Raw genomic sequence first — 144,179 nt, forward strand, 5'->3', positions numbered from 1 at the left:
TATTAATCATGAGGAAGTACCGTGAAATGTATAGTAAGTATTTGGAATACTTAAGCCAGTAGTTATGAACACAAGAGTATGGGACTTTATTCCAAAACTGCAATATAATTTTATACAATATGACAAAAAGGAATAGAATATAGTTAAAAGAACAGCTTTGAGTCTAATGAATTTTAACTTGTATTATGTTAATAGTGAATTTTAATTATTTCGCAGGAAGCTTTTTAGTTTAATCTGTCAATCAAATTCTTAAAAATACAGGGACAGGAAGGAAATTCAGATTAATGCGTATTCAATGTTTTGCATGTGATTTTCTAGATGAAATACTTAAAAGGTAGACTCAGCTCCCAGTCTAGATCAGTTAAATTATAAATTATGCTACCATATTATATTTACTTAAGATTAAATAATTAGTAATGAATACTTACTGAAGTTACCCTTCATCCAATTGCCTCTAATTATTCATGGCACCAGTAAATTATTTTAGCAAATCTTATTCAATTATAATAAATATAGGCTAATATTTCACAATATTATATTTTTTCTACTCCTTTTGTGCCCCTCAGATTTTTCAAAATGACGTTCTAAAAGAATTATCTTGGCAGTCACTGTTGGTGTGAGTACACTATTAGCACACAGTGGGTAACCTCAGAAGAACACTGACATCCATACATTGTTCTTAGCCAAGATTAAAATAACTCACTTCACTCATTGGCAGGAATATTTGCAGCTATTTAAAATCGCAGTAGGGCCTCCCTGGTGGCGCAAGGGGTTAAGCACTGCAGTATGAAGCAACTCACATGGTGCAGCAGACCTCTACTGACTTGCCCGCTGCTCCCCTCAGCAGTGCACTTCAGTCAGTCTGCCTGTTCTGTTCCCCACTCTGTCTCTGGTGAATCCTCTCACCCCCCACACCTCTGGCCTGTACCCCAGCTCTTGTATGCATAAATAAATAAATCTTTAAATAAATAAATAAAATCAGAGTAGATGAAAACTGCCTCTCCTCCAAAAACTCTCCGTGTTGTCCCCAAGCCCTTGATGTCCCAAGAAGAACAGGAGTCGGAAACATATATGCTCTAATGCCTGGGGGCACTTTGCTCCTGGGTGCACCTGCAAGCATGGGATATTCTGACATGATGTTTGGTAATGCAATATCAAGAACAGGAAAGAATATCCCTGTGAAGGATCTTGAATCCCCACAGAAAAGAGAGTCGGTGCTTTTCCTGTCTTAACACCCGGCTCCCAAGCCCAGGTCTGGACTCATTAGAACAAAACTCATCCTCAGTTCAATACTCCCCAGAGGGCAAGTTGACCTTTCTTCCTGTTAGTCTCTCTAACATCTAACATGGCATCTCACACAGAAAACAATAAATAAATGTTTGTTGAATCAGGCAGAATTGTAATGAGTTTAGAAGATACTCGGAAGAGTTAGGAATGAGTAATGGGCCTCAGGATGAGTTAAGCTGTGAGAGAACTTAGGGGGTTTGTGAAGCATGATGTGAATTTAAAGCTGTTAGTGTCAAAGCCACATATGCTTCAGGAGTCTCAATTCTAAACAGAAAATCCGTTCCTTTGTCACATGTGATGGGTTTTCTATAAAACCTGTAAATTGTAAGAGCTTCAATCTGCAGGAACCTGGTCTCCTAATTGGTGAAAAATAAATACATATTAAAAATTTCTGTATTCCCAAGACCTCCTCCCTACCTCCTTCAAATCAGGAGAGCCTGTAAGTCTTCTGATGTAAGACTTAATATTCTACTCCCCACATTTTTAATCTGTATTTCTGAAATATTTGGCTAAAATAATAAAAACAGGGACATTTTATGCAGGTGATTTATTGACTTACCAAAAAAAAAAATGCACTATAGAAATTAGTTGACAAAGTACTTCTTGTTTCTTGTTTAAAATGGAAATATAGGAGCCTCCCTGGTGGTGCAAGGGGTTAAGGCACAGCACTATGAAGCACTATGTCTGCAGCCGCTGAAGCACAGGTTCAATTACTGGTCAGGGAGGTGACCCATATGGCACAGCAGACCTCTCCTGTCTCCCCGCTGCTCCCCTCAGCAGTGTATTTCAGTAGATCTGCCTGTTCTGCTCTCCACTCTGTCTCTGGTGAATCCTTTTACCCCCACACCTTTGGCCTGTAGCTCAGTTCTTGTATGCTTGTAGATTTATTTATGCTAAAAAATAAATCTTTAAAAAAATTTTTTTTAAATAAAATGGGAATATAATTTATGTACATTAGAATCACTGCTCTAGGATGTGTGATTCTGTGGCTGGTAACAATTGCAAAACTTATACACTTTTTTTTTCAAATTCTTTGACTTCAACTGATACTTTAGAGTACTTGAAAAAGGCAAAACATGTTACAGCAAATGTGAACAGGATGTTTTAACTTGAGAATTCATTTTAATTCAAATAGTGCTGATATTTTTTAATAAATTAAATGGACCAGATGTGAACTGTAATTCAACAGGGAAATGCAAATTAAATCATTCCATTATAGATTTCAGTCAGTCACTTCAGAGGTGGGAAGTTGGTCCCATAACATAGTTTACTATTTCAGTTCATTTTTTTCATGCTTGCATCCTTTTATTTCACTCTTTGTTTTGAAATATACTTTTAAGAATGCCAATGTGTAAAACCACATTTTACAGTAAAAATACATAATATAAATACTGATAGAAGCATTTGATGCTTGTGTTAAATATAATTTAATTTTGAAAAATGTTAAATAAAACAAATTAAATAAGGTAAAATTTAAATTAAAAATACTAATGAATTAGAAGTGAAAGTTAAATAAAATTTTTGAGAAAACAAGATTAGTGAGCATAATTTTATAAGATTAGTGAGCAAATTTTGTATGTAAAGTATTTTTAAAAGCCTCTCAAAGTTTAATTTTGCCATTGAGACACAATAACAAGTGTGGGCACACTGATGTATGTGAACAGTAAGATGCATAAACATCATAGAGCTAAAATATCAGATGCATATTGTTTCAAAAATGATTAATAATTATTATGAACAAGGACATATATTTCACACTGTACAGTTTAAGAAAATTAGACTTTAAACTTAAGGCATAATCATGAGCATAACTCCACCAAAGAATATAGTGAGACTTGGATAAATTGTATTTCAGGGAATATCCTTTCCATTTCCTTCATTCAGGAAATTTATTATTCATAGAACATGATTTGGAATTTCTGTGATATTTATAAAGCAGTTGGCATATATTTAGAGTATGTTGCCAGATTTCTTGCTCTAATCCTGACAAGCATGTCTTGTGGAAAGAAAGATTAATTAAATATATGTGTGTGTGTGTATGTATGTGTGTGTGTGTATTGCTTCCCTACATCAGTTTGCTAATTGGAGATTAATTTATGCTAAGAAAGACATTTTGAAACAACTGAATGCAATTGGAGGGAGACTAAGTCTATCAATCATTTAAATGGTAATGTGAATGCATTTAATTAGAATTTTTTTAAATGCTTATCTGCTAGTAGCAAAAAGTCCTAAGCAGTGATGTCTGTTAATCATAGCAGGTAGAGTAATAATCCCCAGGAATATTTCCTTCTACCATTTGCATTTAACAATTTCCAATCAACAAAGACCTTCTCCAAATTACTTTCCACACTGGGATTATTAAGGACACAGTAAATTGGCACTAAGCATCCATTTCAAATTTGGAATACTGAGCATTCCTTTACTGTAGACACGGGAGACTCAAGTTCTGGACACAAATTAGCTTTTGCTAATTAGATACTGTGAAGATTGGGAAAGCAGGAATGGGGTGGGGGGGGCATCCTCCTTTGGTTCTGCCTATTTCTGTTGGCAGGGATGGTTCTGGCCTCACTGGGTGTTTCTGCAGCAGGGTTTTGGTGTCTGGTCATTATTAGCTCTGTGACCATGGGGGAGAGCTCAGGAGGCAGTAGTTCCAGATCTTTTCTCCAAATACTGCCATGTGGCCCTGAAGTCAGCCATCCTGGGGTTGTTCGTGACTACCCCCTGCCCTATTTGGGGGCTCCCCCAGCAGGCCAGGCCTGTGGAGATCCAACCAAGACCAAGTTTTCCATCCCTTCCAATGGTTTTGTAAGATTATGAATTCATTTGTGTTTCAAATAGCTAGAGTAGTTTTTGTCTCCTGAAAATAAATATGGATGACTCTGACATATGTTTTAATTAATAGAAGCTAGTCTATAAGCAGGCGTGATTGTGGAATCAGTCTGCTCAGAGAACACTTCTCATACTTTGATCAGTTGCGTGAAGATTGTGCTTTTTCTCTCTGCCTCATCTCCTTCTGGGCAGTTCCACGTGGATCATTGTGGCTTCATTATTCTCTTCTGTCCTTACTTGTCTTCAGATCTGTATTATAAAGTCAGAAAGCAATAATAAAACTGCACTTTTTAGACTCAACACTAAATTAAAGACCTAAATCAACATATCATAATAATGATCAAGTTTTTTTTTTTTTTAATTTGATTAATTTGTTGGCTTTTTGTAAGGCATAGCTGTCACAGTAGATATAACCAGTCACATAAGCGATTGATACAGTGTAGGCCTTTCTAAACATTCAGATAGGGTAGAGAGAAATTACCTTAGATGATGAATAAACCATATATATTGGATTGTGTATTAGTTTGAGCCTCTGTAACAATTACCATGGATAGGGTGGTTTATAAACAATAGGATTTTATTTTTCACAACTATGCAGCTGAAAGTCGAAGGTCAGGGTGCCAGGATGGTCAGGTTCTGGTAAGAGCCCATTTCTTATCTGAAAACTGCTCATTTCTCCAGTTTCACATGATGGAGGCCAGAGAGAGGAAAGCACACTCTCCCTGACTCTCATAAGGGCACTAATCCCATTTGGGAGGGCTCCATCCTCATCCTGTCCTGATTTCCTATCTAACATCCACCTCCCATATCTTCATATTGTGGGTAGGATTTCAAAGTGACAACTTAGGGAGGGGAGCGCAAACGTTCAGTCCATCACAGAACGGGAACTCCCTCAGGGAAACTCCTCCCTCCTCTTATTCCCTTTTGTACACTTAGACCCCAGAAGAAAGTGTAGCAGGAAGTGGATGGTCAGCAATTCGTTGAATAAAAGAATACATGAATGAAAAGTTCTATTCAAGCAGTGTTACTCCATAAGACAATGTCTAAAACTATTGTTAGCCCAGGGATAGAAAGAGCAGTATGTGCTGAACAGAGTCCTGGAAAGCTGGACTCCAATCCTCCCAATTTGTGTGATAAGCATGACCTTGAGAATGAGACTTTTACTTCAAACTCTAATATGCTGGAGTTAATTTGGGAAATTTATTTACTCTGAAAAGTAAGATGAGTTAGAAAGTAAATCATATTTTAAGATACCATGGCATTGCTGATGATAACAAATATATTTGAAATATCAAAAATTTAACCTGTATTTCTCTGTGTGTATCTCTTGCTAATGTGAAAAATTCTGGAAATACATTTTATTGTCTCTTCTTGAGGAAAACATGCAACAGCACATCAGTTGTACTATTTTTGATTGGTTTCTTCCCATCTTATTCCAATAGTAACATGAATTTACTACTCAATATAAGACCAAATTTGTAAATTTGTGCAGCTATCTCATGTGGACGCACACAGCTTCAAAATACAGAGTCAAGTCTAACATTGATACTGTCCTCTATATTTTTGCAAAATAATCAAAGATCTGGAAAAATAGGATCATAAAGCATAGTTTTTTTTTGCTAATATGAATCAATTGTGATATGATGTAATTATACATCAGTATTTCATTACAAATACAAATGAAGTACATTAAATTTTTAAAACTAAGATAATAGAATTTTTCTCTCACATGAAATTTTGAAATTAATGAAAGCACAAATGCTAGTTCATATTAAAAGTGATTGGAATAGCTAAGAATATTAGTTATTTTTATTTCTGTTTCAAGGTATTTCAAAAGAAAAATTTGGTTGTAACAAATGTCTTCAAACAATTGAACTATAACATTTTTTTATTTTGATGATAGGATAATTTAAGAATAATCATTATGGTCTTCTGATTTTATTTCAGTGTACCTGCAAGGTGGAAGTAAGATATGGAAACATTTTTTGCTATGATCTAGTGTAATACCAATATTTCATTTACTATGCATTCACCTTTATATCCAGATTTAGTAGCCTGTAATCCCAGACACACTGCCTGAAAATATCACCATAAATTGGCCATTTATTAAAGAAAATATGTACAAAGTAAATGCTCACACAGCATCTGTGAGCTGCACAGCACATACTGTGATGCTTACTGCTAGTGACATCCCAATGCTCGTTGTCATGCACAGGTGTGACTCTGATTGTTGTTAACAGGGTCATTGAATGCCAGAGTCACGTTTAATGTCATGAGGAATTTAAGTAACTATCTCTTTTTAATGTAAGTTTGTATTGGAATAGATTTTGAAGTAAGTTACAAAGCTACGTTTTAATTTCTGAAATCTCAACAAAACATACATCAAAAATTCAGTAGAAAACTAAAATACTACATATTTTATTCTGAAAGGTGAGATGATAGAGTAGTTAAAAACATGTCAGTCCTTCAACAGATGAGATAAAAGCAATAGAAACTTACAATCTAAAGATGTACCAAGACATTTCATAGTTAACAGCCTGTTAAAAGAATACACTGCTAGCCTGAGGAGTGAAATTAGAATCACCCCAGATAGCATCACATCTCTGATCTGGTTCTCAGCCAAAAGAAATTGTCACCTGGGTTTCAGAGAAAACTTTCCACCTCATTTACAGCAGCAACTTCTTCTAGTTGATCAAGTTTTCTAGTCCCAATTCCTCTTGAACCCTCTTTTATTCAGTCATTGAGGGTTTCAACAATGCAGTGATTGTTTCCCTCTATGGGTGATGTTGTTTTAGGACTAATATCATTGGTGCCTTTAACTTTAAAAACTAAGGTGATTCTATATGCTATTTTGGTGTAAATGCTAGTAGAACATTTTAGATTAGAATGGATAATCAAGTGAATGTGTCAGTTTTGAAAAGATGAAAAATAACCCACAAAATTATACTCAAAATAAGAAACACATTCAGAAATTCAATGAAAAATGGTCAGATCTCAGAGAGATGTAATGTAGTCATTTAATGCCCTGTGCACATTCTTAACATTTTCCTGTCATGCGAAGCCATTCTCTGTAGTTCTCCAAGTTAGATTCTTAGATGGGAAGCCTGCCCTCATTGTTTCTCTTCACTCTTGGAGGTGAGTTCTCTGCGCTTTGGCTCCTTAAGTTGGACACTTCCTGGAGGGAGCAGAACCAGGCTGCTCTCCAGCAGCTAGAATGACCTGGTGTGAAAGAGCGGAAGCCAGCGAGGAAGAATCACCAGAGCTTGCTACTTGAAGACGGCGGCTTTGCAACAGTCTGGCCTTGCTTTAGCTGTGGGCAGTAAAATCTACCCTAGAGTCAAATGAAAATATTTTTACTGCTTTCTTAGGCATGTGTGATAGGGTTCTTTCCATGCATTTTTCTTTAAAGTCTTGGGAGCAGTTGGTCCCTGAAATGCAATCCTGGCTAACGCAGCATTATTTCTGGCAGTGGATGGCTGGGCATATATGGATTGCTGTACGTGGGCATTTTATCCAATGTGAAACCTGTGTAATAAGAAAACTGATAGGCAAATTCTTAATTTTCAAAACTTTATATATTCAATTAAGTTTAACATGTACTGCGCCTTTTAAATCTCATTGAAGGTAATCCTGCATGTATCTGTAAAGTTTAATGATTGGCTAGTCATTAATATCACAATAATTTATGTTGGCCAAATCACATATTTTGTAACAAAATAATCACTATTCGAGGCATCAGATTTTTAACATATAAAAAATAAATTAAGGGAACAACATTATCTTCCTGGATAGTTTTTAAAGAATCAAATTGATGTCACTAGTAGAACAAATGTGTATTTACTTAGACAATACTATTCATTGTGTTCTACTTAATGTACAAATAAGATTTTATATGAGGCCTCCCTGGTGGCGCAAGGGGTTGAGATGCAGCACTGTGAGGCCCCGGCCAAGGAGGTGACCCACATGGCGCAGCAGACCTCTCCCGTCTCACCCGCTGCTCCCCTCAGTAGTGTTTTTCAGTACCTCTGCTTGTTCTACTCCCCATTCTGCCTCTGGTGAATCCTCTTATCCACCTCCTCTCTGGCCTGTACCCCAGCTCTTGTATGCATACATAAATAAATCTTTTAAAAAAATTATGTGTGCCAGGTAACTCACTTTTGTATTTACACACAAGAATATCTCCAAGTTTCCTGATTGCTTGGAATTTTTCATAGAGCAGAAAGGTTATAGGAATAAAGAAGGGCAATTTAAAAAAAGGGGTAAATATGGGTGCTTTTCTTAATTTTAAAAAATTTCTTGCATAATTGAACAACTCTAAGTTTAAAAAATTAAAAATCTGGTAAAAACTTATAAAACCCTCATCTATTGAACCATATGTTATCAAAACAAAAATAAAATTGGTCCCCAAACCTTACTGTAATTGCTGTCCAAGTCTTACAAATAAAATCACACATGTAAATGCTCTATCAAACACCATGGAAATTTCAAAGTTAAAAATAATGTGCCTCCTGAATTGAGGTCAGCTTCTAACTGGCAACTGACTGTTCACACCCTGATTTCAAATATATGCAAGCTCAACTCACAACAATTTCTGTCAAAATTTAAAATTAGAAGCAGTAAATAACACATCATGCATTCATAAAAGGGTAATGTTTTTGGAAGACTAAATTGTTAGCAAAAAAAAAATGACAGTAAGGGTATTCACACTTTTTTAATTGGGAAAAATGTCATTTTTAAGTTAATATTATAAAGGGTGCTATGTCACAGATACTTTGATACTGTACATTTACAGAAATGACAGGGTGCACTGATGGTGGTCTCTCTGCCCCCCTTTCTCTCTCTCCATCTCTCTTTCCTTGTCTCTCTCTCTCCATGTGTATAGTAGTTCCCTCTAGCTCTCCTTTGGAAATCACACAAGATAAATAGGATATAATACTCGGTACTAAAATATGTTAATCCTTTTAAAATTGAACTATTTTTCAAAAACATAGAAAGTCTCAGGTGAATAAGTTTCAAATAAACTGAATTAAAAGCTATCACATACTCATCAGAGATTAAAATTGCTTAATTTGATTTTTCAATAATAAAACACTTGAAAAAATGCCATATTTTTTCTCAAAGTAAAAGTTGCACCTGAATATCTTTAATAGGCGAGAGAGACTTCATCTAAGGCTATTGCATAAAGGAGAGAGACCAAAACTCAGAACTGAAGACAGGAGTCATTCTTATCACTTAGAACAAGATGCCTACTGATGTCAGTCCTCTCCCTCCTACAGGAACTAAGAAAACAAGGACACTAACTTCTTTAATGTTTACATTCCGAAGCATGGAACCCAGGTCCGTGAGAAATATTTTCCTGGATGTAAATAGGGTGAAAGGTTGATACATAATTTGCACACCCAAGAAATCCAGAAACAGTACCTTACACGTTCTTTAACATAAATCCTCGGAGAAAATGGATGTGAGGGACATGGAGTAAGAAATAAGCTTGGCTAAAGTTAACCAGGCCGAGGGGTCCATTATGGTTTTCTGGGCATTTCAAACTATTTCTACGTTTTTACCCAACAATATCTCCCATGAATTAAGTTTATCTCAGTACATTTTCTGTAAAGTTTTAGTTGTTTGCAAGATTGTAAACCTTTTTTAATGGTGGGAAACAATACATTTGGAAATTTCAGTCTCTTTTTGAACCTATCGCCATAAACTTTCATGTTTAACTTCGAATGTGAAATCAATTAAAATGTATTTTAGTCTTATTATCGCAACCCCTAAAAAATAAAAGTAATACATCAAGCTCAATATTTTAGGCCCTAGAATTTACGTTATTTATCTTTTTAATTCCTCTTTCTAGCCATTCCTGCCTTTTATTCTTTTTTTTTTTTAATTTATACAAGAGCCGGGGTATAGTCCAGATGCGCGGGGGGGTGAGAGGAGTCACCAGAGACAGAGCAGAGCGGGGAACAGAACACTGCCTTTTATTCTTTTAACCTTCCAGGCTAGCTCAGGTCTCTATGCAAGGCTCTCCCTAAGAGCGCCAGGTTAAGCAATTATATTTCATGGGACTTTCGTCTACACAGGCAATTTGAAACATCCCAAATAAAACAGGATCATTCTGTCCCTCATGATCGCATCAGCCAGTGAAAGAAATTTTGCATAGGTCAGCAAAGTATTAGGCTGCCTTTCTGGAACCGAGACCAGTCTCTTGTCAAAGACCCACCCGTAAGTGGAGAACCAGAGCTTTCGGGCATATGGGCCCACCAGGGCCAAAATCAGAGAGCACCTCAAAGGGAAAGACTCACAAAGGATCCTGCTGTGCCCAGGAGTCCCACAAACCCAAGACAGTTTTTAGACAGGTGCTCACGTCCTGAGAGAGCTGCTTTCCTAACGGCAGCGCTGCCTTGGCTTCCCCTCCCATGGGCTCTTCCCCTTTCACCCGCCAGCTCCCAGCGAACTTCAGGTTTCCACTTATTTCCCACCAGGGAAATCTACCCTTCGATCCCCATTATAAAATCGTCTCCCTCTCCTACATATCATTAAGCATAATTACATAAAATAACAACCTGTGAAGTTATTTAATGTTTATCATCTCTAATGCATTGTAATTTTAATGAATTATATCTGTCCTCCCCACCCGCCGCCCCACCCAGTTTTCCAGCACATAATTCAGTCTGTTGCATAGCCCAGAGTTAGCACCTATTCATGAGTGAGTGTTCTTCAATCCTCCCGTCCCGCGCTGAGAAAGGTTATGCACTGCCTGGATGGATGAGTCTCTGTCCTGTCCCTGTTTCAAGTTGGAGTGGATCGAATTATATAGAATGTTTTTTTATTCAATCAATAGTTATTGAGTGTGTACAGTATGCCAAGTAGTAAACAGGAAAAAAAATCTGCCTTGCTGGACTAATATAGAATTATTTTTAATCATTTAGGCCAACCTGACTTCAAACTGGCATTTACTACATTGCTTTTGATTTTGTAAGGCAACATGTAAGAAACAAATTGATAGTCATTGCTACTATTAGCTGCCGTAGTCATTAAAAAATTCATTTTACTGTAGTAGACTTTCATTGTTTCTCATAGGTAAATGGCGTAATTGTTATGTTGATGATGAGGATAATGGAGATGGCAAACGATGCTATCACTTTCAGAGGTGGCACATTTTGTAGGTAGAGAGTCAGGATTCTACCATAAGCTGTCTTACTCCAGAGTTTGCATCTGTGAATTATTTTAGTGCATTGGGTCTTTTATTTTTTCCAATGAGATTGTAAAATGCTGTGGGGGCAAGAAGAAATTTCCACAGATTACTTTATTCAACAAGTTTTTATTTAGTGTATATGGAATAGCAGGTTCAATATTACATTATATTAGTACTTTCAAGTCTAGACAAAGGAGACAGGGATTTTTTTTTTTTTAAATGGGACAAAGTGTGTCATGTGTACTGTTTATGTTGGTCTCATCTAAATTCACCATGTAATGTTAAACACCATACTCTAGTAAAATAAAAAGACAAATCAGTAAATGCTGCATTTTCATAAACTTTACTGTGCTCACTTTGGGAAATAGTACTTGTAAAAATGTATTAAATTCACCATTTATTTTTTCTTTTCCTCTTCCACATATACTGCTAATAGCCTTCCCAAGTCTTTTTTGCTTAGTTTGAAATCATTCTAATTTTCTGTTTGCCACTCTGAAATTGCAATGAATGGTCTATGAACTGTCATTTATTCTGAGAACCAAATAGTTCATTTGGGTCACCGTTTTAATGCTTAGCCAGATTCAGTCTCATGCTGGAATATATTTCAGTATAACTATTAAAAAATGACAATACATCTCTTCTATAAATCTCATTTAAATAGATATTACATTAAATTGAAACTCACTGAAATCTAAAAGACTAAAACTGAGATAAATTTAAAAAGAAATTAAAAACTTTAATGATTTGCCAACTTTTCCTCATTTACCTTCAATTGTGAATTTAAATTCTTTTGCCTTAATTTTCTACCAGCTACTGAATTTTGTCATTTCATTATTGGTAGTATTAAATTACTATGTAGTACCATCAGCGTACTATAGAAACTGTCCTGATGGGTACAAATCAAAATCTGTTTACTGTACTTGGGTTTTTTATTGAAATTACAAACCCTTGAATAAAAATTGCTAGTAGAGTGAAAAATGGTATAGACACATTTGAAGGTAAAAGACGCCGTTCTGAGAAGGCTGCATACTCTGATTCCAACCATGTAATGTTCTGGAAATGTCAGAACAAGAGACAGAAAAAGTTTCTGTGATTATCGGGGTATCAGGGGGAGAAGAGAGAGATAAGTAGGTGGAACACAGGGATATTTAGGGCACTCAATATTGCCTATATGTTGCAATTATAGATACATGATTTTATGTATTTTTCAAAATTTATAGCACTGTATGACATAAAGAGTTGAGTCCTAAGGTAGCTATAATTTTTAGTTAATAATGTATCGATATAGTTCATCAGCTTTATAAATCTGTCACAGTAATGCGAGGTGTTAATGATAGGAGAAACTGCATGAGGGAAAAGGATACCTATGGGAATTCTATACTTCCTACTCATTTTTTTCTGAAATCCTAACACATCCCTAAAGCAGCCTATTAAATATAAACATATCAATCAGTAATATTGTGTTGTCTTAAATCGCAAGGTCATGGGGCTATTAATGTAATCTTATCTTTATTTTTTTTTATTTTTTTTTAATACTCTGCTTACTTTATTTTTTTTAATTAGATAATAAATTTTATTGTTATATTCCCCATACAATTGCAGCGCCCCCATTCTGACCCCAATCCCTCCCCTCCCGCCCCTGCCCCCCTAAAAGTGTCTCTGGTTCATAGTTTTTTGTTGATTTTGATTTTCACTTTCTTATAGTTATTCATTTTCCTGGTCCCTTATTTAAGTTTTCTAGATTCCTGCTATGAGTGAGACCATCCGGTATTTCTTTATTTCTTTTTGGCTTATTTCGCTGAGCATGATCCCTTCCAGCGCCATCCATGTTGCTGCAAATTGCATGTGTTTATCTTTTTTGAATGCTGAGTAATATTCCATGGTATATATGTACCACATCTTCTTGATCCAGTCATCTATTTTTGGGCATTTGGTTGTTTCCAAAGCTTAGCTATTGTAAACAGTGCTGCTATAAACATAGGGGTGCAGGTGTTCTTTGGAATTGATGTTTCTGTGTCCTTTGGGTAAATACCTAGGAGTGGAATTGCTGGATCCTATGGAAGCTCTATGTTTAGTAGGTCCAGAAATCTCCACACAGCTTTCCACAGTGGTTGGACCAGTTTGCACTCCCACCAACAGTGCAGAAGAGTTCCTTTTTCTCCACACCCTCGCCAACATTTGTTGTCGCTAGTTTTTTTAATATGTGCCATTCTCTCTGGTGTAAGATGGTATCTCATGGTAGTTTTGATTTGCATTTCCCTGATGACAAGTGATGTTGAACATTTTTTCATATGCCTGTTGGCCATTTGCATTTCCTCTTCAGAGAAGTTTCTTTTTAGCTCTTCTGCCCATTTTTGACTGGATTATTTTCTTTGTTGTTGTTGAGTCTCATCAGCTCTTTGCAGATTTTTGTGATCAGTCCTTTATCATTAGTGTTGGGTGCAAAAATGTTCTCCCAGTTGGTGGGGTTTCTCTTTGTTTTTGTTATTGTCTCTTTTGCTGTGCAGAAGCTCTTTAATTTGATGTAGTCCCAGCTGTTTATCTTTGCCTTCACTATCACTGCTTTGGGTGATGTGTCTGTAAAGATGTCTTTGATATGCAAATCACGTAGTGTTTCGCCTATATTTCCTTCTATATATTTTATGGTTTCAGGTCTTATGTCTAATTCTTTAATCCATTTTGAGTTGATTTTTGTGTATGGTGTGAGGTAGTGGTCAAGCTTCATTCTTTTGCATGTAGCGACCCAGTTTTCCCAGCACCATTTATTGAACAAACTTTCTTTGCTCCAATGCATAGTCTTTGCTCCTTTGTCAAAGATTAGTTGACCATAAATCTGTGGTTTATTTCTGGATTTTCTATTCGATTCCATTGGTCTGTATGTCTGTTCTTGTTCCAATACCATGCAGTTTTGATGATTATGGCTTTGTAGTATAGTTTGAAGTCTGGGAGTGTGATGCCTCCATTCCCTTCTTTTTTTTTCAGGAGAGCTTTGGCTATTCGGGGTTTTTTGTGATTCCATATGAATTTCATCAATAATTGTTCTATTTCTTTGAAGAATGCCATTGAGATTTTGATTGGAATAGCATTGAATCTGTATATTGCTTTTGGAAGGATGGCCATTTTAATAATGTTTATTCTTCCAATCCATGAGCAGGGGATATCTCTCCATTTCTTTGTGTCTTCTTCTATTTCTTTTAACAGTGTTTTATAGTTTTCTTTGTATAGGTCCTTTACCTCTTTTGTTAGATTTATTCCCAAATATTTGATTTTTTTTGTTTCAATAACGAAAGGGATGGTTTTTTTGATTTCTTCTTCTTCAGATTTATTGTTTGTGTATAGGAAGGCTACTGACTTTTGCGTGTTGATTTTGTATCCTGCCACTTTACTGAACTGATTGATGAGTTGAATTAGCTTTTCTGTGGAGTTTTTGGGGTTCTCTATGTATAATATCATATCATCTGCAAATAGTGATAGTTTGACTTCTTCTTTCCTATTTGGATTCCTTGGATGTCTTTCTCTTGTCTTATTGCCCTGGTAGGAAAAGCAGTGGTGAGAGTGGACATCCTTGTCTTGTTCCAGATCTTAATGGAATTGCTTTCAGCTTTTCACCATTGAGAATGATACTGGCTGTTGGCTTGTCATAGATGGCCTTTATGATGTTGAGGTATGTTCCTTGTATCCCAAGAATTTCAAGGGCTTTTATCATGAATGGGTGTTGCACTTTGTCGAAAGCTTTCTCAGCATCTATTGATATTATCATATGGTTTTTATATTTCTTTTTGTTGATGTGTTGGATAACGTTGATTGATTTTCGGATGTTAAACCATCCTTGTGTCCCTGGAATGAATCCGAATTGGCCGTGGTGAATTATCTTATGGATACATTGTTGGATTCTGATGGCTAAAATTTTATTGAGGATTTTTGCATCAGTGTTCATTAGGGAGATTGGCCTGTAGTTTTCCTTTTTTGTGTTGTCCTTGTTCGGTTTTGGTATTAGTGTAATGTTGGCTTCATAGAACGTGTTTGGTATTGTCCTTCCTTCTCAATTTTTTGGAAGAGTTTGTGAAGGACAGGCACTAATTCGTCTCTGAATGTTTGGTAGAATTCATTTGTAAATCCATCAGGTCCTGGGCTTTTGTTTTTGGGGAGGTTTTTGATTACCATTTCAATTTCGCTAATTGTAATTGGTCTGTTTAGGTGTTCTATTTCTTCTTTATCTAGCTTTGGGTGATTGTAGAGTTGTAGGAATTTGTCCATCTCCTCTAGATTGTTAAACTTGTTTCCATATAACTGTTCATAGTAGTTACTGATTATTCTTTTGATTTCTGCTGTGTCCGTTGTGATTTCTCCTCTTTCATTGATGATCCTGTTTATTTGTGCTTTCTCCCTTTTTTCCTTTGTGAGCCTGGCTAGGGGTTTGTCTATTTTATTGATTTTTTCAAAGAACCAGCTCTTGGTTTCATTGATCTTTTGGATTGTTTTTTTTTTCAATTTCATTTATTTCTGCTTTGGTTTTTATTATTTCTTTTCTTCTACTGGTTTTTGGGTTTTTTTTGTTCTTTTTCTAGATCTTTGAGCTTCGAGATTAGGTTGTTTCTTTGAGTTCTTTCTTGTTTCTTGATGTGAGCTTCTATTGCTATATATTTTCCTCTTATTACTGCTTTTGCTGCATCCCGTACATTTAGGATATTGGTGTCCTCCTTGTCGTTCAATTCAAAAAATTTTTTAATTTCTTCTTTCATCTCCTCATTAGTCCAGTGGTCTTCCAGTAGTGTGGTTTTTAATCTCCATGAGGTAGGAAAGTTCCTTGCCTTCTTTTTATGGTTTATTTCTAGTTTGATGCCTTCATGGTCAGAAAAGATGGTTGATATGATTTCAATCTTGGTGTATCTGTTGATGTTTGTCTTGTGCCCCAGTATGTGATCGATCCTGGAGAATGATCTGTGTGCGCTTGAGAAAAATGTGTACTCCGTTTTTTTGGGGTTTAGTGTTCTATAGATGTCTGTTAAGCCCAATTGCTCTAGGTCCTTATTTAGAGCTTTGGTTTCTTTACTTATTTTTTGTCTTGTTGATCTATCCATTGTTGATAGTGGTGTGTTGAAGTCTCCCACGACGTATGTGTTTTCTCTGATGTCTGTTTTCAGAGAGGACAACAGTTGTCTGATATATTTTGGTGCTCCTTCGTTTGGTGAGTATATGTTAATGAGTGTTATTTCTTCTTGAAGTATTGTCCCCTTGATCATAATGTAGTGACCATTGGGGTCTCTTTTTATCTTTTTGAGTTTGAAATCTGTTTTATCTGATATAAGTATAGCTGTTCCTGCTTTCTTTTTTGGTCCATTTGCTTGTAGGATTGTTTTCCATCCTTTAACTTTGAGCCTATTTTTATCTTTTGTAGCTAAATGTGTTTCCTGGAGACAGCAAAAGGTTGGGTTTTGTTTCTTAATCCAGGCTGCAACTCTGTGTCTTTTTATTGAAGAGTTTAGTCCATTTACATTTAGAGTTAATATTGATATGTTAACATCTGTATTTGCCATTGTGTTTGTCTTTCCTTTGATTTTATTTATTTATTCTTTTAATAACTTTTTTTTTTTTTGGCCTTCTTTCATTGTTATTCGTCCCTCTGAGGTTCTGGCTTTAGGACTCCTTGTAGTATTTTTTGGAGTGGGGGTTTAGTTGCAATGAAATTCCGGAGTTTCTGTTTGTCTGGGAAAGTCCATATTCTTTCTTCAAAGAGGAAGGAGAGCTTTGCGGGATAGAGTATTCTTGGTTGGCATCTGTTTTCTTGGAGTCTGTTGACTATGTCCCTCCACTCTCTCCTTGCCCGTAGTGTTTCTTCGGAGAAGTCTGATGTCAGCCTGATTGGCTTTCCTTTGAATGTTATCTGTTTCTTCCCTCTTGCCAGCTTCATTATTTTTTCCTTGTCCTGGATTCTTGGGAGCTTTACTATTATGTGTCTTGCTGTATTTTTCCTTTCGTCGTGGAAGTTTGGTGTTCTTCTTGCTTCTTGTATATCAATTTTCAGCTCCTCCTTCACATTTGGGAAGTTCTCTTCAATTATCTCTTTGAATATTTTCTCTGTTCCTACTTCTCTCTCCTCTCCTTCTGGTATTCCTATAACTCTTATATTTCCTTTCCTCATGGAGTCAGATAGTTCCCGAAGTCTTTCTTCATTCTTTTTCCTTCGTACTTCTCTTTCCTTTTCTGTTTTGGTTCTTTTTATTTCTGTCTTCAAGAGTACTTATTCGTTCTTCCATTTCATCAATTCTGCTTTCATTGCTTTTCCCAGAATTCTTTAGTTCTTCCATTAATTCTTTGATCTCCTGCATTTCTTTTACTTCCCTCTTTAGGGACTCAATTTCATTCTTCTGATCGTTGATTATTTTTCCCTTATCATTGTTTTCCTTTATGACTTCTGTCAGTTTTTTAATCACGGCAATTTTAAATTCTCTTTCTGGAAGGCTCAGAAGTTCTTCCAAGTTACTGTCGTTGCCATCTGGGGGCTGGTTTTCTTTTTGTGGTGTGCTTTTTCTCTGGAGAGTTGCTAGGTTGCGTGTGGTTCTTCTCCTCCCTACTGTCTGTTTTCTAATTTGCCGTATGCGTTGGGACACTGTGTAGTTGGGACTGGCCGGCATCTTGGGTGGGCTTCTCTGCTCCCCCCTGGTTCCTCCAGGATTCATCTGTCAGTTTCAAGCAGTCTTTACTGGAGAAAGGTCCCTGTTCTAAAATGCCGATGTGGGGACACACTCCCCTGTGCGCCTGGTCTGCCCGGCGGTGGGTTCCTGCTCCCCCTCTGGGCTTGGACTGCAGGCCAGAGGGGTTTGGCGTGGGCGAACTTCCCCCGCTCACCTCTGGCTCCTGAGGAAGCCTTCTGCAGGTAGTCTTTACTGAAGAAATGTCCCTATTCTATAATGGTGATGTGGGACACGCTCCCTGCGCGTCCGGTCTCAGGCACACTCTTCTGCGCGCTTGGTCTGCCCGGCTGTGGGTGCTCGCTCTCCCTGTGGGCTCAGACTACTTGTTCGGAAGGGGCCGGCGTGGGCTAACTCCCCAGCTGGCCACTAGCTCCTTCAGGAGCCTGTGCTGGCTTCAAGTCGCTAGGTGGCGCCAGAGATCTCTCCTGGAGCCCTTGGGGAGCTGATTTTCCACCCAGTGGGACAGGGAGCAGAGCAGGGATGGTAGGGTACACCTCAACGGCTTTGGGGTGCTGTGTCTGCCTTGTGCCCCACCGTCGTGGGGAACCCACGCCCCTAATTTCGTGCCCCGGGTCTCAGTTCCAAAGCCCTCAGTTCCAGGACGCGGGCTGTAGCCCAGATCAGTGGCGCGGGAATGGCGCCTTTTGAATCCCGCTCCCGTGCCTGGGCGCCTTGTTCCTGCTCACTCTGGGAGGGCCTCCGCGCGTCTCCCCGCAAGCCTAGGTCGTCTCCCCGCAAGCCTAGGTCGCAGGCGCGGGGACCTGGGCAGCTGCGATCCGATCCGCGCAATCCGCGCTGCTTTCCCCGCGCAATCCTGCTCCGCGTCTGTTTTTCCGGCGCGCCGCTTTCCGCGCAGGCTTACCGGGCGGCCGGGGCTGTGTGCTGGGGCTGGTCCTCCTGGGCGGGGCTCTCTTCAATGCTGCCCGGAGCTCACCGCAGCGGCGGATCCTGCGGGGGTTCTCCACAGCTCCCGTTCACGGGGTGTGGTGGCTGCAATAGTTCCTTTCCACTCACAGTCCCGCTTGCTGCGTCCTTTGTTCTTGTTGGCAGTTTTAGTGTGTTGTTTTCCTCCTCTCTGCCAGTCCGAGAGTGCCGCCTCTGTGGGCGGGGGAGGGGAGCAGGGTTCTGCGCTTCCCTCCCTTCTGGTCCTCTTTTATGGCCACTTTCTTCTTCGGGTAGTTTGCTGGCGTCACCCGTTTATCTTCCGTGTCCCAGTTCTCTCTGGGACCTGCCGCTTTTCCTCCCTATTCACTTTTTTTAATGGGAGATCTTACTCGCAGAGTCTCCTCGCCGCCATGTTGCTCCGCCCCTTTCCTGTAATCTTATCTTTAAAAAGTGATTCTATCTTAATGTAAGATTTACTTTTAAGGATGGATGGATCACTGGTTTTGTAAAGGCCTATCAGTTAAAGAGTCATAAAGTTTCTTCATTTCAGATGTTTACTGGGCCAGACAGACTTCTGGTACAAAGTAGGTGATGTAATAAGTAATGGTAAAGTCTGATGTGAGGTTGAGAAGAGGGCTTCTCCTGGAAATAAAGAGTAGACTTCTGGGCAGGAAACACCCTGGGCAAGGACATTGAATATTGTGCCCATGAAAAACTGGCTGGGTGTTGTGGATTTGGCTGAATGGGCTACACTGAGACCCTTGTTCTCAAAGTGGGAGGAAGGGAGTCTGGGAAAATACCTGAATCTCTGAGAGTTAGTATTGTGGTTGACTGTCCTTCTAAGGCTAAGCATCCATTGCTAAAGTAACTGTCTCCATGGAAACCTATTCCTGAATTTGAAAGTGTCTGACTTGTGGTATTGGTTGATAGTGAGTAGACCCTGTAGGACAGTCATCTCCCTGATGCTGGAAGAGGAGCCAGAGACGTTTTGTCTTCTGCTATATTACCTTCCCAGCCTGACACTTTGCAGACCATCTAGGGTTTTCAGACCATCTTGAAATCCCAGCCAGTGCCTTGTTCACCACTCAGCCCCTAAGTCTATGCCCCTTGATTTACTTGCCCTCCTCTTAAGGGGGCGAGTTCTGCTTTACATGCAATGACAGAAAATTCCTTGAGATCACAGATTTACCAGAGGTAGGACTCCCGTTAGATTTTCCACCAAAGCCCTGAGTTCTGCCTGCTTTACTTCATGTCTTACGAGACTTAAAATCCAAATTTCAACTTCGCTGCTGTTGCAAATGCCCATAATGAAAGTCAGCAGCTCATCTTTCTTACTTCTTAACTTCAGTTTGGTTTATTTCATTTATTTCTCTGAAAATCATTGCCTGTTTCACCAGTTTATCATTTAAAAATACATTTCATTCAAGAATTTCAGTTGCTGTCAAACAGTTGTTCCAAGCCTTACGATAATGAAAGTGGAAGGCCCATCTTCACTTATTTTTATAAGACATTACAAAAATAGAAAGCCTGAAGGATTTCTCATGACTAACGTGAGATTTAAGACCACTGAAGATTCTATGGTTTGTTCATTTTTCTTGTTATAACTCACTTAAGTGGTCCCATGAGAATAAAACAATATTGGCTTTGTCTGATCATGCTTTGCTCCTGACAGTTTAGCCAGGCCCTGTGTTTATAGATTAAGGAAGCATTGTAACCTGGTAAATTGCCAATGATTTTTCTGTACTTCTTTCACCGGATTGTCCGAAGTTCCTTGGCTAACAGCACATGAATTGCCTGGTCATTTTTCTCTGATGATGTGTGCCCAAGTACTTGAAGGAGAACAAGTTACTATGATTGTGGAAAATGACATAATTTATTTTTATATTTTATATTCAGTGAATATTCTGTTAAAAATCCATTCTCTTATTGTCAAGATTTTAAAAATACTTCAGATAAAATTAGTCTCCAGGCCTTTTGGTATTGAACATGTGGACACAGGGTTGGAGGAACTGGAGTTTGAGAGCGAAGGCTGATGGATGGCAATCTCATATTCTCAGGGTCCTGAAGGATATGTGACTTTTTGCCCTTGGAAAGTTTCTCCACTTGTCCAACATGGTTGGAGCTCTTGCACAGCTAGAATGTTGACAATGAGTTGACAATTATTTCACTAGGTCTCACAGTTTGTTCTTAAACCAGTGCTCACTTCACACATATGGAAGAACATCAATTTACCCCTTTTTAAGCACAGGTTTTATTTAATTGCCAACCACATTATTATAGTGGAAATCAGCCTCCTCTGTCAGCACAGTCATAACTACAGAATGGGGAGGGCTGCCTCTAGTAGCCACAGGAAGCAAGGAAGTGCCATCCGAGGTGCTAAAACGTCGGAGAAGCACATGCAAGGATGAGACTTCCTATCTTTGGGCCTTTGGAAAAACACATGCAAGAGACTATTTATCCTAAATAACCCAGAGATGGTAGAGTTAGATTATCCAAAGTGGAGCCTCTGAAAACATAGAAACATTAAATAAAATGTTATTTTATTTTAATATAAATGAACATTTTGCAAGTAAAACAAAATATTCTTCAGGGGTCTTTCACAAAGGAGGGAATTGAAAAGTGGGGTGAAGAACAGAGCTGGTGGGTGCATTACTGTATCAATTCCAGAACACTAGAGACTATTTGAAAAAATACTTTATTCCTTCATAAAAGAAGTTGCTGAATGAAATATCTCCTATGCCTTCTTCCTTCCTCGCCTGCATCTCTTTTGCAAGAAAAAAAATGTCTTTTTCTTCAGCAGAACTACAACACAAAATTGATGGATTCACATGCACAATTAAGTCTTATTTATTCATTTTTAAATAGACAGCAATGATGATTTTATGTAGTGGTTTATTTATGTGGCAACATTTTTATAGTTCATAGATACGTTCTAAGGCATGTCTTGGATTCACAGGTATCGCTTGGAAAATGTAATTTTTTAGTAACTCGAAGTAAACAGGAAGAGAGGAGTCAAAAATTATTTTCTTATATTTAAATAATATTCACATGTTTCCTTTTAGCATTTCATTACTTAGTTGTGGTTTGTAGCAACATACAGAAATTGGTTGTTTTCATTTTTCTATGAAACTGCTTAATCACCATATGTGAAGCCAGGGATATTAGCTGTGACTCTGTAACTCTCAAGCTGTTCAATTTTGAATAAGACAATTAACCTGATTTCTTCGAAAGCACTTGGTATTTAAGGTGGGCTGCTTTGGGTCCAAACACAAAGGGCTTGGAATCTTTGGATCACTCAGGGAGCTTTGACAAACAATATAATCTCTCAGGCACAGTTTTCTTACCTTTAAAATGTGAATAATGACATCTACTTACTACTTTCAGTGTGAGGATTTCTTATAATAATACAGAAATAGTGAAATTAAACACAGTAAGAGCTCAGTAAAAAGTAACAGATATTATTTTAATATTTCAGTTAATATTGATATCCGTCCTATAGGGTTTTTGAAAGGGCAGATTAAATATGCTATGTAGAGTACGTGTCATGTTTTCTTAAAAATGAGAAATTTTCTTTTGTTGTCCCTAATTGCCTGCATTTATCAGTAAGACTATATCATCCTTTATTAGCAAAAAAAGGACTATAGATTAAATTAGGAAATTTGCCATGTAAAAGTACTTACTCAGTTTTAGGATTTAATTTTAATTCTTGCATGCCTTAGGATCAATTGTATTGATCTACTTTATCGAAGCACCGAAAATAGAAGTAACTTGCATGTGTGTACACAGCGAATGAAATAGGTGGGTCTCAGACTTGGAGGGGTGCCTTCCAGTGCTTGTAAAGCCAAGTATTTTAGCTCCTTTCTTATGAACGTCCAAATTGAAGATGTAAATTATAGTGAAATCTCTAGGAGTCAGAGAAGAGTCATTAGCATGTTCATGTCAATCTGGCTTAAAAAGGCTTTTGCAAATTCATTTGCATTCGCTTGCTTAGTCCAGGATTTTGTCAGTTCTTTCATTTTTCTAACACAAATTCTTGATGGCCAAAAAAAAAAAAAGCCTTTTAAATTGTTTTAAGACACACTTAAAGGTACGTATTTATCTCAATTCCATAAAATAAAATAAAATGCATGTTTATTATCACAAGATACTTCCAGGTGAAAAGTCCTATCGTGAGTTGATTTTTTAGGTCAGTTATGAAAAATAACCCATGAACTAGTCATTCATCAGATGATTAAGTTGCTTTTAAGGCAAAAGATCCCAAGTAAAACAACCTTTTTGTAAATATTTTTTAATAGTTTTCTTTTCCTTTTTTTTTAAGTTTTTTATTTTTTATTTTTTATTTATACAAGAACGGGGTACAGGCCAGATGTGCGGGAGGGTGAGAGGACTCACCAGAGACAGAGCGGGGAATAGAACTGGCAGACTGACCAAAACACACTGCTGGGGGGAGCAGCGGGCACAACAAGAGAGGTCTGCCGCGCCATGTGGGACCCTCACCTGCTGGCCAGGATGGAACCTGTGCTGCAGAGGATGCGGATTGCTTCACAGTGGGGCGCTTAACCGCCTGCACCAGGGAGGTCCTGTAAATATTATTTTTGAGAGCCACTATTTAAGAATGGGGGGGCTGCAATTGTATGGGGAATATAACAATAAAATTTATTAAAAAAAAAAAAAGATGGTACAAATTGAGAAAAATTGTTCCTCTTTATTTATGTTATTTACTATGTTATCTAAATAAACTGTCCATCATTAAAAAAAAAAATAATAAAATTAATGAGCATTGAGTGTCTAATACATGTAGGTCAAACATATTCTTATTTTCTTCATTCTCTAATATTCAAAATATTTAATCTGATATTTTCAGGGTTTTAGAAGCTCTTCAGAAAGCCATGGAAGGATGGGGGTAGCAAAGTCAGAGGTGTTCTCTTATTTCCACAGACATTTAATGATCTACAACCTCACTGAGAGTGATTAATTGAGGATCCAATAATGATAAAGGCAATGGATTGTGAGATATTTTACACTTTAATCATTATTTCCACTTATTCCAACAACTTACTTGGCATTTCTGTGAACTAGCTTGTGATCCTTATTTTTAAAGACAGTTGCTAGTTATCTATATCTTTCAGGCCAGTCCTGAAAAGCTTGCCTCATTGGAATATGAAGTGTCCCTAACATCCTCATGTGGTAACTAGGGAGACTGGATGTGTATACCAGGGAAGGAAAAACAAGGTGGAATATTTATTCACTTGTTTTTGTTGTAACTCTTAAGAGATATATCTCACTGACATATTAGTGTATTTGTTCACTTTTATTCTCAAAATTTTATTTTTTGTAGAAACACAAAGATACTCCCTTAGAGGGCAGAAATAATACTTCTCAGCGAGATAAGCTTGTGTTGGTTGGAAGCCAGGGAACTTGCTTCCTCGCTAACTCAAAGAGGTAATAAACAAAGATTTCCATAGAATAAGCCCATCTTGAGAAAGAAAAATTGAAGTTTATGAAAGTCTGGGGGAAAGTATATTTTTATTGACTCTACACACACAGAAGTGATTATGCTGGTTGGGGGGATGGCATTTGAGAAAGTGGTGTGTTTTTAAATGTGATTGAAAGGAATTTCTAAATTGGAGATAGAACATTACTCCAAATTTATAAAATCCTTGAAATGTAAAATTTTGAGGAATTACTTCACTTTATAATTATTTTGAATGACTGGTAATTACCATGTTTAATTTTATGCTCTTTAACTTAAACAGTATAATCATTATCAATAAAAAGTAAATACATTTTATGTTCGTGCATTATGTCCAAAAACATAAAATTACTGAGTTCATGCTGTAGCTATAAAGCACATAGGAGTTATTCTGGGATTAATTTTCTTGGGTGAAATAAATGTGACAGTGGAGCCATAAAGAATACTGTAATGACTACAGATAGACCATTTGGTTGAAGATAGAATTGAGTTAGCTGTCAAGTTATCTTTCTGTTCTTTCAGTGGTGGGTAGCTATCAAAGGTTCAGTAAATTTCCATCTGTGAACAAATATAATCTATTGATATATGCACACTCATGTGATGGAAAGAATCACAGATGGGAAAACAGACATTATAGACTTAGACTTGAGTAGGAGATCATCAGCTTCAAATATCTCACATTATATAGAAAAAAAAAGCAGTTGATAACTTATTTTTAAAAAAACCTAGGAAGTTGCTGCATCCTAAATGTTAATGGAACCACTTAATAAATGTGTTCTTAATGGTATTTTAATGTACGAAATTAATGTGGTATTGTTTCCATTTGTTACTGTGCACCAAAACTAGATTTATTTATTACCCATTTCCTTTATCTTTTGGAAGCCCATTTTATTTAAATAACCACTACAACTATTTCCTTCCCTTATTGATCTCTGCCTCATACAAGCAAAGTTAATTAGGTTTATTAAATACTAAGATAGACCAAAACAAATATTTGATGCAGCACACTTACATAGTACATGTGGCGGGGAGGCGGGGGGGTGTCTCTGTTCTTTCATTAATCTTGTGGCTGGGAAAAGGAACAGGATCTAGAGAAGCAGTCAAAAGGGAAAAAATTAATATATGTTCACAATTTTTGGTAAGTTTTATTTGGAGAATTTTGTAATGTCGGTCAATCCTCTGTATTAAAGTGGGAATAAAGCAGCAAAAAAAGTCACAAAAAATTGATTATAGTCAAGAGTCTAACATGGAAATTTTATTTGTACCAAAAATATATGTTTACTAACAAATGACACACAAAGTCATGATATATTTGTTTGCATAGATTTAAGTTCGATCTTTAGTTATCATAATGTGCTTTTAGTGGCTTGAATTCAGAGAATTAAAAAAGTAGATTAGTATTAAGAAAAATATCATTGTAATTTCCTATCTGTATTTGAAAGCAAATTCAAAGTAGTTTGACATAGTCCCATTTCTAAGTTATCTTACATAATTAATCATGCACAAAATTAGAACACAAAATGTGTTATATTTTCATATACAATTTTACCGAAAACAGTGATATATCTTCAGTTAAGTATCACATGATCTCATTTAAAAGCCATTGACTCTTCAATGTTGGCATAAGAAAATAAGAATAAAAATGAATGTGAGGCTTCCAAATATCCTCTTTTAACATCAATTGAAAATATTAAAATTTATTTGATAAAGGCCATGTTAAATTCTATAGACATGCAAAGTTTTGAAAAATAATTTTTAAAAAGGAGCAAAGTTCTTAAACTATATAAATACTTCTGCAAAGTAAAATATGGAAATATGTCACTTAAACACTTACAAAAACAGGCTTTGATACATAGAATTATAAACAGTTATTGTTGTTCCTTTTTCTGATGTAATTTTCAAATATATTTTCATATACTGACTATGGCCGCATTGACTTTTACTTGGAGAGGCTTATAAATTGTAAATTGCAGTACAACTTTTTTGAACAAATAAAAGCAGTCTGGACAAATCATTTCTTTCTATCAAAGGAGGTACCCAGAGTGCTCTCGGAGACCGAGAGAAACGCTTTTCTGGAAGGAAGCTACGTCTAACATTGCCCTTTAAAGACCGGAGGGACAGTCTTCCCAATAATACAGGTAGATAATAAAATACAAATAGAAAAATCACTCCAGGCTGTTACAGAGCAAACCAGTACAAAGTTATATTGTTTTTACCTATCCCTTATACCTTGTAAAAAGTCATAATCCCAGTTGTTTCATTTTTTTTCAAAGACAAGTAGAAACAAAGTCTGTGCCACTGACTGTATTACCTCCCACCAGCATCATAAAGTGTAGTTTTCTAGGCTTTTTATTGAAGAACAAAACCTTGTAATATTTATGTAAAGTTTAGAAATAAAATAAATCAGTAATTCATATTCTATCAAAAATTCTTGTTTTAATTATCAGGTTTACTATATTTGATATGATGTTTAATTATCCTGAGATAACAAATGCATATGATATTATTTATTGTGCATTTTATGTATTTTGAAAATATGTGAGTGCATAATATATATGCCATAGGATACATATGTAATATGTAATAAAGCGTATAAATACAGACCTGTAGAAAATACAATTTGTATAAATTTAGCATGGAAGCATCCTCACCTTTTAAAACCTTAGTAAAATCAACAATAGCAATAACAACATGAAAGACAAATTTGTAGTTATGAGATGAATTAAGTCATGAGATCTAAAGTACTTCTTGTTGCTGTCATCCACAGTCCTGTATTTTATACTTGAAATTTGCTGAGAGTAAATTTTAACCCTTCTCACACACACACCTGCACTGTGTTTCATGATGGATGTGTTAGCTTTAAGTAATCAATCATTTCACATTGTATACAAATATGAAATCACCACATTGTACGTTTTAAATATATTACAATTATATAAATTCTTCCTCAGCTCAGCTGGAATAAAAGAGAAAGAGGACAGTTAGTATGGTTAACTGAAGTTAAAACCCAGCCTCTTGCCCCACATCTCAGGGCTGTCTGCCAGCAGAAGAGCTCAAATGAATCTTTAGGGTATTAACCTTCAGGATCCTACCTACAAAGAAACTATTGAAATTAGAGTAATTTCACCCCTGCCGTCTGCAGTAGGACATCAGGATGTAGTCTAGTTTAAAAGTAGGAACTCTGCCGTTCATCTTGAACCACAGCACAAAAATATTATAATGAAATGCAAAAGCAAGTCCACTATGGAGGTTAAGACAAAAGTGATAATGCTGTGTAGGCCCGTGCACTGAAAAGGAGTGTGGATTCATCGACATTCAGACAAATCAGATTTTACAGTTTCAGGCAGAATTCATGTGAAATTATGGAAGCACAGAATCATGTGGAAAAGCAGAGTTTTTATTGACAGATAACTGATAACCCTGCATTAGAAATTAGAGGAAGTGAAACAGAGAACACGGCACTCAAAACACGAAACTACGATGACAGACCTAAGAGTTAATAAAATTTTTTTAAAAAATCAAAGGTTTTGACTGTTGCTAGGAAATGTCAATGCAGTATCAGAAAACTTATCAATATGCTAAATGTCACTTGTGCTCAAGGATAAAGAAAAAAAAATGTTTATGTATCCAGGATCAGGTATCATTTTCAAGACTTAATTATAAAGTAAAATGTGGTAGATTGCATTTAGGCTATTTCACGACTAGATGTAAGACATTAAGATGATAGAACAATTACCGTAAGATGCTGAAGAAGCAAATTGGCGTGACCCATATAGTCTACCCAGCTAGACTCTATTTCAAGTGTCAAAGTCAGGAAATATATTCTCAATTATGTTTGAACTGAATAACTACACAATTTATGAACGTCTCAAACATATGCTTAACAGCTTAAGTCAAGTAAACAAAAATTTAATAATTCAAGAAGAGTAAGAATATTGGAAGAAAGCATTCTTAGTAATCACTGCACTTAACTATGTAAAAGTTAATTTGGATAACTGGTAATTTTACTGAATTATAACATCTCAATATTAATATAAGCACATAAAGAATGGGGACATAAATCCTAGAACATTATTGGTAGTAGGACTGTAAGAAATTGTAAATATATATCTGTGGTGACATTAATAGGGATTTAGCATAGGACTTTTACAATAACATTCAAAATTTAAAGCTTTATCCTAAGTAGAACCCAAATTACATTATTTCAAAATTACCAGTAGGAAATATGAAGAAACAAAACAACAGATTAAAACACTGAGACCAAGATAACACAGACATTAAGCAGCAGGTAGTTAAGAAAGCACGATATAAAGAGCTTTAAAAGATAAAAAATAAGCTTAGATGAATATGTGATTTATATATCACATAAATTCATTTGTTGAAAGAAAAGTCAGATATTTTTCATGCAATATATGAATCTACAATTATCTCAATAAAAAGTTCAAATATGAAAACACACACTGAATGGACATCATCATTTTGGAAAGCTGCTTGGCAGTTTCTTATAAAATTAAGCATTCAGCCACCACACAACCCAGTAATACATTCTTGGCAGCTGCCCCAGAGAAATAAAAACATGTTCTTGCCAAAGAAAGCACGTGAACTCTAACAGCAGCCTCACATGCCGTGGCTCCAAGCTGGCTTTGTGCTCTGGGCATCCTTCAGCAGGGCATGGGTGAAGTGCGGACCCGCCACACCTTGGAATACTACTAAGCAATAAATAGTAATGAAGTACGAATGGGCAAAACAACTTGACTAAAGCTCTAGAACACTGTACTGAGAGGGAGAAAAACAGTCCTCCATGGTTTGCTCCGTGGTGTCGTAACTCTCCACTCCTGAAGGTAAATCCCCTTCTGTTTTTGACTCCTCAGGCGGGTTCTGTGGTTCCGAGGCAGCTCCAGCGGGCAGGGAGGCCGAATGACCGGTCCTGAGGGCCTCCCGCAGTCTCCTGGACTGGACCAGCAAGCTTCACATTTGGACAGATTGTAGGTGAGGATATTGGATGCTTGTCAATTCTTGCTGGCTATCTGCACTGGAAAATTCTTAAGTGTAATTGTTGAATTAACAGCAAACAAATGAAATCATGTTACACTGACATGAACCACTTCAAATGCCATAGTCAAAGCACTTCTGCATAAAGCACTGCAGCTGTTAGAAATGTGTTTTCACAAACTTGAACTGTTGAGAAATGTATGTTTTCACAAACTTGAAAAAGATGTTGACAATTCATTGGATTTTTTTTTTGCTTCGAATGCTAAGAGTTTAACAAATTCTGAGAATCTTTATTAATTATGAAACTCAAATTAGAAAAATATCGCCATGAAACAAAGGACATGTCTCTAAATGACCTCTGAAATGATGCCTGTGCTTCATAGAGGTTTGTAGTTTATCTTAAATGGAAAAATTTAAAAGTACAATAATAATAATAATAATAATGTTGATAATGAAAATACACTGCCTTTTTTCTTTTTTTTTTTAATTTCTGGACCAACTATTGCCAATAAAGGCAATGAGCAACAGCAATGAGCAAAGTTTTTGCAATAAATTGAATTTCAAAGTAGCCAGAACTGTAACTTAAAATGGTCCAGGGGGCCCAGTGGCCTGTGGTGGGACATTACTGGTGCTGTAATGCTGGGCATGCTGTGGTGACACACATCTGAAGAGGTGGGGCCTGTACCCCTAAATCACCTACCATGTAATAAACCAACATTATCTCAATAAAATATATGAACATTTTTTTAAAATATTCAATTCTTTGAAAGAAAAATCTGAGTCAATTATAAAATGATTAAAAAGTACAGGTGGGTAAGAAAATGGAAAGTAGCAGATATTATTGGATTGTAACCTATCATGTAATTTTCTAAAACTCTTTGCTAGGGAAGGAGAGATGCAGCAAATATTTCCAAGCAGCAAATTTTTCTTTTAATCTCGAAATGACGGGGCAATGCTCACATCAGTGAGGGCAGGTGAGCAGGCTGTGTCTTCAGTCTGGGAAGAAGACACCCCCTCAGGGACTCGAAGAGGTGACACTGAATGTAGAGTTCCATGCTGCTGAGCAAAAGGAAAGACACGTGGGCCATGCGGCAAAAATATTCAGACAGGCAATAGTGCATTGTGGGATTGAAGGTAAAAGCATCGGGGGCGTTTTTGTCTTCTGACAGCGCTGCTTTTTAAAACCTTATTTTTATGGGGAACATGGGATATTTGCATGTCTCCTTCCCCACCACCTTCCCCTTGTTGTGAAAGGATTGAAAAAATATACTCAGACATGCACATAGGATAGGAAAGCCTGTATCATATGAATTATACTAATCAATCAAAATAAGTTTATCCTACTTAACTTTCCAAAGGCATCACTAACTTTAGAAACATAGAGCCAAAATGGAAAATAGATCTAATTATGTTGTTAATTACTTTTTCCTGTTGTGAGCATTTGATGTTTAGCCTGATGTATAGTGACATGGGCCTTGGAGATGGCTTAATTGTTGATTGATTCATATCAATTTTCTCTCATAGGTTTATGATATTCATCCTGTAGCATAAACATTTTAATGAATTTCTGTAGGGTATTAAATGAAAATGTTTGAACCAATCAAGAAGTAAAAACAAATCTAAATCCATTTCCCTTTGATGGGTTTATGAGCCAACTGTCTTAATAGTTTCCAAGCAATTTGAATGTGTTCGCTGTTTTTTAAGGCAAGATTTGCTTTATGGAAACTGGAGTGAATACATCTCAGATCAAACTAGACAAGTAGAAGTGGTGCCAAAATACTGTAACTCCTTGCCAGCCCTGGTATCTTCTGTTGAAAATTTACATTAAATTCCAGTAGTTTATTAAAAATGCATAAATAGTGAAGAGTTATACTAAGATACACCAACTCAAAAGTAAAGTGAAATTGCAACTGTGTTAAAGCAAAATATTTACTGACATTGGACATTAATTAAGTTGGCACATACACACCTTCATATATATTTTGTCAATATACATTGAACAGAAATATGAAAATATATAACCAGATACAGTAATGCCATGAGGAATTTTCTTAAAATTCCTAAACCTATGATCTATTTAAAATAGTATACTTGTAATATATTATAGCACCTCACGTATGTTAAAAAATGTGAGTCCTCGTAACCCACCTAGTATGTAAGTGTTCAAATAATGTTGACTATATAACTCAAATAATTACCTTCTCAGCAACCTTATTATTGAAATAAGGAGAGAAGATGGAAATATCTTTTAGCTGTGATACTTAGGAACTAAGGAGATGCTATTAATTTCTAGTAATACTGCTCACACCTCAGTCTCTACTGAAAATGTGTTTCATACTAATTTAGGCATCAGTATAAAGCTGTAGGTATCATTATTAAAATTATCTGCATTCTCCTCCTAACAAGAGTGAATTGAGAGTTAGGAATTCTGCAGTTGCCTCTATGGAATCCCATTTTGAACCCCAGAAGGTGAGAGAGTAAGGGGAGGGGGGTCTTCTGGTGGAAGTGCAAGAGGCGCTGAGGGTCGAGCAGTGAGGGAGCTGGAGTAGCCGCGCTGGAGAAGCTGGTTCCACTGGCTTCACCATCTGCAGGGCTGTGCTTCTCTCTGCTGCCTCATGGAGCTGAGAGAGCAGGATTTCAAAAGGTCAGGTGGTGAAGGGCATCACCTAAGAGGTAATTCGCAAAGTGCAGACCCTAGGTCGCGACAAAAGCACCACTGACCCCATAGTCAGCAGTTGGATTCTGGCACCAGCACAGGCGTGCACCGAGAGGGAGGTTGGACCGGCCCCACCATGTGTCCTCCTGCTGTTCCCTCCTTGGCTCACGTTTCAAAGCTCTGTTCTGGGTGAAAGATGGCCCCAGGTGAACTTCCTCCTTCCTCCTGGAGGGAACTTTGCTCGTGTCACGGGTAAGGATGAGGAGGTGCTCGTCCGGGCCATGGCATGTCCCTTGATCCCACAGGGCGAGGAGTTGCCGCGGCTGCAGAAGCAGCTGAGGAAACACCTGAAGTCCTTACCTGAGCGTGGTGAAGGGAGCCTGCTTCCTGGGCTGCCTGGCCGCACCCGGTATAGTGATGCATCCAGGAAAAAAATTATATATATGTATATATATATATAAAGAGAGAGAGAGAGAGAGAAAGAGAGATCCTCATGAGAAGACTGTGCTGAATTCTTGGGAAATGATGGTGGAAAATGAGGATGAAGGTCAATAACCTGAGTGAGCAGACACTGTTTCCGGATGAGTAGAGTTTGCATGGCAACATGTTGACACTGGGGTAGTCTACTCCCCTTTCAAGCACTGTCATGTGACCTTCAGCTCCTCCCAGGCCTCGGGCTGTGCAAGAGATCGGCGGCCAAGGGTCCACCTAGTGGGGGCACTGCCTGAGTCAGCGTTGGCTCAGGTGACGCAGATCAGAGCTGGCAGCGCTATTTGAAAAGGATCGGATCGTTGTCTGTGTTCTTAAAGCTTTTTCGTGTAGTCTGGTGGACTCAGAGCCCAGAGTCTAGTTTCACAGCCCCTGGCCATCCACGGAGGGTGTCACAATGCTTTAAAGGACGGGTGTTGGGTGGAGGACTCAGCAGGAAGACTGCGTGTGGCCTCCAAGTCTTTTCCCTTCGTGTATTCGCTGTGGAAGCAGGGACACGCTCATGGGGCAGGCACCGCCTGCGCTTGGGAGCACCTGGAATGGAGGCCCTGCTTGCAGGCTCTGCACGCTCCTGTGACCAGTCACATCATGAGCACTCATCAGAGTCCACGAGCTCTCCAGTGTTTTAGATTTGAAGTTTTATGAAAAAAGAAAACCAAGAGGTTCAAAGGAGATCATGAATAGCGATCAGGTTGCAATTTTAAATGAAGAGACTCCTTCACTGGATGTTGTGGTTTGTTTATCCCAGTTCCCAGACTGAGGAAGCCAAGGGCGTGGGAGGGGAAAGGAAAACACAAAGGCCTTTCTGCACAGGATTGGGAAAAGACTGAACAAGGAGCCTGGAGCCCCTGCAGCAGGGCATTGAGGGCAGATTGGCAGCATCTGCAGAGCTTGGTGAGCGCAGAGCAGGCAATCGGTGTCATGGGGGGAGGGGGGAGCATGAGGAGGGGTGGCGCCAGGGCCTCAGGGCAAGCCCAGGTGATGGGCTGAGGTCAGTCTCCCAATATCCTGCTGGGTGAGAGATAAGCAACCAGGGCTCATAATCTCCAGGGCTTATCTTTAAGAAGATGAACAGATAAACTATTAATGCCAAAGAGAATTTGGACTGTGGGGCCACTTGGTGTCACCAAAGTGCAGGGGGAGGGGGCAGGTAAAAAGGGACCAAGGGGCAGTGCTGTGCAGAGGGGCAGCAGGGGACACCTCGTGCTGGACACGATATAGTTTATGCACATGTCGACTCTCGATGATGCCTGAAACCTTATCCTATTGTGATGTTACTTTAATTCAAAAATATTAAAAATTGTAAGAAGAAAAGAAATTGAGAGAGTGTTGTCCATCAGAGAACGAGGGAAGAGCAGCTTGTATACCTCACAACCAGGGGTCAAGACAGGGTGTCCCTGACTCTGGAGAGTGGATCCGCACCCCAAAACCTGGCAGGGGAACTGTGGCACAACGCGCAATCAGAAGGTGGGAGAGCTTCCTTCCGCTCGCCTGCCTCACCTTGAAGCCCCTGAGACCAGAGATGAAGGGAAGAGAAAGTGGGACAAAAACCCACTTCAAACACTATTATCAATAGTAATGTTTATCGTCTACACCACTGAGAGAAGGATTTTAAAGAGTGGTGAGAAGTTGGGAGTCAAAAGATAGCCAAGAGATACAGGAAGCTCAGCGGAGAAATTCCCCAGCTGGCGGAGCTGCTGGCAGAGTCCCCCTGCTTCCCGCTTCTGCTGCTCTTCCATCTTGGTCCCTTAGAACTAAAAATTTCCTTGAAAACCAGCTCTGACAGCCCAAGGGGCTACCACATGACCTCCTGGTCTTCTAGGCTGAGGTAAAAATAATTCATATTTTATATTTATATATGCAATTAAAGTAAATCCCCACTTTATGAGTACTTTTTGAATTTAGAAAAAAATTGGTGATAAAATACATAATTTTGGTGATGTACATATGTGTACACATCATGTATAATGATGCAGATATTTATACAGTGATACAAATAATCAAATCAAACACTAGTGGGAGAATATGTGTCCTTGGCATTTGGATCATGATAGAAAAGTCAAGGAAATCTTGGTTTTATTTTTTTTTTTTCAAACGATAGTCTTTGAATCTCATTCTTGAAAGTTCAGTATATAGATAATGTTTGTCACTTCTGTGTAATTTTTCCACAGATTCTATAAAATGAACTTGCCTGCAAAATTCAGAAAATTCCAAAATAACTTCCAAACTTCGAAATACCTACCTTTGAGAAACGCTTCTTGTTTTCCTCTGTCTATATTTTCAGCAGTTCCCTGGGTAATCCAATTCAGCATATTCTAAGCCTGGAGGGATTGTCTTATTTTCATATTAGATTTGTTGAATCCATCACTGATATATTTATATAAAAGCTCACCCACATGCCTTGCATTTTTAATAGCTATTCATCTTACATTTATAGGATATCAAATATGGAAATTAATTGAGAATATCCTGCAGGCAACTTTCTTTCTAGTGAGACAGAGAGTAGAATTTATGTCCATATATTATTTCTGTAATACCTTTCTGAGTGAGTTAGTTAATGAAATATACATTATCTATGAAAATTCATGCCTTATCATCTTGGTGATCTAAATGACTTTGTGGCAAATATTTCTTTTAGAAGATGAAGAAGCATCTGTTATATTTTTATTTTATGCTTCCTGTTCTAAATTGGAAGTTTCAAACCAATTAAAAAGGACTGCATTCCTGGTAAAATTCTCATAATGAGGGCTTGCTACAGCTCAGCTTTCTTCTTATGCTGTCACTCTGAACTTCAAAGCAAAAGCAGAGATGTGGTCATGTGGCTGTGTTTAAGGAATAGTGACTTTTGAAGTAAATGATTTAGAGGGCGCATTAATTTAATAGATGGATCTATTTCTTTTTTTTTTTAAGAGAGAAAGTCAGCATTTGTCAAGGTATGCACCAAGACAAAAATAATAATAATAAAAAAAAAAAAACACAAAGTATGGATGGGAGAAAAGTATCCAGTTACTAAACATCTATAATTTTAGGTAAGAGAGAACATATATCACAAAACATAAATGATTGAGTTTTAGAAATTGAGGAAAACCACAGGCGGCAGAAAGAGTAAATGAAAGACGGGACTGACATTTTGCATTTGCACAGCCAGAGGGAGACAGTTTCTAAGACCTTTACCCTTTGACGGTGGAGAATCGGAAATAACCTTCTGCATAAAGTCTCATCTCTAAAGATGATACATCTGAAGAGGAAACCCGAGAAGGAAAAAAATCTACTCACCACGCAAGGGAAACTTCCAGTTTAGATTTAGTTATATCTGTCATCCTGGAATCCACAGATCACAGAATACACCAATGAGCGAGGCTCGGAGAAGATACTTCTGCAAGGAGAGATGTAAATGTGAGCACACATCCTCTCCAAGGAAAGTCCCTCAACTAAGTTTCCTCAGGGTTCCCAGCAAGTACGATCAGTCAAAAATGAGCACAACATTTAAAACTACAGAGCTCATGGTGGCAAAAGGTTGTTTCCAGTTGGGTTGTTGGACAGGAAATGGTGGTGCTTGAATGAGGTTGGAAAGGAAGGTGGTGCGTTATGGTGTTGATTCCAGCCTTGGGACATATACGGTGGTCATGGAGTGGATATTCTCTTTGGGGGGAGAGGCACGCTGGGATTGAGGATCACTGGATTGGGAAGGATGTCTGCGTACACGCGGCCGCCGCTCACAGGGTGGGATGGTGGAGCTAGGGCAGAAAGGGCAGAATAGCCAATCTCGGTGAAGACTATGTAACGTTCTTTCTACGGTACTTGCAGCTACTCTAGAAATGTGAAATTACTTCAAAATAAGTTATTTTTAACAGAACAAAAATGAATATATGGTGTTAGATCTCAGAAGTGTGATTGTCCTTAGGAAAATAGTGACTGGAAGGGGGTGAGGTGAGCTTGGGGGTCTGGTCATGATTTCCCATCTTTGTCTTGGTTGTCTAAGAACGGTCAATATCTGGAAATGCAAAAATCGAGCTGTGTTCTGACGATTTGTGCACTTTTCTACACGTGATAATTTAAGACAGTAAGAATGTCTTTCAATACTGTGTGTGTGTACGTATATATAAATTTGTTTGGGCATTTTTTTGTCCTGATTTTTTAATGACATTAAGGCTTTCGTCTTGGTCTGCTCTCTGTTACTCTTGATCTTATCTCTCTCCTTTCTGACATTGCTAACATTTGTAATAAAACACTAGTTAGCCTCCCTGAGGATTATGCAGAGATCCTGGTGAGCTGTTCAGACATCTGAAAGAAGTACCCACTAATTAATTGCTCTCAGCATTTGATTTGACTTCTTTTTCTTTCGTCCTGGCACTTAGATCTAATTGGTAGATAGAAGATGAAAACCTAGGATAGTATGTATTTATGACCCAATTTGTATTGCCTGGGTTGATTTGATTAACTTTTTCTGCTAGGTGAGAATACCTTTTCTCCCTCAGATGTTATTTACATATTCCTATAGCTGGCAACCTGGTCAAAGTGGAGTTCTCCTTAGGAAACATGAGATCTGCATTCAGCCACCTCACTTCTTGCATGTTTGTGTAACTGTGACCCCTGCATTGAAACAACTTGTAGGTCAATCAAAAGGATCAGGCAAGATTTAAGAATGGTGTGTTTCTTTTGAAGCATGTCTGCTAGGTATATGCCATGAGTTTTTAAATTAAATTGTACTATTTTCTATTAAGGTAACAGGTTTACAGCACTCTGTGTGATTTAGGGGTATATGTTGCACTTCTTCAGATTTGCATACATTCCTGTGCTGTATTTATCGATGCAGCCCCCAGATACAGCAGTAGCCCCAGAAAGGCTCTGCTACTAAATTTTGGGATATGTTGATTCATAATAAATAACTTGTACCCAAAATGCTAGATTAGTGTTTGCTTCTGCAGAACTAATTGGGTAATTTCTGCATATACTTCAAACCTTGTTAAAATAGTATGTGGTGGAAATGTCCATTTTAGAATAGAAATACACATGCAACCTGATGCACAATGAAGATAGGGCACAAATCAAAATATTGCTGGCAGATTACACATTATGATGATTGTCACACAGGTCATGAAAGTTGAGATGGTCAAGTAAGATTTCATAGAGAAGGTGAGACTTAGCTGAATTTTCAAAAAAACAAGCATTCTCCTAAGCTTGTGATAGGAAGAACATTTTAGATACAAGTAAAACAGCCATAGATCTTGGCACATAAATGAGAGGTATTGCAAGAAATGAGTCTGAATTTAACTACATAGATAGGAACCCTTGAGTTTCTGGCATTAAACATATAATTATTCATGATAGGAGGTGACTGTAGTTCTACGGCCCACTCCCAGCTTACCCTGACCTAAAAAAATGCTTATATTTTATATTTATATTAAATATATGTAAATATATGCTTGTATTTACAAACAATGTATGTTTATAAATGAATGATAACAAAAGTTAGAAAGATTCACGTGTCTATATAATTGCTGTAGAGTCTTTTGACTATGCTCCTGTGAAATCATTTCATTCTCTATTGGGATGAGGATTAAAAAAAAAAAAATTCTAAGAAGTTCGCCTGATGCATTCCCAATTATAAGGTTCTCCCGTTATGGCAGAGTCACTGTTCTTCTCCCTTCCAGCCTGTGGACTTGTCCACAATAGAGGCCCCTGCCTTAGGAGCATCTTCTAAAGAACATTAACATGACACAACTTCAGGGGCTCCTTGGCGGGAATACTTCCTCCAATTATCTGTGTCAGCACAGAAGGAAATAATGCTAATTCTGACCTAAAGATATGGTTCAAGGATCTTTTCTTCAAACACTCTCACTCAGATTTTCACTGATCTCTTAAAAGTGGAGGCCACTTAGTGAATATTTTCTTTGTAAGTCCTTATTTTTTTAGGTTTTCAAGTTTTCACTTTCTTGCTCCTCTTTGCTCTGTTCCCTCTTACTGCACATGCTAGGTAATTGGCATTGTTGCTGATATTATTATTAATACATTAAAATCTATTATGTGGATTTTGATAAACAGCATACCGTGAGTGCAAGATTCCAAGTAAACTGTCACTTATATTGTTTTGAACATAACAAGATCTGGCTTTCTGAACTGAGTATAGCCTTAAACCTGAGATGAATGTTTTATTTTTATTTATTTTACTGAAATATCATTAGTTTACATCCTTGTTAATTTATTTCACAATAGAGAATTTCTTCCCCTCTGCTGTGGTGACCATAGCTCTCCTACCAGCAAATCACTAATAATCCTCCACCATGGTCCTCCACGGTGGTCCTCCACCCTAGCCCATCATAGTCCATGTGCTCACTCCCCTTTTGTGTCTCCTCCCCCATCTTCCTGAATGAATTTAAAAACAAAGAGAAACCCCACCGACTGGGAGAACATTTTTGCACACAACACTAATGATAAAGGACTGATCACAAAATTCTGCAAAGAGCTGATGAGACTCAACAACAACAAAGAAAATAATCCAGTCAAAAAATGGGCAGAAGAGCTAAAAAGAAACTTCTCTGAAGAGGAAATGCAAATGGCCAACAGGCATATGAAAAAATGTTCAACATCACTTGTCATCAGGGAAATGCAAATCAAAACTACCATGAGATACCATCTCACACCAGTGAGAATGGCACATATAAAAAAAACTAGCAACAACAAATGTTGGCGAGGGTGTGGAGAAAAAGGAACTCTTTTGCACTGTTGGTGGGAGTGCAAACTGGTCCAACCACGATGGAGAGCTGTGTGGAGATTTCTGGACCTACTAAACATAGAGCTCCCATAGGATCCAGCAATTCCACTCCTAGGTATTTACCCAAAGGACACAGAAATATCCATTCCAAAGAGCACCTGCACCCCTAGGTTTATAGCAGCACTATTTACAATAGCTAAGCTTTGGAAACAGCCCAAATGCCCAAAAATAGATGACTGGATCAAGAAGATGGGGTCCATATATACCATGGAATATTACTCAGCATTCAAAAAAGATAAACGCATGCAATTTGCAGCAGCATGGATGGCGCTGGAAGAAATCGTGCTCAGCGAAATAAGCCAGAAAGAAAAAAGAAAAATACCGGATGGTCTCACTCATAGCAGGAATCTAGAAAACCTAAATAAGGGACCAGGAAAAAGAATAACTATAAGAAAGTGAAAATCAAAATCAACAAAAAACTATGAACCAGAGACAGTTTTTGGGGAGTGGGGGGCGGGAGGGGAGGGATTGGGGACAGAATGGGGGGGTTACAAATGTATGGGGAATATAAAAATAAAATTTATTATTTAAAAAAAATAAATAAAAATAAAAGTAAGTCTTTCTAATTACCGCATCTGTATGGATTCAAAGCCAGTAAGATTCAGTGAATTCCTCAGGGTCACACAGCTCCTCAGAACCTCATCTTTGACCCAGGTCTCCTGAGTCTCCTGGGTCAAAGGTCCCCATCCACCTTCCTTTGTAGCGCTGAGTGGTGTATGGTCGCATTTCTTTTTCTATAATTAAATTGCACCTAAACGTCTCTAATTTTGCATACATTAACCAGATTTGCCCAACAAATTATACAGAAATTATACTTGAGCATGAGCTTGGGTCTGCATTAAATTCAGTCTGATTGCGTGCATTGCAGCTGTATGATATTTGCCCCATAGTGCTCTGAATTACTGTCACGAGATTGAGGAAAAACAAAAACTAAGTACCTTTGCTACATATCTCATTCTCTGACGCCTGCTAGGTTAGCGTGATGCTTTGGAAGTGAGCTGGCTGTGAGGGAGAGCCGCTGAAAAACCTAAATAGAACCTACTTCTCCCGTGTCAAAACCTATATAAGACTATTATTTTTCACAGTTTACTGTAAAGTTACAGCTTAGAGGTCCAGTTTACAAAAAAGTAAGACAACTTCTCAAATGTGATGAGTAAGTTTCTCTTCAAGGGCTCGGTAATACTTGATTCATGACAGGAAAAGCTGAGGAAAGCAAATTAAAATGGATTACTAACAAAGAAATTGCTTCCTAGGCTGTATTAGTTTGATAAAGCTGCCCAACAAAACACCACATTCTGGGCGGCAGGAGCCACAGAAGTATGTTTGCTCACACACTGGGAGGTTGGAAGCCGAGCTCAAGGTGTCAGTGGGTGGGGGGTCTCCGCAGACGCCCCTCCTGGACTCCTGCTATCCCCACTTGGCCTTTTCTCTGCTCACATCCCTGCTGTCTCTTTCTCTCTGTCCTAATTTCCTCACCTTAAAAGGACACCACTCAGATTGGATTAGAGCCCGCCCTAAGGGCCTCATTTTAGCTTAATTACCTTTTTAGAGGTATCTTATCTCCAAAGCCTTCACACTCTAAGAATACTCTAATACTCTGAAGAATACACTAAGGTCCTGGAGGGTAGGGTTGCAACATAGGAATCCAGGGACACAATTCAGACCATCACACACTGTAACTTTGCTCGATATAATATGTATGAGAAAATGATTATATTGGAAAAAAGGGTAAAATTTACAATAAGTTAGCTAATTTTATCCAGCTTAGTTTTAACCTAAGTTAACCTTATTGTATATTTTATATGTGCGAAAACACAGCAGGTTTGTCTGGAAAGAAGAAAGATAGTTCAGAAATAAATAGCTTGTGGCACTGACCTGTTTTCTAAAAATTTTAACCTGAAAATGCCGGTATATCATCAGTTACATTCAGCTCGGTGGCAGAAATGTAAAGGCTGGAGAAAATGATAAGAGCTTTGGAATTTTCCAACATGACTTGTGATATAAATTAAATTGTTACACTAGAAAGTATCTCCACTATGTTTTTTTCAAACAAACAAAAGAAGTGATAAATATTTGTCTTACCTCTTATATTTTCAAAGAACAAACAAATGACCCAGAATTTGGTGGGGGTGGAAAAAGGAGAAATGCTGAATAACTTTGATCATATTTCTTTTCGTGCATTTTTCAGTATGACATTACAAAGATAAATTTGTTACCTGTTACGCAGCTTGACCTAACCTGGATCATAATGAATAAGAATGTTAGTATCGCAAAAGCACTTTGTCATTTGGGATAATATATATATTGGAAAGGAAGTATCATTTAGTTCTTGCTATTTCAGCAGTAGCCCTGTATTCATCTAATCAGCAGGCTGAGCATTATTAAAATGAGTTCATACTTACATGCTTCTCACTCCTGTGATTATTCATAAACAAAAAATTATGGAAGCATTTTTGAATTTCATCTGAAAAATAGTTGCTCATTTTCTGGTATGAACACAGGATGCTCCCATTTGAAAATTTTAAATCAATATAATTGATATTAAATAGAAAAATTGATAATTGCCAGATTGTAGTATAGTATTTATGAGCTGGTAACGTAAATGTCAGTAAAATCACTTCTCCCTATCTTTCCAAATGTCTATTGGGTTATCAATTTTAAATGCTGCATGAATCATTAGCCAGTTGAAAATCATAGTGACATTGTCTTTGTAAGAACCTATTCCTTTTGGGGCCTCCCTGGTGGTGCGGTGGTTGAGCGCTGGGTTGTGAAGCTGCCTGCAGCCTCTGCAGCGCCAGTTCAATCCCCAGCAGCCAGGCGCAGACCTCTCCTGCTGCCCGCTGCTCCCCTCAGCAGTGTATTTCTTCGCTCTGCCTGCTCTGCTCTCCGCTCTGGCTCTGGTGAATTCTCTCACCCTCCTGCGCCTCTGACTGTACCCAGTGCTTACATAAATAAATAAATAAATCTTAAAAAAAAAAAAAAAAAAGAACCTATTCCTTTAAACATTTTAATGGATTTTATATGACTTCACCAATTCTCTCAAAATTGGAGTGAAAAATTATAATTGCCACGTCTTAATAAAACATATTTTGGCAAAATTATCTACTCAGTTTTGAAGTATCCAAAGAGTAATGATTCTTTTAAGAAAACTAATGTAGTCACAACTGTCTTGGTTGCTTGTTCTAAAATATTTAAAATATTTATCTAAAATATTTTGAGAAAAATGTTCCAATATTTTGTAGGAATTTAGTTTTGTCATTTTGGAGTACAACTCCACATACAATTTTACATTTAAAAATGCCAGATATCACAGCTGCCTCAGACTATTTATCCTGTTATTATAATTTTAAGATTTTTCTTTTTTCTTTGTGTCCTTATTGCTGTAGTTTGTCTTCAAAGTAATGAGGTGACCTTGTTAAATAAACAACAAGAAAAGTGATCCCATCATTTTAAGACCAGATACCATGCACAAAAAAGGGCATTGCCGGGATCTGCCCACCACAGGGACCAGGCTGCTGAGTCCTGAATTGTAACTTCCATGCACTTCTGTGATGTGTGATGTGCACGATGTGACTTACAATGCTGTGATAAACATTGCATATCCGTCTCCTCAGTAACTCACGCTATAACGAGAAAATACTAAAATCATATGTGAGGATAGTTAAAATCTTTTTGTTAAATTGATTTCCGTAGATAAATCACCGTTATATGTCTTCAGATAAAGACAAACATCTCTAAAAGTGAAATCTCCCGTTTTCCCTCATCGCTCTGTCTCGTGCTCATTACCTTTTGTCTCCTTAGTGCTTCAGATTTTATTTTCAGTTATTTCCCAAATTCAATTTGTTTTTCCTCACAGACTCTGTTTCCCTCAGAGAAAATATGTTATCTTGGCATATTTCCCCTGTGTGTCTCTGGCAGGTTTCCTTGCTGTCTCGTTTGGGGAAGCTGCATTTCCCCCGGGCTCCCACTTCCTCATTACACTTTGCCAAGATGTTGTCTGCTCTTTCGTTCTTCCCTTCTCTCTGCGGAGAGGCTGGATTTTAACCTATTTTCTTTTACTTAACTCTTAACAACAATGCGCCAAATGTTTTTAGCCGCGTTAAACTACACACATTAAGACGATCATAGCGAGTTGAGTCACAGCAGCTCGCACCGCGTGCTGACAGAGGGCCTGTTGACTCCTCGGAGGATTTTCTATCCGTGCGAGATGAAGAAATGTTCCCTTCCGCTTCCCACCACATCTTGTGCCTTCTAGAGGAAGACCAGAAACATCCTGGCATTTGTTTGTGTGTGTGCGCGTATGTGTGTGCACATATGAAAATGCACGTGTGGCTCTAAGAATCAGAATTAAAAATTAGCTCTCAGAAGCAGTTCACGATAATACCCAGAATAGGAGGGTATTTACATCAAGAAACACAGTGGTGACAACTTGGTCCTGTCACTTGAGGTCACACAAGTTTTCTAAAGGAATGAAGACGTCGTGTTTACTAGCATGCTGATGTTGGTGAGAAATCTCTTCCTGGTGAGGGGTATGGTCCTGTGAGCTGGAGAACACTACTCCTGTAGGATCGTACTTCTCTCCTAGTAAACCATCACAGCCTGCGAGGACGGTGATTCCCTGCAGCCAGCATGCTGCCATCAGGGCCACGGCCAGGGCCATGTCTTTTGCAGTGGGAGGTCATGAAGATCCCTGCAACACGGAATTGGAGAATTATCGTCGCCCTGAGTAAGACAGTGAATATTTATTTCTGCCAAGTTAGAAGAAGGAAAAGTGCTTCTGATGGTCTTTAATAAGAGGTTGAGGGAAAAAGTGTTTGCCAGGTTAATATCTGCATACCAGGCGCAGGGAGCTTTGACAGCGTGATCACATACTGAAAAAATATTAGGACAACAGCTGAAATAGGTGTGACCGATTAAGTTTTCGATAATACACTCCTGTTCTCCAAGATCCATTTGTCTTCTGTGGAGGAGGCCACAGAGGTAATGTGGAAGAACATGGGAAGGGCTCCACCTCCGCTGCGCCTCACTGTGGCACAATCTCTGTAATGTCCTCAGTGACATTGTTCTACCTTTGATTGACTATTTTGGTCAGTAGATGCAGTTATGATGGTTCCTAATTGACCTTTATAACCATAATAGCTTCTGCTCTGTGCTTCAGAGAATTCTGTCAGTTGCTGGATAGATCTATTCCAAAAATCATGCATCGTAAAGCTGGAAACAGCCACAAATTAAATTCCAGGGTCCCCGACCTCACAGTAAGGTGGACAGAACCAAACTCTTATGATTACCTGACATCTATAAGCCTCTACTCTGACTGGTGGTAAGTTAATGGCAATAGTATTCCCAGACCCAAAAAATGACTACCAAATCATGCCAAGTGGTAACATTCTACTTTCCCAGACCAGGGGGAAACCTGTAACAATTACAGATATATATATATGTAGTTAATTAACACATGTATGTGTAAATCCATTACTTAGAACCTAGAAGTTACTTAGAACCACTATAATTTCCTTCCTCTAGCTCTACCTGTTGCATATTTCATCACTTTCCTTCATAATTGGCATATTACTTAAACATGGTATCAACATTTTATATCTTCAGCGTCTTTAAGGATTGAGAGTGACTAAACGAACAGCAGGGACGAATTTCTGACGAGTAGAGAAAACCCCCCTGGTGAAGAAGGCATCCCATCCAGACGACAGACACACCAACAAAATTACGAGCACTCAATTCTGTTTTCCACATACATTCACATTTGGAACTATTGGCTCATTAAAATTTGAATGTTTAAAAACAAAAATAAACTTAGAAATTATGAGTTGGTATCCCAGTATGAAGGAATTGACATTTGACACCCTTTCTCTAACTAACATATGGAATTTGATAGAATTATGTGATCTGAGCTCTTTTCCTGTCGGGCATGGTGTTTAGAGGGTTTCCGAAACCAGTGACCCAATGAAGTCAATTTCACAAACATTTCTGGGCAACGTGGTGATCAGATACCTCATGGCTGCCCAGATGGAAATGCGTCAGCATGATGGGTTATGCCTCTCCACTTCTTCAGATGGGACAGTGCAGTTTAGTGCCTTGTTCAGAGCATTGTAGGTGACCGGTGACTGTGACAACGTCACACAGGCATACACCACACACACACACACACACACACACGTGCGCAAATAGAGAGGGAGTTGTGGTTTTATTGATATGAAAATAATCTATTCAGTAATCTGAAATCACCTGTTACGATTTTAGAAGGCACCAGTGAAATGCTTAACAAAGCCTTACAGCAGTCTTCCATTTTAATATTTCCATAATTTATCCAGTTGTTCTTTATAGTACCTTATGCCCCATTTGAGAATTATGTTGGAGCTTAAGCTTAATCAGTTTCTGCAGTTCAATTAATTAGTTATTAAATGTGATCGTTGCTGCCTCCCCCAAATGTATCACCAGATTTTTGAAGAATGTCCAAATGGCTAAATACATAATAAATCTTACATTCAAACACATTTCACGTAGATAATTATACTACTTTATGGACTATGTTCCCCTCAAACCATGGAAAATTTCAGATTATCCTCATAGTTGGCCATTACGTTTCCGAACTTTAAAGACCGTGTTACCTTACTGCTATTGAGGGTATAATTCTAACCTTTTAGATAATGCAGTTTTCACAAAAGGAACCTTGGGTAACACTCTTTAGCTACTTTTGCAACCAGACACAATTTTTGAAAACACACATTATTTTAATATTTAAGCTTTGCCTTCTGTTGTTTCAGTGATAATAGCCCAGGTTGCATTATTACCAGTGAGCCACTTCATTTTGTAGAATGAAAAATGAGACATAATTCCTAAATTGTAGCACAGTGTTAGAAGGCTGCAAAAACAAAGCATTAAAATACTAAAGTGAATGATTTCTGTGATCTAGCTGTCCTGTCTGCAAGCTGTGAATATAGATTGTGTTATTTAACTGCATAACCAGTAGGCATCCAACCTTTGGCTGCCATGTTCAAAAACATGCAGTTGGATGTACAGAGGTACAGCTGGAGGCGCAAATTCCTCTGTCACTTGAGTTATGTTTACCTTCAAGCCTCAAAATCAAATAATCCAGGATGCCACTGTTATTGATATTTCCTCTTTTAAAATACTTCCTTTGCTTTTTTGTGGAAGATACCTATTTCTAAATACTTAAAAAATAATCGTACTTGCAAAAAGTCCTCTGAGAATTTCCTCAACATGTGCAGCATCCAGCACTTGTCAGTGGAAACTGGGACAAAATTGCATTGATTCTTGTTTGTTTTAATATTTTATGCAAGCCATAGGATGTTACAGAATATTGTACATACAAATGAGTCCACTCCTAATAGAAACCAGGAATTCTGTCAATCAAGGGGCGGGGTAAAAGGAAAAGCTTTCAAATGTGTTGGTTACCCTCCACTGAATTATATAATAAGCGATTGCAGAATGTGAAAGCAAGTAATAACAGCCTGAATGGAAGCCAGTGGTAGGTAACAGAGTTATTTGTGACATTATCAGTGAATGGCAGTCAACATATTGGATAATGCCATGAATAAAAAGTTGATGTCGACTTTCTGTTATTCATTCTGCAAGTCACTCAAACAAGCTCTGTGCAATTACATTAGAAAGATATTTCACTGCATTGTTTAAAAACCAGTTTTTGAGAAAAAAATAAAAACAAGCTATTTAACTTTCTCAAATCCATAAATAAAGGTGAAGGAAACTTTCAAATGAGTATAAATATGTTGTTCTATCACTAGATATATGTCACAACTAGAAATCGGAAGCATGGATGGACAATAACCTGTTATTAAATGTAGTGGTTATATGAAAGAGAAAATAGTGAAACTCAAAATAAGAAGGACATTGGTGCCTACTTAAATCATAAACAGATGTTTTAAAATTAACGAATATCTGTAGTTGAATGACATATGGCATTCATTGAAAATAATATCATGAAGACTTTCAAAGAAATTTCTTTATTATACAAATAAAAAATTACTAATAAATGCCACTGGAGGAAATAAGCAAAATATTTGCCACTGGAGAAAATATTTTAGCTTACAAAAGGACTGCTTTGGGGTAGCCAAGAAGAGGCTGAACAGAGACGTGAGCATAAACTCCATGGAGGGAGGAGTGTGTGGCAAGTGTGTGGTCATATGTAACACGATAGGGACTCATCAACCTTAATGGGTACCAGGGAGAACAGTTTTAGATTCCTGCCATTCCATAGAAGACATTCTTTTTGAATTACTAGAGTATATTCCTTTATTTCCATCTTTTTCTTTTTTTCCTTTCTTCATTGTACGTTAGCCCCCAGTCAACAAAGCCCTGTTGTTTTTAGGGTGAGTGGGTACACAGGAAGCTTTTTACTACCCGAGAAATGTAGGAGCTGGACCCTCGGAGCAGTCTGAGTCTAGTTGGGTTCTTCCCTGTGTGTCTCTTCACTGTACAAAGGTCATCCGTTTGGTTTTTCACTGTTGCAACGACTGTGAGATGGCAGACAGTTAAACATTGAATTAAAATCCATGAGCGAGGTTCTCTTTATTGTCAGAGGCCTGAGTATGAACATTGAAAACATATTGCATTTCACTGTTTTCAATTGAATTATAATATGTTACCACCATGAACAGTAAATCATGAATTGCAAAAGCAGGCTGATAACTAAAAGGGTAATAATGTACAGGTTTTGCCTCATAAAATTGACATACATATTTTCCTCAAGATGCATAGCAGTAAATTCTTTACTTAGCAAATGAGAGACTTGTCAAGGACATACAATTGAATGAAACACTGTTCCTCTTCTTAACACAAAGAGTATAATACTTGAGTGGGAGATGCTCTAAAGGTTTCAGTACTTTGTAAGAAGTTTTATAGGAGGTAACGGGACTGTAAACTAGATAAAGTGTGATGAGCAAGAGGTACTGATCAGCTCTGGGATAGGTCTGGGGTGATGGTATCCAGGTGAAATATTAACTAAATATTAACTAAAAGAGGGTATTTATTTACTTATTATCTGTCTTACACAGATGTTCATAGCAGCTTAAAATTTGGATGTCAGAAATTGACAACAGCCCAAATGTCCATCAAAAGTGAGTGACTAAATGAGTTGTAGTCTCTCCATACAGGGGGATACTACTCAGCAACAAAAAAGAATGAACTATTGATACAGTGGATGAACTGAGTAGTTGAAGATGCTCATAGAGCAGAGAAATGAATGGATGAATGGCAAAATATTCATATTGAATGACAGTAATCAAAAATTGCGTGCTGTATTCCACTTGCATAACACTCTCTCAAAGGTCAGTATTGTCTCTAGTGACTGACAGGAGATGAGGTTACTTGGGGGCAGGGAGGAGAGTGACAGGAGTGCTCTCGTGGGGCCCATGTCTGCTCTGTGAGTGATGGGCATATTTGAGGGAGGTGGTGGTTTCAAATTGATGTGCAGTGCCAGTTATGCATTACCCCTCGATGATTTATGATTTACAGCCACCTTTGAATTGTTTTGCAGTAAAATCTGATTCAGTTAAGCTAATAATAGTTGAAGATGGTCGTGTTTCTTTTAGCTGTATAGGAGTCTGATAGTGTTCAAACAAAGGAGTGCCCTGGAACCTCCAAACCTGCACACTCTAAAGAGTTTATGCCACCAGCCTTATAAAGACAAAGCCTACTCTTAGTGTGAAAGAGCCTTAGTAAAATAGTGTGCATAGAAGAGAGAATTATAATTTCTCAATGAAACATCAAAGTTACCCAGCCCAAAATGAGTCAATGCCCAGCCAAACAGGGTTGCCCCAAAGCGGGGCCACTGACACCCCAAAGCTTGCCATAAGCCTGAGACCCCTTCTGGCAGGGAACCATAAGGAAGGGGCCGAGCAAGTCTGTGATAAAAGGAGCAAATTCAAAGTACAAGTCAAGGTAATGGCTGCCACTGTCAGCCTGCCCTGGAGGCGCTCACCTTCCTCTCTTCCAGTGTCTCCCCATGTCTCACTCCACGTGTGTCCTTCCATGTTCCCCAACTCCTGGTGCAAGCCCAATGCTGAGAAGCAGGCGTGACTTCACATCTCTCTGCTCCACATGCCTCCTCCAGATCTTCTTCCAACCCTTTCTAGCTTCTCCCGCCCGTCAGCCCCGCCCTCACTGATTTGGGGCAGGAAAATAGAAAACTCAGCTTTTAATGGAGGTTACTTTCTTCAGCAGTCATTAGCCTCTTCATGTGATTTAGAAACAGAGATACTGGTAATGAATTAAAAGCGGAATTATAGTCAAACAATTGCATCCAAACAATTTGGCCCCAAATCTGTGGTAATTCGTGAATGTTTGCTTTAATGATAGAGGCAGAACTGGAAGGAAATGCTCAAAGAAGTCTTTAATATCATGACAAGGCTTATAGTAGAAAGTTAAAGAAGTTCTTATAAAATAAATATCAATAAAGTGTATTTTATGAGTGCTACCAAGGATAACAAGTTTTATTTGGATAGAATGTAACACGGAGACCTACACTGATCCAGGGGAGGTGGAAATCAATGCTCAAGGAAACCTTCAGCAAAGACACGGCCCCAACCCAGTGAAGTGTCAAAGGAAATGGTTGTCTTGAGGGAAAGACATGGGGTAACATGGTCCCACAGTGGCCTTCGGGCAGAAAGAATCCAATTAGTTCTGTTCTTCAGGAAGATTATAGGGAATCCAAAAATTCAGAATATATTTCTCTAAGGAGACTCAGGAGTGCAAGAGTTATCTTCAGTTACTCAATATTATCTATCTTACCAAGTTTACCTCTAAAATTCCCTCTTAGAGCTCAAATATTATGATCAGACAATGTACTTCAAACACAGGCTTTTAAATTTACCTCCTCAGAGCTGAAGAAAATTTACATATAGAAACTGCATTTTATTCTAATTTCAGTGATTTTCTTATTTATTAATTAACTTATACATTAAAAATCATCATTTGTATCTAATGTCAGATTTCACAGATATTTTATCCCTATGAATAAACATTCACACTAATTTGTTTTCTTCATTAAATAATAAAATTTCAGGGCTTCCGTGGTGGCACAGTGGGTTGAGCGTGGTGCTGTGAAGCTGTCCACAGCCTCTGCAGCGTGGGTTCGAGTCCTGGGAGATACCCACATGGCACAACAGACCTCTCCTGTCTTGCCCACTGCACCTCCAGCAGTGTTTTCATTCCATCTGCCTGTTCTGCTCCCTGCTCTGTCTCTGGTGAATCTTCTCACCCTCCTGTGCCTCTGGCCTATACCCCAGTTCTTGTATAAATAAAATAAATCTTAAAAAATAAAGAAATATTAAAATTTCAGCTTTAAAATGGGGAGATGATAGTTTATTTCATAGGTTGAATTTAATTTTAATTATAAAGTGGTATTTTCCTTCTTTATTGGTATTTTCATTATTTTTGATGCCATAGAATTGAGGGCTTGTAACAGAAGTAGAAAAGCCATCAATATGTTATGCATCTGGTATGTTAAAGAAAAATCTCTTTTTTTTAAAGGTTTATTTATTTTTATACAAGAACCGGGGTACAGACTAGATGTGCGGGAGGGTGAGAAGATTAACTGGAGTCAGTGGGCGAGATAGGAGAGGTCTGTCTCACCATGTGGGATTCTCGCCGGCTAGCCGCCCGGGATCAAACCCATGCTGCAGAGGCTGCGGACAGCTTCACTGAGTGCAGCACTCAACCGCCTGCGCCACCAGGGAGGCCCATCTTTTTAAGGTAAATTGAGTTCTGAGTATTCTTTACTTTCGAATTGTGCTTATGCATTTGGATTCTGAGAAGTATATATATTCCTGAAATTATGATCCAATAGATTAATTTTCAGCATGCCCAAACTGTGCTGATTTATAGTTAACCATGAACTCCATAAAGTTAGCTTATTCAGAGAGAATATAAACTTAGAAAACACTAGAAAATATAAGCTTTCAAAACACTAGAAAACTGAATGATTGGTATTTTACCATGAAAAATACACTGGGCTACCTCAAATAAAGATAGGACAGAATATTAATAGTCAGAAGGTCATGAGGCCATTGTAGTGCAGTTGATGTTATCCAGTCTTTGCTTTATAAGAAAATGCTGTCTTTAGACAGATTAGAAATTCAAAGCTCACGAGGTCTATTTTGTTAAACCACCTTTTATTTGTTACTTTTGATTAATTTTCTCACTTGTAAGTTAAATGTTAAGTTGGTCTGTATTTTACTTTTTAGTTTAGGCCCATGTCATCTAATAATATTGAAAGAAGGGAAATTATGGCATAATATAATTCACTTTTCACCATGATTATGTCCTAGATATTTAAGAGTAAATAGCTTTTACTTTTAAACCTGAAAATTTAAAAGTCAAATGCAAAGTAAATTATAGGAAGGTGCAAAGGATCACTCACAGTTGATAGTAAAATATGCACGGATTGGATTCTGCAAAATCTAATGTCTTTTAAAATTATTTCATCAACCAATGCTACTTTTTAGTATATTGTATGTAAAATGAGGTTTAACATGATAGATGAATCAAAATTTTACATCCAACATTCTGTACAAATTACTGAGTAATAAAAGTATAAAGCATAATTATCCTGGATAGACACCTGATTGCTATTTTTAAAATAGGACATTAAATGCTCAAGAATATTTTATCTTCATATTCTGTATCTGTGTAAGTCTCATCATTCAGATTTTAATAATTGCGGTCAAGAAATGGCAGTTTCTGTGATATAAAATTAATGCCAAATTTGAGATTTATTGTAATATTTTATATTCCTAATTTGTTGTGGAAACTGTGATGAGCCCTCCCACGTGCAAAATATTACCTTTCAAACATGTCAGTATATTTACCAAAAGATGTATGAGTACCACAAATGCATTTGTCAAGGTTTTTCCTAGGTATTAGTCACATAAACCATAATAATCTTTCAGCAGGTCATCATCTGTTTATATATGTGATTTAGTGAACTTACATGATTAAGGCAATTATCTGCTTGCAAGAGTCAGACCATGTGTGCATGTTTAAATGTTTCTCCGTGTACACAACATATTTTTATACACATTTTTTTCATACAAATCAAATAAGCATCAATAGCCTCTTCAGGGGACATAAATGCAACCTAGTACATCAATTCATTATATGTTCATATTGAAAGCATTTTGCTCTATGTAGAACCATGATCTATTTCAAGAAGAGGGTTAAACAGTGACTCTCTAATTCCCTTTGTTGAAATTATGACTTTATTTTTTAGAGGAGTTTCAGATTTTCAGCAAAATAAAGGGAAGGGTACAGAGATTTCATATAAATCTTCTGCTCCCCCTCCACAGCACACATAGCCTCCCCCACTGTCCATATCCCCCACCACAATATTACATTATTTAACAATAGTTCAGTTGGAATTAATGAACCATCATTGGCACATCACAAACCAACGTCCATAGTTAACATTACGCTTCACTCTTGGTAGTGTATGTTCTATGGATTTGGACAAATATATAATAGCATTTCCATAATTATGGTGTGATACGAAACATTTTCACTTCCCTAAAAATTCTCCAATGCTTTAACAAATTATCCTTCCCATCTTCACCCATAAAACCACTAACATTTTTGCTGCTTGTCTAGAATGTCATGTTAGTAGATTCAAATAGTATGTAATGTAACCTTTTCAGTTGTACTTTTTCATATAGTAATGTATGTTTAACTTTCCCCTGTCCCTTTTTAATTGATTTATAGCCCATTTGCTTTTAGTGCTGAATTTTACTTCTTTGTCTAGATATAGCACAGTAGATTTCTCCATTCACCTACCAAAGGACATTTTGGCTGCTTCTAGGTTTTGGCAATATTAATAAACCTGCTGTAAATATTTGTGTATAGGCATTTGTACAGACATACATTTTTAACTGATTTGTGTAAAATACTAAGGAGTGAAATTGCTGGATCATATGGTAAGAGTACCTTTAGTTTTGTAAGTAACTGCCAAGTGTTTTCCAATGTGACTGCCATTTTGCATTGCTCCTAGCAATGCATAAGAGTTCCTGTTGCTCCACATGCTCATCAGCATTTGGCGATGTCAGTGTTCTGGATTTGGACCATTCTAATAGATGTGTAGTGGATGGTACTGTGGTGTTAATTTGCATTTCCCTGATAACATATTATGTAGATTACATGCTTATTTGCCATCTGTATATCTTCCTTAGTGTGGTATTTGTTATGGTCTTTAGTCCATTTTCATTGGGTTGTTTGTTTTCTTATTGTGGTGCTTTAAGCACTTTGTGTATTTCAGGTAATGCTTCCCTATCAGATATGTCTTCTGCAAGTATTTCTGCCAAGTATGTGACTTGGCTTCTCATTCTGTTGATGACGTCTTTCATAACAAAGAAGTTCATAATTTTAACAAAGCCCAGCTTATTAATTATTTCTTTCATGGATCTTGCCTTTGATACTATATTTAAAAAGTCATTGCCATACACAAAGCCATCCTGTGTTGTCTTGTAGGAGTTTTATTATTCTGTGTTTGACATTAGGTCTGTATTCATTTTTAGTTAATATGTGTGAAAATTGCTAGGGCTGTGTCTAGCTGATATATATATATATAGAAGTTGTTCCAGCACCACTTGTCAAAAGACTGTCTTTGTTCCATCCTATTGTTTTTGATCCTTTGTCAAAGATCAGTTGACTCTATAGGAAACTATGTCTGAACTCTCTCTTCTTCTTTGATCTTTTGTCTGTCGTTTTTTCAACATTTCCACACTGCCTTGATTACTGTGGTTTTAAATATGTTAAGACTTCAAGTTGGTCAGTGTCATTCCTCAACCTTAGTCTTCTCTTTCAATATTTATGTTAGCTTTTCTAGGTCTTTTGCTTCACCATGTAACTCTTAAAATAAAAGTTTGTGACACAAAACAGCTTGCACAGATTTTGATTGGAATTGCATTGGCCAAGATAAAGTTGGAATGAACTGATCTATTGATAGTATGCAATATTTCTATCTATTAACAGGGACTCTCTGTTTATGTAGCTTTTTAAATTTATAAATTTTATATATTTTTAAAGATAAATTTAATGTGCACTTTCTTAGGTTAATACCTAAGTATTCAATATTTTTTTGGCTGCTGATATAAGTGCTATTGTATTTTTTAAGTTCAGATTCAAGTTGTTTCTTGCTGCCATATATGAAAGCAACTGACTGTTGTGTATTGACCTTATATCCTGCAGCCTTCTTATAACTGTTTGTTTTCAGCCTGAATTTTTTGTTAATGTAGATTCCAATGCAAACATCATTTGCTTACTCCACCAAATTAAGGAGAAAATATTTGGTGTGCACAGTTTTTTGAATTTATAGCATCCTTTGAAAAGAAAACATGAGGATTACTAAAAGATAATACATTAAAATATGTATTTTAAGCCAACATAGAATCAGTGCAGCAGTTCATTTCTTAGTCACATGTAACTGATGTATCAAATGCAAATAATAGAAATGTGAATATTTAGTGACGTTCTGAAGTTTAAAAATATTTTAAACCATTTAAAATATAAAGAAGTAAGGAAATTGTGCACATTTGAATAGATAGCTTGCAGTGTTCTCAGTATTTCTCACAAAGAAACGATATTTTATTCAAGTTCCAGATAAATAAACATAAAATGGACTGAATCAAAAAAGGATAGATTCACAGATCTTCTGGGAAAAGATCCGACTGAGGGCTGTCACCGCTTCTGTTTGGCTTCTCAGTTGTTCACTAACTTGGTACCTGCTGTGGTTTTATATTAAGATGCTGTAGATTTCAAGCTGCTGCTGTCATCTGTTGATTTGACATTATAGGTGAGAGTCTGGGTTTAAACACAATGTAAACATGGAGCAAAAATAGGAAAATTCGAGTCTAAACTAAAGAAGCTGAGTCAAGAGAAAGTTATGATTTCATATACCCATCAGCCTTCAACTGGGGGCTTGTTGTTCTTGTGTAAAGATGTTCTAGAAATACTATTTAATGATTTGCTTAAATTATATTAATAAATAATGCTAAAGCACTACTGTTATACATCATCAAAAAAGCAGCTTTTATACATATTTATCCTAGCTTCTTTCCATGAGTGGAAAAGACAAGATTTTTTTTTTTTTTTTACTAATGTGGACATTTCTTTTTTCTTTCTTCACATTCTATGGATGTCGTACTTCGTGAAGTTCAGATTCTGTCTCTCATATGTGCTAATAAACAGTGTCTCCTTGTAGGAAAAAAAAGAAACATTCTCTTGCTATAATTTACCCATGTACTGAGATTTGGAATCTGCAGTCATACCGTCACTGATACCTGCTTTCTGTAAGAGATCAAATGTGGTGTTTAACACCCAAAGAAACACAAATGCAGTTCATTTTTTTTTTACCAAAAAAATACATTTTTATTATTGTGATAACATTGGTTGACAATACTATGCGTGATTGAGGTTCACTCATCCTCAGGTGAATGTTGCCACACCACACCCACCACCTCCTTAGCCCTTCACTCGTCCATTGGGCCCCCAGCCTCCTTTTTCTTTCCTTTGGCCCTCCTCTCCGCGGTGGCCCCACTTCCACAGTCAGTTTTCCAGGGTTTATATTGTTTTGTTTTATTTCTGTTCATTTTCTTTTTTTTTTCCTATATTCCACATTTTGTAGTTCCACTGAAAAAAAAATCTTTTACCTGTTCCTAATAGGAAGGCATTTTTTTAAGATGACAGATAATGTAGGAAAAAAATAAATAATAAATAGTGAATTGTGCAGTATGTGTATGTGATTCAGTAAAATATTTTGTGCTCTGTAAAGTCTAAAATGTTAAGAAATCAGAGTTATGTATATTCAGACAGTAAAGAATTGGCCCTGTCAGGAAATGTTTCCATAAAAATTCCTTGAGAAGTTAACTATGAATATGAATTGTAACATGAAAATAGTGGCTTTGGAAATCTAGCTGCAAGATGACGGCTCCTTTAAATTGAAGTCTGCATCAGTGGACTGTTATAGAATGTTGGCGCTCACTGTGTCAACTGACACGCAGTCACGGTAACAAAATACTTCGCAGAGGGCAAATGAACGATTATACCAGTTTTGCATTGAATAGAAGCATTTTAGATTCGCCCCAGTGTCTAATTACTCACACATAGAAGTTGGATGATTAGGATTTCGGTGAGTTTCCCAAGATGAGTTTCTTTTAATCCTTGAAATTAAAGGATTGCACTTCAAAGTTATCAGAGAGTGAAGAGTTATTTGCAGTCCATAAAAATATGGAGGTATCTGTAAAATGTACATTTAAACTAAATAATATAATGTAAATTTCAAATATATTTAAACAAAGTGTTACAAGTAACAACAAAAAGTACACGTTTTCACAATGTGCAAATTTTAGGTTTTCTTGAAGAATTAAATACAATTGCAAGTAATTTTTTTTCTTAAAAAACTCAAAGTCAAATAAGAACTAAAAGTTTAGCCGTAGACCCACTGGTGCTTAATTCAAAGAACAATGAAGGAACGATGTTCCATAACATCTAGTCTATACTAGAGCAGGACTCTGTGAAAGCTCTTCCCCAGAATACCATCAAATGATGTAATGTAGGTGAAGGGGGAATTCAAAAAACACTACCTAAGCCAAATGAGAACAATAATGAACACAGTTGTTTTCACAAATGATTCTATTTTTTTGATACTTCAATTTTTTAAATAATAAGAGGTTTAATTTTAAATTAATTTGGAATTACCCTAATGCTAATTTTTGGCTTGTAATTAATGACTAGACTAGTTCAAGAAATCAAAAGTGGTCCTCCCCGGTGGTGCAGCAGTTGAGCGCCGGGTTGCGAAGGTGCCCGCAGCCTCTGCAGCGCCGGTTCGATCTCCAGCCGACGGGCAAGGGTCCCACATGGAGCGCAGACCTCTCCTGCCGCCCGCTGCTCCCCTCAGCAGTGTACTTCTGTCCTTCTGCCTGCTCTGCTCTCCCCTCTGGCTCTGGTGAATCCTCTCACCCTCCCGCGCTTCTGACTGTACCCAGTGCTTGTATAAATAAATAAATAAATCTTTAAAAAAAAAAAAACAGGTTAAAAAAATAATATAAAAAAGAAAAAATATTCTAAAAAAAAAAAAAGAAATCAAAAGTGAGACCAAGAAGTGGGGCTTTTAAATTGGATTTGTGTTATATAAGTTTCACTTTTTCTATGAAATCAAATTCATATTTGATTTCCTTTTCCTGTATTATTTTTAACTGCCTTAAATTTTACTGTCAAGCTGTGTTTTATTAAGGGAATAATTTATACCAGAATCCCTCCTTATAAGAAATCACTGCATTAAATATACACATTCCAGTGTTGCAACTAATGTCTCAGATCCTTTAATATTAACCCATTTACAGACTTTTACTTTAGCACTTCAACAGAAGAAATCCCAAACTGTAATTTGAACAGCCTTACCTAATGCTGGACTGCAGTGCAATCCTCAGAACTGATGACTAGACCTGCGTGTTCATTTTTAGCTTGGATCCTCCTGTGCAAGGCCAGCCGTGCTGGAGATGCGGTTTTGTTAGTTCCTAAGTAGGAAGAACAATTATAACTAACCTGATACTAATGGAAGAGAATGTTGTTATTTTTAAATGCGAATGGAAGAATCAATGATATTGAAAATCTAAATATAAAACTAGTTTCCTAGAATGAGGGGCAAGGAGGGAGCATAGTGGGCTAGGGGTGCTTTGGTGGCGGGAGTATCGTGTATTGAATTAATGCATTTTTATATCTATTCAGGTTTGAAACCCTGTCTATCTGTTAATTTTTATTCCAGCATAACACATTACCCCTCCCGTGCTCTAAAACAATACACATCTCTCAGTGTTTCCAAAGGGAGGGAAACGAGGCCTTTCGCTCCAGGTCTTCGTCGGGGCGTTGCTGGCCTATCACCTCACCAGAAGTTTGTGCCGGTCAAGCCCGTTTGGTTGTTGGAAAACTCACGTCCTTGCGGCCATGGAATGAAGTCTTTTTATTTCCACTTACTGCTGGCTGGGGCCGCTCCCTTAGACCTGGCTCTTAGACCTGGCTGCTTAGGCCTCACAGCACAGCAGCCCACCTTGCAAAAGCCAGGGGAGTCTTTGTGAAGTGTTCTTAGCGGAGACGACACCAGCATTTCCCCACAAAAGATGATAATCCAGGGAGCTGCTATCCCATGACCCTGACAAGTTCCCCGCATTCTTGGGAAGAAGTTGGGCAGAGACCCCACCCCAGCGGGCAGGAATCCAAGAGGCCACCTCAGGAGTCTGCATTGATGTCACTGGAGAGGAGCCTTTTCTGCATGGAAGATGAGGAAGATGCTTAGAAGATAGTGAAGCCGTCTTTAAAATCCTCCCTGAGAAAAATTTTAAGCTGTTTTATAAACACCGTTTTGCACTACATTGAACTATATTGTTCTACACGAGTCTACTAATTACCTACCCCAGAGAAAATGAATGTGAGTCTGGGAGTTTGGGCTACCTCAAGTTACTCTGTTTTTCCATGGAACTGAGAATGCAGATCAAGTGAATTAAAAGAGAATAAATGAATAAAGCTATTTTCCTTGCTTTTTATAAAAATGAAAATGCTTTCCAAATTTTCTGTGGCAGATTCCCACTGTGTCTTTTTCTCAGCCCTCTGCAATGGAGTCGATTTAAAATTCTTTTGTGACATCAAATCCCAGCTGCCTGAAACCACCTGCTTTATAAAAGAGAGCTGAGGTGAATGAAAGGATGGCTGAAAGGAGTGTTTTGTTATGAAAATGCCAATAATTTTAATGTGAAGTGTTCCAAAGCTATCAACCCAATGGTATCATATAGAACACATGAAGAAAATTTCTCAAGACGGCTGGAGAGTCCTTATTAATAGGTGGATACTATTAATCCATGGCATTTGAAGTGTAAAGCATCATGTATTTCAATTTTGTGTTGCTTTTATTTTAAAAGATGGTGATTAGTTTCATTCTCCCTAAATATAAAAATATGCCGCTGTCAAAATAAGCCTGATTTGTTAAGGGTGTATAATATGATTAAATATAAGATAACATGGTAAAAGAACCAGACCTAGTAATCAGAGTTATTGTTGCTACTTCTAGTTATACAATGTCTTTTTTCCCCATAGTGAAAGGTCCTGATTCAGTAAGAAATAGTCAGAGAACATCAAAACTTTTTTTTAAGATTTATTTATTTATGCATACAAGAGCTGGGGTACAGGCCAGCGGTGTGGGGAGGTAAGAGGATTCCCCAGAGACAGAGCGGGGAACAGAACAGGCAGACTGAAATACACTGCTGAAGGGAGCAGCGAGTGAGTCAGGAGAGCTCTGCTGCGCCCTGTGGGTAGCTCCCTGGCTGGCTGGGGATCGAACTTGTGCTGCAGAGGCTGCAGCCAGCCTCACAGCAATGTGCTTAACCCCTTGCGCCACCAGGGAGGCCCAACATCAAAACTTTTTGAGGCACAAATGTCATAAAATGCGGGACAGATTCCACAGGTGAGCAGCACTTAAAAGCTGCATGAGAGTTTATAGTTTTTAGATAGGTTAGTCCAATTAGTGATCCCGAATTCCATGTACTCTCCTTGCCTGCTTATTGGTGCATCATAGTGTATTGTGTGATCGAGTGTGTGATTAAGAGACAGGGAAAAAGTGTGAGAAAATATGATGTGTGTGTGTACGCATGTACTTGGAATTCAGCAGAGTTAGGACAGTATAGACTTACACTCTTTACTAAAGTACTAAAAGTTTATTTTGAACATCTCTGCGTATTTCGATATATCATAGCCCTCATCAACAAAAGACTTTGAGTTCATTATTCTATTCCTCAACATTGTTGTGTTGTACACGATCAAAAAGTATCTCATTAAAGACTGACAGTGCTTTGCATTAGTTGTGCTCAAAGCTTCCTTGAGCATTATACCAAAGAAAAGCAAATGACAGTTGGTGTCAACACTAAACAGCTTAGGGCAAACTATTTTCTCAAAACCTATGTAATTTAATTGAAATGCAATATTTCATGAATATTAGAAAACTAGGCTTTATTAAAAATGGCAAGGAAAAGTGAATGCCTGACTGTTTAGAGTAACAAGCAATACAAATTTATTCATTCAATACATCACTGAATTATTTAAAGCTCAGCCTAAGCACAAGGTCACAGAATAATTTTGGCAAGTAGGCATTTTGCATGATGCATTTCCATAATTCCCCTGCATCTCTAAAGTTAATCACAACTTTGGCATAGAGACCTTTTCCTTGTAGTCACAGAGCCGGATAAAGACTTGGATTTCAAATTAAAGCCAACCCAACTATTAACACTTGACAAAGAGAAAATATGTATATATGTATGAAGAGGAAGAATGTTAACTAGTAACATAAGACTTGTGAGAAAAATACAAAGAAAAAAATTGAAATCCCTGAAACTCTAAATTTTGATTTTACTCCAAAAGAAAAGCGATGTGTAAATAAAATGTTAAATTTCTGGACATTCACATACTTTCACACAGAGGAACTGAAAAAAAAAAAAACCTGTTCAGTAATTGAAACAATTGCAATTCTTCAGGCCTGTCCAGAGTTGTTGACTTAAAGTGTTGAGTTCTGAGTCTTTCTTCATCTCTTTGAGCTGACATTACCAGTATTTTCTTGCTTCTGTCTACTTTTCCCATTCGAACTCTTAGATATTCAATTTTACATTTACTCCAAGTGCCTAGTCCAGCAGTCCCACCATTTCTGTCCTCTCTCTCTCTCTCTCTCTCTCTCTCTCTCTCTCTGATTCTGGCACGTGCTTGCCTCCAAAATGTATTTTCTCTTTTAATGTGCCTTATAAATTTTTGTTGAAAGCTGGATAATTTGCCCTGGATAAAAGGAACTGGGATAAATAGACCTTTAGTGTGAGGCTTTGTATTTATCTAGCGGGACAGGGGAGCTAGAGCTACAGGTGTCAGAGGCTAACATTTACTCTCGCATCCTTGCTTTAGTCTCCTCTGTTCTCTTCAGGTCTCCCTATCGATTTCTTCTTAAATAAGGTCTGCGATGTGCAGGTCTTTGGGGTGCGATCCCCTGTTACCATACAGAAGTGTTATTGATGCCTTGGTAGTAAGGTGTGGCTGGTAGGGATGCATTCTATCCTCTGAATGGGTGTCAGTCTGTTAGTGAGCCTGTGTTTCTGGACTGGGAGCTTCAAATTATTTCTTGTTTTGTTTTGTTTTGTTGTTTTGTTTTGTTTTTTCCTGCCCCTGAGCTGGGATAGGACAGTAAGAGTAGAGTAAAGCTGGTTATTTCCCTTCTGCCTCATGGAAGGCCAGAGCCAGTTGGAGTTGATATTTCCCTTCCCCAACTCAGGCAGGTTCTGATGATAGCTCAGTGGGGGAGACCTGGCTCACCAGCTTTCTCTGAAAGTGGGTCTTGATGGGAAGAACAGAATACTCTGCCATATTTCAAAATGGTTTTTCTTTTTCCTCTCCAGTAGGCCATGGATCTTCATCTCCAAAACTTCCTGCAGGAATCTGGTTGATTTTCGAGATGTAAATCTTACAATACCACAAGGGCGTCTTATGGCTGGGGACCCGCGGAGACTCCCGTGACTCATGTCTTTGGTTTTGCTGTCCTGATGTTGGCTCCTGGCTGGGTTCTGAACTAGCATCTGCCAGGTCAGCCAAGACACCCTGAGCACCTGCCTGTCTCTCCAGCGTCTTCTCCTCTCTTATGACCCAAGGAGTTGGGGATTTTTCAGTGCTGCATTTTTCACTTGTTAGGGTGGGTTGATGATTTCCAAGCTCTGGAAATCCTAATACTTACAAAGACACCTCAACACCAGCAACACCATCTGAGGAGGCCGAGGATCTCATCTGTCTTTGAAGGCTCCCCCTCGCTGTTCTAGCTGCATTTTCTTTACGTGTTTCCTTCATAACATCAACTCTAAGGTGCTTGTCCAGCAAATAGCAGCATTTTTTTTTAACTCCATCAAATTTGGAACTGCATTTCTACAGAATTCACAATTGATCAATTTCTCAGGGTCATTTGCCCAGCATGCCATCTCCAGAAAGGAGGCCCTGGCTTTAGGCAAAATGGAGTCTCTTTGAATTAATTTTATGATTTTTTTCTAATTTTATTTCCATATATTCAGAATTATGTCTGTAATACAGCTTCTTTTATAATTACATTGATACTGTGCTTGATACTAAAATATGGTGAACTATGTAAATTATCAGTGATTGACATTTTTTATATACCTTTGCCAATTTTATTTAGTTATTTTTCTGAGTGATTGTGTTTAATAACCTGGCATGCTATATATTTTGGTTTTAAGTATTTCATATGTTAAAAAGAAAAATCTCTTGCTTTAAGACAGAAAAAAATGGAATAATTCCAAATACCCTAAAATAAATGAGATATTTCCTTTTGCTTGATGAGTGCACATAGTGGTTATAAATATAGACCTAGGAGGCATATGTGTGTGTGTGAGTTTGTGTATCACTCTGTACCTCTATATAGAATGCCAATGAGCATATATTAAGTCAATAAAAAGAGAGGAGCTCTTCACTTATATTATTTTGCATTGTTTTAACTATTATAAATTATTGCTTTCTGATTTTAGAATTTTTTGAATAACATAATTCATCTTTTTCTGAAGTAATGTTCATTAACTCAATTATATTTGCACCCCCCGCTTTATAAATCCCCTTCCTTTAGCTGTGTCTGAGTCAACTCACTCTTATTTTGCTTTACTTTGTCAGTTCTGACGAATCAATAGGATTACTTTATAGACAGTTACTTCACAATTACTTTAAATGGTAGTAGTCTTTAGCCTAATGAACAGATTTGTTAATTGTATTTTTATGTTTACAAACTTTGGACTAAACTCTGGTTTTGACCTGACTACACAGCTATATTTATAGAAGTAAAATATCTCTTATTTTCTCTTAGTTTCGTTAATTAAGTAAAAAGTCTTTGCTTATGCTTATCTCAACATGGGAATGAAACATAGTTGTATATTCCATTTCTGAATTTTCAATAATTTCTATTCAGTTTTATAAATTGAAACTCATTATGTAAATCAGCACTCATTTTAACTCTTCTTTGGCAAAATATATTCCATAAGAATTATAGGGACATGCCCAAATGATCCCATATGTCTCCAACACCAAAATGGATTAATCTCAGAGCTTCTGGAAACCACAGTCTAGGATTTCAACTGCCTGTGTACAGCTATTGTCAGAGAATGAGATTTCTTTCTCCTCCATCTTCTAAATTTTTCATTGTCAGCTCCTATTCTGGAAACATATTGGAAAGGGATTTTGGGAAATCATTTTGAAGCTTCTCCCATATGATATAGGAAAGAAGGTAAAGGTGACAGAAATGATGCTGAGTTGCCCACATTGTATCTAGCACAACTGTGCCCTTTGTCAGCCCAGACAAACTTCCATCTATATTAAAGCTCTTCAGCATCAAGCCCTCCATCATTCCTCCACCTAATACCGTCAGCTCATTCCTTGTACAAATGAAGATATGCGTGCTTGTCTCTAAAATGATGGGCACATAGCTCCTTAAGACTCTTTATCCATGCCTGCAAAGTGGTTTACCTTTCTAAACTCGGTGCCAATTGTCCTCTGATGCCTTATATAAAGACAGAAACACAAAGTTAAATATTGCAGCACATTTTAAATACAATGATAAGATTAAGGGATAGAGGAGAAATCAGTTAATGTATACAGCTGCTTGTTTTTGTTTCCTCATCGAGCTGCTTGGCAGGAACTTTCTGTGAGATCATAGGAGATGTCTCGGGGTGAAAAAGGAGCTTTGCCTTGCCGCAAGGAAGAAGAGGAAGAAGGATTGACTGGAAGCATTAATCACCTAATTGATCTTAGTGATCATAAATGTACAGTGACAATTCTGCCTGCTTTTATAAAAGAGGCTAACATTAAAAAGCATCCGCTTAATCTGAAGTGGGTGTTTTGTCAAGTGAGAGCAATGAAGTGAGTGGGTCAAAGGAACTTAAAGTTCTGACAAGATCGAGGCGAATGGATATTCTGTGGAATAGTCACTGAACGTGCAAGAAAGCGAAGGCAGGAGGGAGCTCATCAGGCGAGGCACGGTGACTGAGTTCTTCGGGAATTTGACAGGAAGGATGACGGCTTAGGTGAAGCTCTCCAAGAATGGAATCATCACGTTATTATTTTAGAAATGGGGACACTTCTGGGTGCTGATTGGGCCCACGAAGTAGCCATGCTGAGTAGGGGCTGCGGGGATGGGGGGACGGGGGTCGGCCTGGGGGGATGTCCGGTTGTGTTCAGGTCACCCGGGTGCAACTTCAGGACCCGGCTAGTGAATGAGAAGCGGGGAGGACCTCTCCATAAGCGCATCAAGGTCACAGTCAAGGAGAATGAGAATATATTAAAGAAGCTCCCCGGGAAACGGCAAATAATGGCGTCCTGTTATCCTGCCCCAGGTTCCAGGAGCATTAGCGCGGCAGCTGGTGATGCTTAAATAAAGTCTGTACATATTGTAGACAGTGCTTCGTCCAGGCTGATTTTGTGGTATGTGTTATTGACCTTTGTGACACGCTTGATTATTCCGAGTGAAAGCGCCTCGCGTCTGTAACTTACCCTCAAGTGTGTGTGGGTTGGTGTGATTTCCAAATCATTGCTGTTTGACCAGACATGCGCACATTTATGAAATGCATACATAGAAGGTGGATCAAATCTATACAAATTTTAAAAATATTCTTTCAATGCACAGATAGAAGGTAGATGAAATTTATACAGATTTTTAAAAAATATTTCAGATTTTTAAAATATTTTCAAATTAAAGATTGAAAAACTTCTGAAGACAGCCTTGTGCGTACCATGGTGGCGTGAGACTCCAGTTCACAGACGCTTCTCCATAAATGCGGAGAAGTAATGACTCAGAAGGAGCATAGTGGCTCCCAGCGGACGCCGACGTTGCTTTCTGACCCCCAGTCTTGTGAGATGTGGAGAAAGAGAGGCATAAGGTGATGTGTCGTGTTCAGGAAAGTGGTAAAATGGAATGATTTATCATTGTGCTTATCATTATTAGGATGATCATATTAATGGTGGAATAGAGACTAGTATCTCAAGCAAAGATGAAAGTAAGCCTGTATGTAAATAAATCCATTTTTTCCAGTTAGTATTGAAATTAAAGCTACATTATCTAATTCCTGTTCCTGCGTGAAGCTAAGTGGGTGCCTGTTGGGACTGGGCAGAGTTCCTTGGCCTCATTAGGGAAACGCACCAACAGTTGTGCCATCGCCCAGACCCCTCGAGCCTGCCCTTCACAAACTGAGTGATTAACAACGTGGAACTGGGGAATGGAAATTGATAAATTACTGAATTAGGTCCCAGTTTGGAAAAGATAACTAAAGTAAAATAAATAATAGACTCAAGTTTCAATGAAATAACTACTTTTTTCCCAATTTTGTTTCTCATACAGTTATTATTAACTCAGTTCCATAATAACTGTAATATTGCTCATGTACTGAAATGAAATTTATTTTGAATGTTTTTCCTGCCTTTTAAGTCTGTCTTACTTGACATCTAAATTAATTAATTTATTTAAAAGGCAGCAGAACAGAGATTTTTGAAGTCATGCATCCTTATTTTTCTGAATATAAGAAACAGTAATTAATGAAAAATATTTTAACTGTTAAAATCAATTTTAAATGAATTTATGTGGGGTTAAATGATACATTAAATAGAACTAGTTAGCTACTTGATCACAAAGTGGTGATCTTCTAATAGTCAATAGATTGTTCCTGTGTCATACATCAAATTATTATTTTTGTAAAAACTCTTTAAGAGATGCTTTGTCTATAAATGTTAAACCCAAATTGTTATTATAGAAATCTATGCTTTGTCCTGTGGCTTCCCCTGAGCAGTGGATTTATTCAGTGTCTGAGCCGCTGCTAGTACATGTCAGCTGGTGACTTAGAAAAGATGGCTGCTGCCTTAGGTTTCAAGCTTCTCGAGGTACCGTCAAGGACATACTATGTGAAGGCTGGATCCTGTGACTCTGAAAAGACACCAGTGGGGTCTCCAGCTTCAGACAAAGGACGCGTGCATCTAAGATAACGTGAAGCGATTTTATTTATGGAGGAAATAATTATAAAGGCGTAAGAGAGGTGTGGGGGGATTGCAACTGTCAGTGCAGCAGATTCTGGAAATACCAAAAATGGGAAATTTGGGGTAAATAAGGCTATGGGTTACATGGGGACGAAAGAGCTTGGAGGATCTGCCCTCTTCGGTCAAGAATTATATGTTGCATATAATTTGGCATGATGGAATACTATTCCATTATTATAAAAAAAAAAAAAGATGAACTCCCACTATTTGCGGCCACACTGATGGAGCTGGAGAGGGTGATGCTGAGTGAAGTAAGTCAGAGGAAGAAAGACAGATAAAGGATGGCTCCCCTCCTAGGTGGGATACAGAGAAACAAAGGAACTAACAAAACTAGACCAAAACAAACCCGGGGATACAACTGCAGAGTTGAAGCTACCAGATGGGGAGGCGGGGAGGTGTTGGAGACCCCTAAGGTGTGAGGTGCTGAGACAAGGAGCATGCCGGGGTTGTGACTGGACAAGGGGTCAGCATGGGCTGGAAGACCGGCCCGTGCCCAGACCATGAAGTCCTCTCTTGTGTCAGCAAAGCTAAGCCTGAGAAACAGGCGAGATTAGAGAGGGAGCAGAGTATACCTGATAACGCAGAACCTTGGCCAGTGAATGTGCGCCCGGACAAGGCTAAATACTAAGAGAAGGATTCACTGGTGACTGACAGGAGGGGAGACGGGTGGCTTGTGTCAGTAAAAATGAGATGCCCAGGGCACTCGGGACGCTCGAGCTTGGGGTGAGAAGCCCTGCATCCCCTGGTCCCACTTCTTTCAAACTCTAGTTCATCTTCTATTGAAACCTGAGTGTGCTCTCCTTTGACTTGTTCCTATTAAACTACAAGAGGAAAAGGGGGCCTATGACAGGGGTCCCCAGAAATGTGTGTGAAATGAGTAGAACTAAAATGGAAAAACTTATGGCAACTTTCAGGTGAATATTCAGAATGCGATTATTCAAAAATTCAGGGAATCCTTTTCTGTCTGTGTTATGAGTAATTTATGTGTAGACATCTATTCATTATTATAAATGTCCGAGTTCCATGGGCAAATAATAAACACGTTGCTTCCAACAGTAAATTATATCTAAGACATAGTTTAATTATCTTGTTCTTTAAATAAGATGAGTAGTACATCCTGACTAAATATAATTCCAACAATACCGCTTTCTCACGGACTTAAGTCCATCCTAGCCTATATGGCTATAGATATAAAAAAATTGTAAAGGGAATAAGTAGTCCCGCCTGACAGCCTTGTCAAGGAGGGTCTATAAATGCAAGTGCATAATCCAGAAATGATGTCTGAATGTAAGAATCATGGCACTGGAAGTTGCCTGATATTTAGGGACTGAGAAAACATTACATATGTATCATGAGTTTATAAAAATCATTAAAATCATCTGCCTGAAACAAATCTTAATAGACTTTATTAATTGGCTTTGGTTGGTTAGTTTGTTGTAATTTCATGAGCTGGTAAATCTTTAGAAACTGGTGATTTGCCTAACTTTCCAGCTTTTTTAAATCTTACTCACATTTAGTTTGAGGGGAAGGTTCTTTGATAATGTTTCTGTTTATATCCGCCCTGATTCCTAATGATCTTTATTATCATTACTGTTGCTGATACTTAGATCTTTTTATGTTTACTGATTTCTTTTTGTTACAGTTACATATTTATTTTCTTATTTCCATAATGCACTGGTTTTGTTGATTTTTTTAAAGAATGTAGCTTGTCTAGAGACTCCAAAGTTTAGTTTTGTTTTTAATTTTTGTAACAGAGATAATTTCAAGTTTTTAAGACAGAACCAAAATGAAGGTTGCAAAATAATTTAAATAATTAAAAGTAAAATCTCAACTCATGTACTCTGGTACCTGGGGTGCTACTCTAAGTTAGAGAGAGGGAAAATATATATATGCATATGTATAGGTATAGCTATGCAATGATAACAAAGATGCTGAAAACATTAGGAATACAAATGCACAGATTTATGTAGATACCTTATAGCAAAACCTGCTTCTTCATTTGGAATTTGTAGGGATTCAATATTTTAAACTATCTCATGTTCAAACAGTCATTGTTTATAATACACGTTTGAGCTTGAGCTGTGTGGTTTTTCATTGCCATTTATAAGTCACTGTTCAGTGAGGTAAGAGGTGTTATCAAGCATACATGGCAGAGACTAAAGCACTGCGCAAGCTCTTAAGGACGATGGGAATCAGAGGAAGAGCGAGAGGTCAAGAGCAGCCAAAGCTGGTCGGAAAGCGATAGAATTCTTTTGTCGCCTTAATCCCACTCGTTCTATGAGAAACATCAACGTCCATGTGAATAGACTCAAGCAAAAAGAAGTAGAACAACCAACAATTTGATTTTCAGAATTATCGTTCCCCGAATGTCAGGACAAATACTAGCATGTGAGTTAAGATATGTGGAAGGCGTCTGGGATGCTGAGGGGCCGTCAGCCTTATCAGGGACCACGCTGATGTCAGAGGCTGGAGGACCGGCCTGTCCAGCAGGGTCTCGGGGTGACCGTTGTGTGCCCGCTCGCTGTTCTCACAGCTCCACTCGTAGAGAGCAGAGACAGATGCCCTGTGCCAGCTCAAATTATGCCAGAAACACAGTCCATGTAACCAGTGACCCTAAATTAGTGATTTAAGATTTCTTACCCTTAGAGCTCGCCTGCCCACCTGTGGCTATGCAGGTGCCTCTCATTTTCTTCTTTTCCTGATAAACCTACCCTTTAAAGTGAAAAAAAAAATCTTACTTTTAAAAGAATTGCTGTTTTCACAGTTTATATGACAGCAATATCTACACACCTATATATCATGTTGACGATGTATATATGAATGCATATATCTTTCATATGCATATGACATTATTCATATACTAATATACAAATAACACATTAAATATTAAGAATATAATAAATATCAGCACAGCCCTCTTTTGCATATTTAGTAATATGAGCCCATGAGCCAGAATGACTTCACAGCAGAAAGGATAACACATTCTCCAGGATGCAGAAGAAAGCAGAGTAGCAGATAATGAGTGTTGGCTGTTCACATATAAACTTAAATGTTTGCCAGGAGATGGGGAAATCATGTCAGCAAGATTTACAATTACTGTCACATTCCCAAACTGAGAGGTTGAAAGATTTAAGGACTGAATTTTCTTGTTTTACCAGCAGAAATGCATCTGTATACCTTTAAACATTAGCATTTGTCTGCAACAGAGATTTGTTTCCTTCCATTGCTATTTTTGAAAATAATTTTAGTTTGCATCTTACATGCCAGGTCATTCTTTATAAAATAATATTCCAAATGATACATCAGCTAAAAAATAGCTAACGATAATTAAATTTTGAATGGGTTTTGAAAAATCAGATTTCAAATTCAGCTGTTAATGATTTGACAATTTCCTCCTAAGGAATAGCCAGGGTCCTGGCAGGACTCGCAGTAATAGAAATGGTAACGTTCCTTTGAACAGAATCTGCCAGGCCATTTTGCAGGTCGACTGCTTAATTCCAAAAATTTCCTAATTTACTGAACTATTCTTTGATTCTTATACTCAGAGTAAAATATTTTACATTCACTAAGCCGTAGGTCATTTGAGATATTTTTTCATGAAGCCGCAGTAGCACGAGGCACTGGCACTCAAGAACATGGTGCCAGGAGAGAGAGGAGCGACTCAGGCCAGACACCAGCTGGAGTGTGTGCCAGCCTCACGGTGCCAGCGTGTAGAGCTGTCACTTCAGCTCCCCACGTTCTCCCGTGAGGAACACTGAGTGCTGTCTTGGGGGATGCCTGTGCATTATGCCCTAGGAAATGCCGTGAAGAAGCGAGGCCCCACACAAGGCACGTGGAAGACCCAGTAGGAGTTCAGCCCTTATTCTGACTTGCGTGAGCAGCTGTAGGGAGTTCTGTACTTCACAAGGATCACTCCAGATAAGGACTGGTATGGAGCTCCCTGAAATGAAAGATCGTGCAATTGAGGCTATATTTTGAAAGTAGGGCTGACAGTATTTGGTGATGGATTGGAGTGGTAGAAAGTGCAAAATCAAAAACTCTCGTGTTTGGGAATGAGCACCTGGGTGAGTAATGGTGCAATTTACTCTGATACAAAAGACAAAGAGGAGCCGCCTGGGTCCGGATGTGCTATTGGAAAGCACGCATTAGGCGACCTTAAGCTTGCATTTCCTCTTACATAGCCAAGTAAAACTCAGAAAGATGTGATCAAGTCAAACAGGAATTTTCAGCTCGGGAGAGTCTGTCATCAGTACTTTATCTGTGTCAGTGGGACATGAGTGACAATAAGACTGGAAATTGGTGATGGCATTGAATGCAAAACGAAGTTATTTTAGGAAATAGAGAATAATTAAGGGATTAGAGTTTTTAAAGCAGGCAAGATCAAACAGTTTATAATTTTGTTAAATGAATATATATATATATGCGTGTGTGTGAGGAATTTCTGTTAATGAAATGTATATATTGCAACAAAATTTTGTGAGAAACACTAAAAATAAGGGGAAAAGTTTTTGTCTGATCATAAGACTAAAGCAAAGCTCCTTTGGCATTTCTTTCACTTAAAAGATACGCATTTTTTTTTTAAAATGGAAAGTGTGTGATTTGTAAAGTGATGTATTATCAAGATGAATCAAAAAAACGTGTTTGGTGGTTAATGTGTGATGTGTCACTTCAGCTGGGAACATAAGATGATATGTATAGAGTCTCTGATTTTCTCTGTCTCTGTCTCTCTGTTGCTTTCTCTCTCATCATCCACGTCTGTCCATAAAATTCTACTAACATTGCCTTCCTTGCATGCAAATATATTGCATGTGTATAATATTTTTCAGCCTCTCTACAACGAGAATATAGGGCACTTAATTTGATGCAGAAGGTCTGTATTATCTTGATATGCTTTTATAAATTTACAGTATTTCAAAGGAGTAAAAGCAAAAACAATGTGAAAATGTTACTTTACCACTTGTCTCTCAAAACAAACCTCCACATAACTAATCAAAACTCTTCCTTTCTCTTAGCACCAACAAATAGTGCTCTAAAGTAATCCAATAACTGCTCTAAACAGTAGTCATGCTACAAAGAAAATATCTCCATAATATCTTTTTAGAGCACCAAAAATTAATCAAAAAATTGTAGGCTAGAGCAATGACAAGTCCATTAATCTCTAAGCAACTATATTGATATTTCAAATAATATATTTTCTAAATATCTTTCCATGACATTATAAAATTAATCTTTAAAAAAAGTCTTTTTGTTGTTGTTAAGCAAAGAGGAAATAAACTGTTTTAATGGATTAGCTGGGTTGACAAACAGCATTCAGGGACCTTGCCATGGGGCCTCAAGTATATATCATCAAAGACCACATGTGGTCAGAAATAGAATGCAAAAAAAGCAAGGTGTGTAATTGACTGCCAGCCAGCTACTATTTTCTCTGACAAAATTATTTTTTAAGGTTCCAGAATATCATAACCTCGTAAGACTCTACTGGATTCAGTGTACAGCTTGATGTCCATCAGTCAATTATGGACCTTCACACCAGTCATAAACACAGATTCTAAATTTAACGATATTTCTTTATATATGCTTCTATTTTTTTTCTACCGGAGGAGTATTATTATGATTTAAATTATAGATTGCATGGAAAAACAGTGTCTGCTAATTTGTATTGATGGCCTAAGAAATTAAGCTAGAACATCTGGACTAACTTCAGGTTCTATTCTGCAATAAATGGCAAGATATTTCTACCCTAATAAATGGCTGGGCATTATTTTATTTTAAGTTCATTTAAAGAGCAAGAATTTTTTCAGATTTCTTTACTAATGTGGAGAATGTGGAATCTTGTTTAAAAAAATCACATACAAAAATTAACATGTTCAAGAGAGATGAGATAAAATGTTTGATTTGTATTAGCCATTGGATTAAATTAGAGTCTTAGATTAAATAGCCTTTACCTGATCTCAAACAGGTGTATTTTCTTTATTTGATACACTCATTTGTCCTTTGTTTGGGTTCTAGGCCAGACTCCTAGCTGGCCAGAGTTGGTGGTGATGTCATGAATACACAGGTGATGTAGAGGAGCAAGATGGCATGTTCATAGGAAGATGAAGCTCAGATTATTGCCCATTGTTTCAATCATCTGTGTGGCATTATTAGATGTGTTTCATTATAGACAAATCCGTAGCACTAATAGCAGATGAACTGAAACTCAATTTAGATCAATGACAAACCAGGATGGATGCCAGTGTGGTATTTTTCTTCCACTGTATGTGGTTCAGAAGCACCATCCACTCTGCATCGCTTGTTAGAATCCCTGCAGACTTGCTTAACTCAAAGATACCATGACACCTTTTTTCAGTAATAGTTCTCTAGTTCTTCTTATAGACTTATTAGTTGTTATAATGTCAACTTATTTTGCTAGTATTTTGGAGTTATTAACAATCAGACTCATTAAATATATGGATTACTTTGTGAAAGGTTGACAGGTTTTAAACATTCGGACTTTCCATACAGAACTTTGATCTTCCTTAATATTTTTTGTTCGTTCATTATCTCATAGAGCAGTTGTGATTTTAATGTGTTATTCCTACACACTTGAAGTTATTGTTTTAGTGTGTTGTTATTGTAGATGGAATATATTCACATTATTTTTTCAGCTAATTATAGCTCTGTTGACAACACTTAAGAGAGTTAAGTTTTATCAACAAAATGACTATAATATAATTTTAGTAGACTACCATATGTATGTCACTCATACTATCTATAAATAATAGATTTCTGTTCAGTTTTTTAGTTGCTGTATTTTAGTTGTTCTTCAAAGTATAGAACTTTATTAAATTGTAGACATGCTAGAAATCACTTATATTTCCCTGATTTTCTCTCTTTCAGTGTTGGGGACAATTGGTCATTTAATTCATACATTTTATATCGTTCTAATCGGTGTGATAGTATTTTGAATAGCTGATACAGTAATTTATTGCACTATATAATTTTGTAATAATATGCAAGATCATATATAATCTTGAAATTCCCACCCAGTAGAATTTGAGCACAAACCTTTCATCAGAGAATTGTAATTTTGAACTGCTTACTCTTCAGTTGAAATTGTTGACGTGATCTTGTTTGACATTATCTATTCCTTACTACATGAGCCAGAAGATCACAAAGAACAAAGCACCAAACTTTTCTGAGGTCTTCCTTATAAGTTGACCCTAAAAATTCTTCAGGTGCCAAGAGGGAGTTGGCGTCACTGAGGGGAATGCCATTGGTCAGTAGCAGGTGGTATTTTCCAGCGAGAGTCCCTCTGTTTTCACCAGAGGAAGAAATGAATGTGATGGAGAGAAGTTGACTCCCCCAAATAGGGTTCCTCTCTATAGACCAGTCAGATATCTTGGGGTGAGGTAAGTGGGAAGTGAGGGGGTGGAGGGACACTGTGGCTTGCTGGATTCCACATTTTAAAAGATACGCAAACAACATGGTCCCGTCGTTATTTGCCGTTTGGGACCAATGATTAAAGGTTGACTCTCCGTTATTATAAAAAGTAAAATATATAAATAAAGCCAAAGACAGAAGTTCTCAGGATGATTCTTTTCCCTGCAACCACCTGAAGTGCCTAAAGAACACGAACTCATTCTTTGGGGAAATTTCTTCAAATATCGTAAATCATTAAGCCATCGTACAATCATTAAGCTGCCACCGTGGATGCCATCAGATTCCCCGGAGGCAATCTGCATCAAGGCAAGTGCTCCCTTAGGCGTTATTTCCAAGGGTTTACAGAAAATATTTCTTTCAAGCTGGCGTAGCAGCCTCCCTTCCTCCCCAAGGATTTGAATCTTGAGGCAACTCCAGACAACTGAAATAAATAAAGTAGCCACAGCAGAACCTTTAGCTTCAGTGTCAAAGCCAAGGAAAAAAATATTCCTTGGAATTACAGTGTTTGGTTTTTGAAACCACTTAGAGGGAATTTATATTATTAAAGATCTTTATGCACAGACATGGTACTGTAGAAGTATTTTTTTTTTATTTTTTAAAGATTTATGTATACATACAAGAGCTGGGGTACAGGCCAGAGATGTGGGGTGTGAGAGGATCCACCAGAGACAGAGTGGGGAACAGAACAGGCAGACTGACTGAAATACACTGCTGAGGGGAGCAGCGGGCGGGGATTGAACTCGTGCTGCAGAGGCTTTAAATTGCTTCATAGTGAGGTGCTTAACCCCTTGCGCCACCAGGGAGGCCCAAGTAAAAGTATTTTTTAGTAGGCAGTGTGCCCGAATGTTCTTGACTATAGCAGCAGCATACCAGCCCTGACTTAGCAGTATTCCTAATGGATTATAACTTTTTATTAGATATTTCATGTTATAATTTAGCAAATGTCTTTTGACTTACATTGGTTAACATACAATTTTTCATTTTTACCATATGCCTATCATACTATTAGATGTCATAATGCTTGTATTTAAGAAATAAAGCCTCTATAATCATGGCATAGTATTCATTTACATGAAGCTATTTAATGTATCACTTTCCCTCACAGATTCAAACATAACACCAGTGTCCTTCCTGCCTCCTAACTTGTTGATTTCCTTCCTTCTCAGCCTAAAAGAACTTGGGATGAGAGTTCAGAATAAATCAGGCTTTTCCTAATAAATTGAGAATATTTATACTCTTTCTACTGTGAGAAAATTTGTACACAGAATGTTTCTGTTAACCATTAGGAAAATGTCAGTCTTTTCGTCTATTTACTGTTTAAAGTGAGTGGATATGTTTCTATTTATCCTTACACTTCATGATGCATATTTGGGCTCGTGTAGTGAGTCACCCCGGGCTTAGACCCGAAGTCATCTGGGGACTGGAAGGCTGCGGACTTGTGTCTGGAGGAGAGCACTGGGGAGAGCTGGGAACAGTGGGGCTCACATAAGTAAGGTGGCGCCCCAGTAACCAGGACTTCCTGCCCCGGCTGCTCCTCTGGGGTGACTGGTCTGCGGTCCTTCTCATGAGCGTGTCCTGACCCAGAGCTCCAGACCTTGCACTTTTGGGCCTTTCCAGCCAGACCCACCCTGACCCCCGTGAGGCAACACCCTCTCCACATCAGTGTTTCCTCCTCTGTTCACTGCAGAGCTGTCCCCTGACACACACCCCGCCACCCTCCACGACCACGCTGTTTCCCCGGGGTCCAGGACACCCCGAGGGACCTGAGGGATGCTGCCAGCATATGCTAACTCTTCCCTCACAACCTCTGGCAGAAGGCCTGGCGCAGAGGATGCGGGGTGTGACTCAATTGAGTGGACACGTGGCTGAGCTGGACACAAAATAGAATTCCCAACACCAGGAATACCTCATAAATTTTACTTTAGGACATAATGATTTTCTTTGAAAACAACTGAATCGCTCCTCTAGATTTGCTTTATTTGTGTGAATAAAGTAGCTCAAACAAATCAGAGTCAGATGCACATATGTGTTAGGAGTGGTATGTCAAGGGGTGCACCCTTGGGGTGTAGTCAGCACCCCAGAGAATTAGGTAGAATTAAATACAACTGTGAAATCGTTCTGACAAGAGATTTTTGAATTTTTTATCATTGGACAGTGACATTTTGTGCGTGCAGGTCTATTTGCAATTTTCATATGATTTTGCCTAATTATAGTTAATTTTCATTATTCATAAGATACATATTTCTTTATGCCACGATTTATACTCGCTTTAACTCGAGGCATTTCCTTTGCAGCCCCAAAGCACTGTTTCCCCAATAACATGTTTACCGTCCATTCTTTGTTTACCAATCTACGGAAATTAACTAAGTTCACATTCAGCACAACAAATTAAAACACAAATCAACCTCATTGGCAGCCTGTATCCTAATTTCCTATCTGGATGAATTACGTCAAATGAACACGGCTCTGTGTCCATTGCGGTGAATCCAAATACCCTCAACCCTATGGCGCCTTAAACTCCTATCTCACCACATACACATCACGTTGCTATTTCTTCAGCTGAGGCTTCGGAATCTGGCCGTCCTGAGCTTAAGATGGGAGGTGAAGTACTTGTGACGAGATAATGCGTGTGTCCACCTACCTACCTTTACTAAGAACATGAAACAGTGGAATAAATACAAATATGTCTCTTTCTCCTTCCAACAGAACAACGGGTACTCTTAATTGAAATATCTTAAGAGCTATCACCAAGTTTGTTTTTTACCTGACATTGCATGGGGAGAGATGGAAAAATCCAATTATTTAATTCAGATACATTGCTGGAGAGGCAAGAACTGGAGCAGATGTATGATCTCATCCCTTTGTCTGTACAGTATTCCATTAAAATTTTATTGTTTTAACAATATCTTCACTTCCATCCTCAAGCTATCTTTTCTCATTTTTATCATCAAGGAGAAATGCATAGCTAACGACAGTCGAAGGAAAAAGTTATTAACTGAGACTGTAATAGGGCATCTTTCTGTATTTCCTACAGAGCTATGTACAGTGAAAACACAATCAATTGCAAGATGCTAAGGTTTTGTTGTACAAGTCCATGATTTCTGCAGATTTGTTGTTCATTTGTTTTCAGCAGCAAATTCTGTCATGTGCTCTCTGAGAAACTGGAGTGTCAGGGCTATAATTAGACTTGAATAAAGTAAGCTTCCTGGGATGAGAGTTGTCTAAAGAAAAATTGATAGAAATCTACTTCAAAAAGAAAGAAAAATATGTTTAAAAGGGATTTAGAGGAGGGGAGTTTTATTTCAAGGAGTCAATACAACCCACTAGGAAGAAGAAAGAAAGAAACAGCATCAAACATAAGCAGAATATAGTCTAGGATCGAATGGAATTGGAAGCATAAATTGATCCAGGACTTGTTTTTTACTTGAGAAGATAAAAGTTTGTCTGGCAACAGCAAGATAAGCATCAACGACTTTCCAATAACATGGATGCAAATTACCTTTCTCCCCTCCCCCACCAAATAATTATTTATTTCACCGAAAGATCTATAGTTATTATTCATTAACATGAACACCGTGAACCTTTGCTGAGTGCCAGCTGTATGGCAGGTGCCAGGTCGTGCATTGGGCATCAATACAGAACAAAGCATCCACCTGCCTGTGTGCAGGGGGAGACAGAGAATGTGAGCGTGGGAAGGCGCCATTGCGCGATCTGTGACAAATGCCTGTGCACAGGGCATATGGGGGCCAAGAGGGCACGGGGCAAAGAGGGGTTACTTTACCTGGGATTGGGTGTCACAGACAAGTTGCAAAATCAATTTGATCCTCAGAAGATTACACAGTCACCAAGAAGTGGAAGGTTGAGGTTACAATGTGGAAGGCATGGGATGTGTTTCAAGCAAGAGAAGAATCGCGAGGATACTTGAACAAAAGTTGTCCTTGCCTGTTGAATGATCAGGTTACACATGAATGTGTATCCTAGATGAATGTACATATTTAGCTGTGTATAGGTGCACACTGATTCTGATACCCTGGTGTGTACTGTAGCAGAGCGTGATAATAGGTGCAGGTAGGGCATGGATCCAGGAACTCAGAGACACACACAGGGAGACATCAGGAGTTAAGAAATTATTATTTCAAGCAGGGTCCCAGACTTCTTCTCTCGAGGTCCACAGAGTAAGCTTTGCCACCCACGCTGGTGCTGGCGCAGCTACTGAGCCTGACATTACAGGAGAAAAAGCTACTGCATACAATACAAAAGGAAGTGGGTGTGGGAGTGTTCCAGTGAACTGTACAAAAACAAGTGGACCCTGGATGGACCGATAGTCCAGTGTGCCAATCCCTCAGCCGACAGGGAGACCATAGAACAAGAGAGTAATGTCATCATGTTTACATTGGAAGAAATTCTTCCTGGTGCAGGTGATGGCGTTCACAAGCAGTGTGGAAACACAAACAGGACACTTGGAAAGCTGAGTTGATGACTCCAGACAGAGTTACAGCGCCAACTAACCTAGAGACACTGCATATGGACGAGACCCTGTATGCAGGGTATAAGAGAGCAGAGCTGTAGATGGTGGTGGATGTTGTGGACAGTCTCCTACACAGAGAAAGGAGTGCAGAGAACAGAGCGTGACATGGCTTTGATTCCACTCCAGGAGAGGTGCTGGGGCACAATGACCATAGGCAATAGAATTTTTTTCTTATACTTTGATGAAACGGTCTCATGGCCACTTGTGACCCTCGGGAGAGGTTCTGGGCTGCCAAGCACACCGCCCGTCATTACCACAGATGGTGTTTCATAAGAGCCGAGGTCATGTTCAGCTGAACTGAAAAATCTGAGCGTGGGAAGAAGAGGTCAAGGACATAGACCTGGGAAAACTACTCTAAGGGATGACAAAGGGGGGCCAGGAGGCCCAGAGAAGAGTGAAGGAGTTGGGGGGCCGGGCCGTACAAGAAAGCACGGTTACCGACAAGCACTATCAGCTCGACGGAATGCTGTCGGATCATGGCAAACGAGGATTTCTTAAATCTAACACCACGACTCTTTCTGTAAGAAAATAATCCTCACAGCCTCAACTAAAGAACAGCATGGCCAGCAAATATTTAAGCACCGTTAGCAAATATTTAAACAATTAAAAAATGTTGGTCTGTAGCCAACCTAATTTTTCTACATGCTGAATTATTTTTAGAAATTGCCTTAAATGCACTGAAAACAATATACATGCTCTTTATAAAACCATGTTAAGCCAGGGGTAATAATAATAATAAAAGCCAACGCATCATGATTAGAAATATCATCATGTGGACATACTATAGGATACTCATTTTAGCCGAGGGAGTGACCTTGCTGGCTTTCTGGGATAGTGAAGAAACAGAGTGAGGTTGCAGTAGAAAATGAATTAAGAGGCCGAGAGAAAAAAGAAAGAAAGGCAACAGGTCAATCTTCTTCCTCCCCCACATGCCCAGGAAACCAGGAAACGTGCCAGGGGGCTCCTTCTCCGACGTGAGCAAACCACGTATTGCTGGATCAGCGTAAATCTGATGTTTTGTGTTCTCTGCATCATGATTGTCTTTCACATATTTTCTATGACTAAATTTTAATAGAATAGTTCATGAAAAAATTTGAAAAAGAGCCAAAACTTTAATAGAATAACATTTATGCTATTAATATACTCATTATAAACACAGTTGTGTACTTCAATCCATTATAGTGAATTCTAGAGTATAGTGAATTCTAGAATCTCTGCCGTTCAAAATCTACTTGATTTTCAAAGTCTACATGTTTAATTTTGTGGCACTGTCTATGTAATAATGCTGTCGTGGAGGCTGATCTTAGAACTATTTTAGTTTGAGGATTAACATTCCTTCATATTTTTAGGTTTTCGGACATCTGTTTGAGATAACAAAGGTAGTTTCCACAATTGCGCAGATAGCCAGTGAGAAAGAAATAATGGATGTTCTTCCACCCCAACTACTGATTTTACATATTTTTTTTGGTGGCCAAGATATTTTATGCATCCATAAATACTTGCGTGATCTGCAGTATGTTCAGGACTGGTCTGAAAGCTAAACCGTAGGGCACTGGTTCATGACTCCCAAGTTTTGTTGTGGTGTGCTTTGTGTTTTTCTAAATTCTCACCTTTGATTTTCACTTTCTTTATTGAGGTATTGTATCTAACACGTCTGAAAATTCCAAGTCCACAAAGTTCCTGCGCAATGCTCTACAAGGAATAAAAGGTCTTTTGTTTGGTCCTGTGTGATATTGACCTTAGACTTAGCACAAAAGGGGATGCAGTCTCTTCTCAGCCTCCTCTATTTCAGCCCTGATATACCAGGCTTACTGATTATGTACCCTGAATATCTGGCAAAAAAATTCTGGGCATTCAGTTTTCATGCCTCTGACAATGCATCTCTAAGTGTCATTTGTTTAGAAACAGATAAATGATTCCAACATTATTGGACCTTAAAGCAATGAAACAGTTAAAGCAAAGGGCTTAATACTGATATTCTCAAAATAACTTCTAGAAGGATTTAGTCTAAGTGTAATCGTCAATGATGTTAACAAAGTAGGGTTTACTGAATTATATTTTACATCATGCTGTGTCTTTGTCTAACTTGATTGTACTGTAGGATATAAAAAAGCTTATAGTTATTTTGTCAAACCAAAATAAGAAGGCATATGCTGTGACATGAAGCAGGCTGAGGCACTCATCACTTCTTAGCACACCTGTGCTCATTCAATACACACACACACACACACACCCCACTTAATGTGCCCCATCAAAGCCTCACGAGTCAGAGCATGCAAAACTAATTAAAAAAAAAAAAAAAAAAAAAACAACTCTGTCTTGAATTCTGGGGCCCTTTAAAGTCTGTTTTTTGGGTTTTTTTTTTAAGATTTATTTATTTATTTATACAAGCACTGGGTACAGTCAGAAGCGTGGGAGGGTGAGAGAATTCACCAGAGCCAGAGCGGGGAGCAGAGCAGGCAGAAGGACCGAAGTACACTGCTGAGGGGAGCAGCGGGTGGCAGGAGAGGTCTGCACGCCATGTGGGACCCTCCTCCAGTGGCCGGAGGATGGAACCGGCACTGCAGAGGCTGCGGGCAGCTTCGCAACCCAGCGCTCAACCGCTGCGCCACCGGGGAGGCCCTCTTTTAAAGTCTGTTAACTTAAATCTACTCTTTAACATGCTGCCCATTCCAGATCCTTTTTTTTTTTTTAAGATTCATTTTATTTAAAGATCCATTGTTTTAAAGACTGATTGTTTTAAATATTCATTGTTTTATTTACGCATGCAGGAACTGGGGTTCAGGCCAGAGGTGTAGGGGATGAGAGGATTCACCAGAGACAGAGTGGGGAGCAAAATAGGCAGATCTACTGAAATCCACTGCTGAGGGGAGCAGCGGGCAAGTCAGGAGAGGTCTGCTGTGCCATGTGGGTCAGCTCCCTGGCTGGGGATCGAACTCGTGCTGAAGTGGCTGCTGATAGCTTCATAGTGCTAAGTCTTAACCCCTTGCACCACCAGAGAAGCCCTCATTCCAGATTCTTGATTATTTGAAAGAGAAGGTGATGAGCTTTTATTAAGTTACTTCACTGAACACTGAACAATAACTTAAAAGAAAGAGAAGGTGGTTGGGAAGACAATGATGAAGCCATTTGTTTCCGGGCTTACCCTCTTGGTGCCCTCTCATGTCAAAAGCCATTTCACAATGTAAGGAGCAAGTATTAGCATTAATAGTGGGATGTTTTCTATCTCTACCCGCGATGCAAGAAACTATAAATAGATTTAGCATACAGCGATGCACTTGTGGTAGAAAACTGCCCTCGTTCCCTACATATGTGACGTGATGCAAAATCACTCAAGAGCCTAGTGTGACTGGCAGCACCCGGTGTGTGAGATCCAGTCATCGCCTGCCACCCTCTATATGAGCTTCATCTGTCTAGTGCTCAGGCATTATTTTCAGACCCTGGATTTCTATCTGAGATGCAGCCTTCTGCCAAAAGGATAATGCCTCTTGAATGCAAAATGAATATGATGTCTCAGATTATCACAGAGAGACTATCTGAGCACTGGGGCTACCAAATCGCCATCTGACTGCTTTACCAGCTTTGTTTCTGAGAAAAACATCTTGTAATTTTCATGTTTGTCTCTAGTGGTAGAATATGTTTGAATGTGTTGTTAAGGTTTATATTAAATCAAACTAAATTTTATCACACACTACTTTATACATAGAATGTGGGTCCGCAATTCTTCATATTAAACTCATAAGTTAAATGAGATGTTACCAAAGCTAAAGCTCCTTCAAAGATTAGTGAGTGTTAAAGCTGCCGTAACAGAAGAGGCAACCTGGCCTCAGAAAGACATGGCTACAAAGAGTCCCGGGTTCCCTGGCTCCTCCAGCCTCACAGCAACCCCGGGGGGAATTACTGTTCTCATTTCAGGTGAGCTTGCTGAGGCAGAGTTCAACGTTGTGCAGCCAATAATCACTATGGCTAGAGCTCAGACTAAGGCAGAGAGTCTACAAAATCTGATTTTTTGATCGCAAAGCTATGTAAATCTAACATTAATTTTAATTTCCATCAACATAACTTCAAACTGACGCAAAGCTTGAAGGCCATTGCAACAATCATAACGAATAAAACTTCAAATATATAGTATTTTGTAAAGCAGTAAAATGTTGTGTTGCAACAACCAAGGGCATTATTAACAATACATGCATTCTAGACATGAGTGTTACCAATATGTGTATATAGACACTTTCATTTCACACACACACACATAAATGAAAATGCTGAGATATCATAAGATGTAACAAATATAGGTCTTCTTTGCTTAAGTCTTGTTTGTACAGATTTTATTAAAATCTAAATTTCCTAGCGCACAACAGTTCCGTTTAATGATATAACAAACATACACCACACTGTGCTAACTTTTCAAAAGTTAGCATGAATGAGAAATTTAAAGCAAATAAATAGTCACTGTAAAAGTAATGTGAATATCTATAATGTTCAGGCTTAATACTTTCTGGGAAATGAGTGAAGAGGCATTGAATTTCACTCATGATTGCTGAGTGCATATGCATAAGACGTCTGTCAACAAACTCCAAGGTGGCAGAGGAGATAATAGGGAAATCAGATCCTCTGCATAGCATAATAGGTTAAAATACAGTCTTTAAGGAAGCTTCACGGAGGAAAGCATAGTATTTAAAAACGGAAGTGCCCACTGGGTCGGATGCTTCCATTTGCCAGTTGCAAGCAGGATCTTTGATGGTATCAATGCCACCTCCTTCCCCTCACTGGCACCCCTCAAGTTGTCAATAGTTCCTGCAGCTTCTAGTGGTTACTAGTAACAAACAGCAGTTCATGGCAAAAGTAAATATCCTATTTCCGAAAACAAAAGCTAACCGTATTAGGAAAGGGCTCTGAAAATGAGGTTTTCTTCCTTCGGCATTATTTAGCAGAAGAATGCGTTGAAACCCAACCCTCTGCAGAGACAGCACCCACAAGGAAGACAAAAGCAAGTACAAATACAAAAAAGGGCTTCGTTCTCCCTGTTGGAAATAACGGAAAAGAAACCCCCTCTTCCCCTCCTTGGAGCGTGTACTTTAGAAAACACTGCAGGCTCTCTTTGAAATGCGTGACTATCTTTTTGAAAGCTAATGAATCTCTGGCCAGTTTTAATACCCAGAAATGTCTGTCTCCAGGACCCAGGGGCCAGGACTTTAAAATGGAATCGCCAGGAGATCCTGCTTTTTGTGCCCATTTCTTTGGGAAGGCGACAGCCTAACTCAGCAGGTACGTTGCTCCAAGACTGAAGTGCTGCTTATCTTAAAGATGTGGGGTTCCCCTCCCCTGAAATTAAGTCAGTTGTTTAACAAGTCCAGGCGCCCCCAGTGCCCTGGTGCATGGGGATGAACGCTGGCTGCTGAGAGGAGCGGTGCTGCCAGATTCTCTCCCCAGGGAGGACGAGCTCCTGCTAGCCCTGAGGACAGGGAGGTTAGTCTGTGACTCCAGATGTTATAGGACAGGGAGAGGGGCAGCCCAAGCCCCGCAAACCTGCCTATTCTAAATGGGTTCTGCCATCCGCCGCATCAACACAAAACATAGGAGACTTTAATGGGAAGGAACTTTAATAAAACTAGGAAACAATACAGGTAAGGCAAAGAGTCTAGTTTCTAAATGAAGCACCTAAAGTGACCCGTCCCCTCGTGGGTAAAAGTCCATCCATATGGGATTGGCCCAGAACAAGGCCCCAAAGCCTGCCACAAGTCTAAAGCATCTTCCAGTGGGGACCCACAGAAAAGGGTCACAAACAACTGGACAAGCCCAGAAGGAAAAGAGCAAAATCAACATCAAGATAAAAGCTGCCATTGTCACCTCCCCACGGGTCTCACCCACATCTGTGTCACCTAGTCCACGACCAAAAGACAAGCACAGTTTCTTCACGTGTCTCTAGGCTCCATGTGCCTCCTCCAGGTCTCCTGGCTCCATCCTGCTTCCTTCCTCAGTCTCTTCTCCAGCTTCTCCTCTTCCTGCTCAGCTCCACCCTCCCTTGGGTGGGGCAGGGAACCTGGAACTTTCCCCTTTCCTGGGGACCACCCTGTTACACAGAGACAGAAGGGTGAGGGCCCCTCCTCCCTTGCAGCACCCCCACAACCCCCCCCAGCTGCCGGCTGCCCAGCCCTCTCCGGCCTGATCCCTGGCATAGAACAAAAATGTTTTGTGTCTTGGGAGATTTCGTTTTTTAGTAACATTTCCCAACAGGGGTCATCCATAAACAGGGAAAATGCCCTGTTCCTTATTTAATATGGGTGCCTTAGGGGTAAAATTTCATGTAATACAGTAGTCATAAAAGAAAACTCGAACGCAGGCCTGTTTAATTCTACAACTTTACTTTTAATGAAATCATTTTGCAGAGAAACATCAACTTTTTACATTATATAAAATTTGGACAGCCAGCCCATGGAAAGAACTACTTTAAGAAATACTTATTTTGCAGTGAACATTTGGATTGCAAAGCGCTTCTTCTTTTCTTAAAAGGAATGAAAGAGATTTTTAAAACAAAAGTACAACAGCTACATTTTTCCCCCAACTGAAGCAGCGGTATGGCTTGGATTTTTGATCGTTAAGTGTTAAAGTGCTGCTGTGTCTTCCCTGGGTCAAGCCGGGAAGCACTGAAGCAGGGAGAGGAGAGATGTCTCCACAGCCGACACGCCTGGCTGCACACCCAGTTTGATGTGCCTGGGAGGATGCGGGATGCGGGAGGTTGAGGGGTGCAGGACCCCAGGGCCAGCCTTCCTGCAGACAGACCGCGCCCTCTCAGCCAATACTGGAAATCCCTGAGGTCTCCAAGCACAGGGCCTAGGAAACTAGGCAATGCAACTTCAACCAAGGTCAGAGTTCACTCTCGATGTTACTGTCTCCAACGTTGGTGTTTAGAAACACTCAGGGAAAGCATAGGGACATGTAAGAAAATTATTTCATCTAAAATTAACATCGCAGCAACATTCTGACTCCATTTTTTACTGATATTATCTGAGTCAGTCAAGTGAGATTTGCTCTTCTGTTTTTAGACATGGGCATTGGTTAAATAATTAACTACTTAATCATGAAACGATAGGTGGGTATCAATAAGGCAGTCTCCCCTAATCTGGCCCAGGAGACCTGCAGTTACCCGAACCTTCACACTCCACAAGTGTGAAATCAGAGGACTGGTAGTACTTTTCTTTCTTCACCCCATGTTCTGTTTCCTCATTCCTTTTTGCTTCTTTTCCTAAAACACGAAACGAGATACTCCATGTGCAAACCACTTGCAAAATTTCAGGTACAACACAGATACTATTACCTGCGGTTACCCCCCTCTGCAGGGTCACTGGTACTTAAATGCTGACACCCACCCTTTGCCTCTTTAGCAGGTATCCGGGATTTCTAGTGTTAGTCATTTCAGACTCTTGGGCAGAGCTTCCATGGCTCTGGGAGTTTTACAGGAGAGAGACCTAGAAAGACAGACAGAAGGATGTGCATTTCGAGACCACTCAGCCAGGTTTCTGCTTGGTCAGGTTCAGGATCTCGAGAGGGGTGACGTCCATGCAATGCGAAGGTGTCACTCATGACTTAAGTTAGATGCTGGAGCCGTAATATGAATTTACTGGGGGAATCCACATCACAACAATGTGAGCGTCTGATTAAGCTGGCCGCAAAAGAGGGAATGTAATGAACTCTTGGTACTACCGAGATTGGGGGAGCAGACTGTGCTGGACAGCCCTGAGAGCTCCTGGAGTCCATCTGTCTGCAAGGAAGAGGGGGCGCCATCTCTTAGGGTGAGTGTCCCTCCACACTCTGCGGAAGGCTTCAGGACCAACGCAGGGAGTCCTTATCACCTCTGATTGACTCACCTCGGTGCCTACACTTAGGCCACTTTCCAGAAGCCTCTTAGCAGGGACACCTGTTCGTTTTGATTCAGGCAGTGTTTCTTCATAGCCAGGCTTTTATCTGTCCTTGCCTTTTGTGTGTCATATCAGTGTCTTCATAAACCAGTGCTGATAAGTAGCTCGATCGCGATTGCCCCACCTTCCAGCCGTCACCGTCATCACCACACTGATACACAGCACGTCTTGATGGGTCACGATCATGACCGTGTAGGCGCTGTATGTGACAGTCCTTCTTTTGCTCTAACCTTTCTAATTTGTTCTTTCTTTGGTTAAAAAAAAATTTTTTTGGATGTGTTTTCTGCTTAACTCTAAGGATATGCTCATGTGCATGCATTTACATGTTAATGCAGGATGAGACATCCTAGGCATGGAACAGTGTGATCACAATTAGAGACAGATTTCCGACCCACTCCAGGAAATAGTTTAAGTCTTTTTATACATCTAGACTCTGATGAACATGAAATGTTTTATGCCACATAAATCCTCAAGCAAGTTCACATGGAAGCCAAGTGCTGAGGTGTGGCCCCAGGTGAGGTGGGGTCACTGCCCAGGCTGAAGGATGAGAAACCCACGGTCCTGTGGGTCCTGTCACAATTGTCTCAGTGACTCTCCGAGATGGGCCATTTTTATTTGTGCACACATTGATCTTTCCCAAAAAGCGTCTAGAGAGGTAACAGTAACAGTGTGAAATCAAGTGAAATGGAAATCAAAAAAAAGTGTCAGTAGAAGGCAGATAAATACAGAGACGCAAGAGAGCCACAAGGAAGAAATTCAGGGCCCATAAAGGACTTTGCAATCGTTTCCTGAGCCCTAACGCAGCCAAGAGGAAAGAGAGCAACATGCTCATTTATAGAACTGTCCTCTCCTGAAAGAAAAGAACATTTGTTCTTCGGGGAAAGCCAGGTAGACCTGGCTTGCTTCTGCCCAAAACACAACCAAACAGACTGAGCACTTCACCTGAGCGCCATCTAAAGAGCCCAGGATATTTTTTCCTACGGGTAATGCAGACACAGATTTCAAATGGTTAGACAGTTCAGCTTCTGTAGTTGATGACCAATGACTTAATACTAAAATGAAAGTTAGTAAGCTCATGTCTGTGTGATCTGCCTTTTAGGAATAGACAAAAAGTGTCTAGAGGAGTCACTCGATCAATATCACCCAAACCATTTGATGCAGATAATTTCTCTCATCCCGTGTATTTTCTGGGACTGAAGAACAATACAAAATAATGTATTCTCAGATGAGTGCTCAGGGCACCGACTTTCAGAAATGCTGATGGAGGTTTCATTCATATGCATTAAAAATCAGACATTGAATAAATATAATCAAGAATTTCTCAGGAATTGACGGCGGGTTCAATTTAGACTCATAGGTGGCACAGAGTCGTTGCTGAAGACCATGTCAGGCCTTGTTTTAAGTACACATTCCTTTTGTTCATGCAGATTTAATCAAGTTAGCACCAAAACTCCAGGGAAGTCATTTCATTGCGAGAGTATTTCTTCTTGATAACTCGGGTTTCAAGATGCATGCTGTTATAATTTCTGAATAAAAATATCCATCTCTCTTCCACGCTTGCAATTCTCTTTTTATCACCAAACGTATAGCACTTATGTAGTTATCAGATAAGAAATATTTTATGTTGTTCCCTTTTTAAAAGCATTTAAGCTATGAGTATCAGCTGAGAACAGCTTACCTTTGTTAGAGTGTACCGCAGGCCCTGGGGCTCCCCAAGTAACAGAGAGGACAAATCACCCGTGATATAGATAGCCAGAGAGGTATCATCAAAAAATTAGAAATGTAACTGGGGCAGGGTCTGATAAGACAGCATCATTTCTGCTTCCTCCCACCTTGTGCCGCCCAGCCTCTCTTCCTGTTGGGTTGAATCCTCATCAGTCCAAGGTGGGCAGGAGTAGCAGATTCTTCTCCCATCCCTGGCCTGTAAAGGTGCTTGTCCCTGCCTCATGTCCTGTGCCTTCTGCCTGCTGGAGTGGGTGTGCAGGACAACCTCAGAGGCACAGGTTGAAGGTCGCTCTGACCTCTCTCTACAATTACATGTGAAAAAGAGCGTTTCCCCCCTGCTGATAGCCCTGACTGCCTCAATGAAGAGGAAAAGGCTTTTGCTTGGAAACATTAAACATTCAGGTGTCTATTTGATGCTCATGTTAATCTGTTCAAGATACTAAGGGTGCTCAAGAGAGCCGGCCTCTGTTTGACAGGCATTTTACCTCTTTGTCTTTCCAGATAGATGGAAAAGTCAGTCTTTAAATGTGTGTCTGCACGCACGGCAGTTGGATTGTGATCTGTGATCTGTTGCTCAGCACTCACCAGCCTCTGTGGTCTTCTGCCCTGGCAAACGCTTGTGTTTGTTTCTGCTCAGGAGTCTGCGCTTAACACCCCTGCTCCTCGTTCTTCTCGGATAGCTGACAAGCACTGTGCTGTCCTTCCTCTCCTCTTCGCATGACTGACTTCTGCTCCTTCGTGTGTGAGGGCTAATAGCCTACCCGAGAGCTTCCGTTTCTCACATGAAGGTAGACTCTCTGCTCCTTGACTCCTGGTGCCCGTGATTGCTCTTTTCATCATCACAATGTAGCTTCTGATTCTGTCTTCGATCACATGTATATTTTCATTTGAGCTGTGTTTCCCTCTCCTCTAAATTTAGCCTCCAATGTGACAGAGACATTGTCTTTTTTGTTTCTCAACTCACCTTCCGTGCCTTGAGTAGATAATCCCCAGTACATAATAGGAGATTGAAAAATACATTTCAATTCAATGTGAACATTGCTTGTTCGAAGATAGACCCATAGATTAAAAAGCTGCATAAAGCCAATAGATGCCCAATGAATATTTCTAGTATAATGGCAGTTTATCTTCAGGTATTACTGAGCAAACTAATTTATTTACCACAGAGCTGAATTAGATGGGAAGATAAAGAAGCAAATATTGACTGAGGCTGAATTTCTATAAAATTTTTATGGGTATCTTTAACATTTCATAAAAATTAAAATGAATCTATAGTGCTTTACATACACCATAACCTTATAGTTAATGAAGGATTAACTTCCTGCCTCTGAAGGAAGTAATTGAAAAGGTGACTTATTTATTCATTGATTTTCTTATAAGATCCAAGACTTTTAAACAAAGTATTGTTGCATTTTGAAATTAATTGCTATATGAAAACCATGCTTAACTTACCTAAAAATAAAAATGATATTGTCTTTCATTCTAGCCTGATAATTAAAGCAAGCACACCTTTTGGAAAATGCAGTTTCATTTGATATATAGCATATATTTTTTGCATCAGTAGTTTATAGAATGAATGAAAATGCATTTGTTGAACATGAAAGCTATTTAAATGTGACTGGTTTATTTCTATTTACATTCACTACAGTCAAAAGTAAGTCATTACATTATTTATAGGACAAATGCATTTTAATTACAATGTATATACTTAAAAATCATTTTATTTAAGCGACATGTGTGTTAAGAGTAAAAGTATTTTGAAGAGATCAGAAAATAATGATAATTTCTTTTAAAAAATGGAGAAAAGCATTGAGTATTTTCATTTGAGATGGTTTTGTTAATGTTGTTTTTACACTGTGGGGAATCAAGAGACATACACTTCACTACTATGCTTTATATGGGAAGATAATATCTGCCTCCCTCTGGCTTCTATCTTCCTACCAGTTCACGTGTGTACACTTCTCCATATTCATATATTTAAAACAGTTTACTACATATTTATATCTTGTCAAATTGAAATAATGTTGGGGAAAAAACCAAAATTGAGGTTCCTATACTCAAGGTAATTATAGTTTACTTAATGAGACTATAAATAGATGAAACATATATAACATGCATGATTAATGAAGTAGTCCGGTTTTATATGCTATTGAAGAGAATTGAAGAATGTAGAACAATAGATACCCTTTGGGTAATTGAGACTTTACGGAGGAGTTGGCATGATCCTGTCAGAAAAACCACTATACGATCCTGTTTGAGAAAGAAAAATGTGCCAGAAAGATGTTCTCTTTTAGAAGGAACAACACTTTAATTAAAAAAAAAAACACTATTATGAATATTCTTTTTTTATTATTATTTAAATATTTTATTTTATATAATTCTTACATCTTTTTTTGAACTTAAAATTCTTTATCCAGGTGAATTTTCTCACTTCCTTCCATAAGCTGGAAAATGAATTAATTACCCAATGAAGATCACCGATTCACTAATTAATTAGCAATAATTTCTTTATGAGATTCAGTTTTATCAAACTCTGCTCTGGGTGAAGGGAGCTTTGCCTCAGCTGTTCCCCTGCTTACTCTGAACTCCACAGCAAGGAGTAAGAACTCTTCTTGCTGACAACTTTTATTCTAGAGATTGACTTATCTAAATTGTAAATAGTTTTATTCTTAAAAATGTCAGAGCCTGTTAAATAAAGTTTAACCGTTGTGGAATGTCATCAACCATAGAAGATGCAGTAAATTGTGACAGTTTAAAATGTAAATATTATTACTCACTTCAATGTAAGTGATCTTGAAAGGACTTTTTTTTAGGTGTTGTCACCTTACATTGGATTATTTTCTCACAGATATTATTAAAAACCCCAAAGTGGTCCATGTTATTTAAAACAGCTGCCCTTTTCTGTATTCCTACTACATTGGTTAAAATTATGTCTTTGGGAAGTTTCAAAATCTAATTATGAATTTATGTTTGTTTAAGTGCCTACATGCTTTCCAATAATCTCTTTCTACAAAAAGTCTGTAGCACCGGCTAATGTAAAAATAGATAAAATATTTAAAATAATCCCATCTCTTAAGAGTTTTAAATGGAGTGTGCTTGTCGCCCAGGGGCATATGTTAAGGGAGTAGCATCTTCAGTGAATGCTGACTGCAAATGTGGACACTACTCGAAGCTCATTTCCCCTCCATCCCCTTTCTTTCAAGAACCTGAGCAACAAGGCATCGTATACTGTTTCACTATGACAAAAAAAATTTAGCCTCATCCTCAATTTTTTTACAACCAATCTGAGTTCATTTTTTGATCATCTGACCTTGAATGAGCAAAACAATGCCAATAACTCTTAAACTTTTCTCTAACCCCAGCTATCCATTATGAATGTATTCTGATAACTAACTTTGATTTCTCTTCATCCCAGTATGCATAACCCAGTAAGTCTCAGTATTGTGCCTTTCACTTTATTTTTGATTTCAAATCTTGGCAACACTCCTACTGTGTGCTGCTGACTGGTGAGCCGCCCAAGACCCTCCTCATTTGTACGATAGCCATCATCCCAAGGGTGCTGGTTCTATCTGGGTTCCCTAGGTCCTGAAGGTAGGACTGTATCCTTTCCTCAAGAAGACAGCAGTGTCCCATCCCCAAAACTACTGTGTGATGGGCTATACTCTCTGCTAATGGAGTCCTGGTTGCAGTTGTTGTTAATGCTGAGATGCCTTTTGCTCCGCTGGCCTTCCCATACAGCGGATGATCTAGAAAGCGTGGCAAACATTTCACAGTGTGCTTATCTAACACACTAATTTCCTCTCAGAAGTGCTTAAATTATTATTTCCCCAGGATTTGTATGAAATTCACATATTCTCAAAGCTAACCTGTCCCCGCTATAAATAAATGAGCTAATCTTTGTTAAATCAGATGATATCATAGAAGGATGTGGGCTAAAAATAAAAGACAATACATTAATAAGCTTCATTTAAAAAAAATATGTTTCATGAAGTCTTCCGTACTCCATGCTGAACGAAGATTGATGTAACCTGATTATTGTTTTAAAAGACACATGAAATCCTGGAGTTACTAAAAACAAACAAAGAAAAAGTTCTGTCTTTGAGAGATGCAATTAATAAAATCTAAAATAATTCACTAGGCCAGTGGCACATAAAAGCAAGAGTTAGAACAATGAAATAAGTTATCTTCAAGAGCCACGTAAAATTGTATGTGCCTTGTGCAAGACACTGGCTGTTGGGAAACAGGTGAAAATTCATGTGTGTTGAAATTAATTGATGTTCCTTTTTCAAATCTTACAGCTGGAAACCTTGTCAGATTCTCTTATTTTGTCCAGTAATCTACCTACAAATGTTTTAGAGTTTTCTGCAGCAGCCTATCATGTTATCTGGGGAAAATTATTTTCCTTTGTTGTCCTTTCCAATCTTTACGCCATTAATTGAAGTTGCTTTTTGGATTATGTTAATTAGGACTATTGGTACAATGACAAAGGTAACCTGTGATTTGGGGCATCTGTTATTTCTTAAGTTAAAAGAGTTTTTCCAAGACTTTCTCTATTTCCCAAGACTGATTACACAACAGGAGCTTTGTGGGTAATCTTCGTCACGTTGCACTTTCTCTTTGTCTCCTAGTTTTCCAGGTTTCTTTAACTACAAAGATATGTCAACTTGAATGATTCTTATTCTGAACCTTTCGAGTGTGGCTGTATTGAATAGTATTTTAGATTTCATTGTTCACCTAGGACAGAAACAGCTTTTCATGTTGAATTACCTAGTACAGATACTGCTGGAATTCAGCATTAATGGCTTATTAAGGACATCTGGACTTCTCCGAACCCTAAGCAGACTGTAATGTCTGTGTCTGACAAAGGATCCGTCTCACCTGGTGTGAAGGCCATCTGGTTCCCTGAGGGCGTGGAGCCTTCTTTTCCTCTTAAACATCATCTGAAAAGGTGGAGGGTGTCCTGGGAATGGCATGTCCCACCTTAGAGACCTTGCCCTTGAAAATCTCCTGGGCCTTGTGCTTTGTTTGGGAGCTTCATAATGAATATTTCAAATTTATTTTTTATTTATTTAGAATTTTAGAAGTTTACAGGTTCTCTCTGATTCATATACAAGTGACATTTTTCTGGAAATTTTGGTATATCATTAAAATCTTCAACATGTTGTTTAATAGTCATTTCCTCATGTCCATAGACATTTCCATGTTATATTATGGCTGATGTTTATTTTATGAGTGTATGTTCCTCTCTTTTTCTTGCTCATTTCAGCCATAGAGTTATTTTTTCCAAATAACAGTGCTTTGTCTTTGTTCTTTCTCTCTAATTTATTTGTTTTTGGTTTTTTTCTCTTTTTTTTGAAAGATTTTATTTATTTATGCATACAAGAACTAGGGTACAGGCCAGAGGTGCAGGGGGTGAGAGGATTCACCAGAGACAGAGCGGGGAGCAGAACAGGCAGATGAACTGAAATACACTGCTGAGGGGAGTAGCGGGCGAGGCAGGAGAGGTCTGCTGTGCCATGTGGGTAGCTCCCTGGCTGGGGATCAAACCCGTGCTGCAGTGGCTGTGGACAGCTTCATAGGTTACGTGTTAACCCCTTGCACCACCAGGAAGGCCCTGTTTTGATTTGTGATCTTGTCTACACTCTCTCCTTCATTCCTTGTCTTCCTTTCTAAATTATGTTCAGTGACTACAAATGCATCATTAGGTATATTAATTGTTTTCTTGGCAATTAAATTTTAAAATAAAATAAAAATACATTTTATTTCTAGAAATTAGAATTAAATAGGGGAAATTTGTGTGTGTGTGTGTGTAACTTCAGGACAAATGATGAGTCTGAAGCATTTTTAATGTGGACATGATGAAGATTGAATTATAATTTCCCTATTCCAGTGAAATAACTGATTATTGATAAAATTCAATCATTTTATCACTAACATTTATTAAAATATATCATTTTTCAAAATAAATAAAGGAATAAACTATGTAATCTGTCCACTTCTTTCTTAAACATATGCATGGACAGTCATGAAAAATGTGAAGAATGTGTCTACCGTGACCAGTTCCACTTGAACTTTCTGACTGATGATTTTCATGCTTTAACACTGTTAGCACGATATTTGATGTTTAATATTTCCCCAAGGGTGACGTCATATTTATAATTTCAAAACTCGAAGCAGAGAGGCAGTGACTCACCTCCATTAAACTGACATCAAGTTACAACAGGGAGAGTTAGACGACACGCCTGTGTCTCATCTGCTGCACCTCCCTGACTGCCAGGGAGCTCAGGCGCTGTCCACGTGGGGCCATGCACTCTGCCCGGACGGGAGAAGGGCGTTTCCACAGTGGTTGGAGAGAACTGTTTTTTTTTATCATTTAATCCTAATGAAAATCTTCTGGAGACTTTAAGAAAGACTGCACAGAGGTATTATTGCTGCTTCTTTGAGCTACTGTTTCCCTCCTTGCTTGGAATACTTCACTCATGTAGCTGTTCCCTTGCGCAGCTGGACGTGCTTCCATAGCCAAGAACGCACAGTTTGCACTTTGTGACTAAAACAGAAGGAGAGACTTGGCCACGATCCAGATGAATAAGGTTACATTCAACTGATCTCATACCTTGTGAAGATCTTTGGGCCAATGTGTTAAGAAGTCCATTTAGCAGGGAAAATACATTTATTTCATAAATATCGAAGGATGTGCGTCTCCGTGAAAACAGATTCTGAGAGCCCATGATCTTGGTGAGCAGATAACATTCTATATATTCTGTTGCATGACAGAAAAATCAGATGATGAAGATTTAAAAGACATATACTTACTCCTGCCACAGAGTGATAAAAATGGCCACAGCAAGAATGGAGATGAACAGCTGGTGTGAGTCTCTACACACACACACACACACACACACACACACACACCAACCACAAACCCTCAGAAGTAATGCCATTGTGCGTGAGCATCCTGGTAAATGAAGCTGTGGGTGCATTGCCTCACAGATCAGGAGTCAGGGAAGAAGCAGTGTCCGTCCCAAGCAGGGAGAGTATTTGGGTGGGCGCTCAAGTCACAAGGCTGATAGTTGAGTGGAAGGAGGGAATAGAGTTTTCATTACACAAAATACAGTATTTTGTTTAGCAAGTCACATGTAGCAGAAACTAGGAAAGAGATGGGAAATACAAAATGTTTGTTTATAAACAGTAGTAAATTAAGCAAAACTTTATATGATGTCATTCTACACCAGTATGTACTAGTTTTTTTTGTTGTTGTTTGTTTTTTTTGGGGGGGGGGTTTACTAACTAGCTTCTAAATGATGTATCTAACTCTCAAATATGTTGATGTGTATGGCTAGTTCTTACTCATTCTCAAAGGTTCAGGATGCCGCTATACAAAGTAAAATATAAATAAAGACAAGGGGATTATGGAGCCAGATTCAGAATCGTAAGCACCTCTGTGTGCGGAGGAGGCATAGAATCAGTGCAGGCTTAGAGGGAGGATTAAATTGCTAAGTTTTCACAGTTGTTAATAATAAGATAGAGTATTAGATATTCCTTATGCATTTTATATATCTGAACTTTTTCAAAATAGATTTAAACTTCTTCTAAAATTTTTGACAACGCCCCATGGATTTATGGTGAGGATTCATGTCCTGGGGGAAGAGCAGGATTGCCATAAGGAGGATTGGAAAAGAATCTGAAGTTGGTGCCCAGGGCACTGAAGCTGCCAATGTGGGGTGTTTTCCTTTCCACCTTGGTCAGAGCGGAAATCTTCATGATGGAACGTTTTTCAATTGAGAAGCCACAATATTCGTAGAACTTAAATAAATATTAGTATTATATCCTTACATTTCTTACTCCAAAACTTTTTCTACAGCCTACTTACAATCAATCTTTCGAATGCAATCGATACAGTCCTTTCAAATGTAAGTGTTGAGTGACTGTGTTGAGTGACTGTGTGTGATGAGTGACTGTGTGTGAACGTAAGTACTTCCACATTCAGCCCTGTTCATGTTTGATTTTTTATCTTCTGATCTATCTGCTGATAATTTGTGTTGACCCAGTTGTCTCTGATAGAGGCCCAGAACAGAATGTTATTATTTAAAACAAAAACATTAATTTTTTTTTTATGTTTATGGAGAGAGAACTGATATATAACATTCTATAGTTTCAGGAATAAAACATAATGATTGAATATTTGCATATGTGGCAACATGATCAGCATGAATCTTCATACAAAGGTAAAGTTTTTTTTTTTCATGTGATGAGAATTCTTGAAATTTCCTCTCAGTAACTTTGAAGTATGCACTCCAGCACAATTAATACAGTCCTGAAACGTGCACATATACATATTAATTTAGCTACAAGTTTGTATTTTTGACTTTTTTCACCCAATTTGCTCTTTCCTCACCCCCTTCCCCTGGCAACTACCAATCTATTCCTGGTAGCTATGGTCTAGCTTTTTTTTTTTTTTTAATTAAACATATAAGCGAAATCCCGGAGCTTTTGTCTTTTTGTCTGACTTATTCCACTTAGTGTAACACCCTCAGTTTCTTCCCTGTTGTTACTGATGGCAAGACTTCCTACATGTTGTGATTGAATAATATTGTATATGTATCGTTGTTACTATAATTTATTGTCCTTGCGGAAACAATGCAAACTTTGGTCAATTTTCCGGATCTTGCTTTTTTAAAGAAAGACACTAGACTAGATGACCTGGAAACTCCCTTGTGTGTGAATATTTTCTGGTCAAGCTTTATCAGTAAAGACAATGAAAGAAAAACAATAGCGCTGGGAGGAGATGTAAAGATTTGCTTAGCATAAGGTATTGAGCAGCACTCTTTCATTTCCTGTATATAGCTTTCATTTCCGGTATATAGCTACTGGATTAGAATTCATGTACTTTATACACGAAGATATGATTTGTGATTAAAACCAAATAAAGTATAACTTCCAAACTCCATCCTCCAAAGTTAACGAAGCATGTCTTTTGTTTTTAAGATGTGCTATTTGAAGGAAACATAAATATTCTTCTGAAAGTTGAGATAACGCTATTTCAAGGAAACTGTCGGCCTTCAATTTGCAGCTCAGTAACCAGTGTTAGGTTAGTCACTGAAAAGCTGCAGCACAGGTGAGAGCTGCCTCCTCTGCAATCCAGCCTAAGTGGAAAAAGCAATGAGAAATTGAGTGTGAATACCTCAGAGGCAGAAGTCATTGGTCCAGGAAGTACCTACTTAAACTCTAATCTATACGATCAGAAATTTATTTTCCTGCTTCCATAATATTACATGTGCATGTGTTTCAAATTTCTGGATGCTTAGTACTTTCAGGGCTTCTGAAAAAAAAAATACAGTTAATTGAAAATCAGCAAGGAATTCGCCATCTGTTTGCAGAGCAGCAATGTCAAGGCAAAGTGCTAGCCCGTGGTACGTGTCCAAACCCCTAACAGAAATGTACAAGGCACATATGGCTGCCAATGTGGTTTTGAAATGAGAAGCCAATTAGTGTGCTAAGTGTCCAACCTGATCTGGACTCGCATTACTTACAAATCAAGGAACTGCAGATCCAAAGACTTTACCAGACCGGTTAAGGTAGAACCTAGTGCTATTTTTGCTAAAAATAGGCCCTTCATTAACAGCCACAATTTTTAAGGATCAAATCTCTTAAACAATTGGCTTTTTTTTCTTCTTGGGAGACTTTGCTGGGGCTGCTTGGTCTCCCAAGCACCCTGAGTTGTCTTCATCGAGAGCGGTTACTCATGATTGAACTTATGTAGAGTCCTAAAATTTTCTCAGCACATAAACTGAATAAAAGATCACTATGATTTTATATTATTCATAGTATCGTGCATCTAGTTTAGACCATGAATCATATTATTTAGTAAAAGCAATCAAGTAATTGTTTAAATTCTGTGAAATTGACTTCTGTCAGGTAATTTTTATTGACTCATTTCAGCTTAGAAACAACTGAGGATGTGGGGGTACTGTGGGGGTGGCGTGCATTTGAGCCCATGTGAATCTGTGCCTCTGAACCACATACCCTGTTGTGAACCAATGTTATTCCAATAAAAAACAACAAACAACCCCCTAGGAACCACCTTATGAACAGGCATTCTTGGTATTCCCATCTCAGAGATGAGGAAATTGAGGTGTAGAGACTGAAAAAAAACACTCAAACCCCTGTGCCCAGGGAGCGCTGACCCGGGCCTGGGTTAGAGTCTGCAATCCCAGGCGCGTCCCCAAAGTACTAAGCAAGCTGCCAGGCAGGTGTGACTAGACACCACTGCAGAAATTCAGTCGTTAAAAACATCAGCGTTGAGCCAATTTCAGTTCTCTCCTCCGTGTGCTTCTCGGTGTCTCTGGGTTTTAAGTGTTTTACTGGGCACTTTCTTCACTCAGTGCGGTATTAGCATTCTTGTCATCCTCTCTCCTCCCCTTTCTCCGAGCCCCTGGGCATGGAACAGGCAAGCAAATCCCCCAGCATTGCAAGAGCCGGGAGCAAGTGCTGGAGCCGCCCTCACCTCCGCTTACCCTCGGGAATTGCCTGTCTCTCTTTATGGCCCTTTGCCCTGCGTGTGACTGCAGATTAGACTTATCTCTCGAGTCCCAGGGTTCCGTAAGAAAATAGAAAACCTACGGTCCTCCAAGGTTTACATCTTCATACCAGACAAGAATCAAATTGACCTTCAAGAGTGATGGAATGAGAACAGTTATTACAGAGAGGTTTTGGTATAAATATATCTATGGATCAAATTTTAATATGGTGAACAAAACTAAAATCAATAGAAATTGAATATTCTATTGAGATGCGCGAACACCCCTTTACGCCTGTCTAATCTCAAAGTTATCATAAAAGTTTTTAGATTGTTCAAGATCAAAATCAATCCTACCATTATGTATTGTATTTCCCTGCAATAAAAATACTTTTTAACATATAACCATTTGAAAGAAATAAATTAATGTCATTCTCTTTGACATTGCGCTTATGTTTTCAATTTATACTTGAAAGTTTGAAAACAGAGAAATAAATTATGTGGCTGTCTCACATTAGTGTGAAAACTCCTCTGACACTGTAAAATAACAACAGCATTAAGTTACTTAAATAATTTGTGGTGTTTGAAGAAAGCTCATTAGCACCTTGTAAATTTTCACATAGCCTGTGTTATAACTTCATTTCCAGAAGAGCTATCGTAGCACAAAAACAAATCCCATGTGCAATTAATAACTGAAAGATTCACTGAGTGAGTTTTGAATAGAAGATATAACAACATAATAAAAAATAAATTCCCAACTTGGCGTACAGGGCTGAAACATGAATAAGAATCATCCGAGTAGCACTTACTCTTTTCTTTCTTTCATAATCTGTCCACCCACAAGGAAGATTAGCTCTATCCTATAGTTTCTGCAATTTAGTAAATAATTCTTTTAGAAATAAGTCAGATTATTTTATGGCTTTGGAAAACTTTCCTTTTAAAAGCTCAATGCATTACATCCCTGCAAATATGTTTTTTGCTAGTTTATTCCTTAACATATGTGAGAATTGTAAGTGCATCTGGGTTTTTATCATTTTGAGATTCAATATGTGCATTAATAGTATTTTGATTTAAAATTCAATAGATAAATAAGCTTACAGGGAAGGGAGAATCTCTTCTTCGTGTGTAACTGCATTTTAACTCATGTGATCATTGAATGAGCAGAAGTTCTGTGCAAATTAGGACCCGCAGCTGCTACCAGGAGATGATGCATGCAAGGTGAAAGATTTATTCAGTCTGAAGAGAAACAGGAGCACAGTGAAAGAAATCATCTTCAATGAAGACATTACTAACCATGAAGCTTGATCTATTTAATCACAATAATTTAAATATCCATCTATATACACCAAAAGATGCAAAAGGGCAAATCACATAGAAGATACTTGTACTGTAAAGCCAACAGACTTAAACTATATAAAAAACTTCCTCAAGCCAATAAGAAAAAGACAATTCAATTAGAAATAAAGACAATGTTAAGAGAATCGTCATAGCAGGAACTGTGCCAGCTTCACCTGACAGGCACAGGTAAAAACTGTAAAGAAGACTGGAAATCCAAACTTCTACAAAGAGACAGGAGGCTGAGACTATGACTTGGGTGCAAACTAAGGTACTAGAACAGGAAGACAGACTCAGAGAAATCAAGAGTTCTGAAACTGTGAGGGCAGAGCCAAGATCATGGAGAATCTATGCAGAGGAGGAAATTCCACCATTTACCCAGGATGTCAGAGACGCTGAATGCTGTTGCCTCCCGCCACTCATTCTCCTTTGAAAGGGGATTTTCTAGAGTGTGACCTGGGCCTGTCTAATCAGTTTGCGCCCTGTGTCTGTGCTGGGGGAGACTAAGACCTTGTTTTCTTAATTCACAGGTCTGCAGATGGAGAGGAGCTTCTTTGAGGAGCTACCCGCTGAGGTCTAGAATCTTAATGGCATGAGAGTTTTCAGGATTTGGCAAGAGGGTGAGTCTATTTTGGCTCTGGAAGGATCTGGAATCACTGTCGAGCAGAGAGAACACGGTTCTGACACCTGCCTGAAAGTCGGGCCCCGGCCCTCCACTCCCACGCTCCTGGCGTCGCCCTCTGTGGCCAACGGGATGCTGCAGGTGTGACGGGGTGATGACTCACAGCTTTCTAAGTGTCCTGAATTGTTCCTGTGTTACAAAGGAATGAGGACATGTAAAGAATATTTTTGAAAAGGATTTCTCTTTAAAATATTTTTATTTCAAATTTCCAAGGTGTATGAGAGAATGATGTGGTACATGCATGTATTGTTAGGTGATTGTGGTCAGGCGCAAACTTAGTGCCCAGTTGCCCCCCTACTGTGTATGCGCCAGCCCAGGAATGAACCAGGGATAACTTGGTCACCAAGAACAGCAACGCTGGGCCAGGGGACAGAAGACACCAACTGTGTAGCCTTCCCTGGCACTAAGTTCTCATTCCCTCCCACCCGCCTGTCTTGGATGAGGAGAGGAGAATCCACTTCAAATCAAACTTGAAATTCCTGCTATTGTAACTGTTAGTGTTTTGCTTGTTTTGGCTTCAGAGCGACAGGGAAATTCATGATGTGCACATCGCATTCCATTCATCAGCAGGGGAAATACGATACCCATTGAGTAAATTTCAAAAGGTGCTCCACGGCAAAAATGCAATTGTTTTATGATAATGTTCTTTCAACTGTGCTTTTTCAAAAGGCCCATCCAAATGGCACCTTCTTACTCTACATGAGCTACGGCATTGGGCTCTGGGCCTCACTGGAAATCAAGAGTTCAAACATCTTAATTTCCTTTATATCTGTCTCTTTCCCATGGCTCCCCCCAGTCTCGTCTCATCTCAACATCACAAAGTCATTCTGTTCTCTCAGCCAAAAGAAAAATGGTAAAATAAAATTAAAGTTTATCTCTCAGGGATGTCAACTCAGCTACAAGACTTTGCGCTAATGTGTGTGGGAGGTTATTATCCATTTGGTTCTATAAGTCATGTACTCTGAATCCGTTCTGGCTATACCAACGTGAGGTGAATGAATTCCACATTTCGTGGAATAAATATAAAATAAGTTTCCCTGTTTTAGTGTTGGCTGTTTTGAAACCGTGGGGTCCAGTGATAAGTAGGAATTCTTCTCTAGTTCTTACATTCTGCCAGGTAAGTTTTCAAGGGTTTTACATATATTTACACCTTTAATCTTCATGGGATTACCCCCATGTGATGGGAACTGTCAACATTTTGTAGATGACAAAATAGAGGTAAGTACCATTAGAGTCTCACAGGTAATAAGTGACACGGTCTCTCTAACCAGGTGTGAGGGCCCCATAGACTATGCTTTCACCCATTACACTGCTCCACCTGGGATGCCAAAATCACACTTTGCAGAGTTTCCTTTTAGCCAAGTTATATCTAAAAGAGAACACAGAAAACAAAATTTTGAGAGTCAGGTACTTGCAATAATCCTGATAATGCAAGAAGGTAAATCATTGTTTCTGTATCTGCAGTAGAGATTTTTAAGACATGCCTGAATTTTCAAATCACTTATACTACGTCTTGAGATGCTTGGGGAAAGAGTGCTTGTACTTCTCCAGCAGTCTCCTAAAGATGGATGGTGCAGCAGTATGTTTCAGGATCATTCAATCAATCATAAATCATTACTGAAGATAAAAATGAGAAAAGAATTGTCATTTTACAGATTTTAAAATTGTCTTTTATAGTGTCTGGGTTTTGTTCATATTTATCCTTCATACATAACCCTTATATTTCTCTGTTTACTTTGTTCATTTGAAATGAGTGTGTTGCTCATGAGTGCAATGGATTCTCGGAAGAATTGCTCTCGGATTTATATCATGAAAGATTTTGATCTTTGAGAAGTATCATTAAATCTTAAATATAAGATTACTATTAGAAGGTATGATATGTCTTTCTCATGAGAATTTAAAAGCATAAAATTGAAAAAGCTATAAAGATTTATAAATTTTTTAAAAATGAGAATGTGTACAGAGAAGATAAAAAACAAAGGAATGCATCAGGTCACTGTACCGGGGGTTATTAAAACTGACAGTTTCTCTTCCCAACTTTCTCCTACAGTATTCGCAACCACACCCGACAATGTAGAGGAGAATCTACTGTAAAGAGTTCAATAACCACATCGACTCTGTGACTCATGTTATACCCTCAAAAAATGTTCCAAAAAAGAAAAACCTTATGATAAAAGCAAAATGCATTGAAGTTCCTACTTGTCTGTGCCAAACTCTAGGTTTGCCAAACTCTAACTTCAACTTTTGGAAAGTTAATAATTGACCACGCATGAAGCCAATGTGGTAAATATAAAGAAAATGTTGGCTATTATTGATGCAATTTTTATGCATTTGCAATCCACAAAGATTTGGAATGCTAGAAAGGCATGTGGAGGTGAACTCTGTAAGAAAGCATACTTAGGATGCCTCGGCACCATCCTCTCCCTTGATTTTTCTGGGTGAGAGGCTAGGATGCTCATCTCATGCACCATCAGAATATTGCAACTGTTTAATAAAGAAGAGTCAGCAAACGGCAGGCCAGTCATGCTCATCAGTAATTTACTGAAATGCATTGCCAGCACAAATATCCTGGAATCAGCCAGCGTGCCCTTCAGCAGGTAAATGTGCAAGCAAACTATGGTAATCCATGCACTGGAATATTATCCAGTGATGAAAAATAAAGGAGCCATCAAGTTATGAAAGAACAAGAAGGAATATTGTACAAACTCTGTGAAATGAAAGATGTTAATCTAACATGGCTGCATACGGTATCTTTCTAACTATAGGACGTTCTGGAAAAGACAGAACTATCGAAATAGTAAAATCTCAGTGGTTGCCAGGGAAAGGAGGCAGGAATAATTTGACGAGGCACAGGAGACATTTAAGACATGAAACTATTCTGTATGATACAGTAGAGTGAAAGGTATTATACATTTTTCAAAGTCTATAGAATGTACCACACTGAGTGAACCTCAGTGCAAACTATGAACTTCAGCTAATGATGCTGTATCAGTGTAGGCTCATCAGGGGTAACAAGTGTGCTCCCTCTTGCAGCATGTTCGTAGTGGAGAAAGACGAGGGCGAGCATAGGGACTCTCTACTATTCAATTTGTTCCATTTTTCAGCAAAACTAAAATTGCTTTAAAAAATAATGTCTTCTTTTTGAAGGTTTTGTGTCATGGTGACTGGCCTGGATTTCTAAGAGGAAATCCAAGAGGAATTAAAAGGTCAAAGCTAAATGGAACACAGGCAAATTCAAAGGAGACTTTGCATGCAAAATATGACAGATGAAAAAAAAAAATGGAGCTGTTGTCATTCTTGGATTGTCCGAGTCTTGACCAACATGGACCGACCCCGTGAACTGTGGATCTCCCAGCTCACTTGTGCGCACTCCTGAACCCGGGATTGCAGAGGCCCAGCCCATCTTCCTAGTCCACTGTAGAGAGGGGGGATGGTGAGCATGACTCAGGCCAGTTTCCTGTTCGGGAAGTATTCGAAAAACTGTGTGTTTTCGTGAAGGAAGGAAAAAAGGAAGGAGGTGCTGGACTTCAGAGCTGAGACTCTTCCCTCATTTCCAGCTTCTGTGGGTATGTATGAAATCAGCCTCTTTCTCTCCTTAGCAGGGTAAGTTGTGCTTAGCAGCCAATTAGCTGCAAGTGGAATCTACACGCACGCTGACATGGAGCCAGAGCTGCACAGCAGGCGCCGCGGAGGATCGTGGGCTCTTGCTCAGAACGTTCTGCCCAGAGTAGACGTTTGTGTGAATGTGTGGGGGTGGGGGGTAGGTTTTTGACCCCAACACGCCTCTCAAGACGCTCCAACTCTGTTCAAATACTGAATGTCTCACGATGACATGATCACAGGTGACGCCTCATCATCCCGTTGTACTCACAGCCTCCCCTCTCCAGCTTCTAGACTCTCATTCTTCAGTTTCCAAATCCAAAGGCACCTCCTTTGTGAAACTGTCCTCTCCTCTCCAAAGCAGACCCAGTCCCGGGCCTGTGCGGCCTCAGCGTTCCTCTGAGGCTGTGGTAATGAGAGCCACAAGCTCCGGGTTCGCCTGAGAGAAGGCGACCGCCGTGGCCCGAAGGACAGGATTTGCCTTCTCATCTCGTCACCACTGATTCCCCCCAACGCATTAAAGCAGGATGGCATCTGGTGTCTGTCGCTTCTCTGTGTGACGAGACATGTCCAGTCATGTGATGCATGTCTTGGGGTGTTTTTCTGAGGGTGCTGCCAGTTCCATCTCTAGCACCCACCTTTATCCACAGACCCAGAGAAACTGTGACAAACTGAGTCTGGGTTCCCAAAAGCACTCACTTCCACCAGAACAGAGAGCTTCACTTACAATTCAAGTGCAGTCACATACACGCGATGTTAATTTATTGATCACAATGTGAATTTATTGGGGTGATCCTTGCTACAACAATGCAAGCAAGCAACTCAGTGGGCAGTTTGTTTACATTCAATAAAAAAATTTACATTAATTGAAATTTCCTGGGAGTTTGTAATACCTCAAGAATATTGTCATAGATAATTTTATTTGTTGAACAGTATTGGGTTAAAAATGCAAATTTCATAGATATACTGATGGTATCAAAAATATTTTTAAAACATATAAATACAACCTATATAGAGACAGTTAACAGGTAGTGATTTTTGTGTCTAAATAGAATATTTCTCCAATCTTAAAAATAATGTGAAAAATTACAGCCAAGCTCTTACGTGACGTAGTACTTCAGGTTCTTTACATGGAAATAGGACATTGTTGAATATACCAACGGATCTGTCAATTACCTTGCTCTGAAATATGGATTGCAAAAAGGTATGAAAGCATGACTAACGCCGAATAGAATTTCTATCCAAAATTCCATGAGGCAGAGAGGTAATTCCACTCCGTCAGTGAATTATCTCACAGAAGGAGGCAGCAGGAAATTGTGGAGAGCGGAGCTCACCCATCAGGAAGATGCAGCTGAACGGAATCTGTTAATAAACGAAGTTAACTGCATGGCTTCCTGGGATGAGCTTCCGATCATGTCCTTCAAAAGTTGCGTTTATCTTTGCTCATGGGGCTTCAGAAAGTGGCTTGTGTTTCTCTGCTCCCTACCTTGATGTGGTAAGATTAAAAGTATCATGAAACGTTGACCGGGATTTTCATCAGGGGCAGTAAGGTAGACAGGACCGATTCCACGAGGCCTCCTTCACTCACTGATAATGAAATCAAGATCAGGAAGTTGGAATACATTGATGTGACCGCACAGCTAGCAGCTGTAGTGCCAAGTCTGCAGCCTCAGCCTGGACTCCATGATCGTTAAGAATCTCTGTCATGATAAACTTTATGAAAGCAGCTAACACTTGTGGGGGGTTGACTTCGTGGCAATCCTCAAAGGGCAGTCCCTTCCGGCTCATCATGTCTGCTCACCTGAATCCCGCGTGCAAACGAGAAGGCTGAGGGACAGAGGCATTGGGCTGAAGTGGGAGTCGTGGGTTGAGGGTGTCATTCATCCGCTGACTCTTTCTTTAACTGGAAATGATTGATTCGCAACTCTGGCAGAGTTTGCAGTGGCCTCCTCTGGGGCCCGACACAAGAGGTGACTGGATTTCATAGCCATGCAAAAGGAATGAAGCTGCCGATCATGCAGGGCCAGAGCCAGTCCTGAGAAGTCCTGCGAGCCAGGACAGCGCAGTTCTGACTTGTGAGCAGGATGCGCCGGTCTCTGGGCAGAGCAGGGACACGATGTGGCTCCGGAAGACATGGGGAGGTGGCTCTCTCGGCCCCGCCGCTGGATTCTGCCTGTGAGCAGGTGCAGCGCTCACCGCGACTAGCTTCTCTTCAGAACGCTTTCCCCGTCACGCACCTGCTGTCCACTGGATGGAGTGGCCAGACTGGGGACCCAAGAGGAAACCAAGACTCCTAGTGACAGCGAGGAAGCCCCACACACAGGTAAGACTGAGAACAGGCCCACCTGTTAAACTGTCTTACTGGCACAGCCCAGAACACTTAAGATGGAGAAACACCCTAGAGAAAGACACCACATCTCCTTTTGTGGGGGATTGTAAGTAAAAAGACCAAGTGAAAATTGAAGAGTATGTCTAAAATGGAGTTTGAGGACAAGAAAATGATTATCACAATAGAGCCTGGAAATTTTAATACACACTCTGAGTCTTGTTTTAAGATAAGCTCCAGCTTTGGAGAAGTTCAAAGGAATTAACACGCATGAAACCAGTATGGAAAAGCTGGGAACAGGTTGCCTTGTTATTGATATATGTGTGTGTTTCCACATGGGTCTCCACCCCACCCGCCATGGCGTGAACCTCTCCTTGGTCCCAGCATGATTACTGGGGTTTCTTTCCATTTCTCCAGGGGTCCCCTCCCCAATACACAGCACAGAGATGATTCTAGCCTTACCGCAAATGTTAATGCCTCATATTTTCTCTAGAGATCTAGACATCTATGATTTGGAAAGCACATCCCTGGTGGTTTCCATCCTGCAGACTTTCTTTGTAACTATCACCTGCTCATTCATTAGAGATAGGGCCACCCCCGCCCACATCTTCACCCCACCCCGCCACTGTCCACTAACCAGGTGTCCTCAAATTGGAATTTGTGGGTCTCTGTCAGATGGGCAATCAATTCCCTTGGTCACCCTATTTATTGAAAGTGAATAAAAGAGAAAATGGGGGCCTCCCTGGTGGCGCAGGGGTTAAAGACAGCGCTATCAAGCTATGGCCAGTCGCTGCAGCACGAGTTCGATCCCCGGCCAGGGAACTGACCCACATGGCGCAGCAGACCTCTCCTGACTCGCCCACTGCTCCCCTCAGCAGTGGATTTCAGTGGATCCGCCTGTTCTGCTCCCCACTCTGTCCCTGGTGAATCCTCTCAGCCCTCCCAACCCCCCTCCCTCCCACCTCTGTCTTACACTCCAGTTCTTGTATACTTAAAGAAATCTTGAGAGAGAGAAAATATGCATGCATGTGACACAGGGTTCCTTTTCCTTTCCTTTCTGTTTCTCTTACAGGATCATTTGATAAAGATGTCTATATTCTGAGTTGCTGCATAAAGATCTTTTCTTGATAGCATCACTAAAAAAGGCACTCATCTTCACTCAAAGAAATCTGCCGGCTTTTCTTACTCCTCCAAACACCTGTGACCCATTTTCCATGAAAATCCATCATTCTATCACCTACTCTGCTCTCCCGTGCAGATCCCCGAATCCCCGGCCCTGTCAGGTGAGGAACAGCTGAAATGCTCACTGTGGTTTCTCCCTGAGAGCGCCCGGCTTCCCTAGTGGACCGTGGGGCTCCTCCAGCTTCTTCACGGCTTGGAGGCCTCGCTTCCTTCTCTGCACCTCACTTTCTTCATTATTATTATTTATCACTTGCGCAGACATAGACGGGATGTGGGGCACCCCCGCCCATGGCCCATCTTTCCTCACAATCTGTTTGAAGATAGTCCCTGGGGAGATTTTACTAAAAAACTACCCCCACAAAGCACAACACCTTTGGCTGAACCCACTCCCGCTCACACTTAATGACCCCATTGGTCCCACCAGGGAGACTTAGGGCATAACACACTCCACCTGCCCTACACTAGGCCCCCCAAGCAAAAGTGTGAGAGTAAATGGGACCATCAAGTGCGTGGGAGGGGCACACCTCCCCTTGCGATTTTGGAGAGGAGATAAGAAGGGCAAACAGGAATGCAGGGTGAGAAATGGAACGAGAAATTGAAATGGGAAACTCGATCCTGACCATGATTGAAAGATCGATGAGTCTTCAGGGCAATGAGAAGCTCATGTATGAGCTGAATAAATGCAGGTCCCTCACTGAAAATAATAGCCTCAGAACTTTCTAGAGACAGATACCAATAAGAGCAATACTTAATTTTCAGTTGGCAACTAAATGTTTATTTGAAAGGAAGGATTTCTGACATGACGTTCCGCAACAGAATAATAAAGTGGGGGGAAGAAACTAAAAGCAATCTGATAGTCATCCATTATTAGCTCTGTTCAGAATTCTCTTCTTGATCTTACAAATGTTGGTTTAAAATAAGCTTCTGCAGCTATATATTGCATATCAATTTCAAATTAATTTTTTTCTGCTGAGTTAAAGAAAAGGAGAATGAAATCAGTGAAAAGAAGACAATGGAGGAAGAAAAGGAAATCTCCCTGGTATTTTGTCAGCTTGGCATCCAGTAATCCTTAGGGGAAACTTGACTTCTGAATTCAACTTAATAGAAAACCCCTCTGAACCCTGTCATGGGAATAAGTATTACAGAATTTGACACAAGCGTAGACAAGCAGGATCATTGCAGCAGAAAATCCTATAACGATAAAGCAACACATTTTGACACAAGGAATCTAAGTTTGGTGATTATCAATTAGGCAGCTGGAGAGAGCTGATGGGACACAAAGTTTGAAGCAACCTTTTCCCTGGGGTGGAGGGAATGAGAACTATTTCCATGCCTGGTGAACAATACCGGTCGTATATCAGAGCAATTATTAAGACACACAAATTTTTATTTCAGCTTGCTGGATTAATCTTTTATGTGATTAAATAGATAATGAGTTAGAAAAACATTGTATCCATTTTAAATATTTAAGGCATGATATATTGTAAAGGGATCAACAAAAATATAATTCTTGAAATAATTTTGTTTTTTTTAAAGATTTATTTGTTTATGCATACAAGAGCTGGGGTACAGGCCAGAGATGCGGGGGGTTGAGAGGATCCACCAGAGACAGAGTGGGTCATAGAACAGGCAGACTGACTAAAACACTGCTGAGGGGAGCAGCGGGCGAGGCAGGAGAGGTCTGCTGCGCCATGCGGGTTGCTCCCTGGATGGCCAGGGATCAAACTCGTGCTGCAGAGGCTGTGGATTGCTTCATAGTGCGGTGCTTAACCCCTTGCACCACCAGGGAGGCCCACTCCACAATAATTTAAATCAATGTTAAGTGTACAAATAATCTGTTTACAAGTTATAGATTCATTCAAACTATTCTTCTAAATATGAGGAAATAGAAATATTGAAAATACAAATAGTGCTCAAACTATTAGTTCTCCTAACTTGAAACAGTGGGACACAGCATCAGATAATTTGCTCACCTGTTAGAAAGAAAATCTTAATGTCTTACAATAGAGACACTTAGAAAAGCAATTTCCTAGAATTAAAATCTTACATTGGTTAACAATGGAAAGCTCTGAGCATCTCCTGCTCAGCCTTCGCCAGCCCCAGCATCATGGATCCTGGCAGAGGACATGAGATCTCTGGACAAAGAAAAACGGTTTTACTGCAGTAATTAAAGTAACCAAAGTATTGGCAACTTCTCAAATGACTAAATTCCTGAGCCCCAACATCCACAGAAGGAAACCACAAATGCCAGGTTTGCTGTGATGCCCAGGAGGGACCCTCAGCTGTGGGCTCCAAAGATTTTATCCTCAACACACGTGCTGCCCATGGCTTCCAAGAGAGACTCTCGCCCTATTCCAGGATTCCAAGACTGTTCACTACACGCATGTTAACCAGAAGATGGTACAGCTGACGTCCCTGGACACATGGAGAGCTGTCCACCAACAACACTGGCATTTTATTCAGTATGTATTTTTTATGTTAAATACATAGTAAAGACATGGTTTCCTTTCATATGCCCATTTCTAAACACTAACTCGGTCTTTACTTTGTCTTGTATGACAATGATTTTTTACTTCTATTGCCCTCCAAGGTGAGTGTTTTTTTTATGATATTTTTCTCAATATAGTGTCATCAAATTTTCATATGACAGATATACTGTATATCTGCTTATGTATTATATGTTTTATTTGTGCTTTCTACATAAATGGAGTAAGAGATTTTACACCTTGAGAAACAGCTCTGCCTCCTAGTGGGTGACATCAGTCCCATTGAGGATGCTTGTGTTGCACTCATAAAAACTAATAATAAACAATTCAGTACATTTCTAATCATCTCTGGGTAAATCCTAATCTTTCACCAACTATTTTTATGACTTCATGAAGAATTTCTGTAAAGGTAATAAAAATATATATTATTTCAGAAACTCCTGATAATAGCTATTTCAGCTAGAGAATACTGCTAGTAGAGGATGAAGAAACTGAGATACACACAATTTCTATTAGTTCCCATTTCTCTATCCATAGAAGGAAGGGAGATGAGAGTAGAATCTAACCTCAAAGAGTAAGAGTAGGTGATACAGGAAAAATAAAAAAACAAAAATGAAGATACATTGAGTTTAATATCAGATTCCTTAACATGATCTGCCCTGTGTTCCTCTCCCTTAGAAGGGAATCTTCTTTGATAAAAAATACCTCTAACTCACTTCTGCCAACAACCCATCCTCCTCAAAGAGATCATTCTTCTTTGCCAACAGTGGCATTATTCCTTGGACAGAATTTTTTCCGTGTGCTTCTTACCTTCAAAATGTTACTAAAACAAGCATTCTGAATAGATGATACTACATCTCATGTAACATCAAGATATCTTTAAAAGTGCTTTATAATTTTCCAACAAAACTCAACATTTCACAATTTTTATAAACTGTCCAAAGTCTTCTAATATCCTGGTTTGAAAGAGTAAACACATTAAAAAATGAACACATGCAACATGAATAGTTAGAGTAGCAATATTTTTTTTTCTACCCCTAATTAACTGAACAATAAAGTAAACAGAACTACATACTAAATTGGGGAAAGACCCATCAAAACTTTATTTCCCCTACCTCATGCACTGAGAAGCTTTCAAATATCTTTAGTAACAACTGTTTACTCTTTCCTTTTGCTTGATTTTCATGAGTTATTTCAAGAAAATGAGAAAAGAAGCATAAAAGAAACACTTTGAACAAAGAATCAGCATAGGAAAAGATGAAAAAGCCATGGAGAAAAATCTGACAGGAACTACTGTTAGAAAGTGTCCAAGCTGTCAGCGCTGACAGCCAGAGTCCCTGCGGAGCTCCCGTCCTCGGAATGTCTGCTAAGGGGGTGGCACCGGGTGGATCGCATGGCTATGTTTTTCCCCAAGGCAATCTGTCTAGTTAATGCACCTTTTCAAAGCTTGCATTAACTTTATTTTACTAAATTGTGAAATTGTATTATACTTACAAAATAAGGTGTGTAGTGCATCTGTTCAGGGAGAAATACACATATGATCAAAGCTGATGTACTCACCACCCGTAGGTTTATCACACCTTCATCAACTAATTTATCAGCAAGTTTACTATCGGAAAAGTTCACGTTGTCTGTGAACCTAATTCCATTTTTTTTTTAAGAAACTTAAGGCCACAAATTTGGATTTGAGGTAAGGTAGTATAATTTTTTTACATGTATGATAAATTCTTTGGTAGGTAGAAGATAGTAATTCACTAAAGCATCAGAGGCAGACTATAAGACACTGTGAAGTCACTGTGTGTTTGGATGGTATTTTGTATATAATTATATGTCCTGCTTAAGCAAAAGAGACATAGATGTTACCTCCTAGTGGCACAGCTCCTTTCAACATATTCAGAAAAAGAAGGAAAACAGGTCACCGGTCACTGGCTACTTCAAAGTGAAGAGTATGGATGCATTAACTGTTGAGCTGTCCCCATGCAGCTTTAGAATACATGAACTCTAAATGGGTCATCCTATGAAAAAAATGTTTCAATTCCAGAGGTAAGTCTAGAAATACCAGGGGAGGAAGATAAAGTGCAGAAACAGGAATCGTGCAGGTTGACAAGGAAGCAGAGGAAATGTCTCCTCTATAAATAGAAGATACTGTGCCCAGTCCATGAAGCACAACATGGCGGCATGTAGCACTCCAGAGTAGAGCTAGAGAGGGGAAGGCAAGGCGAGGATGAAGCAGGGTTTGGCGTGATGGGTCCACAAGCCAAGGACTGCCAGCAAAACTTGGACTATGCAAGAACAGATTCTCCCCTGGAACTCCAGGTCAAGGGCAGCCTTTCACCTCCATTTTCACACATTGACACTGATCCCAGGCCTCTGCAGCCAGAACTTCAAGAGAACATGTTTCTGCTGATTTTACCTTACCTGGTTTTGGTCCTTTGTTACAGCCGCCACCACAGGAAACTAATGCAGGCTCTGGCACTGGGCACAGACAGAGGGAATGGCAGGCACGTGTGCTGCACCAGAACACTGCCTGGCAGAGGGTGCTGGAGAGGAGCTTTTTTTTTTAGAGTAGGGAGGTGGTTGGGGACAGAATTTCTTTTTAAATGAGTGCAATTCAACCTCCCCTATGAGATGGGCTTGGAACCCGCCCTCAAGAAAATGAGTGACACACTGTGCTGTTTCCTGAGGGAGCTTCCCAGCCAGGAGGGTCCAATTTCACTGCAGTTAATACTGAAACCCTAAAACTATCTAGAATTTCCTTGACTTTATAAGGCAATCAAAGCTTTGCTTAGAATATTTGATTACTTTATAATCAAATTAAAATAAACAGGAAAAAGGGTACACAGTTCTGTAGCAGCTGACAGTCACGTGGCACACCGTGGTTTTGCTGTCCTGACAGCATGTCATGAGTTGAGCTAAGTTTTGTGCTCCCTGAGGAAATGGGCATCTAGGGTCTCAGGCTAATTTTGATGAATAATCACCATTTTTTTTTTTTTTTTGTTCAAAGAGAGAACGCGTCAAGAATAATCAGGCAGTATATTGTGCATAGAAATTAAGCTTGTTTGAAGTTCTCATTTATTTTCATAGTTTAGAAGATGCAATTGGAGTAAATGAAGTTTTCTATCAAAACAAACCCCCAGGTCAAAATAAAGCCCAGGGCTCACTTGTCAGGAAGACATCCGTTCCTGTGAGAAAAACTGCTGAATTTTCAATGTGCTTGATTGTCCTATTTTCAGATCACACATTGACAAGCATTTTGCCCTGAAGATGGTGTGGTCAAGCCTGTTTAAAATTCATAGATATTTTTCTCTTTACCAAGATGAAGAACTCAGCACTGGACATTAGGCTAAGCTCCCCTCCCCCAACCCTAAATGTCCCTCGTCCCTTCGCCATCACATGCCGGAACAACTTTGACGTTTCTCTGCTGCCCAGAATCTCATTACCACTGACCACGCCAGACCCTCCAATTTAAGATTTGCAGGCACGCTTTCCTCTTGCACATGGACTTGCACTGCCCCTGTAAACTCGTGGAGTAGAATTCATTGATTTGAAGTTAATCTTTTGTACGCCCCTGTAAATATCTACAGCATTATAAAATATTGATCTAGACTATTGATCTTGAAGTATTCAAATTGGATGGTTATAAAGTTTAAACCTTTCATCATATAGATAAAGTTATCTTCCAAACTTATTAGTGAAAATTCTTCTTTGAAAAGTTACCGTGGGAAATGCCGTGTAAGAAGTATTGGTGAGCTTGGTTTCGAAGACCCCAAGGAAAGGCAGACCCTTTTTCATTTATAATGAGAGAAGGCTCAGTTTAGACACAACAGAACTTAAGGGTGTTTTTTTGTTTTGTTTTGTTTTTTGTTTTTTTTAAGCCAGTGAAGTTTAAGATTACCCCCTCTGACTCATACCCTGGAAATAGCACTTACACAACACATAGGTTTTGAGTCTTATTAATAAGCCTAAAAGGATTCATAAGAGAGAACTACAATGATTTAAATCTATATAGAAAAAGGTAACAATTCCTGATCACTATGGTTTAAAGAAGAGATTAAAACTCAAGCATTGACATACGCAGCCTGAACAGATGAAATGTGCAGGTGGACTGTGGCGGCTCCGGTCCCCTGGACACATTGGCAGCCACAGCCCCGCAGAGAAAAGCCCAGATGTTTTGATTGACAAGTCAAACCAGAACGCCCATTTCAAAACAATCAAATCTATGGCATCAGCTTTCTGTTCCTAGCTAAGGAGTCACCACGACTCATAGTGCCTTAGACAACACTCACAGCTTAGTTCCTAAGTCTGTAGAGCAGTTATAAGAGACTCACTGAGGCTTGCTGGGACCGGTCTCGTGGGGTGGACTTCAGATGGACGTCTCTGGAAGTTGTGGGTTAGGATCTGCTCAAAGTGCACGAAAGTTGTCATGGAACTCCTACCCTGGTGGTTCCAGTGCAGAGCTCTGCTTCCTGCTGGTGCAGCGAGGGAATGCACTTACCTGCGGCCCTCACCACGAATGAGGGCCCCTCAACTCTCTTTGAGCCACAGCAGGTTAACCCTTCACTCTTGGGCGCCCACAGATTCCCCTCCCACCTGTGCTTGCAGGGTTTGTGGGATCAGACAGTGTTCTCCCAGGTACTCTTCTTGCCAGCTAACTACAAGTCAACTGATTTGAACCCTAATTACACCGGAAAAATTCCTGATATCAGAAAAATCTCCTTTGCCATTTGAGGTCATGTCATTGTGGATGTCATTTCAGTGCTGAGGATCAGGTGGGACATGCGTGGGGGTGATGTTTGTTCTGCCTGTCGAATTTCCCTCTGACACAGGGTGGGCCAAGAAAAATGAATTCCTGTAGAATACACAGCTATCTAGAACTTTGAGAGCAGAATGCTTGTCTCTCTCGTTCTAGGAACGCCCCTGCCTCTGCTCCTGTTCCTCCTGGGTCTCAGTTCTCACCTGCAATCATTCTGTCTTTATGGTGTTGCCTTTTCGCTTTAATATTTCACTTCCGAGTTGATGATCTGATTCCTCAAATGCAAAAAAGTAAAAATGGTGCCATAATAGTAAAATAAAAATCTTTAAATGCTCGATGACCATTTATATCTCTTAACTTAAATCTGGCATTAAAAAAAAAAAAAAATCAAGTGTTACCTTGTGTAGCCTCTACAAAGCCCTGCCTCACCATTCAGCCAGCCCGGGATGGCTGTGCCTGTCTCTGTGGCTGACCAGCTTCCTCTCTGCCCGTGTAAGTTATGGCACTGGTGTTGTCTGCCCTGTCGGTTCATTCTTCCTTGGGAGGATCCGGGAGTTTTACATTTTCTTGCACGTTTTGACATAGAGGGTCACTTCTGATTTCAGCCTTAAGTGTAAATAGATTCCCTTCTGCACAACCTTCACATGCCCTTGTCTGCCGCTGCCCAGGAGAGGCAAAGCAAAGGCCCTTCCCTGGCCATCAGCAAGTCTGTCTGTTTCCCCCGCCCACTCTCACAACGAAGGGTCCTCTGTGGCATGTGATGTGTAAAAGTGGCCACATGCACGCTCTGTCTCTGCTGAGTCCTCTCCCGGTGAGGAGCCAGCCCTGTGCCCTGTGCCCTGTGTGCCCAGGCCCAGGCTGCGGCCAGGCGCGAGCAGATGCCCAGGGCTGCTTGGGCCTCCAGGCTGCCGCAGGCTGCGCTTTCCTGCTCCTGAGAGGCGCCCGCACACGACTCCGATGAGAAGGGAATAAAATCGGGCCCTTTCAGAAGGCTTGCCCTGGCCTGGGCTGGCAGCACGCGGTGGAGGCCAAACCCAGACGGCTGGGCGCCTGGCGCACCTTCAGGAAACATCATGGTGCTCTGGTGCAGTCTTGGCAACTCGAGAGACAACTGGAAATACATGCAAACCCTGTCTTTTTGGTGACTTTGGTCCAAATGGTCCATTTGGTCCATTGGTCCATTTTCTGTTTCCTGGAAGAAAGGCAAGAAAAGACACCGTCAAATTCCAACACCCCTTTCATCTGGAAGCAGAGGCAGAGGAGTGAAGCCTCCTGCAGATCTGAGGGGATGCTGGGCAGTTCTCAGCCCACTCCCTGCAGCACTAGGCTGTCCTCAAGAGGGCCTGGTGGGCGTTCTAGGGAGCAGGGGAGGGAGCCTTCCAAATCCCAAATTAGTGCTCTTAATACGTTGTTTATATAGAGCTCCAAAAGCTAGTGTGTTCATCAGATCAAAATCTCACGTAGAACCTACCTGAATTATGTAGCACCTACCTATGCCCCTCATTATAAAATCTGAATCACTTACAGTCACTTTTTTTCTCCAGAACTTTATAATCCCTTATTTCCTATCTTCTCTGATAATACGTGCTATAAAATGAATCCATTTATATCTTACCCCTTCTGTTGACTCATTTAAGTTGGTACTAAAATATTTGAGGCATATATTAATGGTTTTGACCAGACCAAAATCACTGGTCTGTATTTGTATAAGTATATAATGAAATATGTATATGTAGTTACCTGTAGATATTCCTGCCCACTAGATTTATAATTGCTATTTTGTTCCATCGCCTAGAATGACTTGTATAGTTCTTTATGTTCTACAAGTACATATTTGTTTCAAACTGAACACTAAACACCTTAGAGAAAAGACTTGATAAAAATCAAGTGTACTTTTAAGTCTATGTACACTGGAAGATTCTAGTATTGTTCACTATAAAATGAACACTAGGAGTTTGACCCCTTTTAGATCGTGTCTAGGAGGAGAGGCTACTGAGCTAACAAATTGCTGTCACTACGATCTGGCTTCATCTGTAAAGCAGTTCCAGGCCAGGATTTGGACGACAGCTTTGAAAGCTCGTGTCCTTTCTAATGCATTGACAACCTCGGTGGGATTTGTTTCTTCAGAGACATTGCTCATGAGAACATGAAGCAAGCAGAGCTGAGCTGACTCTCACCGAGTCTTCAGATAAATTGTTGTGACCCACATAACTTGCATTTTCTTTCAGAAATGTGTATAATTTCTCAAGGGATTTTGTGAAATGCTGCAGAGAGCCAAGCAATATTCTATGTCTAGCTGATAAAGTCTATAGAATCATACCAGGAAAAAAAGTGACACAGATGTTAGGCGTAGGTGAAACAGGGCGTTTGGGTCACTTTGGGGTCAGGAGAGGACTGGGGTGAGTAACTCTGCTGGCCGTGTCTCAGGTCACACCCTGTGAGTCTGGCCTGATGCTCTTGGAATTAGCCGAGCATCGTGAAGCTAGAGATCCAGGATTAAAACTTCCAGGTCTGAAGCATACTCACTAGTACATGAGTCAGTTTGAGCACCATGTGGTCTGCACGCTAACAACATAGTTTGCTGCATGTCACCATTTCATTTAGACCTCACTTTGAATTCTCGTTTCTTTTGGATTAAAGAGCACTGTTTTCACCTCATTTTTCTTCTAACCCGTTTCTTTGTCCCTCCCCAGTATCTCCCTGGCCCATGTCTCTAGTACCTTCCTTCCATGATCTGTTTGCTCTTGAGCCAGAGCCCAATCTCCAGGGTCTCTGGTTGCCAGAATCCACCCTGACCAGTTTGTTGAAAACTGCATGTTGTGCTTCAAAACCCAGTTGACCTCCTGCAGGGTTTTCTCTTCAGTGTTTTGTTTCAAGTCCAGGACAATCAACCTGGCCTAAGTCTAAATAAAAAAATACCTAGGATACCGAAGGATGGACAAAGTATGTTGTGTGCCAGTAACATTAATTCTCTTATGTTAATTAATGTTTATACCATATGAACTTAAGTCCTTGGATTGCTCTATTTCTCACATTTGATTTAAAAAACATAGTATTTTAACTGTCCAAAAGAAAATATTTAAATTTTTAGCAAAAAAGATAATTTTTTTGAAAAGTAAAGCAACAAAATAATAATAATAATAATGGTATTAGCCCTATAATAAACTTACTTTCTATTGTATTCAATAGTAATTAATTGCAAGGGTTTGCCCTAAGATAATGAGCATTTAAATGTGAGACTTGTCCCTATTCTAAGTAGATCACAATTTAGAAAGGTCTATTGGTCTATTTATCTATAATCTATTCCTGTAAGGTAGGATCATGAGGTGGAAGAATATGTGATTGGGCTACAAAGAGAAAAATTTAACCGCAGAGAATTGAAGATTTCAGGTGAACTTATAATGTCAACTTAACTCAAATTTGACCCACAGTAAGATATTTTCTAGGAATAAAAAGCATGTCTCTTATACGAAATAAATTGAATAAAGTTGTCAAGTCGTGGAAATGCAGTTCATATACATTAAAAAGTATTTCAGTGAGAATGAATGGAGAATTTTGAAAAGAAACAGTGGAAAGCAAAGGTGGAATTATAGTCAGTTTCTACAAGACATTGCATTTACCTTGTGAAGCGATTTAAGCATTTCTGCTGAGTTAGTAAGAACTATGAACAAAGGCGTTGCAAGATGTGAATTCCCTGGATTTACACTCTAAGTCTCACTCAGGGTGTAAGCTGCGTTGGTTAAAGGAAGGAAGAGAGGTGAGACAGTGGGCAAGCCAGGGCGGATGGAGACCTCGGTTGGTGGTGGGGTATGCTGGGGGCCAACAAGCTAAGTCGAGTGAAACTGATACGCATTACATATTGGTGCTGAGAGACTCTGTCCTTACAGAGGTTTCCAAAGTTAATATTAAGGGAAAAAGTCAATTCATTAATACGAGTCATTCTATTAAAAAAAAAAAAACTTTTCAGAGAATATTTTGATTGATCTTCCTAAACTCATAGAAATCTCATAGATGTCAGAAGTAAGATACAGAAATAGAAAAGATTGTTGTTAGAGGAAAAGTATCTTTGCAAAAACATTTCAACTTTTAATCATTGTAACTTCTTGTAGTAGAAGCTGATGAAAAAGTGATATGCTTTAAAAGTTTATCAATGTTTTCCTGGTATTCCATAAAGCTTCTGTGTTTATCAGCAATTTCCAGCCATTTGTATTGGAAAATAATATGTAAGAAGATACTATGATCATCTTAAAAAGTTTGGAATAAATTTCACTGATTGTTGTTTTATTTGACACTATATCATGAAGTTTATATTAACATTAGTAATGCCAAACTTTTCTGCAGACAGATTAGATAGCATTATGTATTTAATGATAACTTGATGGTATAATGGCGATTGGATGGCAACATTTATATGGGAAGATAAACATCTTTAATCTGCTGTCTGATTAAACCTGCTGGGGAAAAATATGCTTGAATATTCCCCTATTACTTCATATGTCTTTGACATCAGGCTTCAGAATTCAGTGAATTACAGCCTGCTATATTTTAGATGTCTGTAAAGAAATAGATGTGTCAATTATGTTTCCTAAAGCTTATTTTGTGGGAAAAAACACCTGATTAGTTGCTGGATACCCGTTGACAAAAATATGAAGTCACAATTATGGTTATACACTTATTTGCTTATCCAGTTCCTTAAAAAAAAAAAAAAAAACATAGGTGGAGCAGTTTTAAATTCATAGCAAAACCCAGATTTCTGTGTGCCCCCCCACACTTGTGTAAATGTCCTCCCTTCTGCCCTACCAGAGCACTGCATTAGGTACAAGTGATGAATCTGCATTGACAGGACCTTGTTGTCCAGACCCTCAGCTTACAGGAGGATTCACCTGGTGCTCTGGATCCTGGGGCTTTGGACAGATGCACGAGATGGAACCACTACAGCATCACACAAAAGCATTTCATTGTTCTAGAAATCCTCCGTGCTCCACTTAGCCCTGCCTCCCCCCATGACTAGTTGTCTTTAAATGATGTAAAAATTAACGTGATGATCATTTGTATAGCAGTGGTACAAAAATAAGGAAGGATAAATGGATAAAATGAAATAAATATTGGCCACTCTTATAGTGAAAACAACACACACTTAGGAAAGTGATGAATTGGTCTAATTACACTTTGAATATGACTAATTAATTATATTTTACAGATCATGTTTTTAGGATGATTTTGTGTTTTTATAAAAATGGCAGTTGTACAATCAAACTTACTGAGGGCATGATTGTTTTAAAACTATAAAAATGTGAAATGCACAGAATGGCAGCTTGGCCCCAGCCATGCGAGCTCTGTCATTTTAACGGGAGTGCCAGAACGCCTGATATTTCATTTTGTTAGTGAATGAACAAATCATTTGACGCATCAGAACAGTTAATTCAATTGTAAGTAGTGCTGCCATTTATTTTGGTTGGAAAATGAATATTTATTTTAATGCAGATTAGAATTAATTTTCATTTCTGTTTCAGTCATCCATAAAACCATGTATGAAATATAGTAAAAAGACAAAACAAACAAAGTAACTCAATGTCATATAATCTGTCTCACTATTTATTAAAGTGTATTTTCTTTAACATTGCCATTGGAACGTAAGTCTGCCAAGACATAATTTCCCTCAAAATTTAATCATAATTCTTTCAAATACCAAAGTTAAAATAACTGCTATTATTTATATTCATTTAGTCCTCCTCACTTAATTACATGAAATTTTTAGTGTGGTTTCTCACTATACCAAAATGTTAAACTATTTATATATATTTATATATATATATAAAATATATAAATATATATATATAAATATATATTTATATATAACCATATATGTTATATATGTGTATATATATTTATTTTATATTATACATATGAATTATGTTCATAAATAAAATCTGGAAGAGAAATATCAAACACACAAGATTGAAGATTGAGAAAAAATAAAAATTTGTCAATAGAGATTACATAAAGTCCTTTTTCATAGAGATTATGTCCTTGGGACATGAGAGCTTGGGAATTAGTCTTGGAAATCTTAGACATAGCATTAAACTCACTCCAAGAAGAAAATGAGTTATGAATCATGAAAATATATATTATTAAAATTTTTCTAAAGTTTTTGAAGCCTCAAATTCAAACTTGCAATAACTGCAATTATTTTAATTGTCCACTATGGTTGACAGTGTTCCCTGTAGTTCTTAGCTGGCTTTCGACAGCAAAGACATCATTCAATGAAAGGCTGATATTGCAAATGATAAAGAAGAGTGTGGATCTTTATTCCATGTTGGCATTTTCTTTCTATATGTGGATATGTTTGTATGAATGCTAATCTTTCAGAATGTTGCTTGGAAGTCGGCAGCAAACATTTCTCAGTTAGACCCTCCGTGCACACAATCTCAAAATCATCATCATACCATTAATTATAACAGCAATGAGTGAAACATTCAGCATTTAATATGGGATTGGAAATTTTCTAAGAGTTCTTTTGTGTTACAGTATACTACCTGGGGAAGAGTAGACAGTAGTAATGAAAGACCAAAATTACAATTGCATAAAGACAGTGAATTTATTCTCTCTCATAAGTTACAGCACGGTGATTCCCATCTCGGGAACATGTCAATTCTTCATGATTATTTGGGAATCCAGCCTCCTTCCATGTCACCACTCCTCTAAACTCGAGGTAATTGTTACCCTTTGTGTAATGGAAATTCCCAGCCACTATCTCCTGACACTTGGAGAGAAAGGCATGAGTAGAGCTGTATCCATCCCCAGGCCAGAAAGGGCGTGTCAGCCCCACACAAATTCCACGGGCATTTGTGATGTCAGCCAGCTCATGCCGAGGAAGCTGGGATGAAGAGTTTGGTCATAATTATAAGAAAGAAAGAAAATTGAGCAAATTCACTAGTGACTTTTCTGCCCTCATCACTGAACCTTTCTCTTCTCTTTCCCCCAGAGTCAAAATTTTTGTAGCCCCTGAAGGAAACCAACTTTCTCAAATGGTAATTATCATGAATATTTTTCTGAGTCTGGCCCTTGGCTTTCCCATCACAGGGACCCCAAATCACACTCCTGCCTGTTATGCTTTGTGTTCCTACACCTTTTACTACTCTAAATCAGGGCTGGAGCTTTTTCAATGAAAGGGGGAGTAGCAAGAAGAACTGAAGAGACAAAGGACACAAAAAGTCATGACTTTAAATACATGTTTATACACAGGCATTGCAGGAAGCAGAGACGTTATCCAGCCAACCAATGCTTTTCACAGCAGCATGGAAAGAGAAGAAAATGGCAGGAGGAAGGCTCCTGTAAGTCTCCTCACGCTACTGCTGGAACATAGCACGTTATGACTTGGCTTCTTGCCCTTCTATTAACTTGTCTTTGGCCTGACTGTGAGGACATGGATGGGACCTCTTTAATATGACACCAAATTCCTAACTCATAAAAAGTCAACTTTGCGTAAGTTTGGCTCATCCCCAGAAATGCTCTCACTTCCACATTGTTCTCATTCTTCATGAGTTTGTTCCTGTAACTAAAAATATTCAAGTTAGCTTTGACTAGTAGGAGACACCTTGGAGGTTGTTCAGCTAGGAGCCTGCATTTTAGACCTTGGACAAAGCTGTTAAATAGTTTGCACAAGAGCACAAGCTTATTTATTTCAGGGCAGGACTGAAACTTTGTTCTACCGACTCAATCTAATATTCATCCGTTCATCCTGGTACACCTCACTGCCTTTCCATTCCCTCACTCTCTTCTTTTCAACATAATTATCCTTGTCACCCACTTTCTAACCATCTGACATTTTAATTAACTTTTCTAACAACAGAATCTGAAAGCTGATGAGCATTCCATTTTTTTTTTTCTTCTATAATTCAGTCTCCCTTTAAAGTGGCATTTCCCAAGGTATGTTCGCCCAACTCCAGTCTTAGAGGAAAGTTCTATATAAAATACATTCGGGGAAATTAGTTTGCACATGCTGAGTGTTACGATTTCTCTGGATGCATAGAATATACTAACATCATAAATGTTCTATGATGTAAATTCTTCAGGATAGAAAACAGTTTAACTTTGCTTAAAGCACTAGTTTTCAAATTTATATTTTGATCCCTTTCAGCTCAACCTATACCATTCAATTGCTCTGTGTTGTTGTTGGGAAAACTGCCCTGGAGTCACATACGATTGCTCTCAGGGATCTCTGAGACAGAAAGAATGGTCAATTTGGAAATCTTGTTTCATAAATGTTGACATCCTGATAAAGTCTGTTGTCAGAAGTCAAGGAAGCTGTCTAAGACATCAATCATTCAATCGATAAATGTTTTTAAAGAACTCAGGGTGATCTATATTATTAGCATTTCATATCATATATTGTGAGTATGGTCATTGATTATTCTAATATGTTTTTCTATTAAGGGAGATGTTGCATTATATGAATATATTTACCCAAATTATGCACTCTTGTAAGTGAAAGGAGGTGAAGATGTAACTAAGAAAATATATTTTGATCACATTATTATTTGGCTAACTTTAAGGGTCAAACCAAAAGCTTCAGAAAAAGGGTACTGCACAGAAATAAATACTGGAATAGGAAAACACACTCCCCCACTCACCCCACACAACAGTATCTCTCTCAGTATATGTTTTTATTCAATACAAATGTCATTCCAAAAAAAAAAATGTATCCAAGAATATATTTAAGTAATATCTAGCAACAATTTTAGCATTAAGAACTTGTTTTTTGTGGGCCTCCCTGGTGGCGCAAGGGGTTAAGCACTGCACTAGCAATCAATCTGAAGCCTCTGCATCAAGAGTTCAATCCCTGGCCAGCCAGGGAGCAATCCACATGGTGCAGCAGATCTCTCCTGTCTCGCCGGTTGTTCCCCTCAGCAGTGTATTTCAGTCAGTCTGCCTGTTCTGCTCCCCACTCTGTCTGTGGTGAATCCTCTCACCCCCTGCATCTCTGGCCTGTACCCAGTTCTTATATGCATAGATAAATAAATCTTAAAAAAAAAAAAAGAACTTGTTTTTTGTTAACAAAATGCCAACATACATTTTGAATTTTAAAACATTTAGCTATAAAAATCATTTTAATTCAATTGTCTTTAGATTCTATTGACAGTTATTGATGATATCTTTTTACCTAGTTTCCTAAAATGTCTGTGGATTAAAAAATACATTGCTGGGGGCCTTCCTGGTGGGGCAGGCGGTCGAGCGCCTCGCTGTGAAGCTGTCCGCAGCCTCTGCAGTGCATGTTTGAGCAATCCCACATGGCACGGCAGACCTCTCCTGACTCGCCCGCTGCTCCCCTCAGCAGTGTATTTCATCAGTCTGCCTGTTCTGCTCCCCACTCTGTCTCTGGTGAATCCTCTCACCTTCCCGTGCCTCTGGCCTGTACCCCAGCTCTTGTGTAAAAATAAATAAATCTTTAAAAAAAAAATACATTGCTAACTGTAACCTTTCTAAGCACCTTGGATTAGTTCTAACTCTAAACACCAATCTCACTATTTTGCTTTCACCACCCATTCTGGAGCTGATGCTCGTTTACAGCTACATGAGCTCTTGGCAACATCCATCATCTTCACCTTTTCAGATTATACTTTGTTCAAAGGAAATTCATTTCTTTTTTCTCTTGGATCTTTGTTCCAACCAAGCCATCTGACCACATTTATTTCTACAATTACCTCTTCAAATGTACACTTTAGGGTTACTCTGCAAAACAAACACGGGTACTATTAAATATGTCACTCAGTATTGTTTTTCTCCCATTGCCATGCAAATGTTATCTAGATAAGCATTCTAATTTCTTTTCCTTTTCCTTTAGAATCACCTAGGTTTTTTTTTTTAGAATAAATAGTTTTTCATCTCCTCCAAAACTACTAAAATTTGGACTCAGTAAATTTAAGATCCACAGATGATAAGAAGTTCAGAGGAATGACGCTTGGCTATAAATATGTATCTCTGTTTTAATTAGAGGTATATTTTAACCAATAGTTCTTGGGAATATATAGATAATTCATCATCATTTAAAAAATGAACCTCTTCAATATAAAATTCTAAATGAGCATTCACAGATTAACAAATCAGATATGGTAGAAAAGAGATTTTTTTTGTTAATGTCTCATTTAAAAATATTTTATTTTTTAAAATGATTGAACATTAAATTATTTCTCTTCCATTAATTTTAGTGTGTTACTTTTAAAATATAAACATGGTTTTCCTGACTTATATTCACTATGTTTGAAGCCCAAATGACTTAAATGCTCTTCCACAATCTGTTGAGTCTCCCTTCCTAACATCCAATTTTGTGCCACGCTTCTTTAATTCCTCATTATTTCAATAATAAGGGGCTCCTTTCAGTTTTTAATTACATGTTCTCACTCTCCTTTACCCTGATAGGTTACAGTTTTCACTCTTAATTTAACATGTAGTGACAACAAAATAAATCTAGGTACTTTGATAGGATAATCAAAAAATCTACAACAACATGTATATTCATAAATAATCCAACAAAGCAAAAAATAAAATTATTTAAATGCAAACATATTTTCTCTTAAAGCTTAACATATTTAATATATGCAGTGTTTGATAACAATGTTGCAAAGTTTATGGTGCTATTTGAATAAATCAGGTTTGGGTGTTCCGTTTTTATGTTAAAATCGGAAATGTTTTAATGTGATTTTATATTTTCCTTCAGGCATCTTTTGTTGGTTTATCTGCTTATGCTGAAAAGTGAATTTGAAATAAGAAATGTTGCCACAGTATACACATTTCAAGATTTCAGCCACATTTATCTTTATTTTCCCCTAAAGCATCTACCATATAAATAACATCTGAGATAAAAACCACAAAAAAGATTAAATAAAACAATAAACATTGAGCATTTATTGTTTGCATTTTGAAATTTTATTTACATATAGATCAAACAGAATCAATATTTTTTTAGCTTTCAAATCCAATTAAGGCTGAGAAACTGTAAAGCCAGTGTGATTCCTTCTGGATAAAAGTTGTCTTATAGAACATATTTACTGTATCTCTTAAGGAATATATTAAGACTAACTTATTCAAAATTATGTTCAGTATCTAATATCTTAGACTTTTGTCCTGAATAGTAGCAAAACTAATGAGAAAGATTTCATTTACTCAAAAAATCATTTCAGATTGCACACAAGACCTAAAGTGATGGAAATGGTTTACTAAGAGTCTATAGATGCTTCCAAGTTAAAAGGTGACCAGGATAAAGCTTCAGCACAAACATGACACTACCGGAGCAGTTTTTGTCCGCTATTATTTTCAACTGAAAGGAAAAAACCTACCTTTGCTAACTCATTACCTTATCATCCAGTCTCTTCATTTATGATGTCAGCAGTGAAATCAAATATAAATGACAAAGTTAGCTAAGATTCTAAGATGTTTCTCATACAATTAGAAATTCTTACCAAGACCATTTTTCACAGACTTAATTATGAGCCACATTTTATTATTACATTTCAAAGTAAAAGAGGATCTCAAGTTAATTTCATTCTATTGATCAAAATCACTTCTCAATGCTCCATCACATTGCCTTGATAAGCTATAGGATAGGGCCCGTTTTAATCTCCTGATGTCCTTGTCTGTTTCAGGCTTTCCTGGGGTCCTTGTCTTCCTCATCCTGCAGTGCATTAGCTCATGGTGCACACTAATTACATTCAGCTTCTGAAACCTTGCTTTTGTTTCATGTTCTCAGTCTTGTATATCCAACTATTCAGAAGGAATTTTAATGACAGGGATTGTGGTCTCTGAATCTCGCTCCAAGCCTAAGGCTGCCTAATAGAGTTAAATAAGTGGTAGATCTAGCAAGATGATTGAAAGAGTAATTTGAAAAGTATTTTTATGGAGTAGAACTGAAAAAAACTTTTGGCACCAATAAAACTATTGCCTTTCATAGGCATTACAATTCTAGGAGATTTTTGTAATTATTTTTCTCCTTTTATAATTGTCAATTTTTCTATTTACTTTTGGCTTGCCTGCAACTTATCCCTGCAGTGTGAACTGATATATATCCATTGCTGTGGTCAGTAGATATCAAGACTAAAGAGTCTGCTAAAATCTTGATTTATGTACTCCAAACTGGGTCAGTTTATCCCTGGAATGTATCTGAATGTTCTGTGTTATAATGTAAATGTCAGTGATACCAAAAATAAGCACTAGAATTATTCTAATCCTTCCTCTTTCTTTTTGCATTTTTCTCCCACAAAGATTTCATATCTTTAAGTATTGTGGCAATCAGGTAGGGTTTGTTAAGAAATAGTTGACTTCTTTGTATTAGTATTGTTACCTCTCTGAACCAATGTAAATTTAGACCAGAACAAACTAACAGACATCTTGCTAGCATCAGTTTGGTTAAATATATGTCTGCTACAGTCAACAAAATATTGCATGACAACTCTATAGCTATTATTTCAGAGATTTCTAGGAATGGTGTGGCTACAGAAATAGAAATCACACTGGAGACTTCATAGAAGTTTTTTTTCTGTTTTCCCTGAGTTTGTTTGCATATAAGCTATAATTTATTTTAGCTTCATTTGGTAACCACCAATGTATAGAGGCCGTCACAGTGTCCATTTAATCTCAAATAAGCAAAATATTTGTGTAGCTGCCATTTGAGGAGGTAAGCAGGATAAAAAGATTCAAACTCAAGTAGGTACAAATGAAATTGGTTTCTGTTTCCCAGGAGTTTTGTAAATAATAGTTTTAACCATACATAATGAACCAGATGCTTTTGAGAATGAGTGTTATTTTTTGGAAATATGAGCTTGGGGAGGCATCTCTTGGGTCACTAGAGTGCCATTTAGTGCACTATAATAACCACACTGAATGTGTGTGCTCTCTTAAAGAGTGGATGTGCTTCCTTAAACATTTAATTTTCCCTATATTGCTGATAAATGTGGCGGCTGAGTAGTTATTTCCTGCTGTGATTTGAAGGGTTTAAATTATAAAATCTATATCCCAATCTGCTTTTTGTTGCCTTTTTTTGGTTAACAAAGTGAAACTACCTTCAAACTCTATAAAGAGATGTTTTCTATTCTAAGTATCTTTGTAACAGAATACATATTAAAGCTGCATGACTAGGTGTAAATGGCATATCAAACAGATTTAAGAGCATATTTTTATAAGGGGGGGAATGAAGAAGGTAAAAGTGAGATGAACATTGGAGGCCTAAAAGCCTGAAAGATGGAATAAAGGAAAAAACAACCTAACTTTAAAAGAGTTGAATTCATTAAAATTATATTACACCATTTTGTAGAGAATGTAACATAATTAAAGTTTAGAGAAATAATAAAAATGATTAATTTTTTAATGAACTGATAAAATCTAGTAATCATTTTATGATCACTATAGTTGTCTTTTTTTAGCACTGACTATATGCCAAATTATTATGCCTTGTTTTTGGAAAAAGTCTCATAATTAAATCTTTATGCCAGTCTTCATGATGGCATAAATTTGTCTTACTAAATAGACAAACATGTTGACCCTTCAAGCTGTTCAAGGCTTTGTTAGCGAATTTTTCTTAAATGGTAGAACAGCGATGCAAACTAGGCATGTTTGTTTTCAAAGTCTATGATCTAAGATACAACAGAAGTATTCACTTTGTAAGAGATGTTCTTATAGGAAATTTAGAGAGAAAAATTGGAACAATTATAAAATAAGGATCATGGAAAATCTCTGCATCTCAACTTATTGGATAACAAAAGAGTCCTGAAATCCTCTTTCAACAATGATAAAATGGCAGCCAGATCATGACGATCCACTCGAGCTGCTTAATACCAGTCCTGAAATGGAGCTGGGATGGCTTTGAAATGGTTCCGCACTGTCAGGTGCCAAGGAGATCATTGAGTCCCTCTCTGGATTCTTCTGTGCTGACAAATAATCAAATAAATCAAACAAGCATTAGAAAACTTGATAAAAGAAAATGTCAAAGGAATTTAAAACAATAATTTGTATAGCCCCTGGATACATAGGACAGACCCAGCACCTGGCCTCAGATGCCACCTTAAATAGCTTTACTCAGACAGGACTTTCAGGGGAAGACAAGGATGGTCAGTTAGGGGAGTCAAAAGGGAAGGCACAGTAGGCAAAGGGAGACAGACCTAAATTCTGCCTTCTCCAGTGAATTAGGGAGATGGAGTTGTCCAGGAATACCTCCTCCTAGAGACACACCCACATGTAAATATCTTTTTCAAAAGCAACCACCACCCAGCTTTCAGAGTCCCACCCATGAACTCAATCTTTCCTCAAAAAGACATTTGGGGGCCTCCCTGAGGTGGTGCAGGGGTTAAGTCTCAGAGCGCTCAAGCTATCGCCAACCACTGCAGCACGAGTTCCATCCTGGCCCACAGGGCACAACAGACCTCTCCTGTCTCCTCGCTGCTCCCTTCAGCAGTGTATTTCAGTCAATCCACCTGTTCTGTTCCCTACTCTTTCTCTGATGAATCCTCTCACCCTCCCCCACACCTCTGGCCTGTACCCCAGTTCTTATATACATAAATAAAAAAAATAAATCTTTAAAAAAAAAAAGACGTACTCTGGGTTGGCACACTTTTGCTCCCCTACAACATCAGAAAAGCAAGCAGAGTCGAGGAGTGGAGCTTGCCTTTTGCTCGACCCCATCTAGGAGTAGTCTTCCTTATTTGCTCACCTATAAAGATTGGGTTTCCTAGGAAACAGACTTTGAAACTGATTTTGCATTAGGGATGTTTCCTGGAGAAGATCATAGAACAAAACACTCGTGAGGGAGCAAGGAAACTGGACAGACAGATGGCACAGGCGGGACAGACAGACGAGCTGAGCGCGAGCAGGATGCCCCTTGAGGTGTTCAAGATGGAGACCTGTTGCTGGTCTTTAAACTCCTGAACAGATCAAGCATTGGATGAAGACATGGGGTAGGAGAAAAGGAAGGAAATGCTGAGCACTTGGTCCTCTTAGTGGGAGGGAGCTGTGAGCTCACAGCAGGCAACGCTGTTACTCTCCAGAAACTGGGTTCTGAGCAGGGACTGGGTGCTTGTAAGTATCTACAGCATGAAGAGCTGCCAGGCACCAGGGCTCCGTGAGCGTGTGTGTTGGAATGGATTATGTAGCATCTGATACTATATATTAGAGTCCTGTCCATTATACAAAATCACTGTTTTTATTATTGAATTCAAGTTGTCATTTAACCAGAAATGGCAACACATTTAAAGTTATTTACAGTGCATGTGGCTCTCCGAGAAACACTGAAAAATCAACCCTCTGCATTTGCACCAAATTCGCTCAGTATCGCCAAGTCTTAGGGCTTGTGGATTGTTTGTGATCAGAGGTCCCTTGACTGCATCTGCAGTTTTAATTTCCCTGAGGGGAATTCTTCCAAATCCTGCTAAAGTTCAGGTTGTGCAGAGTGTGCTGGCTGCCCCCAGGCGAAGGGTGTGAGAGGTGAACCGCATATTAAAATGTCCACAGCAGTCAGCCTCCGCTTATCAGCCTCTCCTGGAAGCAAGGTGGGAAACTGTAGTTGCTGAGGCTCAGCAGTTAAACTGAGGAATCAGCCTTATTCTGATGGAGAGTAAATTACATGCTGGGATTTGGGTAGATAAGCTAATTAATGAATGTCTTAGCACCTCCATGCTTTCCTGCCCCAAGGCTTTTCACTTCTTTAACATACCTGCTCAGTGATGTCCACAAAATCAGTTTTATTCCAAATGCAAAAAGATTGCTTCTATCGTTGACACCAGACCAAAGGGAATTTTACTGTCTGTCTTATCCACATCTACTCTTAGAAAACAGGCAAGCGTACATATATGCATGACTTTTTTTCCAGGAATGGCTATATTTATCTTCTCCTATCACAGCTGCATAGATCTCCCAAAGTCTTTAAAGATGATTATGGGGGGTTTTAAGATTTTTTTTTTATTTATTTATGCATACAAGAACTGTGGTGCAGGCCAGAGGTGTGGGGCAGGGGCGGGTGAGAGGACTCTCCAGAGACAGAGCAGGGAGCAGAATAGGCAGATCTACCGAAATACACTGCTGAGGGGAGCAGCGAGCAAGGAAGGAGAGGTCTGCTGTGCCATGTGGGCCAGCTACCTGGCTGGCTCAGGATCTTGCTCTTGTTGCAGTGGCTGCCGATAGCTTGATAGCACTGAGACTTAACCCTTGGCCCACCAGGGAGCCCTGAAGATAATCTTGGTATTAATGAAGCCACCATGCCCAGATCAGTGAATGCACATGCAGTGTCTGTGGGCTGGAGTGCATGTAGCGCCAATGTCTGAGCTGTACTTTGTGAGAGTCTCAGATATTATTCTGTGATCAAATGCGTCTGTAACATCCATGTCAGCAGTGGTGAGTAGAAATACCTTGGATGACACATAATAAATGTGGAAGAATAACAGCGGTTAAAAATTTTAAGAGAATATAAAAGGGATTGATGAAGGACAAGAATAGAAAGATTGGAAAGGAGGTGCCCCAAGACCATAACCTGACTCACACAAGGAGGTGGGGGTTGAGGGGAATAACAGGACCATTAACCCAGGTGAGGAGGCACCAGCGCCTTGTGACAAGGCATGAGACTCAAGCAGGATCAGATGCTCTAGGGAGTGGAGCACAGGCCTGAGGGTAAAGATGTGGAGATTGGGCCCACCCTGGACTCTCTGGTCCCTTTCTAGTGTTGCCTATTACCCAACATCAGCCACAAGCAGCCACTCCACGGAGGAGGGACCCCTCCCAAAGAGAAAAGGACTCCATCAGTGCAGTCTCTGCACAGGCTCGGGGCAGCACTCCCACTGCCCACCTGTGACCATGCAGGTGCCTCTTTTCACCAACTCTCTCCCTCTGCAGGGCAGCAGCCTCCTGCCTGCCCATGACCTGTACCTGCCGGGGCTTCTCTTCACTGACCTCCCTCAGCGGAGGCCGCTCTCCTCAAGGCTGTCCGCCTGCAGCCATGCAGGCCTCTCTCAGCAAAACCTGTCCCTTTCCCTAATAAACCTGGCCTTTAAATGTGACTAACGTCTCTGTCTCATGGAGAAACTCGCCTGGGAAACTCGCCGCGCCGCTGAAATGGGAGCTCTGGGGACCCCTTTCCCAGCGTGAACCCAAGGACCCTGCGCTCCACGAAACTACAACAGGATCATCCAACACATCGGTTCCAAGCAAAGGAAAGGGAAGCTTTTCCTCCCAGTAAATTAAGAGAGATACTTTCCTCTACACCATTTGTTAAAGAGGAATGGCTAAATACTTACAGTTGTAAGTGCTTCATGGCTGGCTGGGCCCATAACAAAAGCATTTTACCTTCCAGGTAGATTCTCATCATGCAACAGGGTGGTCCCCAAGAAAGGGGGAGGTTCCCTGCCCCACCGAGGGAGGGTGTTGCTGAGCAGGGAGAGGAGAAGAAAAGTGAAAGGGGGGAATTGTTAGAGGGTCAGGATGTTCTGAGCTAATCCCATACAGGCTTGTGGACGCCACCCCCACGCCAGACCAAAGCCATCAGGACATTGGGAAAGACCAATCACGTCACCACCAAAGGGAAGGTGACTGGGACCTGAGGGTGGGGTTAAGCAGCCAGGTTGGGTATAAAAACCAGACATGTGGGCCTTGGGCTCCCTGTAGCTCGCCTCCTGGCTTCACCCTCCTGGCTCGCGGCCAGCTCTCAGAGCGCCATTTGGGATTCCAGATCGGCGGATCGGGTAGGACACATTTAAAACTTTGTCTCCCACTTTTCTCCCTGAGCTGTACATTTCCTCATTTCCCCTTCCCTTGTCAATAAACCTTTTATTAGCCTTTCCTGTGTGCCTGCAGTAGAGCATTGATAAGTCCTTTTAAGCACGCGGGTGAGGACCCACAGTCAGGCACCCCGTTTTGTATCGGGGCTGCCCTGTAACAATCACTTTAAAGCAATGGAAGGAGCAAAGGTCTCAACTGAAGCCCAATCCTGCAGCTCAGGACATGTGAGCTCAACATTTGCACTCGCTGCTACCGCTCTGTGTAGAATTCCCCCGAAGGAAGCGTTTCTGACAGCTTAGGGGCGTCCTAGCCAGTAAATCAATTCCAAAAGTTTGGCTTTGCAGTGATGTAGAAGGCTTCAGAGAAACATGGTCGCAGATGAGGGCATTCTGGAAACTAAGCCATTGCAAATGGACCAACAGCATATCACAGTGCACAGGGGAGGCAGAAAGACCCCCACTCAGAAAAGATTTCTGGGGCCAGTTGTGATGGCTCAAGAAAATCAATTATGGGACACAAAAGATGACGTAAGCAAATATGTGTCTTTTCAGAGTTCTTTTTTTTAGTTGAAGTTTCTTAGTATTATTTTATAAGCATATCAGAATTGAAATATAGACATTTTAAAATGAGAACTAGGTCATCCCTGGTGGTGCAAGGGGTTAAGACACAGCACTATGAAGCTATCTGCAGCCTCTGCGCCCCAGCCAGGGAGCTGAACTGCATGACGCAGCAGACCCCACCTGTCTCGCCCGCTGCTCCCCTCAGCAGTGTGTTTCAGTAGATCCACCTGTTCTGTTCCCCACTCTGTCTCTGGTAAATCCTCTCACCCCCACACCTCTGGCCTGTGCCCCAGTTCTTGTATGCTTAAATAAATCTTTAAAAAATAAAATAACCTGAATACTCTAAGTGTTGCTAACGGGCTTCCCAGGGCCACAGAGCCGCATTGTCCTCCAGCACCCACACCAAGGCGGCACCTCTCATAAGGGGCTTCCAGGCAAGGGGAGAAAAGCCCATTGACACTTTAGGGAACACCAGCCTCACGGTAGGAATAACCAGATAACAGTCTTCTGATATTTTCGCTCCACACACATTTTTGTGGATGCAGATATTGCCGGAATATATTCCATTGTCTTAATACTTTGAAGGAGGCATAGGTTGAAGGGAAAGAACATAATTAACAGATAAACTTGGTAGATATGGCTTTGGAAATTATTACATTTTCACCAAAAATGCATTTTGTCATCTCTTCAACTTTAGAGTGCAAATGTAACAGACATAAAATTCTAAAAAAAAACCCCAAAAAACAAAAGAGATAGGCTTTTCAAAAATAACACGAATATTCAGCTAATCATGCCATTTCAAAGGTTTATCGCACTGGTCTTCCTACTGTCTTGTAGAGAAAAGTAACATTTTTCATGTGTTGAGGAAGAGGACTAGCAAAAGCTTCAATCATGCAGAAAGCTGTTTTCAGATTTCCATTTAAAAAAAAAGCAAGCACCATTTACATGATAAATTACTCCTAGACAAGAATCTTAGCTGACTACCCAAGTGCTTGATTCCGTTATCACAGATTTGTCCTTCAGTCCTCACAGAATGAAAATGAAGGACTTGCAACTAATTGTGCCAGGAAACAGCTAATTTCCTTATAATGCAAAAAAAGAAAAAAAAAAAAAAACAGCATTGTATGCCATTAAACTTCAGAGCAAATAATATCATGTGCAATAACCAACTATTATTAATCTTTATTGTCCTACAAGTGTCTTGATTGCTATTCATAAGTAAATTTGCTTCTGAAAAGATCTACAGATTTCCCTAAAACATGAGAAAAGATTTCAGTCAATAAAGAAGTTTTAAAAGTTCAGAAGGAACTTTCTGTGTACAGTCTCCCAGCATGAATTGCAGAACTTTATGAAGATATGCATTTAAACTGTGATGAAGACTTGCTTAACCTCATTAGTTATCAGTAAAATGAAATTTGAACCTACACCATGAAACCATTTTATGTCCACGTTTGGAAGAGACTAGGAGTTAAGTGAAAGAAAGAAGAGGGGCGCTGGGGTGTCTCATCCAGTTCTAGAGGGGCAGTCATTTTGGGAAAATACTTTCAGCATTGGCCAGTGCAATTTACTCTGGTCTAAGGGCGCCTAGCCTCTTCGGAAGGGAACTCAAAGACTCTCTTGATGTTATGGAGAGAGGGACCTTTAAAAATAACCATAATGGTTTATTTTTTTAATAGAATTATGGCTAGAGGATTGTTTGCTTTCCTTTTATGATGTTTATGTAACACAGTGGGCCCCAGGGAAGGGGGAGGTTCCAGGTTTCCTGCCCCACCCAAGGGAGGGTAGAGCTGGGCAGGGAGAGAAGAAGCTGCAGAGGAGACTGAGGAAGGAAGGAAGCAGGATGGAGCCAGAAGGAGACCTGGAGGAGGTGCGTGGATTAGAGAAACATGTGAAGAAACTGCGCTTGCCTTGTGGTCGTGGACGGGGTGATACAGATGTGGGTGAGAGACCCGTGGGGGGTGACAGTGGCGGTTTTTGTCTTGATTTTGATTTTGCTCTTTTCCTTCCAGACTTGTCTGGTTGTTTCTGATCCTTTTCTGTGGGTCCCCACTGGCAGGTGCTTTAAACTTGTGCCAGGCTTTGGGGCCTTGCTCTGGGCCAATCCCATTTGGATGGACTTTTACCCACGAGAGGACGGGTCACTTTGGGTGCTTGATCTAGAAACTTGATTCTTTGCCTTTCCTGTATTGTTCCCTAATTGTATCAAAGTTCCTTCCCATTAAAGTCTCCTATGTTTTGTGTTGATGCGGCGGATGGCAGAACCTGTTCAGAGCAGGGAGCTGTGCGGGGTCTGGGGTGCCCCTCCCGCTGCCCTGTAACAGATAGATAACTTATATATGTGAATGTGTGGGTAATATTGCCATCAGCAACATTTAATTTCCGTTTTTACTTTGCACCTTTTCTCATTTATGTTAAGCAAGAAAGCCAATTTACTGAAAGTTCTCCAGTAAGAACAAAGGTAAATTGCCACCTGGTATTCTCTCAACTCCAGCACACAAGACCGTGAGCGCTGATATTTTAGAGTTGTGAAAGATGACTGCTTTTACAGATAAAATACAGAGGGTTTATACACGGAGTACACTTGCGCAGTTAATTATGTAATCATGTGTATTTACAATAGGTTATATTTTAACTTGAGTTTTGTTGGAAATATTTTTACACACTAATGGGGAAAAGGGAGGTTCCAGGTTCCCTGCCCCACCCAAGGGAGGGTGGAGCTGAGCAGGGAGGAGAAGAAGCAGAAGAGAGAGGACTGTGAGAAGGAAGGAAGCTAGAAGGCTACCTGGACAAGGCGCGTGGAGCAGAGACAGAGACACGTGAAGAAGCTGCACTTGCGTTTTGGTCCTGGACGGGGTGACACAGATGGGGGTGAGACCAGTGGGGAGGTGACCGTGGCAGCTTTTATCTTGATTTTGCTTTTGCTCTTTTCCTCCCGGACTTGCCTGGCTGTGTCTGACCCTTTTCTATGGGTCCCTGCAGAAGACGCTTTAGACTTGGGGCAGGCTTTCGGGCCTTGCTTTGGGCCAGTCCCATTTGGGTGGACTTTTACCCATGAGGGGATGGGTAACTGGGGGTAGTTGATTTGGAAACTATATCTCTGTCTTTTCTGTATTGTACATTAATTGTATTAAACTTACTTTCCATGAAAGGCCTCTATGTTTTCTCTCGATGTGGCGGATGGCAGAACCTATTTAGAATAGGCAGGTTTGGGGGTACTGGGGTGCCTTCTCTCTTTAATGTAATACTAAGAGAAGTTTCCTAAAGAAGTTTGCCTATTTGCTATTCCCATATTTTAATGTTATCTTTATTGTGCTCACAAGTGTCACTCAAAATTGTCTAGAGATTGAAATGAAACAACACAACAGGCATGAATGGTGATAAAATATGTTTATTTCTAATGAGGTTAATGGATCTACAGTTAATGAGTCTACAAGGGTCTTCTGCTTTGTGAGGAAACAGACTCAACAATCTCATTCACTTGTGTTTCTCTGGTTTTCTTTAGACTTCTCAGTTGGAAGTTACACGTAGGATTTACTCAGTGATGTCTATGTCGAAGGCAACATATTTGACGTTCTGCTTCGAGAGAGGTAAGTAAATCCACTTCAGTTGTCAATTATATAATCTATTTATCATATTCATTGGGGTATCTTTTAATAAGGTTAAAACTAAGCCCCCACCTCTTGCCCAACAGGAATGTTTTGGGGGGCTTGAATAGATAAAGGGGATTGATAAGATTGCTATGGGAACAAGGCCTTAAGACTGATCTCTTTGACCATGAATGTGGAAACAGATCCAGGACAGTCTGTGTGGAAGGTCAATGCCCAAGTCCAGACATCCCAGCACTACCAGGCCTAAGCCGACTCCCCAGGCTTGGAAGGTCCTCGAAAAAAGCTGTGATAGTGAGCCCCAAATGCTTCTTCGGGGAAGACCTCTCCTGTCTTGCCTGCTACTTCTCCTAGCACTGTATTTAAATAATCCACTTTTCCAGTCTCCACTCTGTCTCCTTTCACCCCTGTGCCTCTGGCCTACACCCCATTTGTTCCCTACAGCAATATTCAGAAGGGGGCCCTGGTCGTGATCCTGAGCTGTGTGGAGATGCTTTCCTGTAGGAGGGAAGAGGAAGGATGTTGTTAACTCTCTCCCTTGTCTAGGACTCACGCTGTATATGAGACAGATCCCCCTCTTATACTTACTGGAAATTATATCTGACATACAATGACTCTTTAGATATTAATTTATCGTTCATCATTAATTTGTTCCTTTTTTCAATTTTTGTTTCATGCTTGTGTATGACTTATGTATATGCTTTTCCCTGTTTTCTTTTTTTTTTTTTTTTAATTTAACTCTACCTGTTTTTAATTGGATTGCAGTCATTGTATTTTTAAGGTTCAGTTTTTCAGGTATTACCTTAGGTTCTCCAAAGCAACAGAGTCCAAAGTATGTCATATTGTTTTAGGACAGGGAGAGGGGCAGCCCAAGCCCCGCAAACCTGCCTATTCTAAATGGGTTCTGCCATCTGCCGCATCAACACAAAACATAGGAGACTTTAATGGGAAGGAACTTTAATAAAACTAGGAAACAATACAGGTAAGGCAAAGAGTCTAGTTTCTAAATGAAGCACCCAAAGTGACCCGTCCCCTCGTGGGTAAAAGTCCATCCATATGGGATCGGCCCAGAACAAGGCCCCAAAGCCTGCTGCAAGTCTAAAGCATCTTCCAGTGAGGACCCACAGAAAAGGGTCAAAAACAACCAGACAAGCCCGGAAGGTAAAGAGCAAAATCAACATCAAGATAAAAGCTGCCATTGTCACCTCCCCATGGGTCTCACCCAGTCCACGACCAAAAGACAAGCGCAGTGTCTCTAGGCTCCATCCTGCTTCCTTCCTCAGTCTCTTCTGCAGCTTCTTCTCTTCCTGCTCAGCTCCACCCTCCCTTGGGTGGGGCAGGGAACCGCCCCCTTTCCTGGGGACCACCCTGTTACTATATGTATAAATTTAGGTTTACTGCATATTACAAGGAATTGGCTCACATGATTATGGCGTCTGAGAAATCTAAGATCTCAAGCTTGGCGGGTCAGGACCCAGGAGGGCCAGTAGTACAGTTCTAGACCAAGTGCAAGTGGAAGTCAGGTGCTGGGCTTTCCCCTAGTCAGGCAGACAGAAAGAATTCTTTTTTTTTTTTTTTTTAAGATTTATTTATTTACACATACAAGAGCTGGGGTACAGGCCAGAGGTGCGGGGGTGGGAAGATTCACCAGAGACAGAGTGGGGAACAGAACAGGTATATCCACTGAAATACCCTGCTGAGGGGAGCAGCAGGCAAGACTGGAGAGATCTGCTGTGCCATGTGGGTCAGCTCCCTGGCCGCCTGGGGGATCGAGAGCTGCAGTGGCTGGCGATAGCTTGATACCTCTGTCTTTAACCCCTGCAACCAGAAAGGGAGAGAGGCCCCCAGAAAGAATTCTTTCTACTCAGACTTTTATTCTTTTCATACCTTCAACAGATTGGATGAGTCCCACCCACACATGGTAGATCAATCTGCTTCACTAATTCAAGTGACTTATTCAAGTGGTAATTATTCAAATGCTAATTCAAGTGACTTATTCAAATGTTAATTTCCTCCAGAAACCTCTTCACAGACACACCCAGAAATAATGTTTAAACAAATAGCTGGACACCCAAGTACACATGAAAGTATCATCACGTTTATATTAGTATTTGGACTCACACTGCTTGAAAATACTGATCTTGCTTTCATTTTAGCTTTTAACTTTGTTACATTGCTTTTTGCCTAAATATATCCTAAGTTTTTAATCTAATGAAATATTTCAACTATTGCTTTAAGATTTCTTTGCTTCCTTTGCTAAAGAATATCATAAACTCCAACCTTGATTGTGGATTAGCTCAGCATAGTCTATCAGTCCAGTTACATATTGTTAAACTAGAGAATTATAATATAGAATTCATCAAACTACATGCAATGCACTTTTTTTCCTCACTCCTCAGACCCTGTTAAGATAAACATGGATATTACTCAGCTCTTGAGCAATACTTAAAGTTAACCTGGGAGTTAGCTAAATAAATTGGGTATTAAAAATTGGAGGGCTTTACTTTTATAAGTAAAATTAAATATAAGCTTTTATCATATTTGCTACAGGAGAATAGAGTTGAATAAGTGCTTCCTTCCTGATGATTTATGAAGACCCTGGGGTTTGTAATGATTTGAAAACATGCCACAGGCCAATTACTGTACATCCTCTCATCTCACTCACCGCACTGCAGTAAACACAGGTTACTGTAATTTCTTTCCAGTAAATGAAGTCCTGATAATTTCTAGTAATGTTCTTCTCCAAATAGCCTCCATTATTATTATATGTATAAAGTATCAACAACTGAGATCAGTTTTATTTTGTAGTCTGACATTTTTAATAAACCCACAATAAAAGCCACCACCAAAATAGATATATAGGCATTGCAATATTTTACTCTCTATTTGGAGGCTGCCAAAACAGTGTTTTTGTTATAAAAATACTGTGTGACAAAAGCCCTTAGCACTGTGACCACTGGCATCTGAAATAAATCAGATATCCTTGTTTGCTTTTCTGGCTAAAACATGACGCAGTTTTCCTCATTGCTCAGCCCAAGTCCTCACCCTGAGTGGAAAGACAATGATAAAGAAATAAAAAGTAGGTTCTCGGCGTGATCTGCTGTGGTATACATTTTACTAAATTGCTGAAATGCATGTAGTTAGGAGTTAACTTTCCTAAAGCATAGCTCTTGTTAATCCTCCTCCAAGATATTTTGCCTCAGGCCCCACCCCACTAATGAATGAAGATACAAATCAGCTCTAGAAGTTGCATGTTAAGGGGTCTCACACCCTTCTCATTTTATTTCTCACTTAATAACTTGATGAAATGTCTCATTGCTCTCAGCAAAAACATCCAAATAATTGACTCCCTTAATCGCCTTTTTTTTTTTTTTGGTCTTTAATGGCAATTACGGATGCTGTGGCAGTGGACAGACACATACAAGTCTCTGGGGGTACAAATGTTTTCATTTATCTTGAATATATTCCTAGAAGTAGAAAAGCTTGCTACATGGTAAATCTATGTCTAATAGTTTCAAAAGCTGTCCAACTATTTTCTAAAGAAGTTGTACATTTTATATACCCGTCAACAATGTGCGAATACTCTAGGTCTCTCCACATGATGACCTACACTTGTGTGACTTCAAAAATACATGTATTTTTGAGGCAACTTGAGGTTCATAGAGAAATTGAGTAGGCACAGACATTTTACACATAACCTTGGCCACCTCGCCCATTATCTATATCCACAGCAGAATGAGATATTTGGCACAATTGATGAACTTTTATTGCGTCATCGTCATCACCCAAAGTCTACAACTTGTATTAGGGTTCACTCAGGATGGTGTACATCCTGTGGACTTGGCCAAAGATGCAAGAACATTATACCTCATCACATATTACATACACACACACATCTAACATTTCATGTATGTATCATAGTACCCCATACCGCATCTTCACTGCAATGAACATTCTCTGTGCTCTCTTCATTAATATTCGTTAGCCCCACCCCTAACCCCTGGCAACAGTTGATCCTTTTACTGTCTCTGTAGTTTCATCTATTCCAGAATCCTAGAATATGTAGCCTTTCAGAACGGTTTCTTCCACAGGGTAGCAGACATTTAATACTCTCCTCTCTTTCCTTTCATGCTTAACAGTGCATTTTATTTCAGCACTGAATAATACTCCATTATTTGTCTATTTACCTTCTCTAAGACATCTTAGTTGATTCTGAGTCTTGCCAATTTTAAATACAGCCACTATATACACACACACATAGGTGTGTGTGGTTTTTTTAAGATTTCCTTTTTGTGGTTGTTAAGATTTATTTATTTATTTATACAAGCACTGGGTACAGTCAGAAGCATGGGAGGGTGAGAGGATTCACCAGAGACAGAGCGGCGAACAGAACAGGCAGACTGACGAAGTACACTGCTGAGGGGAGCAGCAGGCGAGACAGGAGAGGTCTGCGCACCATGTGGGACCCTCGCTGGTGGCTGGGGATGGAACTGGCCCTGTAGAGACCTCGGGCAGCTTCGCAGCCCAGCGCTCAACTGTTGCACCACCAGGGGAGGCCCCTTTTTTAAGATTTCTTATTTTTATTTATTTATGCATAAAAGAAATGGGGTGTAGGCCAGAGGTGGGGGGTGTGCGTGTGTGAGAGGATTCATCAGAGACAGAGTGGGGAGCAGAACAGAGGATCTGCTGAAATCCACTGCTGAGGGGAGCAGCAGGAGACAGGAGAGGTCTGCTGTGCCGTGTGGGTCAGCTCCCTGGCCAGGAATCGCACTCAGGCCGCACTCAGTCTGGTGATTGCTTCATAGGGCTGAGACTTTACCCCTGTGTCACCAGGGAGGACCCAAAGTGCCTGACATTTTCCATTTCCACCAGCAGTGAGCTGGAATTGCTGAGACATCCTCATCATCATTTGGTGCTGTCACATTCTGCATTAGGCCTTCGGAATGGTGGGGAGTGGCATCTTATTGTTTTAATTTGCATTTCCCACATTAGCACTATTTTAATAGATGTGACATGGAGTGGAGTCTCATTAAGTTCAAATTTGCATTTCCCTAAGGATTACTGATTTTGAACATCATTTCATGTACTTTTTGGCCATTTACATGTCATGTTCGGTAGGCTCATTTTTCAGTTCTATTATGGCCAATATCTATTGGGGCTATTTGTATTCTTCAGGTGTAGAATTTCTTAATAGATTCTGGTTGTAAGTACGTAAGAGAAGATATGATTGCAATCATTTCCCCCCCAATTTATAGCATAGCTAGCCTGCTTTCCCTCTCTTTAGGAAGCCTTTTGAAAATAAAAACTTTTAATTTTAATGAAATCTGATTTATCATTTTAAAATTTTATTTCTTGCCAATTTTGAATTTAGGAATATTAAATCCTACTCTACAAAATATGGACTTTTTTAGAGTTTTTATAGCTTTGGAATTTACATTCAAGCATATGATTTATTCTGAGTTAATCTTTTTGTACAGTGTGAAGTAAGAAGACAAATGCATCTTTCTTACAATGAATAGTCAATTGTTTTGATTGTTTAACTGATTGGGTTCTTGGAATTTTCATGTAATTATGACTATGTTATTTATCTTTACGTTGCAAAGTATATATATTGATATATCTTTACATGTTTAAGAATATAGTTTTATAATTATTTTGTGTTTAGAAAAGTTGAAAAGGAATATAGGGCACACTTTTCACTTTCCCCAAATTGAAAGTATTCCCCAAACTGCAAACAGACCTAATTAAAAAAGGGATGGGCCTGGGGAGAACATAACTTCCCCAGCTAGTTACAGGGAGGGAAGGGAAGACCCTGGCATGCATGTTACAGTCTCTAGTTTTTGTTTTTTTCTGAGAATCAGTGCATTTTCTTGAATGAATTATTTTCAACTTGTAGTCTCTGTAGCCAATTTTATTAATTAAAAAAAGATGTATTTATTTATGCATACGAGAACTGGGGTACAGGCCAGAGGTGTGGGGGGTAAGAGGATTCACCAGAGCAGAACAGGCAGACTGACTGAAATACACTGCTGAGGGGAGCAGCAGGCTAGTCAGGAGAGGTCTGCTGTGCCATGTGTGTTGCTCCCTGCTTGGGGATTGAACTCGCGCTGCAGTGGCTGCAGATAGCTTCACAGGTTGCGTCTTAACCCCTTGTGCCACAAGGGAGACCCATAAATAAATAAATCTTTAAAAAAATAAAATTAAATTAAGTCCAGTTAGTTATTTGGATGTATTTAAATGAGCTGCTTTGAAGACCTTATCTGCTAAGTCTATCCTTGGGCCCAGCTTCCTCACAGTCATCCCAGGTGTGCCTGGACTTACAGTCAGTCCGTGATTGGTCAGCATCATAAGGCTTTGACTTTTTTAATTAGGTCTGTTTGCAGTTTGGGGAATACTTTCAATTTGGGGAAAGTGAAAAGTGTGCCCTATATTCAGCCTAGGCGACTGCTCTTGGTTCTCTCTGTTGCCTCACCAGACACAGCTATGTGGGCTGGCAACCTCTGGACCAGCAGGGATGGGGCTGAACTTGTGCAGACCCCCAAGGCTCTGGCTACCCCTAGTTTGTCCTGTTAAGCTCTGACCAGTCTGCCATTGCTTTTGCCCTTCCTTGCACCACAGTTGCACCACCCTCCCCTAACTGTTCCTCATTGCGATTTCTACTATTTTTTCTTAGGAGTGGATTTTTCCATGCTTAGCCCTGCATAAAGTTAAACACCTTAGTTAGACCCATGAATAGAATTGCCTCAACTTAAGCTGGTGGGAGGATAATGGGAGATTTGTGTCCCCACAGGCATCCAGAACAGAATGTCTGCACTGGAGCTAGACCCAGCTACAGGAGGGACTGTTTTCCATTATCTTACCTTCTTTTTTTTCTTTTTTTTTTAAAAAGATTTATTTATTTATGCATTCAAGAACTGGGGTGTAGACCAGAAGTTCAGGGATGAGAGGATTCACCAGAGATAGAGTGGGGAGCAGAACAGGTGAATCTACTGCAATCCACTGCTGAGGGGAGCAGCAGGCGAGACAGGAGAGGTCTGCTGCGTCATGTGAGTAGCTCCATGGCGGTCAGGGGATCGAACTCGTGCTTCAGTGGCTGGCGATAGCTTCATAGTGCTGTCTTTTCTAAAGTGGGTTTGCTGCCTCATAGAGTCTGAGGGATGGGCTTGGGGAGAACATAACTTCCCCAGCTAGTTACAGGGAGGGAAGGGAAGACCCTGGCATGCATGTTACAGTCTCTAGTTTTTGTTTTTTTCTGAGAATGAGTGCATTTTCTTGAATGAATTATTTTCAACTTGTAGTCTCTGTAGCCAATTTTGAAATGTTCTGTGTTTATTTTTATATTTTTACTATTTTGTCCTCTTGTGTTGCTGCTTTATTCTCTAAAGGC

General features: G+C 39.2%; 1 long non-coding RNA gene across 3 annotated transcripts; it reads left to right on the top strand.

Annotated features, from left to right (window-relative positions):
- The first annotated feature begins 24,231 nt into the window (after positions 1-24,231).
- Positions 24,232-104,967, top strand: LOC119234335 (uncharacterized). 3 transcript variants are annotated; one of them, XR_005122588.2, is made up of 7 exons: positions 24,232-24,330; positions 26,392-26,499; positions 29,233-29,350; positions 83,530-83,620; positions 96,149-96,221; positions 100,378-100,467; positions 102,580-104,967. It is a non-coding gene; the product is annotated as an uncharacterized LOC119234335 (long non-coding RNA). The 3 variants fall into 3 exon arrangements; XR_005122589.2 differs by lacking the exon at positions 26,392-26,499; XR_008549828.1 differs by lacking the exons at positions 24,232-24,330; positions 26,392-26,499; positions 29,233-29,350 and adding an exon at positions 56,307-56,440.
- Positions 104,968-144,179: the final 39,212 nt, after the last annotated feature.

The sequence above is a fragment of the Talpa occidentalis genome, unplaced genomic scaffold (genome assembly GCF_014898055.3).
Source record: "Talpa occidentalis isolate TD23 unplaced genomic scaffold, MPIMG_talOcc4v2.1 talOcc4.8, whole genome shotgun sequence".
NCBI classification, from domain to species: domain Eukaryota; kingdom Metazoa; phylum Chordata; class Mammalia; order Eulipotyphla; family Talpidae; genus Talpa; species Talpa occidentalis.